Source organism: Rosa rugosa, chromosome 2 (assembly GCF_958449725.1).
Source record: "Rosa rugosa chromosome 2, drRosRugo1.1, whole genome shotgun sequence".
Classification (NCBI taxonomy): domain Eukaryota; kingdom Viridiplantae; phylum Streptophyta; class Magnoliopsida; order Rosales; family Rosaceae; genus Rosa; species Rosa rugosa.
In genome coordinates this window covers 54,669,735-54,777,798 of record NC_084821.1, presented here as the reverse complement: position 1 = coordinate 54,777,798, position 108,064 = coordinate 54,669,735, and the positions used below count along the sequence as shown (strand labels likewise).

Here is a 108,064-nt window from a genome sequence, read left to right as displayed (position 1 = left end):
TTTCAAAGGAGAAAAGCCTACATTTATTGAAGAAATGGCAAAGGTTGCTATGACATGGAGAGGACCAAGGATGATGGAACATGTGAATGTTTTATAGTTGGTGTCCAGAATGATGTAACTATTTATCTCCTGAATCATAATATTTATTACAGTAAACAATTTCCACTTTGGTGTCTAGGAAGTCGTTGAAACAATGTTGCAAAGAGAAATGCATAGCACTTGATCAATTTCAACAATATCACCGTTCCTGTGTTCAGAGAGTAGCAGATTCCTTGTTGATTGAAAATCCCAATAAAAACTCAATCTTTCTCACTACACAAATCAACCAAGCATCAAATTTCAAAACCCATAAGACAACTGACAAAAAAAAAAAAAAAATTGGTGAAGAATCCATCCGAGCATAAAGGAAATTACGTGAGATATCGAACGGAAAACAAATTTAGCACCACGCTCTCCCTCTGTGCAGATCAAAGGACCGACCAAAGAAGCATATCAAAGGAGCAAGGCGTCTCTAACGTGTTCAATTATTGGAGAATGTCCGAAAAATAATTAATGTGGCAACATATGATTCTATATCTTTGTCACACTATTGTTTAATTATTGAAAATAAAGGCAAGTGAGACTTTTCATCATCCGAACGGGTAACTTAATAAATATTGTCCACAATTTATGAGATAGAGGAAGAAGTATAACAAATATTGTTGTGCGTTTGGATAAAGATGCAGTTATTGGTTGTGACGCTAGAATTACATATGGTAAACATCGTAGAGGTAAACCGTTGTTATTGGTTGTTACTAATTATCTTTATGAGTTTGTAAACTTTTCATTTTCTTAACCCTAGTTATTTTATATTTTCATAATTGGACAATCGAAGAAAATTTACATCTATAACGTCAAACATTCTCACAACAATGGAGGGAAATGTTGGTCAGTGTGAGAAAACATGAAAATTAACGGGGGAGCACATTACAAAAAAATGTTTTCAAAGGAGAAGAGCCTACATTTATTGAAGAAATGGCAAAGGTTGCTATGACATGGAGAGGACAAAGGATGATGGAACATGTGAATGTTTTATAGTTGGTGTCCAGAATGATGTAACTATTTATCTCCTGAATCATAATATTTATTACAGTAAACAATTTCCACTTTGGTGTCTAGGAAGTCGTTGAAACAATGTTGCAAAGAGAAATGCATAGCACTTGATCAATTTCAACAATATCACTGTTCCTGTGTTCAGAGAGTAGCAGATTCCTTGTTGATTGAAAATCCCAATAAAAACTCAATCTTTCTCACTACACAAATCAACCAAGCATCAAATTTCAAAACCCATAAGACAACTGACAAAAAAAAAAAAAAAATTGGTGAAGAATCCATCCGAGCATAAAGGGAATTACGTGAGATATCGAACGGAAAACAAATTTAGCACCACGCTCTCCCTCTGTGCAGATCAAAGGAACGACCAAAGAAGCAGATCAAGGGAGCAAGGCGTCTCTAACGCGACAGGTTGTATCGTTTAGTTTGGGGAGAGCGAAAGAGGGAGTTGCAGACTGGGAGTCTGGAAGAGTTGAGGAGATGACGTAGGTGTAGATAGAGACTTCCAGAAAGTGCAAGAGTCGACGTTTATCGTCATCAAGCAGAGCTGTAAATTATCAGGAAATAAGGATGGGAACGTAATTTTAACCAACCGGCTCGGCTTGAGCCGATATAAAAAAAAGATTGATTTTTTTTCGTGTTTTAAATTTTTTACTTTCGGTGTTTATAAAGGTATTATAAAGATTTTGATGAAGTTAACACTAATGGTTTTGTGAATTGAATAATGAATTAACAATGAGGAAGCAACAAAAAGATAAAAAACAAAATTGTAATAAATTGAAATTTGGATGGAGAAGATGAAGATTAATGTTATCAAAAGAGAAATTAAGTAGTTTTGTATTTAATTAGTTATGTATTTAGTTTTCCTTAAAGATTTAAATTTTAGAAAATTAGTGTACTTATTAGTCATTTTGCATTTAGGCAATATAGTCTTTCAATAATTCAAATATTTGCAGAGTGAACAAAGAAAATGATAGAGTGGCAATAGCCGCACCCTTATTTTATTTATAGGGAATAAATGAAGTTGCAGAAATTGAGTGAAAAAAAAAAACTCCGGTTAACCATGATCATGCTGATATCATCAATCCTCCACACGTGTTGCTTCTTCAGTTCTTCTGCATGACCCTCACGTGATGAACATTGCATATATAATATATATATACCTTCTTCTCAAAAAAAAAAAAAAAAAAGGTACTATATAAACCCGCTGGAATCCGCCACTAGGGTTTTAGAGTCATCTCAGGGTTTTTGAGCTTGGTCCAAAATCGTTCATCTGTGTATCAATGCCGAAGAAGAGAGGGAGAGAGAGGCATCACAACCCGGAGCCATTTCTGGCCGACGACGATGGCGCCTCTGTGGCCTCCAAGAAGCGGACCAAGTCCAAGCAGCACCAGACCGACGAGACTCTGATTTCGTCGGGCATGAGCGCCAAGATTCTCAAGCAGGCTCAGCTTCAGCAGAGGGAGGTCGAGGACGACGAGAATCGAACCCAAAACCCCAACGCGTTATCGGACATCACCGAAGAGCCGCACGGGGTTGAATCTGATGACGACGATGAGGACGACCCCGATGAGTTCGGTGGGTTTCTTGACAATCGCGGCGAGGATGAAGCGTTTAAAGTGACGAACAGGATGACAAAGGTGAACGTGTTTTTTTTAGACACTGGTAATGTGTATATTAGTTGGTGAAATGAAATTGAAATTGAAATTGGGTGTTTGAATTGCAGGAGATTGGGAAGGAGTATGAGAAAGTATTAGGGAAGGCGGCTGTGGAAGAGGATGAGAAATTACTGGATGCATTTCTTTCGAAGGATGCGGGGCGGCAGCTTACTCTTGCAGACCTGATTGTTGCAAGGATTAAAGAGAATGATTCTAATATCACTCCATCAAATGCCAATTCAGGTGAAGATTTACTTGAATGGATTACTAGTCTTTTCATTAATGTATGTTTTTTTCGCTTATATGCTAATTATTGTAATTGGATTTTGTTGCAGATATGAGGCCTTTGCCTAAATTGGATGCAGACACCATAGAAATCTTCAAGGGGTAAGCAATGCATTGCTTTTATTACTTGATGGGATCGATGCTTTCATGTAAAGTCTCTCTTTTCTGTTTAATTGAAGTCCAAATGTATCTGTATCCTTTATTAAATCAGCTGTTGGGTACAGCAGAGATGAAATCTGCAAATTTGTATTGTGTTTTAGTTAATTCTGAATTGAGATGTTCGTGTGTTAGACGAGTTGTTTATGGTTGGTTTACATTGTCTATGCAGGGTTGGCCAGTTTCTTAAAAAGTACACAGCTGGGAAGGTTCCCAAACCCTTTAAACACATCCCTTCAATGAATCAATGGGAAGATGTCCTATATTTAACTGAGCCTGAGAATTGGTCTCCCAATGCAATGTATCAAGCTACAAGAATTTTTGCTTCCAATTTGACTGCGAAGAAGGTAGAACGTTTCTACAAGCTTGTCTTGCTTCCACGTGTGAGAGAAGACATTCGGAAGAACAAGCGCTTGCATTTTGCCCTTTATCAGGCTTTGAAAAAGTCTCTTTACAAGCCTGCTGCCTTTTTCAAAGGAATATTGCTACCTTTGTGCGAGGTATAAGATTATTAAAGCATATCATACTTGTCCAAATAATTTTAGTATTTCTGAAACTTAAGGTGTTATTTGTTTGTATATACATAATTCTTCTTTCTCTTTCTGTCAATACTGAGGGTAAGTACTTTGGTATGTCCACCTTGAGGTGAAGAATAAAAGCAAGAATGCTCACAATTATGGAACCATGCCACCATGGTTTTTATAGCACACTATTGTGCAATAGTTATAAATATACATGTGAAGTGTATATTGTTTTTTGGTGCTTCATGCCAGGCTAACATACTTTATTGAAATTTCCTTTCTGCCTGGGAATGTTTTGGTAATTCTAACACCCTCCCCCGCCCCTCTTCCTGAACAGTCAGGAACGTGCAATCTAAGAGAAGCTGTCATAGTTGGGAGCGTCTTACAAAAGGTGTCCATTCCGCCACTTCATTCAAGGTATGTCATCTGCCGATCAAATGGGACTTTGTAACGACATAATGCTACCAAACAAACAGACCGTTTAAGATAAAGAGGATTTTTTTTTTTTTTTTGGGACTTGTAGTACCCAAACTTGCTGCTACAGTGTTTTTCTTCTCCTCATTGTGCTTGATAGTTATCTAAGCATTCCATAAATAAAGCCACTACAGTTGCATATTCTTAAATCTTTAGATGTTTTGAGATACCAATTGAATTATTGACTATGCCTTAGTGTCCTATTGTCTTATTAGAATAGTTATTCATCTTGTAGATCTCTCATACATGCTTCTGATGTATTTGCAGTGTTGCAGTAATGAAGCTAGCAGACATGGAATACTGTGGTACAACGAGGTATTTGACTCTATAATGCATAATTTGAATGATATAAAGGATATGTTGTCTCAAGTGTAACTGTACTTTTGGTGCCCATAAAATTCTGAAAGGAAGATATTGCAAAATTTGGTTTGTAAGAAATTTTTTTCCCCCCATTATTGCATTGGATGCCTCTGTCCCTGATGCACTGCAAAGATGTTGAATATCCCATTCAATCAACTTCCCCTGTATATTGCATAATGGTGACCAATGTTCTTATCTGTTTTGTCCAATGTATATAATTTTATGAATATTCATTATTGTATTTGAGGATCCACCAGTTTAGAAAAACTCTTAATTAGGGAGTGATGAAGATCCCTTGACATTTGGAGTTACTGACTTTTGGTTTTTAAATTGTTGCAGTTATTTTATAAAGCTTCTTTTAGAGAAAAAGTATGCTTTGCCATATCGTGTAATTGATGCTCTTGTTGGACATTTTATGAGATTTATGAATGAAACAAGGGTAATGCCAGTGATATGGCACCAATCACTTCTTGCATTTGTGGAAAGGTGGGCATAGTTTTAATATTTCCTTGCTTATGTAAGGGATGAGCAGTAGTTTTATTGATTTGTGGTTGTCCCTCATATACAGTTGTGTGCATAATTCTGGGCAGGTACAAAAATGATATACTGAACGAGGATAAAGATAATCTTAGAGCTCTTCTTCAAACTCAAAAGCACGATCTGGTAAGAGCATTTTCTCTACAGGAGCCTCAATATTTGAATTGCATAGCTTTGTGGAACTTTGTAGTCTTGATCCGGCTATTCAATTGTAGGTAACTCGTGAAATAAGAAAGGAGCTAGATAATAGCCGCAGTCGTGGTGAGAAGGAGGATGACCTTATGTCAATTGATATCCTTTTATTTTCTTTTTTGTTTGCTTCGTGTTTCAATTGTTTCACTTAAATTTGTTCTTTTAGTTTTTGAAACTGTCACTATAGAGTTTTAAATCGAATTTCAAGTAGTGGAAAAAAATAAAACAAAGGCACTTTGTTCCCCTTGACTTCACAAACCTTCTCCAGATTCTGTGATGATTAAGCCTGTTGAAGAAGATATGTTTGATATTCCAGAGGTGCCTATGGAGGATGACTAATTTAGTCCTCAGTAAGATATCTGTTGATCTGTTTCTTTTCTCTTAATTCTTTTGTCATTTTTATAAGTTTCATTTTGCACTCTAGTGTTCTGTTTAGGTATATTTGCTCATTTAGCCAATCCATGGTTGCATTGCAGATGGTTGACAGAGTTGTCCAATGAAATATTTCTCCTGGAAGAAGATGCAATTCTGTTCTTTCAGAAGTGATACATTTTTTTGACCAAATCACAGTTATCTAAAGGCTTCATAATCTAGTTTGTGCATATTCAAATTCGCGTTCAAAGGCACTCTCCTTGCAATGGCAATTTGAACTACTGATGCTTATCAAAACATCTTTTTAAGTATTTCTTACTGAAGATTCTTTGATGTACTGATATATATAGTTATTGAGTTTGCATTGGAATTGAGACCTCAATTTGAAGGTGCAAAAAGTTTTGACAGTTCTCTGTTGATTTTTATTTATTATGTTATGTGATGTTGTAGTGTCAATAGGGAATGCACTAGTAGTGTCAGTGAACTTTTTCAGTTTCAGGGTTGCAGTCTCTGGTTTTATACTGAACTGGTCGATACATGCTTCAAAGCTCAAATTTGTATGATGCAGGTACCGTATGATTAGTAAAGCTACAACACTTTTAACATTCATGGAGAATATGTCGATGGAGGCATGGTAACCTGGTTTCTATTAGCAAAAGTCATCTAAGAAAATAAAAACAAAAATTAAGTCCGGTAATATTATACGAAAAATGGACATCCCTAATTATGATTTATTTACAAACTAATGGCATAAAAGGCAGCATCATTCTTTATCGAAGGGTAAAAAAGTGCCACTCCTGAAGCTGTACCTTTCGATTGAAGGTCGAGTTGCCTTGTCTCGTGTTTCATTGGAATTCGAAGTTTTCTTTAGAATCTCAATATCAGCCTCTTCAGATCATCATAAGTTGCCACAATATTTTAACACTCACAGCAGCATGCATACTCCCATAATTTACACATTAACATTATGCATACTCACATACCAATCCCAATCGAACAAATGCACAACATCAGTACTCCTATTCAGTAGCACTAGAATTTGACCTCGTTTTATGGTTTCAGAAAACACCAAACTTTGGTCCTCGACAGGGTCTGAACAGATTGCCCAACAAGGTTAACTTCCGTCAACTCAACTTCGACGTCATCCCTCTCCGTTTCCGAATCTGCTTCCTAATCTTATCTCGCGCAGCCTGTTGAAGCTTGCACAATCGAGGATCATCAGTTGGCTGCATCATACTGCTGGTGCTAACAATCTCTTTTCCGTCTTCACATTCTAGCGTGAAGCCTGATTCAAGTTCGAATCGACCAAGACAGTTAATATCTACTTCACGCATAGCAGTATCTAGAGTACGGATACGCCTCTTTCCTTCTTTGTAGATAATATCAAATGTGGTGATCCACACACGTTGTCTGTTGACATATTTCATGATTGTTTGCAGAAGGCAAAAGTTCAAGAAATATGTCCTCTCTCCATTTATCCAAAGTCACCTGATATACCCACATCTCACATTTCTCATGATCGAGGCTGCGTGCATAGAAACCAAAATACAGCCGTACCAAATAGCATAACCAGTTATTCTAGTGAAAGACCAGTCCTGATAGCGAGGAAATGGAGAGCATCTCTTCCAGGTGTCGGAGTGTGGATCATAAACCTCAAAGGCCGGGTGAGCAGCAAATTTGTTCACGTTAAAAATGAGACATGAGTCACATGACTATTATTGCTTGCTATTCATGAAGGTTATACTGACATTGAGTTAGAGAGTGACTGTGCTATGCTTATTAGCCTCATGACAGTGAGTTAGAGAGTGATTGTGCTATGCTTATTAACCTCATATCACAGGATGCTAATGATTTCTCATCTATTGGTCGGATAGTGGATGATTGTAAAAGATATGGTTCTAGTTTTTCTTATGTTCACTTCCGGCATGTCTTTCGAGAAGTAAATAGTGTGGCCAATCGTTTGGTACATCTTGCTAGCTTTAGTTATATAGACGATTTATGGTTAGATGAGCCATCCGTTATTATTTGGGATGTGCTCTACGAGGATATTGATGTTACTGTACGGAGCTTTGGTTTAATATCTTCCCTGGTATATTTTATTTTATCTATTAACAATATGTACAGGTGTGAGGCTGAGCCTCCCAGGCCAAGTTTCAAACCCCTATTCAAAAAAAAAAAAAAAAAAAAAAAAAAAAGAGCCATGACAAAGATTAGAAAGTAAAAACCCAATAAGAAACCAGTATGAAGTCACATTACTATGTTTTTATTTACTTTTACTGATTTTATTATTTATTTTTACTTTTATATATAAAAGGACAAACAGCTCTCTCTGCAAAATCCCTAAACCATAAAATCCCTCCCAATTTCCGATTCTCCAAAATCCCTAACCCCCTTTTTCCCAGTTCCCGCCCTCTCTCCACCCAAATCCAATCAAAGCCCTTCCCTTTCCGGTGTTTGAAGAGCAGCAAACATGGGAGAGCGTAAGGTTCTGAACAAGTACTACCCGCCGGACTTCGACCCGTCCAAGCTGCCCCGAGTCCGGCGGCCCAAGAACCAGCAGATTAAGGTCCGTATGATGCTTCCGATGAGCATCAGATGCAACACCTGCGGCAACTACATCTACAAGGGCACCAAATTCAACTCGCGGAAAGAAGATGTCGTCGGCGAGGTACGTGGATCACCAATCTTGAATCTTAGGGTTTCTGATTGCCCCTGCGTAATTGATTCTAGGTTTTCTTGAATCCTAGGGTTTATAACTGCCTAGCATTGCGTTGTGGACTGGATTACTGATGTTACTATTGTTTGCAGACGTACTTGGGAATTCAAATCTTTAGATTTTACTTCAAGTGCACCAAGTGCTCGGCGGAGCTTGCGATGAAGACGGACCCGCAGAACTCAGACTATGTGGTGGAGGCCGGGGCTACACGAAATTTCGAACCTTGGCGGAATGAGGATGAGGTAAAGGAAGGAAGCATAGTGCTTATTTAGATGTGTGTTTTTTGTTTTCGGAGTTTGTTATGCTGTTGTGGACAATGTTTGATGACTCTGATTTGTGTGTTTGTTTTCAGGAAGTGGATAAGGAGAAGCAGAAGAGGGAGACCGAAGAAATGGGAGATGCCATGAAATCTTTGGAGAACAGAACCTTGGATTCGAAAAGAGAGATGGATATCCTTGCCGCTTTGGATGAGATGAAGTCCATGAAGGTAGATGGCTCACTAGTTGCTAAATATGAGTGACATTTCTGATTTTGTCTATATCCTTTAATACTAATACATTGTTTTCTGCTTTCAGTCCAGGCATGCAACTGTGAGTGTGGATGAGATGTTGGAGGCTTTGCAACATACGGTTGCACACAAGGTATGAAAATGTGCCTTTTTATATTTAGTCCAGTTTAAACCAAATAGACACAAGTGTACAGACTGATGTATGTATCCATTGTCATGAATTTTATCCATGTATGTGTATACTTGTCTAGTTCTTTATATGCAAACATATAGGAGCCTGGTTCCTGAAATAGGCAATAATTGCAGCTCCAGCATCATGGTCTCCGTGAATTTGTTACAACAGCCTGTAAATTTGTTACAATAATAGAATAGCCACACTGTGTTAGGGAACATACAGAGCCTGAGTCTGATCAACTGATCAACCAACCACATGATTTTACCAACTCTTTCAAACAAGACACATTCAACTAGGGAAGCTGCCACTTGAGTGAAGAGCTATATATTCTATGCATTATGATTTCAACAACTGTTGCTTTAATCCCACATTTGAGAGCACTGAAAATTGTTGTGTTGACAGGAGAAAAGGCTGGAGGAGGAGGACGAAGCAGTCATAAAATCGATCGTATTCCATGTTAGTACTTACTTTCTCTCTCTTTTCGTTTTTCTTTTTTGACTCCAACTTGAATATCTTTGATCTAGAGTTGTCTCTGTTTTACTTTCCCTATTCTTTTTTGCGGGATGTTTGTTTCTGATGTCTTTCTTTTTTCTACTACAATATATGCAGAACTCAAAAGATTATGTTCGAAGGATTGATGATGATGATTTAGATGATGATGAAGATTTATTACAGCCGTTAAGTGGCAATGGTGAAACGTCTAATCATCTGTCAAAGGTATGACATTTTTACTGTTAGATAGGTGTATATATTGATGAACTTGCATAACCTCTTGGTTGAAAGATAACTTCTAGATTAATCCAGCTCTACTCTCTTAGATGTCTTATGATTATCTCATATTTCGTTTTTAATTTTTTTTAATTTTTTTTATTTTTTTTATCTTTACAAGATAGTGTCCCTACGTAGACTGTATGAAGGATTTAAATAGGGGTCATTACCATCAAGTAACTGTTATTCCTCTAGATATAGCACTTCCCTTGTTGTAAATGGCTTTTATAGACAGTCTATTGCCTTGTGTTCTAGTTAGATATAGTTTCCAGTCATCATCAAAATTCTGCTGTTATCCCTTACAAAGATTAAAGGATATGTCTTATGGTTGTTGCTTCCTTTGCATATTTAGTTTAACTTATTCAGAAATCTGCATTCCATGCACTTTGAGGTTTGTATGATGCTCACTGGTTAGTGAAATCTATTCAAGTATACACAGTACAGTTTCAAATCTACATATTAGTTGTACAATGTTCCGCTGGGGACTGTGGTAGAAGAATAGTTTTGAGGTTGTAATACTGTAGAGAACGGTTTAGCTTTAGCATATGCAAATAGAAGGTAAGTCGCACGACTTCAAAAGTTTTACCATGACTCCAATTCTTGCATTATGTAGTTAACATGAATGCACAGAAAAATGAGTGGGATTATAAATTGATTAAATTCAGTTCAGCTAAAACTCATGATGTCACTCTCGGAGGCAGATAATATTGAGCAAGCATAAGCTGTTTCATCTGATTAAGGAGGACTAAATTTGAAGTTCTGAAGAATAGGGCATTTACAGGATTTGAAATCGCATTCTTATCCGAGCATTACTAAACTTTGTTGATGCCAAATCTTGTGGTATATACTAGTGAACGTGTGTGTGTGGTGGTGCGTGCTTGGTGGTGAATGTGCTTGTGTTTGAGGGTGGAGGATAAGAATGGAAAGAAGAGAGAGCTGTGGGATGAAAATGGAAACTTAACTTATAAATTCTAGAAAGTTGATGAATCTTATACCATATTAATATAATCAGTAGTATGGTGTGTTCTTCCACTCATCTCTTCCCAACCCCAAGCAATTATCTTGTATGTTCCCATGATGCATTTTTAAATATTACCTGTCTGCATTCAAAACTCAGCTTTCTGTTAATTATTTTCCTCAACTTAGTAACAAAGTCATTGTTAGTTCCAGCATGTTATCCATGTTTCTGTGATGGACATAGTTATCTAATGAATATGTATACATATTTGCCATGCAGAAACAAAAGCTTACTCAAGATAATAGCAAACCAACAGATTTGTTGACAAAAACCAGTATTTCTGATAGCTCAAGCAGCAGAGGTATGTCAGACACAGAAACAGTTTATTATTGAACTATTTGTGTCTTTCTATTTGCTTTTCATTTGCCAGTACTAAACATGTTTTTATTTGACAGGAAAACAGAATGGTTCAGAAGATTCTAAAATCATTTTTAAGTCTCCAACTGTTAGGCTTTCAGTAGTTAAGAAACCAGTGGTGGCTAAAGTTAACAATTTGGCGAAAGTGGACGAGAAAGAAGTTGGAGAGGAGTCTAAAAGTTTGACTAAAAATGAGAAAGAAGAGGACGGCAAGAATAAGACCGACGGTGGAAGCAACGTATTACAATCGCTGTTCCAAAACTACAACAGTGATGATAGTGATGAGTAGTTTGTGAATGTTTTGTTATACAATACTGAATCGGTGAATGTCTGTAGACAGATTTTCCTTCCACAGACCAAAGATATTTAAATCAAAGGCTTCTCTGGTACTGATTGTTCACAAAAAAGACTCGGTGTATCATTAACATTGTACATGCTGTTTTAATCAAACAGTGTCAAGCTTGTTTGCCTTTTGGTAATTCATAATATAAGGAAATGTATGTGATTGAGAGTAAACCGGTTCTGGCTTTTCAAGTGAGTTGGATAAATTTGTTCACAGATGTTTGTAACTGCATAGTAAGTTTAGTAGTTTCTACTCTCTAGTGCTAATGCGTGTGACTTGTAAATTTCTACATTGAGAATGAAGAAACTGTAACTTGTAGTGAACCATTTAACTTGGTTTGGATAGGCACTACTCAAATTGAAGTCCCACAGTTCATATTGGAACTCTCGTTTTGTTTTGGCTCCTCAAACACTTGTACTGTACTTTTTGTCGATTTAACTTACAAATTACTTGTACCGTTGGAACAAAAGTAAAAAATTGGGTAGTTAAATTTAATTTATGAGAAAAAATGACTGTTTACAGTCGGAGATACTTACAAAAGGCAAAAATACAGAAAATATAGGAAGGGAACAAAAAGCTCAAAGCTCGCAACTTTTTTGTCGAATTAGCAAGAAAGCTTTGCAGAGGAAAGCAGTTGTTGAATCTGAGTCTCTCAGAGATGCTGAAGATGATGCGCCCAACGCTTTTTTCTTATTCTTATTGCAGCACCACAAGAGGTATGTATTTTCGTCAGTACCCTACACCTCTTGTTGCTTTGCTTCATTCTCAATCTTCAGAGCCAAGCAAATGTAGAGAAACCCAGGTAGGAAATGGACCCTCAAAGCCCATAGTTGAGGATGCCTTGAAGGTGTTCGATGAAATGCTTCACAGGCGTCCTCTGCCGTCTGTTGTCCGCTTCAATCAACTCTTGGGCCAACTTGCCAAACAGAAACACTATTCTGCAGTCCTCTCTTTGAATAGGCAAATGGGTCTCATCGGAATCTCTTCTGATGCCTATACTCTAACCGTTGTCATCAATTGCTACTGCCATTTGAACCAAATGGGGTTTAGTTTGTCTATCTTGGGACATTTCTTTAAATTGGGTCTTCAACCAAGTGTCTTCACCTTCAACACTCTAATAAACGGATTTGTTCTCGAGAATCAAGTGGCTGAGGCAGCACGACTTTTCAGCAAAATGGTGGAGCAAGGTGGTAACTGTCCGCCGGATGTGGTTACTTTCAACACACTAATAAAGGGCTTTTGCATGATTGGAAACAACAGGGCAGCTATTCAATTACTTGGGAAGATGGAAGAAAGAGGATGCGAGCCTGACAGAGTTGCCTATAGCACCATCATCGACAGTCTTTGTAAGGATACACTAGTTGATGAAGCATGGAACCTCTTCTCAGAAATGATTGGTAGAGGTATTGCTCCAAACGTTGTTACTTACAACTCTTTGATTCAAGGAGTTTGCAATATAGGCCAGTGGAAAGAAGCTACAAGGTTGTTGAATGAAATGGTGAGTCAAAATATCTTTCCAGATGTTTTCACCTTCAACGTCTTGGTTGATGCACTTTGTAAGGAGGGGATGGTCGCGGAAGCCAAAAGTGTGGTTGAGATGATGATTCAAAGGCATATTGAGCCTGATACGGTTACATACAACTCACTTTTGGACGGTTACTGTTTGCGAGGAGAAATGGACGAGGCGAAACAAGTTTTTGATCTTATGATTAGCAAGGGCTCCATGGTTGATGTTCAGAGTTGTAACATATTTATTAACGGGTATTGCAAGGGTAAAATGATCGATAAGGCTTACAATATTTTCAGGGAAATGCCTCTTAGGGGACTTGTTCCTGATATCGTTACTTATAACACTCTTATTGATGGTTTTTGTAAAGCGAGGAGACTACAAGAAGCAGAAAAGTTGTTCTCCGAGATGCAAGGTTGTGGCCAACATCCAGATATTCGAACTTATGCTGTTTTACTTGATGCCCTATGTAGCAACCAGCAACTTTCAAAGGCAATAGAATTGCTTAGAGAGATGAAGGATAAGAAGTTGGAACTAAATATTGTAGTTTACACTATTATCATTGAAGGTTTGTTGAAAGCTGGGAAAGTTGAATCTGCAACAGAGGTCTTCTCTAGTTTGTCATCAAAAGTAGTTCAGCCTAATGTGTGGACATACAATGTAATGATTAGGGGACTTTGTAACGGTGGCCTCTTAGTTGAAGCAGAAAAGTTGTTTAGAGAAATGAAACAAAAAGGCTGTTCTGCTGATGGCTGTACCTATAACACAATTATCCGGGGGTTTATCATTAATAATGAAGCATCAAGGGCTATGGGACTTATGCAAGAAATGGCCGAGAGGGGTTTCTCTGCAAATGCATCAACTATGGAATTGATAGTTAATTTATTGTCTAAGGATAGAGTAGATCCCGCTTTGTTGCCATTGTTGAAAAATTCATGATAAAGTTAATTTGAAGATTTGAAGCAGAACTTTCTTAGTACGACAGTAAGATTTAAGACTGCTGCACCTTTGACAACCTTGCATGTATCAATCCTCCATTTGATAACCCGATGTCATTCGCTTGTTGTTATATCCTTATTTGAAATCCCATTGCTATTGTTGTGTTCGAAATGAAAACCGCAAGCTGCCAGAGATTTGGTGCAATACTCAATTTTTATTTACATAACTGAAGACTGCATCGATAAGTGCAGGGATAATAAGCACATTAGTGGCAGTATCTTTTGTTCTCATTCTGGCAAGGCAAATGAAAATTGCTATGTAATTATTATTATTTTCTAGTGAGTTTGTGTTTGAAACTTTGGTCCGGATTACAGGTAATTTCCATGTAAACAAACTTGAGTGATTCTCGTTCGATTGTAAAATAGGTGCCTGTACCTATGATCAAGTCGATTATTATCCATCACTACCAATACAACTAGAAGTGAACTCAGATGGAGTCAGCCACTTCTTGTTGTGGATGTTAGCCTGCACCAAACTTTTCTTTGAACAATTCCTTTGGCCTTATTTCGGGAAAGCAGCAGTTTCTGGAGGCCTTGATTTCATTCCAGCAAAGCCTATAGAACTAAATTTGTAATCGCAAAAACTTCTGTCTTTGTTTAGCATTATTTCAGAATAACATGATCGAATTGCTTCATCTACATGTTATTGATAGACCCAAGAATTCAAACGACATAGCTTGATCATCAACAAAACAACTAATGGTTTACAAGCTAAAAAAATAATATGCAATTCAATAAAGCTACTACATCAATGATGCGACAAAAACGAATCAACTCTATCGTTGGAAGAAGCAGAGAGGAACTTCACGAATATAAACATTGGCGAGGGATGAAATCGCAGCTGGAACACCCCACAAGGACTCACCACAGATTAGACCGGAAGCAACAGCTGGTGCAAGAAAAGGATCAAGCTTCCTAAGCACTTGTCCATGTTCGTCAAGATAGAATGGGATTCCATTGCATTGGGAACAAGTCTGTGGATCTTATACTTGGTCTCCTCTAAAAGCAAAGTTAATGGCAGTGGCTGAGTGTGGTCTCACAAGGAAATAAAATGATTTAGCATAGGAAAATATCGAGAATGCAGTATTCAGGCAAGGCAGCAACAAAATATCCCAATTATTTGAGAAGGTTTACTACGGTCTTACTAATACAACAAAGATATCCCATTTTTAACAATTCTACAAACCTTCGAAACTACTAGGAAAACAATAATGGCGAAGATGGTAGATCTAAAACACACTGTATATTAAATTTGAAGCAGTAAGAAACTGCTTTGCCACCTCCATCAAACACATCACCAGCAAACAGATTTTTGAAGACCTCTCATTTCTGGCCCTTCTTTCTCCACAAGTCACCAAACATTTTTATCCCTGAACCCTTTCGTTTTCCACTACCAAAACCATCATCCAAATCATCAGCAGCAGGTGATCCCAAAAAACCAGCATAGCCACCACCTGGGGGCTCAAATACTCCATTAAAGTGCTTGTCCATGGAGCCACACCTCTCGGAAATCCTCCCATTCATCTCCACACCCCCAGCAAGTATTGCTGCAGCAGCATCTGCGGCCTTTTTCCACTGCTCTGTCTGCACTCTCATCCTCTTCATCTCAGCTTCCAGTGCTTCCTTTGCATCTTCTGTTGCTTTCAGCTTCTCACTCAACTGTGCTGCATTAGCTTTACTTGCTTCCAGCTCTTCTTCAAACTTGCTCAACTTCAAGGCCATTTCCTTTTCCTTTGCTTCAGCAGTTGAGATGTTTGTAGCTGCTTCCTGTACTTGATTCTTTAAACTCTGATTTTCTTGACCAAACACCTCTGCCTCTTTTTCCTTCTCTTCCAACTTGGCTTTTAGCATGTCTATCTCTTCATTTTTCAAAGCCAAGTCATGGAAGGCTGACTTCTCTGGCTCCGAAACCAATGGTGGTTCAGCTGAAATATCTATTGGTTTGGTTTCTTCTTCCACCTGATCAGTCTCGCTAGGATCAACCTTTGTCTCAGCTTTAACTTTTTCTGCAGGGACTTCAAAGACATCAGTTTCCCCTTGGCTGTTGTCATCTGAGGGACAGCTATCTGTTTTGGTAGATTCTTCACTTTCCGATGGAGGATGTGTTTCGCGGACTTTCACTGGCCCTGAAGTCACAACTGGTTTCTTAGCTTTCTTGTCCAGCTTTTCTTGGGCTTCTTTCTTTGCAGCTTCAGCTGAAGCCAATTGTTCTTTTAGACTCTTTAGCTCATCTTGTGCTTGGCCAAGTTGAGATTCTAAATCAGCAAGGCGGGTTCCAAGTTTTTTTTGGCTTAGTGGATCCGATTGTGAACCTCTTGGGGAACGTCGATCTCCTAGCTTTGGACTTCGGTCAGTGATTGGTCGATGATGCAGTGGATCTGAATCAGAGCTTGAAGTCCTCAGCTTATGTGAACCTCGAAGAGTTGGCTTTTGAACCACTTCAGATCCCCTATTCCACAAAAGTCATTAGAAATTTCCATCAGATACAATATAATCACATACCTCCCAAGCAATATGCTCCATGACAGGTGGTGCATAACAGATCAGGACATACTCTCTACTTATTAAGCACTTAACAAACCAGAATACAAGCACTTGAAGATTTGTCATTCTTTAAAGTACTAACTTACATAACCATGCTTCATTTCCAGTATCTGGTAACTAGAATTGACATTCACTAGGGATGGCAGTAAATCATACACATTTAAGAGCAGGATGACTTCAGAGAAAAAGCAGACTCAAATAAAACTTTTTATGTTAAGTAAGTTCCTCTAACCTTGATCGCGGCATTTGTTGCACTTAGATGAATATTCGTTGCAGAAGTGCAATAGAGACTACTGGGTTCAAAACTTCCGTTCTGCACGGTTTAAAGTTGAGATCATAGGATACGAATATAGTTAGAATGAACATATACTCATGTACCAGTACTTGAAAATTACAAGGATTTCATGCTCCTTAGAAAGTAAGCATGCCAGAAACAGGAAAGGAAAGCTGACCTTAATCCACTTTTCCTATAAATTTGAAGACTAAACTATGCTTGGATTTCAATTCTTTAAGAACAGAAAAAACAACACCATGGAAGAACTATATAAATACTTAAACGTCCATAAACAGTTTGGTGAGCACATTGACAACATGCTATTCAATTCCAGTCATGTGGAGTGCAGAATATAACTAAAAGAAGAAAACCTAGCAATGAATAAAGCCACGAGTCTTCAGAACTTTAAAATGCTTTTCAGAAACTCAGAAGCCTCGAGGTTTATTCTCACTTTTGCTATGTCCCTGATAAACGGCACCTAGCGTGCTTCTGGGACAGTGCAACCCTCTTGGCACCTTCCCCACAATGTATTATATATGGTACCAAACTATCAAATCTGAAATCTTAAAGCTCATACTACTTGTTGGGCTTGGATTTTGACAGGGGTACTCTTGTCATTTGGCGGAAAAATACTGTTTACCCTGACAAGTGCTGGAAGGCTGAAAAAGTGAATGCTCTGTCTGGAGTCTAGACAGAGAGGATGTTGTGTCATGTTCAAGTTCTTTCATTAATTGGGTGTTCGTGTTTCTTTCTGCACCCAAATTTTTGCTCATGATCCCATCAAGTTTCCAAAAATCATATTCATAAATAAACCCTCTTTAATGCTCAAGTTTTTCAATTTCTTGAAGACATAAAATTCAGGCTACCATAAGATTCAAGAAAAACCAAAGAGAAAGAGTTCAGAAACATAATGACACTGCATGTTTTGAACAAATCACAGACCCAAAGTGAAAAAAAAGTCCCAAGAAAAGTGCAGAACTAAGATCCTTCAAAATTAGACCCCTTTCTCTCTAGGTCTTTGTTTATGATTGCAAAGAATGAAATAAAAGTTTAATTATTTTAGATCTTAAAGCATATCAACTTTTACTCTTTCTCAACATCCAAAATCATGATTAGCAAGCACAAAATGTGGCTAAAAAGGCAGGAAATTAAAACTGGAAAAGCAGAGGAAACAGTTACAAAAAATGGGAAACATAAAGCTCACCTTGAAAACTATATAAATGCAGAATATGATCAGTGACTGATATCTAAGCTGGCTCCCTCTACTGTGATCTAATTACCATCTGAACTGAAACATCTCCATGAAAGACCTTCCTGGTAATACAATGGTGATGAAAGAGACTCACCCATTTGCTATAGAGTGGTACAAAATGGCTTTTGAAAAAATGGGGTGGTGTTAAAAACTGAGCCTTTTTTTGAAAACACAAAGCATAGGCGGTAAGAACTGTGCCCAGAAGCTAGAGAGAGAGAGTGTGTGTGTTTTATAAGGAAGAGAGCCTGGACAGAGAAAGAAGTTGGAAGTTTGAATTAAAGGTGGTGAGAGAATGGCAGTGGTTTTCAGCTTTTCAAGAAGATGCAAGAAGAAGAGGACAAGAGGGTAATTTTGGAAGGATTAATCATTCAATGTAATGGGTACACAAAGATCTTGGAAAATCCAACCTGTGTATCTTACTCTCTAACCCTTGTCCTTTTGTCTCTTTTCAAAGTTCAAACCTTTTTTAAGTTTCAAAATCAATTTTGCTCTTCTTCTTTAATGACCATGCGTGCGTTTTGACCATATAAATCTCTTCACCGTCAGTAGTTGCTTTATAAATTAATATACACAGTGCATGCAAAATAATAGACAGCTCTCTCTCTCTCTCTCTCTCTCTCTCTCTCTCTCTCTCTCTCATAGAGATCTTGTAATTTTCTTTTTCTCTTTTTCTTGATGTCTTCAAGTTGGAATCACCTCCCTTGTTCTTATTCTGTTTATGCAAATCCAAAACCAAATACTCTGAATACTTAATAAAGGTGGGGATTTGCTAGTAAGCAGTAGTTATACATATTGAGTTATTTCCAAAATACGAAGGGAGTTTAAAAATTTTACACTACTTCAAAGTATTGAATATTCATAACTGAAAATAGTTATATAGTAAATTATTTATGATATATTTTATCTAATGGGGTAGGATTCAGTGCACCGACGTTTAGGGGACTCTAAATTATATAATATTGGTAAGCTATCAATTGTAGTGTATCATATCGCTAATTATCGAACTAATCATGCTAATATGATTTGGTGGTTGAATAACGCAATTTGTACATTATTGTTAGTAGAATGTGCCAAGTACATTACATCCTGCATGCATATATAATTTGTCAGGAAAGGTATCAGAATCTTCTCTTCAAATAATAGTAGTATTGTTTATCAGTAATCATAATTCCAGTAATCATGTATACTACATAGTACTTCATAGTTCATAAAATAAAATAAATTTTCAAATAAAGAAGCATTATGGAGTAAGTTGTAGTTATAAAACAAACATATGCAACAGTATGTCCACTATCCACATAACAAATGCATGTTTTCTCAAAATGACTGATCCTATTTGATATTACTCTATTGGTGTAGTACCCTTTAAGTTTGATATGTCTTGCAATTTAAATTTTTCTCACTTATTCCGAAATATGAATTTTCTTTTCAATAACTTGGTGATCTAAAAATCATAATCACACTCACAATTTCTTCTTATAATCACAAGATCTCAAGTGGAATGAGATCAATTACTATTACCGTGGGCAAAAACTTGATTTATTTTAGCCGTGAAAAATGGTTCATTTCGAGGTATGGAATCAATTGACTAATTGGCTGCCTTCCTAGTCCATTTCGAGGTCTTGATGTAATAACTGGGGATTCCCTTTACTCAAGACAAATGTCAATGGCTGTGAAGGCCTTGTTTGGTCTGTAGTCACATTTAGCAAGTTCAAATCAATAGGAATACCAAGTACTGGTCCCTTTTGCCTCTCTATAAGACTATAATGTATATCGATCCCGTTCCAATGGTCAGCTGCTGACCATGGAATTTTTGCTCACTCACCGTCCGATTGAAATCGGACGGTTCACAGCTAAGTGATGAGAGAGGAGAAGAGAGTTGTAAACCGTCTGATTTCAATCGGACGGTGATTGAGCAAATGATCCCTGGTCAGTTGCTGACCAGGTGATCAGGACTGTAATGTATATATAGGGAGGATCTGGAAATCATGTAAATGGAACAGTGAGGAATCAATGTAGGTCATTGTGTGATCGATCTCCTATCATGTGGTCCTAGCTTGCTCAAAAAAACTGTAAAGCTTGAAAGGTTTAGTTCATGGAAAAGCCTGTAAAAGAAACCAAGAGACACCCTGCATGTGGAACTTAAATGTTTATGATATCTCCTCACCTACTCTAAGGCCCCAAGCTCTTTAAATCCAGCACCACCTCCCTTTGTTAGTTAAGATTTAAGTCTTGAGAGATTTGGCCATGCCCAAGTTTGAATTGTATTGTGGTGGCAATCAATGATAATACATTTCATTTGGCAGCTTGGAAAGTACCTCTTGTTGCCTTGCTGGAGTCGAATATATTTTATTAGATCTCTATCACCAATTGTATACATTACGTACATGCTTATATATCCCATTGCGTGATATGGTGAGAGACGAGAGAGATAAACAAACATTGGGAATAGAGCAAACGTATACGTAAGAAATACTAGTTGGACCGTTGGAGTCTATAAATTTGGTTAACATGGATGATACTCTTGTCCATAGTCCAAAAAACATTCTCCTTCATGCATATGTTGTAATGTAATACTTTCAAAACCGTTCATTTGATTGAATTTTTACATGAATGATGAATGAAAAATAATTTAAAAATAAAAAGTTTTAATCCAATTACTACATGCAGAATGTCGCAAAGATATGCGTTGGACTAGGGTATGAAGTTTTAGTTGGCTACTTAGCAAAGTCGGCTGAACTTGTTATTTCTTAATTTATTTGATTGCTTGGAGTCACCTTCAAGTCTTAACCCACAAAAAGAGAAATATCAAGTCAGGTTGCCCTAGTTGGTCCAAGTTCAACCCCTACAGCTTCAGTTTGCAACACTGAAGCATACCCTACTAGTATGGGAACCAGCCATAATGACTCAGCTAGCCTTTACTCACACGTGGTGGTGGTTTCAGCTGCCGTTACCATTTGTATTTAAAAGCTTTCCATTATTGCCTAGTGTTTGATTTTCTTGTCTGGTGATAATATTTCGATTGAGAATTCTGCAACATGTTTTCTCCATCACTCTGATGCTCTAAAGTTAAGAACCATAATCTGGCTAGGATGGAATCTCACTGTGCCAACACCTGCACAGATGACCGCAGTGCTTTGTTCTAATTGAACAGTCAAATTTTTCTTGTCTGTACAAGTTCTGAGTCGACTGTTAAATGTTTGGAGAAAGCTCTCGTAAAGGAGCGTTCTCAGTCAATCCAACCGGCATGTGGCAACCCACTCACGCCGCAGGAGCAGTTCACCGACAGCCTACGGGTTCAAGACTCAAACCCCGCGCTCACCCTCATAGCCAATCCTTTTCAAAGATTTAGGGGAAGGGCCACTTAGCCTGCAGCTCTAGGATCTAACTAATTTGTAAGCAAATCAGTTCTACATTATGCAATCTTGCAATGGTCACAAAGTAAAACAAAACATAAAACCCTCTGCAACATAACCAAGCACAGAAGAAATTCTATATACAATTCTAATCCCCTCCATTTCTATAACTTTATCTGTAGGCAAGCTGTTCTCCACACTATGGAATGCTAGTGTACAACCAGGAATGGTATCTCGATGGGCATTGTTCTGGATAAGAGACTGAAACACTATTTACTGTAATATCATGGGACGACTGCATTTCATTGTTGACATGAGAAATATGAGGCATACACTAATCAAATACGATATCAAGCCTTGCGACTCACCAATCAAGCTGTGAACCATTAAGGATAGAGGGGTGAAAGTGAAGAAATGATTAAGAAACTGCAAAACTAGAGGCCTTTCATTCACTGAAATAATCAGTTTTCCTTTGACATCTATAGATAGGCAGCTTGGCACTGACAAAGTGACAGAGAATCATCACTACCTTGATCGTTCAACTAGTTACTGGCAGATGCTTGCACATTTGCTTGCTCGAGATTCAGCTAGCAAACTGCTGCGCCCAGTATAGCACAACTTAAACTACCTACTGCCACGAAACTCCAGGTCCACTAGTCACAGCTCTCGCCTCAGCCAGAGAAACGGCCATGGCCAGCATCATCTGCTCCTCAAAACTCTCAGGAACGATGTGGCCTGGGGCATTTTGAAGGTCACCCTCAATCTCATCTGAGGTCGGTAATGCAGAAGTAGTGCCAGCATCTTCGGTTGTGTCAGAGCTTGCATAACTTGACCGCGTTGTCTCACCATTCCATTCTCTCTCATCTTGAGTCGATGACGTCCCGTGATCGATTGACAATTCAGAAAGACTAACTGCAGGCTGATAATTCTCAGATTCTCCATCCACCCTGTTGTAAAACCTGCTAGTGCCTGGAACCATATTAAAAGTCGATACATTATTGCCACCAGGATCAACGGAGGATTCCCCACTCGTTTGTTGCCGTTCCGCAAGGGCAGCTATTGCACAAGCAAGACCCCCAGATGGGGATGATGATGACCCGGAAACTGAAGGTATAATGGCTGATGAGTCATAGCTTTGTCTTGTGACAAACTGTTCAGATCGAGCAGCATCAACAAAAGCTGGAGCCTTATGTCTCTCATTCTCCTGCAAATACATTCTTCCTCAATTGAGCAGAGTTGATAACCAACTAGGAGGTTCACATAAAAAAATTCCAACAGGTAACTAGAGTGATTCATTTACAAAATTCCACAGATAACCAGAGTTGATAATCCTGCAAAAAGATGACCTGTTTTTTTTTTCATGTAAACAAAAAAAGGATGACTGTTTGGGGGGGGGAAAGAAGAAGCTAATTTTATTGATCTGTTCACAACTAATGATACAAAAAAAATGGACAAGAGGGTCCACTTCAGAGAAAGCACAGCAAAACCAGTGCAACATCAACAGCTATTAGCTAGCTGCAGATTAACCACCCTATTTATGTCATAACCTTATACTACAGCTACCTCCTCATCAAGCAGAATATAAGGAAGGCTGTAGTCTTTCAAACCTACTGAAAAAGATACCCATAAAGCTGAGAAAAACTTTACTCTATCGAAAAGCTACATCTAAAGCACCGTAACTATTTCTGTAACCTTAGACTACAACTGCCTTTCAATCAAACAGAATGAAAAAAAGGCTGAAGTGTTTGAAATCAATCGAACGGTAACCATACTTGCTTCTGATTAAAGACAGCATAAAAATTCTCTCTCCAACGGAAATTTCCAACACATTCCCCAAAAGATGAAATATTCCTCATGATAAATAACATCCAAAGCTCATTAATCTTACACATCACTAGCAAATTTTCTTCTTGACCAATATTCAACGTTTAACTCGCACACCACCCAAAACCTCCAAGAAACTAATAGTGAGAATTTAATAGCTGAAATGGAAATCTAATAAAAAAAGGGCCAAGTCCAAATGATACCTCCACATTGAAGCAATACTTATCAAAACAATCCTCAAAACGCATGCTTAAAAAGAGTAAATGGACCCCTAGAACCGAAAAGGCTTAATAGAAGGAAAATATAATTAAGGATTGGTTAGGTAGTTTCCAAGTAGTTAACAAACCGCACTCACCCAATATGCTTATGTAGAGCTCCATATCATTATAGATTTTTACCCTCAAAAGTATAATTAGGGTGAATCCTGGTAAGCAGGAAGTAAAGTAGAGGAGATTCCCCAAAGAAACAGTAGATGTTGATATCTATAGGAAGCCTAAAACTTCAATAGTTTATTAGCCACAAAAATTAAGAAAAGAAAAGGACTCATAATTGAATATATGGTTTCACTTTGAACAGCTATTACACATGGTTTTTAAATTTCATATGAAAATATTTTCTAAAAATCCCTTTGCAGACAGATCATCTATTACAAGTCAAATGTGCTTTAATCTTCCAATACATGGAAGTTTTCTAGCAGATTTTATATCAAATGCAATTCATGACTGGAGCAATTGTATGCATGTTACCTGAATAGAAAGCCAAATTGCTTCCATGAGCATTATATCGTCAAGATCCAGATCAAGTTCATCCTCCCTGCAGTTTCAGAATTTAAATAAGCAAATAGCATGGCAATCAAGTTCTGTCTATCAATTTAAACCTGTTAGATCCCACCTAACCTACTTATTTATCGTGTGATATTCAGATTGACAGATATCTCATACAACAGAATTCAACGTTATAGGTGTTTTATCTCAAAAAAATAAAAATAAATCGAATAAAATAAAATCTATTACTCATAAATCAAACCTACATGACCAAGGAAAACAAATCCTCTAATCCTGAAGGAATCATGCAATGCGATATACATAAATAACAGTTTTTTTTTTTCCCATAAAATACCAGTCAAAAAATTTCTTTTCATGAGAACAAGTAGTTACCGGTATGTAACAGCAGCCCCACCTGTTTATTATTTGTGTTGATAGGTTGTATTATTTCCAGGTTCATGCCAAATAATTGTCCGTCTTTTTTTTTTGAGAAGAAACAGCTTTTTATTAAAAAAGCAAAAATCGAGATACAGGGAGGCGGACAAGGAGTCCGCTTTAGTGATCTAAAGAGGGCAGCTAGGGCAATAGGCCTAGCATCTCGTCTAATAATACTAATCAAGGCTTAGGGGCTTATACTACAGCTGCTTGACAGTTAAGTATAATGGAAGAAAGATTATAATCCTTGAATTCCTTAGAAATAGAAACCCATAAGGATGCCCAGAACTTGACTCTCTCCCACAGGTCTTCCTTCTCCACCCCTCCATAGTTTTCAAATAATCTTTTATTTCTTTCCATCCAGACCACCCAAACTACAGCTAGCACCCCACAACCCCAAAGGGTTCTGGCCTTTTTACCTGTACCAAATGCTATGGGGTTTTCTCTTAGCAAGTCACTTCTCTCTAATGGAGTTGTCCAGTCCACTCTTGCCTCCCTAAATAATTTTTTCCATAAGAAATTAGTCACTTCACAATGCACGAAGACATGATCAGCACTTTCCCCTTGAGCTTTGCATAAAATGCACCAGTGAGGAGAAAAACAACTTCCCGGTCTTCTCCTTTGAAGAACATCACATGTATTCGTCTTCCCCAGTACCACAAGCCATCCCAAAATCTTCACCTTAGTAGGGACCTTGACCTTCCAAATAAACTTTGCAGGAGCAAAAATTGGATCTGATCCACCACTAATTAAGAAGCTATGAAAAGATTTGCAAGAGAATTTCCCATTAGGCTCAAGCTTCCACCTCCTTTCATCTGGTTTGGACTCCACTAATCGGAAATTTTCTAGCTTAACCATCAGCGAGGCAAACTCCTCAATCTCTTGATCATTTAAGTTTCTTCTGAACCCAAAGTCCCAGCTCATTGGAAAATTGAGAGGGATAGCTAACCTTTCCACTGAATAGTTGGTGTGTCTTGATAGTCTGAACAACCTTGGAAAGTAGAATTTTAAGGGTTGATCCTCTAGCCAAGAGTCTTCCCAGAACCTCACTCTTTTGCCATTGCCTACAATTAGTTTATGACAGAGAGAATATTGGCTTATTCCTGCTAAAATATCCTTCCAAGGACTTCTACTTGATCCACCCAAAATTGGCTTTGTGGCCAAATAATTGTCCATCTAATCCATTAGTTTTTTGTTGTGTTCATGGCATATTGGAAATATCCACCACTAGTTAAGATGACAGCTCTAAACAATATCTCGTTCAATAATCCCAACTCATCGTAAGGGAAACATATATTCCAATAGATTGAATATTTAATGCATGGCTCAACACTTAGTGTTTTATTAAAAGCATGAACTACTCTTTACTACTTAAGTAGTAGCCTTCACATATTATTACCTAACACAGGCCACAAGTGCACATCTCCTAGAGAAAGCTGCAAAGCATATCCAAGAAAGAGTGTCCAAGTTCAATCATTCTAAGACCAGAATACAATTCCTAATTGCTTCAAATATATCTACTAGATCACTAGTCTACTAATTCATTTGTATTTCCATTTAAAATGCTCTGCAATTCTTACTTGCCTAAAAGCTATTACAAAGGGAACAAGACCCTTTATCGAGGGGAAGGGGTAGTAAAAATGATTTTCACAGCATATGTCAAGCCCCAACTACATGGTTATTGTAACTTTACGGGATTAGACTACACATACACATACACCAACTAACTACTAATAATAACTAGAACCAAAAAGAAAATTGTATACCTGTATGCTCCCGGAGGTGGAGTTGGTCTAAACACTGTAGCACATGAATCCTGAGAAGAAATGACTTCCTCTCCTTCTGCAGGATAAGTGGAAGATGGAACTGCCAGAAGTCCTTTTCAATATTTAAATATATGGATACTTGTACACTACTAGAAATCACAATTTTAGTGAGAGTATACCAGTAACAGAGCTGTATTCATCCCCGATTGGTGCCATGTTTCTGCTAGAAGAATTTAGTTGTCTATTTTGCATTCTTTCCTCTTCATCCTGAAGTTCTTGCTGTCGCATTCTAATTTTTGCTTCAATGACTCGTTGTTCTTCCTGAATAATTTCAGAAATGTAAACAATGTATAAGCATGTCTTGCAATCCCACATTTCCAATCAAAGTATCACATCAATCTTAATATGATTTATGATAAAAAGATTCTTACAATTTGTTCCTGGCCCTTCTCCTCCTTAGATTTTACACCCCGAAACTCCACAGCATAATTGGTGGTTTTGCAGAAAGGGCACCTCATTGTGTTAAGTGATACAAACACAGATAAACATCAATTGAATACAAACTTTAAAATTGTAAGGCATAACATCAATAACAAAGGATACTGCGTAGGACGAGTTGAATTGGGCACTTTCATCTGCAAAAAACACTCTGGGCACAATGAAGACCAATCAGAACACATGGAAATATTATAGGAAAAACATCATGTGTAAAAGTTTGCAGAAAAATCACCTGTACAAATGCCTTTCATGCAACATCTTGATCTGTTGAGACTTGGATAAAACTGAAACAAAAGAAAAGAAAAAAGAAAAACATATAATAACATAGTTAGAAGTATTACATAGAACTGTAGAAGGTAATGTGTAATCTTCCCCCTATTTTTCCCTCCCACTTCATTCATTTTGAGAGGAAAAAAAAAAAGCAGAAGATAAATATTATCAATAAAACTTAAAAGGGAGTCATGACAAAAGTCAAACCAGAAAGCAAATTGGGCATTCTTCAAGATCCCGAATGCAGTCTTCAAGTCCAGGATAGCATGGAGCAAGCTTAGATTCAAGTATGAGCTTCCTGAGTTTCTTATGATCCACATCTTTATGGTGGTATAGACCCTGAGGCCTTGTATACTTCTCATCAATCACCTGTCTCCTTTTTCCGAGTTTATTACCCATCCAATATGGTTCTCTTCTTCTCTTCACTTTCTTAAACAAATCAACCACAATAACAAGAATACGAGACCACTTTCTCACAGTTACCGACTTCTATAAACAACAAAAGCATTGTTACACACCCAAATTTATTCAGGAATCCTCATAAACTATTCTTTTTAACATGACTACTAACACTCACAACATGTTTCCAATTGAATAGCCACCATTTCCAACTAAACAGAAAACACCCTCGCAATCCTGCAATTGATCAAAACAAAAGCAGCAACATTCAATTTAAATCCTTAATCAACATATCTGAAAAATTCTACTTCTATGTCCGACAATGATTCACCATATTAGACCTCATATAATTCAATCATTTTACCTCAATTGGGTGATAATCCTTTCCCAATAACATTCAAATGAGCACACAAAACCAAAAATCAAGCATTGACCTTTAAGCCAACAAAAGAAGCCACAAATACAATCAACCAAAATCTTGCAAAAACACACAAACAATTTTTTTTATCACACACTTCAATCAAACCCGTACACTAAACCTAAAACCGCAACAAACAGAGTGCACCACAGCCCTATCATCTTCACTACAATACACTGAGCTTGATTCGAATTAGCATCAATCCTCTTTGAAAACAACAATAATGATAAAAACACCAAAGCAAAACCCAAAAAATCTTAACACAAAGGTTCAAAATTTCATTCCAAGCAAACCAAAACCAGCGAAAAAATGAACAAAACTAAACACAATTCCACTCAAAAACAGCTCCTCCTTCATTACACAGCCTAAAGAACCCTAATTTAAGCCACTCCAACACCTCCCGAGCCTCAATTGGCACCAATCAAACACAATTCACCACCACTACAAAACCACAAACAAACACAAGCACAGCAAATCGACCCTAAACCCCAAATTCACCACAGAATTCAGCTACCACATAAAGATTTCAACTTTAAAAACCCCACAAAAATTACACAGAAACCCAACAACAACAAGACAATTAACAGAGCAACAAAAAAAACGTACTCTTTTGGTTGAGGTTGAGCTCAGAAATTGCAGAGAGCCCAGAAGAGCAAAAGCAACCTCGAATTGCTGTAAAAGCAGATGAAGGAGTTTGGAGAGAAAGAATCTCTATCTATCTCTATGGAAGTGATTTGTCGTCAACTAGAGGAACACGATGAGAAACTTTCTTTCTTAGAAGACTGAAATTTTTCCTCTTTTTGGGTTTTTCTTTCTTTTCTTTTCTATAATAATGGGGGTTTCTAATTTATTTTCTTTTTTCTTTTTTATTTTTTATTTTTTTACTGTTAATTTATTTTATAGGCTATAGTGGTTGTTTCTTTCGGTCTGCATGTGACGGAAATTCTTAGACGAAATGAAGAGTGCAGAAGCAAAGCAAGGAAGGCATTGTTTTGTGTCTCTTTTTTTTTTTTTTTTTGTCTGTTTGATGAAATGAAAGAGAGAGAGAGAGAGTGACGCTCGACGGTGGAGTGATCGACGAGGAAAGAATCTGTGCAAAAATTAAAGGCTGACCAATTGCCTTACAATAGATCGATATACAGTCATATACTTACTACCGTAATTAATGCAATTAATACAATCTAGCTCCAACGGTTGTACTATTGATCTACAACCTCTTTTTTGTCCTAATACGAGTATATAGAAAAATTTGAGCCAAATAAGGATTATCATGTATACACCGATGTCAAAGAAAGTGTTGTTTGCATCGAATGAGTAAACGATTTTTGTTTACACTGAATTTTTGCAGAGATGATCATTAATGATTGATATAACTTTTGACCAATTAAATCATGAATTTAGATTATCGGTTGTATGTAAATAAAAGAGAGTTTAGACACACCGGTTGATATGGATGCAAGTATTTTCCATGTCAGTGACGTTTCTTCTTCAAAACCATTATCTATATATAGCGGAACCACCGGTGCAGAGTGGCAATGCTTCCCAACCCACAATCAATGTATATATAAAATCGGGGCCTAATAATATTAACCCTAACGTACCAAAATTAAAGCATGTGTCGTCATGCCATGTCTTTATGTCGACCTTTCACTACAATAGAAAATAGCAAAAGCGAGGAATTTCATTGTGACAACCTAAAATTCGTCGCAAAAGCTTGGCAAATACGAGGAAATTTCAGTTGTCGCACATGATCCCATCGGCGACAACCAATTTGTCGCATAAAGTAGGAATTTGTAAGAAATTGACAGTTGTCGCCCATATGACATTATGCGACAACCAATTCCTCGCAAAATATCAATTAAGCGACAATTTCTACCAATTGTCGGTTAATGTTTATGTGACAACTTTAACTTCCTAGCAAAAGATTAATTAGGCAACGACTTCTGTGAATTGTCGCTTAATGTTTATGTGATAACTAGATTTCTGTCACTGAATACTGATTTAGCGACCACTTCTGTGAGTTATCGGTTAATGATTATGTGACAACCTTATCTTCCTCACTGAAAATCAATTTGGTGACAACTTTATTTGGTTGTCGCTTAATATTTATGTGACAATTTGAATTTCCTCTCTGAAAATCAGTTTGGCGACAACTTTAATGGGTTGTCGCTTAATGTTTATGAGACAATTTGAATTTCCTCACTGAAAATAAATTAGGCGACAACTTCTACTAGTTGTCGATTAATGTATATGTGACAACTTTAATTTTCTCACAAAAGGCCTATAAGGTGACGACTTTTACAGGTTGTCGCTTGATGATTACGTGACAACCTGAACGTCCTCGCTGAAAATCAATTAGGCGACAACTTTTACGAGTTGTCAGTTAATGTTAATGTGATAACTTTAATTTTCTCACAAAAGACCAATTAGGCGACGAGCTCAACGGGTTGTCGCTTAATGTTTATGTGACAACTTAAAATTCATCGCTAAAAACCAATTAGGCGACAACTTCTATTAGTGGTCGGTTAATGTTTATGTGACAACTTTAATTTTCTTGCAAACAACCAATTAAGTGAGGACTTGTACAGCTTGTTGCTTAATGTTTGTATGATAACTTGAACTTCCTCGCTGAAAACCAATTAGACGACCACATGTACGAGTTGTCGGTTAATGTTTATGTGACAACTTTAATTTTCTCACAAAAAAAACAATTAGGCAACGACTTTTACGGGTTGTTGCTTAGTGATTATGTGACAAGTTTAACTTAGGCTCTGAAAACCAATTAGGCGGCGGTTTATACGAATTGTCATTTATTTTTTGTGCAACTACTCGCTTATTGTTTGAATTTCTTATCTGAGATGAAATTTTTTAAGGCATATTTGGGTGAGATGAAATCCCTTTGAGGATATGAAACCTGATTTCATATCCCGAAGGTGTTAGATTGATAGATTCCATACAACGGGGTACGTAACTAGCCTGAGGCATCAGTCCTGCAAATGAACTTGGCTGTATCAGTCATACCTGGCCAATAACAATCGACAATCCAGAGTTGTCGTAAAGATATTGGACATATCTTTATAAAGATATTGGCGACAATCCAGAGTTGTCATAAAAAGACTAAATTTCTCGCTTAATTAAATATGCTACACATTTGGGTTGTCGCAACCAGTTGTCGCGTAATGTGTTTTACTGATTGTCAAAAGCGACGAAATAACAGGGTTGTCTTTTTTTCAATATGCAACGCAATAAGTTCCTCGACGAAATTATAGGAGACAAATAAGAAGCCTCGCATATAATTTTCTACAACAAATGCATATGTGTCACATATTAATATATGCAACAAAAATGAAACCTCGCAGTTACTTTTTGCAACAAAAAAAAGTCCCGCATATAAATTTTTGATCAAATATATAAGCCTTGCAGACGGAATATGCAACGTAAACGAGGTCTCGTATATTAGAAATTGTAACAAACATAAAGTCTCGCTTATAGCATTCTGTAACGCACTCACTTGTCTCGCAATATGTCATACGCGAGGAACGAATTGCGTCGCTTATTGAAAATGCAACAAACATCCAAGCCCTGCATATGGAATATGTGACGTAAACGAAGTCTCATATATTAAAAATAGCAACAAATATAAAGTCTCGCATATAGTTTTTAGTAACACACTTGTGTGTCTCACAATTTGTTATATGCGATGAACCAAATGCGTCGCATATTGAAAAAGCGACAACCGTGTAATTTCGTCGCTTTTGACAATCAGTAAAACACATAAGGCGACAACTGGTTGCGACAACCCAAAGTCGTCGCATTTGTAATTCAGCGAGAAATTTAGACTTTTTACGATAACTTTTGGTTGTCGCCGATGACGTTTTCTCTTGTAGTGTTTTTTGACCTCAAAATCACAGAGTTGGCACTTTGTCGAATGTGGAGTCTCAGCAGTTGGATTGATTTTTTTTCTAGCCCAGTGACGTACAAGAAGGTGTGTAGTTCCTATATCGTTCTTTTGGACTTAGAAAGTTAGGTTCATGCCCACTGGTCCGATGTCATGTTACAGGTATGGTATTTAGTGGCTCCTACTTGTATTGTCCATTTTGCTTGCAACAACAAAAAAAATCACAACCTATGACCACTATTCCACATTAGTGGAATCGCAACGTTTCCCAGCCGATTAGTTGTGACCTCTCAACTTCTAGTGGATATAAGAATGTTAATCCCCCTTTCAAAAAAAAAAAAAAAGAATGCTAATCCCACCTATTAGCCATTTATTTTTATTCTTTATGATTGAAAAACAAAACAGAAACTAGAAAACAAACCCACGTGCAGTGGCGGAGCCAGAATTTGATCTCAAGTGGGGCACTCAGATGTTTTAAAAAAAAAAACATTTGAAACATAAACTATATACCAAAATTTTAATAAACATTAAAATATTAGAATAAGATTCCATTAAAATCATTTTTTTTAAATTACATGTTTTATTAATCAAATATTTTTTTTTTGTCATCATGGGGGTAGGAGTGAAATCATTTGATCCTCTTTTGTAAAAGAAGAAAAAAAGAAAGAAAAAAAATCAAATATTTTTAAATTTTAGAAAACTTTTCATGATGGGATATAAATTATCTTCGACTTTTAAAATTAAAAGGAAGTATAGTGTTACAAACAAATAAAAAGTATGAAATAATAAACACAAATGTTCCAAACCAAAAAAAAAAAAAAAAAACTCAAAACAGTCAATGTTGACAACAGGATTCGAACTTGGGACCAGCTATATAAAATAATGAAGTCTAACCGCTGCGCCATATAGGCTGCTAGTAGCAAAAGGAAACTCTTAGCAACTTATAGGGTTGTTAAGTACCGAATTTTTTTTAAAAAAAATTAAAAATCCAGTGGGGCACGGGACCCACTGGGCCCCAACGTGGCTCCGCCCCTGCCCACGTGCCACACCCCTCCCAGCTGATCCAACTGGAACGCTGGGGATACATAAAGGGGCAAACAAAAAAACCAGACAGACGGATTATGAGAAGAATGCGCTGCCGATGCTAGATGATCCACAACAAAATTAATTAGCCTCTCGATACACATGTCTGAAGATAATTGAACGAAATTGTAGTGTAATCTCCTTAATATCATGAAACTGTAGGGCAATCTGGTGGCTTGCTTTTGCTTTGGAATGGTTCGGTATATAATATCAATGTGTTGGTTCCTCACCCACGTTTTCTTCATTGTTATGTTATGCATATTCCATCTAGTACCCAATGTGATATCACGTTTGTTTATAGGGCTAAATACTAGTTAGTACCCTGTGGTTTAGGTCCAAAATCAATTCAGTCCCTGGACTTCTAATTTCATCAAAAACACCCCTGCACTTTCAATTTTGATCTAATAGGTCCAATTCGTTAATATTCTTTCAAATAGTTGGATTATTTGTTGAAAAACTATTTATTTTTAATAGTAGGACTCACTCCTAAATTGACAATGCAGACCACCTTGACACCACATCATAAAATATAGGCCATATATGTACCACATTAACAAGTTAAATAACTCAATTGTCGGAAAACTAACAAATTGGACCTATTAAATCAAAATTGAAAGTGCAGGGGTGTTTTTGATGAAATTAGAAGTTCAGGGACTGAATTGATTTTGGACCTAAACCACAGGATAGTAATTTGTATTTAGCCCTTGTTTATATGTATCCCCAGAAGCATATATAAGCAACTAGGTTTGTAGAATGAATTGTCTTTGTTGCATACTACTGACAATGATCCGTGGATTCTTCTTGGAGATTTCAATTGTATATTAAACTTGAATGAAAAATCTGGTGGAGTTAGAAGAACAAATAAATACATGATACAATTTAGAGAGTTTCTTAACAAAACTAGGTTAGTTTCTCTTCCTTATAAGGGCAATGCTTTCACTTGGACTAATAAACAACAAGATGATGATTGTATTTGTGAGAGGTTAGATCGAGCCCTAGCAAACGGTTCAGCCTTGTCTTTATTTCCTCATATGACACTCAACAATTTGCCAGTTGCGGGATCCGTTGTTGTCCTTCCATCCCCCAATTACTAATAAGAAACGTCGAGCCTTTAGATTAAAGGCTATGTGGCTCCACCATCAAGACTTCCCAAATATTGTTACAAGGGAAAAAAATACAAAAAGTACCCGACCTTTGGCCCATTAGTAACTTTAGTACCTGACAAAAAAAAAATATCACTTTGGTGCCTGAAGTTCGGACCCCGACCCAATATTAATACCTAAAACACTGTTGGCCGTTACGGCGTTAGCCATGTGGCAAACTTTTAGGGGTATTCTCGTCCCTTCACTCAATCTCTTCTTCTTCCTCTTGCTTTCTTCATCTTCTTCTTCCTCCCAACTGTTGAATATCAAAGCGCAGAATACAAGGGCACCCAATCATGTTTTTCCTTCATTATCTTTTTCTAATTCATGACCAAACTCAACTAATATCACATTTCTAGTAACGCACTTAATCCAAGATTATAACAAGAACCCAATTTTCATATTTTTCGGTTCTCAGTATAGCAGCTAATCAACATGCCAATCTCATTTTCCAGCATAATCAATCAAAATACAATAGAGCCAACAATAATCATATATCCACAAACCCATTCCACTTCTGCACCGAGAAGAACAGTTGCAATACACATGGAGTGTGAGAATCGAAATTTACCTTCATTATGTTAATCATGGGTATTGCTACTGTGTCTAGTTTCGAACACAATCACTGAACAGGAAGCTTTCTAACTTCGAAGCCAACACCTTGCTACCATCCAATCACGCTCAGATTTGTACTCCACTACACAGATTCTTAAAATGAACATCACCAAGCAGTTCTTCCTCCAGAATGCCAATCAACGTCAGAAACAAACCAGAAACTCGGCCGACAATACCCCAAACAACAACTATATCAAAACTCAATGACAAATCGAAACCAAGGACACCAACACATAGAGTATCAAAAGAAGATCGAGTTTTATACCTCACACACCGTCAACGGTGAAGCGATGAAGCCAGAAAAGCTACCGGTGATGGTACTTGTGTCAGACCCCGAAACCAACCAAAACCTAGTTAATCAAAACTTGATCGAATTCAAAAACCAGTGATACCCATCATGTAGAGCGTGAAGTGGGAAGAGGAGAGTGATTTCTATACCTCATGCATCCCAATCAGTCACCGAAATTCGTCAAAGAACAACCGAAATTCGTCGAAAACACAAAGCTTTCCGACTTCAATTCCTTTTCCTGAGTTGCCGGCTGGACGATCTGACCCCAGAAAGACGTCGGCGATGAGGAGAGGAAGCTATTTGTTCAAAATAGCAAGAAAAGTCTTCTTCTTCCTTCTCTTCCACCACAAATTCGTCATATGTTTCTGGCAAAGGACTGTGAATTGCAATGGGAGATTGAGCATTAAGAGTTGAAAAGAGGGACGATGAAATTGGGGAATGAAGGTGAAGCAATGGGTAGTACCTGGCTCTACCACAGACCCAAACTCGTCCGATTTCAGATTCGAACTCCTTCTATGGCCGCCAAGTACGAACCTCTTTCTTTCTCTCTCAGCCTTGTTTCGGGTGAAGTTTGAGCGAGGGTTATGGCGACGGCGACGGAGAATGGTGGATTGTGAGGCCAGATATGATTGGCATGGTGTGGGTGGCTGGATTAGAAATCTGAGCTTGAGGAAGAAGAAGAGATTGAGAGAAACAAGGAGAGTTGGGAGTAAGCAGAAGACGAAGAAAGTGAGAGAAGAAGAAGAGATTGAGTGAAGGGACGAGAATACCCCTCAAAATTTGTCACATGGCTAACGCCGTAATGGCCAACAGTGTTTTAGGTACCAATATTGGGTCGGAGTCTGAACTTCAGGCACCAAAGTGATATTTTTTTTTTGTCAGGTACTAAAGTTACTAATGGGCCAAAGGTCGGGTACTGTTTGCATTGTTTTCCCTTGTTACAACTGCTTGGCGGTCTCAACCTGTGGGAAATGCTACAGAGGATTTTCTTTCGAAGGTCAATGCTTTCCAGGCACTTGCTAGAAATTGGAATATATGCTTCCGCATTTGGTAATCTTTTCCAACGTATGTTTTGGTGATTTAGTTATTGACTATAAATATATTGGTCATTAATTGTTAATGTAGGTCCAACTTTGTTAAACATAAGATCTAAAGATAAAAAAATAATTAATAAAAAAGAAAAAATATATAATAAAGTAGCTAGATATATACATTCAAGTATGAGTATATATAAGATCGTAACTTGGTCTGAATATTCAAATGCTCCATGATATAGTTGTTACACTTAGTCTTACTTTTTACATTTGTATAGAAAAACTTATATGGCCCATGAAATGGTTGTTTTTTGTCGAGATCTTTGTGATTTAGACGATGATTTGGTTAAATATTGGCCGACCTTTTTATCATTCAACATAAAAATCCATATACAAGCTAGCTTGGATCTTTATAATAATAAAACTCATATAGAGGCTTAAGCTAATGCATTTTAATCATACATTATCTAACATGCAATAAATGACTTTAGTATTGGTTTAGATAGGTTCTCCGGATTTCATCGGATTCTTATGTAAGTGCATGTTACACTCTGACCTGTTTTCATGGCTTTAATATCTAATAAAATCAAATCCTTTCAAAACACATCAACAAATGGAGGATAATAATAATAATAATAACCAAATGCCTGCAAAAAAGTCGCAAGATTTCTATTTTCTGGGTTTAAACTTTGGTCTCATCCATTTAAAAACTCGATGGGTGGCGTTGGTTTATCTACAAATTGGTTATGGAGGGTGCAACTGTACGTGTCTATTTATGTCCTACTCTTAATTTGTCCTCTTTTTCCAATTTGAACATACTTACATACCTACCTTAACCATAGTTGACGACCAAAAGATAACTAACTATAGTTGCAAATCTGCACTATTACAAGAATGACTTCATTATTCGTAATATAGTCACTATTTTTCTTCAAATGAAAAAGATTCAGATATATATTCGAGTTGACCTCAGTCCATCTACTTCATTATTGAAAGCTGCTGAAGATTATTTTGTTTGCAGACTTCCGGCCTTTATCTCTGGATTTGGTCATGAATGGATTCGGTCGTTCGAACTTTGGAAGTACTCCTAGGAACAGAGAAATGGTCTTTTTTGACCACGTCTTTCTGACGGATCCTACTTTTAGTCGGAAATATCATTTTTTCTGACAAAAAAAAAAATTGTCCGTCGGAAATACACTTTTTTGATTGTCATTATTTCCGACGACCACCAATCTCTAAAAAAAAGTATAGATTTTGGTTGAAATAATTATTATTTGGCGGGGAAACTTCCTGCTAATTACTTTTCCGACCACATTGAATATTGTCGGAAAATAATAGATATGTTCAAGTAAATCCAGAATATGTGTCTGGCCCAAACTCGAGGTTACTTGCTCTAGTTGAAATACAGTTTATATTAGAGATATTCTCGGAGAATCTTAGGAGATATCCAATCAATGTACGATTATGTTTCCATGTACAACTCTATCTCTATGCTTGTAATCCTCTATATAAAGAGGCCCCTATTATCAATGAAACCACGACTCAATTCTCTCCAAAATTTAGTTTTCCTTAAACACGTTATCAGCATGAAGCTCTAACCCTGAAACCCTAAATTTGTAGCCTTCAAATCCTAGCCACCACCGCCGCATATATTAAAGCCCTCAATCTCAAGATTCCAGAACCGGCGGCGGAACCACCAGAACCGGCCAGAAAACTACCAAACCGGCTACCGGAAGTATTGAACCAGCTCTCCAAGAAGAAAAAAAGGGATCCCTGCATCAGTTCACCACCTTCCGGACCTCTGATTGCCCCCCAATTTTGCCACCAGCAACGTCTTGATCCCAGGACCCAGGAACCGGAAAGAGAATTTTAAAAACCGGTCTAAAAGTTGTTGAACCGGCCAACAGAAAAACCGGCAGAAGAAAGAAAAAAAAAGGGGAAAGGAAAAAAAGCCTAGAAGCCCAAGCCCAAAGCAGAGGCCCACTGACCCAGGCCCACAGCTACAACAGCACCCAGACCCGCGACACGTCAGCACCCGGGACCCACGACACGGCAGCAAGGGGGACCCACGCCACGTCAGCAATAGGGACCCACGCCACGTCAGCATCAGTGCCACGTCAGCCCTCCGATCAACGACTTTTCGTGCTATTTCCGACAACTTTTTCCAGCCATTTTCCGGCGACGTTTCCGATCAAATTTTCCGGCAACCTATTTCAAGGTATTTTTTACTAAAAGTTCCCGTTTTTATTTCTTTTCTCTTCTTTTTCTCGGGGACTTGCAACCTCCCTTCTTTTACCCCCCTTTCTTTATCATAGGGGAGACCTAATTAAGCCGAACTGTGGGGGTTCGTGCTCACTCCAAGCTTGGAGCTTGTTGAGATCTCCAAACTTAGAGTTTGTAGAGAATTTATGATCGACCACTTACGTCATTGTTTTGATCTAATCCAATACCTCTTGGAATTGAATTTTTTGGAAGCGATTACGCTAAGAAATTCCTAATTTCTTGGAAGCGACTACGCTCAGAAATTTTATTTGTTTTCGTGGTAGCCTTTTACGCTCCGAAACTAACCCTAATTTCTTGTTCTCTTTCAGGATGAGTAACTTGAACAAACTAGACTTTGCTCCATTGGGAACAACTGGCTCTGGATATCACAAGTGGGTTCGTGATATTCGTCAGCATCTCAAGGCCGATGGAATCCTGGATACGATTCTCGAGCCTAGCCAGGACATGCTAACTGTTGAGCAAGTTCAAGCTTTGGAAGCAAATAGAGCAACCTTAGAGGCAAATAAGGCAAAAACCATCATCCTAATGACTCGTCATATGGATGATTCGCTCCAGTACGAGTGTATGAATGAAGAAGACCCCAGAAGGTTGTGGGTCTCACTCAAAGAAAGATTTGGCAATGTTTGTGACTCCCTGCTTGCTGACCTAGAAGTGAGATGACATAGCCTCTGCTTCTGTGATTTCAAGTCAGTTATTGACTACAACTCAGAAGCACTTCGCATTAAATCCTTAATGAAATTCTGTGGTAAAGAGATCACAGATGCGATGTTGATTGAGAAGACTCTCTCTACCTTCCCCGTCTCTGCATTGATGGTTGCTAAGAACTATCGAATAGATGTTATTGCAAGACGGATCACAAGGTTTCATGAGCTTATTGGAGCTATGAATGTTGCTGAAAAGCATGACAACATCCTTGTGAAGAACTATAATTCGAGATCCATGGAAACAGAGCATATTCCAAAATCCAGTTATAATCGCGCCTCTAAGAGAGGGCGCCAAGAGTGAAACCCTAATCTTAGGGATACTTCTGGACGTTCTGGTCCATATAATCGCTCTACTTGGGAAGGTAACCGCCAAAATAGGCGAATACGGAACCGAAGAGGTAAACGTGGAAAGAGAGAGGGAGGCAACGCCTCTGGCCATGTTGGTGGTGCCACCAACACTAAGAGTCATCTAAATGACGCTTTCAAAGCGCCTCAATCAATGGAGTCTGAGCGAAGAGATGTATGTTCTCGATGTGGAGTATCCGGTCATTGGGCACACATTTGTAGAGCTCGTGATGAAATTGTCACCGCCTGCAAAGCATATTGTGAAGCAAGAGAATCTCACTATGTGGAACAAGAAGGTCAAGAAGATGATCTAGAGTAAAGGGTTGAAGACTACAAATCTGGCTGGGATCAATAGATCGCCAATTCTGTTTAAGTCTTTATTTTTCCAAGAAATGTAATAGGCAATTGCCATATATTTTTGTAGTAAATGCCAATGGTTTAGTCTTTCTTCAAAGTAGGCTCACCCAAAGTAAGTGTGATGTTTAGGAAGGTTCTGAGATTAGTGGTACTTAAGCGAGCCTTACTCCACCGACATCTCTCTACTCACATTTATTTTGGAATTACCGAAAGAAGTTAGACGACTACCATTGTTTTGCATTAGCTAACATTTGGATTAGATTCTCCTAATGGTTAAGAGACAATGATGTACTCCTTTGGCTTATGGATAAAATTTTGAGTTCTTTTCATTATGACTCAATTTTGATTATGAGAATATTACTTTGTGATTACAATGGCTGGGTCATCAATATTAATTCAAGGACATGGAATAGCCCAAGTTCCCCTTGCCAAATGGCACCTTGATTACTGTCATAAAAACTCTCTACGCTCGTAGGGCAAATCGCACCTATGAATAGCCAACGGATTCCATGTAGAGAAAGAAAATGAGTTCCTTTGCAATGCCTCTAATGATTACGAACAAAGGCGCATCTTAGAGAAGTTATGTGTCTCTCTAGTGGACTCTATGTCATTATTCGAACTATTAATCCAATAAAAGTTATGAGAGAAGATCTCTTGGATTTAGACACATATTGGCTTTGTCACGACAGGATAGGTCATCCTAGTCATGATATGATGATCCGTCTACTAAAGACTTCACATGGACATCCTTTCTCTCGAGCGAAACAAAGCATGAATCAAAAGTTGATTCCTGGACTAAGTGTCTTCGTCCACCACCAGCCTAGGGCACCGCCTCCGTCCACCACCAGCCTAGGGCTGGCGCAGTCCCTATCCATGACGCCATGGATGGCGTCCATCATGGTGATGGCGCCCCAGGTGATGTTGCACTCACCAACTTGCTTCAAATAGCGTTTCAAACGCTCAGGCCCAACCAAAATCCTCATTGGTTGCTCTAAAGCCTCTCGCTCATTTTACAAAGCCCGTTCCTTAGGGAAATTAGGATTGAGACAGTCCTATGCAAAGGATATAAAAATACTCATTATGTTCTTACATAGAATCCGTGGGGATTCTGTGGACTAGTTCAACCAACTTGCGGACGTTTAAATATCTCATAATGTTGGTTTGACACGCAAACACGCTGGTCACGTGTTGTGCTATTGTCCACTTGTAATGTTTCTTATGCTACACTCCTAGCACATATCATATGACAACGGGCTCACTCCCCGAATCATCATATTCAGTCAATTGGATTTGACTATGGTAGAGAGTTTACATCGAAGACTTTCGATGGTTATTGCATTGGAACTGATGTTGGACATTATATTCCCATGAACACACCCAAATGGTCTCGCGGAAACGACTACGATGGTAGTCCGGACATTGGTAATGCGCACCAATCTCCTTATATCCACTTGGGGTGATGTAATATCGCATGCAGCTATGCTAATTAGTCTACGACCCACCGCCACTCAATCTACTTTTGCGTTACAGCTAGTGACTGGGTACAAGAATCGTACTTACGCATATTTGAGTGTGTCATTTATGTGCCAATTGCGCCGCCACAACACTCTATGATGGGTTCTTATAGACGAATGGGCAACTACATTGGATTTGAGACTCCAATAATCGTCCACCACTTAATGCCCTTGCAAAGCGATCTCCTTACCGCTAGATTTGAGGGTTGTCACTTTGATGAGGCAGTCTTCCCATCGTTAGGGGGGAGATAAGAACATGGATGTTCCGCAGGAACGACAGGAATTGTCGTGGTCTATCCTCACTATGTCTCATCTCGATCCCTACTAAAGTGACAATATCACACATCTGCTGCAAATATGCCTGCAAGGAAGTACGTCCCTACGAGAGGACGTAGCGCCACCCTACACGGAGGTAGGCATGGCGCCAACGCCAAATAGAGTGTCCCTCTGGCGTTACAGGCCCTGACCCCAGCTAGGATGTGTGGGAGGCCCGTGAGTTCGAATGATACTTTGGCACATTCTAATCCTTTGATCATCAAGACTCAAAATCCGTCTCATGAGTATCTTCCGGGTTATGGTTATCGTTGGGGGACGCCTTAACGTCAAAACCTATTCCTGAGAATATAGAGCTCTATGAAAATTACACTAGTGTACATGAGATGTGGGATAGAAACTCCATTATAATTGATGATGTAATCGCGTATTTCGTTGCGCATGAGTTTATTTGAGTCCGATGACATTGAACTACGCTTCGTTGATGAATGAATACCAACGTAGAGAAATTTGGCCTAAATAGAAAGATGCGATCCAGGTTAAGATGAATTCTCTAACGAATAGGAAGGTTTTCGAGCCAGTGATGCCAACACCTCCTAACATAAAACCTATTGACAAATGGGTCTTCGTTAGAAAGCATGATGAGAAAAAGATATGGCAATCTCGCCTTATGGAGCAAGGCTTCTCACAAAATGCCCTGGAATCGACTACGATGAGATATATTCTCTCATAATGGATGTCATTGCACTCCACTACCCTGTCAGTTTGGTAGTTTTCGAATAACTGATTATGCAGCTTACAAATGTGGTCACTACGTATCTCTATGGGGATCTAGATACAGAATATACATGAAGGTTCATGGTGGTCTTCATTTACCCAAGTCAAGTGGCTCTAGACCATGGAGCGCGTTTGCAATAAGGTTGAAACACTCACTAAAGTGACTACTTGATTGGGAAGGGATATGCCCGCGCGTTTCCATAATAAGTTTCGGATTCTATCGCGGTTCATGTTGAACATGATCTTCATTAGAAGCCCTTAAAGAGTTAAGGGAAATCGCTGAACACTTGAAATCCGAGTTTGAGATGAAGGATTTTGGGAGAACACGATTATGTCTCGATTTGGAACTTGAGCATCGTGTTGATAGATGCTTAGGCATTTTGACAAGGTTAAGCCTCCAAGCACCCCCATGATCGTCCGTAGTCTTGATCCTGAAAATCCTCTTCGTTCAAAGGATGATGACGAAGATGTGCTAGAGGCAAGAGTGTCTTACTTGAGTATAATAGGCGCATTATTGTACTTAGCTCAACGCACAAGACCGGACATCTCATTTGCCATGAACTTGTTAGCTAAGATATAGCTCTGCGCCAACGCGATGTCATTGGATTGGTGTAAAAGATATCTTTCGGTACTTGAGATGTACGATTGATATGTACGATTGATATGGGCTTGTTCTATCCCTACAGAGAGAGACAATGGATTCAGACCCATCACACACCGAGAACGCCGCCAACACTGGCCTGCGTCCGCTATCCCCATCCCAAAACGACATGTGTTTTGGAAGGTTTTGCTGATGTTGGGTATCTCTCTGACCCACACAAAAGTCTTCCCAAACTGGTTAAGTGTTCACTATGGGTAAAGACTATGATATCTTGGAGGTCTACATAACAGACCCTAGTCGCTATATTTTCGAACAATGCAGAGATTATTGCTCTTCACAAAGTGGTTCGTGAATGTATATGGATTGGATCCATAATTAAGCATGTTCGAAAAATTGTGGTTTGAAGTCTACCACAGATGAGCCTACGAGCATTTAGGATAATGTTGCTTGTTTTGAACAAATAAAGCAAGGCTACATCAAAAGTGACAACACTAAGGATAATCAGTAACAACAGATTCTCCTCAAGATCAAAGTGAACTGGGTTCGATTTGAGGACAGTGTGGCAGACTTGCTCACTAAGTCATTGCCTAAATTCCACTTTCGAGAAACATGTTGGTAGCATCGTTTACGGAAGTTATCCGAACTCCCATGACCGTTGTCATCAGGGGGAGATGCAGACATCAGGGGGAGATGTCTACATGTATGGTCTCGAAACGTGAAGGGTGTGTTGTGCTCCTTTTCCCCTTCGACCGAGGTTATTTTTGTCCCACAGGGTTTTTATTATTCGGCAATGTTTTTAATGAGGCAACGAGAGGAGCACCACGTTTGGGCGACACAAGGGGGAGTGTTCAAGTAAATCCAGAATATGTGTCTAGTCCAAACTCGATGTTACTTGCTCTAGTTGAAATATGGTTTATATTAGAGATATTCTCGGAGAATCTTAGGAGATATCCAATCAATGTACGATTATGTTTCCATGTACAACTCTATCTCTATGCTTGTAATCCTCTATATAAAGAGGCCCCTATTATCAATGAAACCACGACTCAATTCTCTCCAAATTTCAGTTTTCCTTAAACAATATCATCTTTTTTTTAGGGAAACTTCCATTTGCAAAAGGCCTTTTGCAAATGGAAGTTTTCCTGAGGAAAATTATATATCTAGACGATATGTGTACTCATGAGTCATAAGGGATTTGCTGAATTTGGACAGGAGAGTTCTTGAAGTCTAAGAAAAACAAGAAACAAGGAAACAAAAACTAAAAAAATAAAAAAAAATAAGGAGAGAGATGAATATATATACTAAATGTATCCTTCAATCAAATATTGCCAAACACATTAGTAGACATTATTCGGAGTCTATAATCGGATCTTCTTCTTTTCTCTCCCTTATATTGATATCAAAATGTAATAATTTGACTTAGAAAAGTTAAGAAAATATTTGATACAGAAACAATGTGTTGTTCCTAGTAATTGGTGTAAAACATATATCCTTAAATCTACGTACAGAAAAAAATTAGTTTTTTTTTTTTAGAGAATTGTCAACTTGTTGCATTGATCAGCAAAATTATACATAATGTCAAAAGAGTCACTACCTAAGTAATTCAACCTTTTTAAAGATCATGAAGCACTGTCAAAATCTATCCTAGAACATCCAACAAAATCAAGAGGCCAAGACATCCCGGATATTTTTGACGACAAAGAAAAAATTAGTATTTTTAGTGCAATCTATAGCCATTGAGATTTTAATACAATGCATTTGTATTTTTTGCGCAATGCGTTGATACCTTGATTTGTAGCAAAAATTGATACCTTATTGAATGCAAAATATTATTCGTATTAGTAATAATTCAATTTACGAGTACTCTTAGAGCATTGCATGAATTGATACTTTTAGTGCAAGTAATGCTTTTATGGTTACTTTGTGTATCACATGCGTATTTTAAGGTTCAAGACCTCAAGTGTTGAAGCCGTAAGGCATAAACTATCCCACGTATCAAGAGATTCAAGACTAAGGGACTTGTTTGGAAGCTCAAAGTGAAGCTTGGTGTTAGATTGGGGCTATGGGTTCGTGGCTGCATTCTGAGGCCATGCTAGCGTAGGATATATCAGATCATCCAAATGTTTGAGCTCGATCAATCTTAGAGCATTAATTGGGACCTCAGCCCCTGTCTATCAGTCGGGACTTAATTTTGTTCATGGCTTAGGGTTTTTGAGGCTCTTGACCATGGTCAGTGTCGGATATTTATGAGCATATGGCGCTCGGAACCGTTGCCCCAAGCTTGGGTTTTGGGTTCCTTTACTTGAAGTCTTGAACTAATTTGCAGACAATGATGGGAATGGATAACGATGGACCAGCCATACACATTTCCCTGGCAAACAGAGAGCCACGTCCAGAAGTCCGAAATCCAGAAATCAAAAAATAAAACTTAATTAACTATATATGTCTAGGAGCTAGCAGGTAAGCAACGTTGACATTAATATTGAACAAATAATAATTATACACAAAAAATTAATTAATCAGTCCAAAAGTACTCCTCCATCGGCGGCATCTCTCTGAACAATCTATCAAACTCTTTGAAGGAGATGTTCCTCATCATAACTGATGAATTACTGCGAGGCATTAATCCAGCAGGATTTGAGTTACTGTTCGTCATCGAAGACCTAATCCCATTGATCAGTCCTTGATCTCTGAAATTACTGAACTGGGACGTACACTTGTTATTCGTAACCGGCGGCGGAGGCGGCGGCTCCGGCACTTCATACGCCACCCTCGAGTCTTTTCCGGTCAGCTTCTGCACCACGTCTTTGAAGCTCATGGCGTCCGTCTCCACGTACTTGGTGTTGATGATCACAACCTTCACAGACCGGTCTCCTCTGCCCTGGCCCGACATGAAACAAGATATGCTTGCACGTTGATATATTCGAAGAAGAATAAGCTAGATCGGAGCAGAAATCGGCAGTGTGGTTATTGGTTCGGTGTGCGAAAAGTGATAAGAGATGATTGGGTTTGTTGGGAGATTCAGTCTGAGCTAGCTGGGGCAGGTTTTATAAGCTTAGGTAGGGAGGCAAGTGGGTTGGAAAGGAAATTGTGGTGCATGGATCGATGCTTGTACGGCAATTAAATGATCGGGGTAGGGTTTTTGATATGCATAAGTTGACCGTTGTTTGTGTGTTGAGAGGAAGCTGGGGAAGGGAAGAGAGGAAAGGAAGCAGTCTAGAAGGACTGGGTGCATGACTGTGTGATCGGGTAATTTGGGTCAAACCACGGAATTGGGAAAGTCAAAAGAGTCATGCATGTGATACGAAGGAGGTGGTGTCCGTGATGTTTCATTGTTGGGCCATGCATGGACCAGCATGGTAATAGTTCTAGTGGCTAGAGGATAAAGATGGATTGAATTTTGCGGGGGAATAATAAGACAATCAAAAAGGTTAACGTAACTGAAATAGAATGTTAAAGTGATCGGTTTGTAAATGAAGTTTAGCGTGATGGCGTTTGACAATCTTAATTGGTTTGTTCTTGGTGAAAATTTATAGACATGTAAGTACAATTTAATTAAAATGATCACTAATATGATAAAAATGTTTTATAAAAAAAAAAATCACTAACACAATAAAAGTGGGAAATAAACGAAAAACAAAGGGTAATTGTAAAACAAAAGGTGAGGTACTCTCAAAATGTATGAAAAAGTAGTTGAGTTTACCTTATATGCGATCAACATTGAATAATCAATAATATAACCCAATTTTCGTTAAATATAAGACATTGTGTTAATCTGATGACTAAGAAGTAATCTTTGAACTTAAAAACCTTAAATGATGGCCTAGCTCTAGTGAGAGAATAGTGAGCATGAAGCCGTATGTAAATTTTGACTTCCTAAATTTCAATATTCAGAGTCTTAAAAATTATTTGAATTCTTTAATGGTTTCCCACAAGTTATATGCAATCATGTATATAGACAAGTGAGCGTGGTGATTTTTGTCATGTATGTGGAAATATGCACATACATGAAGGGGATCAGGGGTCAAGACACACGTTTGCTTTGATAATTTGCGTGAGGGTTAAGGTTCAAAGGTTCAATGTTGTTCACAATGTCAATCGGAATTTTATCTGCTGGAAAACTCACATGAGGAAAAAATTACGTACGTACGTACGTACATGATTATATCATCCTCCAACTGTCATGAAAAGTCTAGGCTTGTCTTACTATGTGAAATACCACATGTATCAATGTGTCGTTGTACTGATATTTGAATATATATTTGATAGCTTCAACTATTCTAAAGGTTCTTTTGGGTTTCAACCTAGTACCTTCTTGTAAGCTACGGACATTGACGTTGTATTAGCTAGCCTTTGCTTTCTATTTTCATCTATAACGGTCTGTTTGAGGCTTTATAGTTTATATATTTATACTGGGAATAATAAGCACACCTGAGAAATTGAGTCCATATCTGTTATATTTGTAGAAACAATTGACCAAATAATATCAAATTCTATGTGTTCAGACTTGAACGTTTCCGGATTTTCTTATATTGCTATCAAGTATCAACGAGTATGTAGTTTGATGGTTTCATAATTTCAAGTCTAATTTAATTATTAGATAACACATGATGCAAGCCAATAGACCAAACAAGATGACCAATCACTAGGCATCAAATTTTAATCGTAATGGCTCCATAGAATAATTAAGCATATCCACACCATAATCAAAACCGTTTACTTTTCTACATTTTTCTTTGATTATTAATTATGCAACATTTTTAGCCATATCACAATTATACGATCATTCAAATGATATGTGTTTGGTGGGGTGGTAAGGCTTTCGTCTCTCATATGAGAGGTCAAGAGTTAGAGCCCCATCAAGGGTGGGAGTGGGGTGGGGTTTAAAAAAAAAAAAAAAAATGATAAGACATCGCAGAAAAATATAGACCACACAATTGTAAACACGAAAGTCCTGCAACAAATGAAAGAAGGATACGTGTATAAAATAATATAATTCTTATTATTAAATTTGAGGGTTACAATCTCTGTAGTTATTCTTTTGATTAAATACTTGTTACTCCTCAAACTTTTGCCTGAAAAACAGTTTAGTCCCTCGCCTTTCAAATTAAACTGGATAGTCCTTATTCTCTCTAATTCTCACACAACAGGTCCAAAACAGGCCTAAAATGACTATTCTACCCCCAAGATCATTTTTTTATTTTTTTCTCTCTCTTTTTTTAATTTCTCTCTCTTTTTTTATTTATTTTTTCTGCTTTTCTCTCTCTCCCTCTCCACAGATTGATCTTGTCCTCTTCATCTTCTTCTTCAACTCTCTATCCTCCTAAAACGAAACCCCTAAAACTCTCCCCCCCTCCCCCCAAAAAAAAATCCAGTACGTCCCTGTCGTCCAGTCTACTACCTCCAAAGCACCTCCCACGAGCTTGAAGGAATTCCAGAGCTTTTTTTCACGGCTAGTTTTTCACCGCCGCTCAGAGGGACCTCCGCAACCTGAAGGCCGTCGCCGGCCAAATCAAATCCGAGAGGAACGCCGACGTGCGTGAGGTCTACGACAGGTCGTTGAAGCTGGACGACGAGCTCCGCGACCTGGACGCCATGAACGCTGAGTTGACTCTGGTCCGGAACGACATCGAGGACTTGAGCACGTCGCGGATGGAGCTCGCGACCGAGTTGAACACGATCCAAGGAGAGATTGAGAGGGCTCGCTCCGACGAGTCGAAGAAAATCGAAGCCATTAGAGACGAAATTGAGACTTTGAAGCTGGAGATTGAGAAAGGAAGGTAAAAAATCGAATCCTTTTTTGAATTTGTGAGAGAATTATGAAATTGCTGAGATTTTGTGAGATCTAAAATTCCAGAGTGTGAATGTCGTCACCAGAGTGAGAATAAGGACTATCCAGTTTAATTTGAAAGGCGAGGGACTAAACTGTTTTTCAGGCAAAAGTTTGAGGAGTAACAAGTATTTAATCCTTATTCTTTCATAAGAATTTCCTCTGATTTGATCTCCGACGTTGATTTGATCTAAGGGTGGTGAGCACTTGATCTTGAATCGAACGTTGTAATTTGAACTTCTTATCGTGTTGGAGATTTGAAGATGACAATTGATCAAGAACCGTAAAGGCTTGACCTCAATCTAATTTGGCCACCAGTGGTTTCACGTGGTGAGCGTTCTTCGGCTTTTGTAGCAGATGAAATCGGCATGTATTGATGTAGGACGAGATTTTAGCCAATTTCAACAAAGAATCTCGAAAAGAAAGAAGCGTCTTCACATCAAGAAGAATAATTTGAATATTGAAAACTGATATTCAAATAGACTTCTTAATAATGGAATTAATCATAAATTACTATTTTGGATATATCGGGATTCTCGAACAAAATCTTGGTTGGGATTCCAATTATATATTTGCGTAATATTCTTTAGTATCTAGGATTTTATTTCTGATTTTTATTTAATGAGGTTTTATTAGGTTTTCTAGTTGTATTAGGTTTATGCTATGTGCCCTATATATAAGGCACCTCTTAGATTGTAATTTTCATTCAAGTTATCAATAAAAATCAAATATTAGAGAAGTTTCTCTATGTTTCTTACGGCTGTGCCCGTAATTGCTAGTGGATTCTAGCTCATCTCATATGGCTTTCGACGCTTGACGGAGCCTCTTACTATCGTGTTCACGCTTCCCGCATCATTTGGTATCAGAGCGGGTATCGCCCGCTCCTTAGCAGACGACGATCCAAGAGAGAAGTTCACTACCACCGACCTCAACGACGCTGGTCGTAGAGTATCTATCAAAGAAAGTTTTGTTGAAGAGGAACATGCCAAGGGATTTGCCCTAGGACAACCTCATCAATCCAAAAAAAAAAGAAAAAAAAGAAACATGGAACGTTGGATATTCACAACACCGGATTACGATGACTTCCGAACAACATGTATCATCAAAGACAAGGTATGCTCGGTAATAATTGATAGTGGTCTACGAGAGAACTTTGTAGCAAACAAAGTTGTGGATTATTTTCAATTACCGACAGTGAAGCTGAGTGATCCATACTGGATTCCATTTGAGGAGGATGAATATGCACAAGTAACAGAGGTTTGTAAAGTTCCTGTCTCTATGGGAAAATTTTATAAAGAAGAGATTACTTGTCATGTGATTGACATAGACGACACTAATGTGTTTTTTGGAAGACCATGGCATGAAATCGTCGAAGGTGGTTATTGCAAAGACAACACATATTTATTTAGGTGGGAGTCGCACAAAATTAAAATCAAGCCTAGAAAGAAGAACGTCAAGAATGACCATCCTGAGGTGTGTGAAAAGGAACATGAAGAAGCAACTTTGAAGATTGAAGAGAAACTCATTAAGGATAAGGAAGCTGATTCATTCATCACATCGATATCCATGTCATGCATGCCTAATTGTGTTCAAGATCAACCCAAGGAGAAGTCATTGCCCATTCCTTTTCAAGTGGAGGAGTTCAAGTTTCAAGATGCTTATTCTAAACTTGTCTACGGTATTGGATTCATGGTGATACCTTTTAATTTCGAGAATATTGAAGTTGATGGCTTATCATGTTTTATTCCTAGTAATGATCGAGCTGCATTCAAGAGGAACTCGAGGTCGAGTTCTTTTCAAGTGGAGGAGACTGATGTAGGACGAGATTTTAGCCAATTTCAACAAAGAATCTCGAAAAGAAAGAAGCGTCTTCACATCAAGAAGAATAATTTGAATATTGAAAAATGGTATTCAAATAGACTTCTTAATGATGGAATTAATCATAAATTACTATTTTGGATATATCGGGATTCTCGAACAAAATCTTGGTTGGGATTCCAATTATATATTTGCATAATATTCTTTAGTATCTAGGATTTTATTTCTGATTTTTATTTAATGAGGTTTTATTAGGTTTTCTAGTTTTAGTCTATAATAAATTATTCTTTTTGTTTTCTAGTTGTATTAGGTTTATGCTATGTGCCCTATATATAAGGCACCTCTTAGATTGTAATTTTCATTCAAGTTATCAATAAAAATCAAATATTAGAGAAGTTTCTCTATGTTTCTTACGGCTGTGCCCGTAATTGCTAGTGGATTCTAGCTCATCTCATATGGCTTTCGACGCTTGACGGAGCCTCTTAGTATCGTGTTCACGCTTCCCGCATCATGTATGCTTGGTGCTTGTTAACTCTCCATGAGCTTAATGAAGAATCTTGCGGAGGAATATTTTCTTTGAGAAAAAGGAAAACAGTACAAGCAACAACATAAAAAGAAAGTAAAAAAGTCTTGCCACCCGGGGATTCCCATGATTTGATTTAGCAATTTAGCTTTTTTTTTGGGTTTTTGTCTATTTACCCCATTTTTAGAGATTTTTTTCTCACTTACCTCATTAAGTTTTTTTAATTATCTCTTACCCAAACACTCTAAGGAGGTCTTCCCTAATACTCCATTAAGATTTTTTTTTTGCTTTTTAATTTTTTTTAATACCATTTTACCCTTACCCCTTTGTTACTTAGAGAGAGAGAGAAAATGGAAGAGAGAGAAACCATGGGAGACTTTGCCGAAGTCCGGTCACCGGCTACCGCCCACCGGAATTTGCTGAAAATCTCACCGGAAAGTTTTTTTGCACCCAATAGACATCTATTGCCCCCTAATAGAGGGGCAATAGAGGTCTATTGCCCCATAATAGACGACTATCAGCCATGTATAACCCCCCAATAGACGTCTATTGCCCCCTAATAGAACTTTCGGTAGCCGGAATAAGAACTAATCTTCATAAAATTAGACAGATAAAACTTTGATTAAAGAAAAAAACGAAGAAATTATATCAATTTTAAAACGTCTATTGCCTCCCAATAGACGTCTATTGCCCCCAATAGAAGTTTCGATTACCGAAATGAGAACTAATTTTTCTAAAATTACACAAATATAACTTTGATTAAAGAAAAAAAAGAGGAGATTACATCAATTCAAAACGTCTATTGCCCCCCAATATAATCTTTTTTCTTTATTTTTTCTTTCTTTCTGGACCTTCTGCTTCCATTTTTTCTCTCTCTGTAGTCCAAAACATCCAAAGCAGTATTCGACCAAAAGCTGATGTTTGTCATTAAAAAAAAAAAAAAAAAACCCAAAAGCCGAGGTTTGCTTTTCACATTTGTTTGTATGTAAGACTAATAGTAATCAAATCAAATCAAAATTCCAGGACTCGAAACTGTGCCAAACCCCGCCAAACTGGACTCGAATATAAGGAACCAACCATGGAGATCCGAATTCCAACAAGGCGAAGCCCTGACCGGGTTAGGTCGGCATCGTAGTATCCAACATAAGAGTTGCTGGCGATGATTTTGCGGTGGTGGTCCTTCTTGCGGTCCTCGGCTCCCTGGCCGACATTGAGATTGTCGGAGCGGGAGCCGGTGCAGTTGACGGTGTCGCAGGCGGTGAAGCAGCGGCGGAGGCGCTTGGAGACGATGTCCATAACCGGCGTCGCCTCTGTCCATAACCGGTGCTCGGAGACGATCTCCAAAACTGGCTCCGACGAAATCTCCTGGCCTCCGCGACAACCCAAACCATTCCGGCGACGTGGCGAGCCTGGTGAGACCGGCGGCAAAATTTGAAAATGACGGCGGCTGTGAGAGAGAGTAGATCGGAGAGGGATGAGAGAGAGAGAGAGAGAGAGACTGAGAGAGACTGCAGATCGCAGAGGGATAGAGAGAGGATAGAAAATTGATGGCATGGATGTAATTCATTAATTAGATGGAGGGTAAACTTGTCATTTTATTTCAAATTGGGTTAGTGGGAATAAAAATAAGTTGTTGGGGTAAGTGAGATATTTTTTGCTCATTTTGGGGCTTTTGGTCAAAGACCCTTTTTTTTTTCTTTTTTTGAGAAGAATTTTTTTTTTTTTGGGGTACTATTTAGTCTTTTTTGACCCATAAAAATTAGAGATTTTTTATCTACCTAGAATGATAACTAAAATAATAGAAAGCGACCGGTGGTGGAAACTGGCCCCAGTAATACAACTGAACAAGCTCAAAGAAGTTCTTTATTCAATTTTTTTTTTTAAGCATATTGCTCGATTTGTATAGCTAATTTATAATTCAATTACATGAAATTGTTCAATACTACTATACTGTTAAGAGTTAGGCACTCATAGGAATTTCAAAGGCAAAATATAATTTGTAAGGGAACTAATTAATCCAAACAAGGCAATTGAAAAATCTATTATATTAAGCAAATTCTTACTTCCCATGGTTAAATTTTTGAAAATCTTATTATGCCCTTTGTTAATTGAATTGTTTAGTAAATAAAAATTATATTATGAGGCTAAAATAGTAAATAAATCAAATCAGTTATTTTCCCAAGAAATAATAGCCAAAAAATAAGGAAAAAATGCCACGTTTTGAACGTTATGCTGCCTTAAAATTTTTTTTCTCTTTTTTATTTTCTTAAAATTTCAGTTTTTTTTTTCAAAAAAAATTTCACTATTTTTCTTTTTTTTGTTATAAAAGCAAATTGGCAAGCACGGAGCGCATGCCAAGAGGCTAGTATTATTTAAGCCAATTAAGGCTTGTGGTTAAATTTATCATAATCCCTGCAATTGTCCTCCGTGTATTAAACTGCTTAAACTTCCAATATTATTGTTTCAAGGGCATACAAGTAAATACGCACTGAGCGAATAGATCAGACATGCCACGGAATAGGTCAAGCTTGGCGCACGTTTAGAATAGAATAAGTCTCAGGGGGCGAAAATCAACGAGGGATGCCCACGAACAAAAAAAAAACAAACTGAAACAGAAAATGCACGTTTGATGACCACGTCCAAGTTCCAACTGCAAGTACAAATGAACCGCAAATATCCACAATTAACTACCTGCCACAGTACATTTGTTTAAGCAATTAAGTTCATACTCCTTCTCACTGCAGACACAACCATTTAACTACATGCCACAGTTCATTTGCTTAAGCAATTAATTAAGTTGAACCTCCTCCTCACTGCAGACACAACCATTTGAAGGTAGCATCGACGAAGACCTTTTTCACCGCAGCTACCACGTATTTATTTGTTTTTGCTACTAACTATATTGTTCTTTTTACAAAGATTAATCTTCACTGATTTTGGAGGTGAGTCACAAAGGAAACGACAAGGCCAATTTTGAAGCTTCCATCTTCTGGTAATCTCTCCACTAATGCCCAGCCCTTCTTTTTTACGTGTTGCACACCCTTTTGCGGCTTTGTTGCACACCTTCTGCAATTAAATAGAAATATACGTACGTAAATTTCAATAGCTGACCAGTTTTTTGTACGCAGGGTTAACTTTAACATTGTCAAACCTTAGATACACCAAATTGAAAAAACGAAACAAGCAATGCCAATTCTGAGCATAAGGTCAGCTTCTCTTTGAATTTTCTCATTCCTTATCCCAGAGTATGTCTACTTCTTTTTTCTCTTTCGGCTACTGGCCATATACTGTTCTTTGTACACAGATTTTTTGAATGAATAATTGGCTTTGGCTTCTAACGGGTTCTAGAGGAGAATCACAACGGTTGCAAATTCAATTTTTATGGCAGGTAACATTGAAAAAACGAAACAAGCAATGCCAATTCTGAACAAAGGTTAGCTTCTCTTTGAATTTTCTCAATCTTAATTTTTTGGATACGGATTCTCTCGAAGGTGTCTTGCTGTAGGTGACTGAACCGCTGGCTTTCTGATTTTGAATAATCAGAATGAAAATTAGAAGATGGAAAGCCTCACTTCTGCCAAATTTAGTATTGGATTCGGTGGGCTTACGATGAGGGACTGGACCAAAAGGACGAACTCGACGAGGTCTTCGAATAGGACGTGGTCGACGTTTCCATTTGCGACGGAGGAGGACTGAGTCAGGTGGTGGTGGTGGAAAGCCACCGAGCCTCCGAAGTGACCATCTAAATGAAGAAGACTGACTCATGCATGGTTGGTTAGATCAACCAAAGGGAAAGGAAGAAAATATTTCATGATTAAGTGAAGGGAATCAATTGGGCCTGAGTCCGTTCCAAATAAGCTGAGATACTCACAATCACACACTGGGTGGAAGCGAAAGATGAAGAAGGGAAATCTGGAGTGGTGGAGGTGACAGTCGAATAGATTGGGCCATTGGTTTGGGAAAAAGTATGCGGCTAGTGATAAAAATGAAAGAGCGGCTTGGGTTTCTAGAGTAAGAGTGGGGCTCATAAACAAGTTCTGGGCTGAGGACCCAGGCCCAACATTGCCTCAACATAAAAATATCTTCTTTTTAATATAAAAACTAGCCTTCATAGCGCGTGCGAATTTTGTTTTAAAAAAATACATTTAACATAAGCACACTATCCTTCCTCTCTTACTATGCGTGTGCCAAATTTAGCTCAAGAGTGCAATTTAATTTCCGTGCTTTCATATGCAAATATTATACTATAGTGTATATGCATTTAGCAATTCATTAGTAAAAAATATAAAACCGTATACAAAAATATGCATTGATATATACAAATATTTACAATTTTAATAGCCGAAACGTAATGTGAGGCCAGGGCATCACACATTTAAGTGTACTTATTATTGGAATTGGTTAACTACCACAAAATAAAAACATACTTATTTAAAAAGAAACTTCTATACATGGCTATATACATATTTGTTCAATAAAGTCCATAGTCTCCGCCATTAAAGCAAGAAAATCAAAACCCCAAAAATTTTACACAAACCCATCAAAACCCAAAAGGTGCATATGAAAATCAAAATCTGAAAAAGATCCAGTGACAATTATGAACCCTAACCTGAAGTGAATCCGCAAAATTGTCAGCCAACTTGAAAATAATTTTCTCCTCTTGTTTGATTTTGCTATGTTCCTCTTTCTGTGTTTGTTTTCATCTTTTGTATGAACCGTAAATTGAGTGAGGAGTGAGTACTGATGTTGCCATATGTACTCCAATCAACTATCATCACGTTGCCTGAATCTTCATTTGTGTTGAGATCGTGCGCCATGGCAGTTCTCTCTCGTCTGCAGATCGCGTGCGAACCGTTTTTTCTTTTTTCTCTTTCTGTTCCCTGCAGCACAATTATGTAGTTCCATATTTATATTTTCTTTCATTTTTTTGGTCTTTTACAGTAATAACCCTCTTCATATCTTTTATTTTGCTGAACTTTGTATCTGTAGTGGGCAATTTAGGAACTTCAAAAATTTGGTGAAGTCTTTGACATCAAAAGAGGGGCCTGGCTTTATAGTAGTAGAGATATCTGTTGTTAGCACAAAAAACAAAAAACAAAAAAAAACGTAGAGGACTCGAGGCAAATGTTGAGAAAAAGGAAAACAGTACAAGCAACAACATAAAAAGAAAGTAAAAAAGTCTTGCCACCCGGGGATGGGAATGATTTAGCAATTTAGCTTGTTTTTTTTTTGGGTACTATTTAGTCTTTTTTGACCCATAAAAATTAGAGATCTTTTTATCTACCTGGAATGATAACTAAAATAATAGAAAGCGACCGGTGGTGGAAACTGGCCCAGTAATACAACTGAACAAGCTCCAGGTACTTCTTTATTCAATTTTATTTATTTATTTATTTTTTTAAGCATCTCGATTTGTATAGCTAATTTATAGTTCAATTACATGAAATTGTTCAATACTACTATACTGTTAAGAGTTAGGCACTCATAGGAATTTCTAAGGCAAAATATAATTTGTAAGGGAACTAATCCAAACAAGGCAATTGAAATTGTTTCTAGATATTCAAAGTAAATATAATTAGTTACACTGAATCAAGTCATTTTTGGGTTTAAGGTAACTTTCATTTGGGTTCGTACGTTTTTCATTATATTAATGTTAATAGATACGGGGATATCTCTTTCAATAATTTTGTTCCCTATTTCATTTGCAGGAAGAAATTATCAGTATAACGGAAATAGGGAACAAAATCAGGACGTACATAAAACAAAATGATTACCCTTCCATGATTGACGATCACTAAAGGGGAAACAAATTAATCTCTAATCACTTCATCATAAGCAAATGTACCTCAAACCATGTATTATATGCTATATAAGAAGATAAAAGAGGTCCCCAAGTTCTGGCACAAGAAGAACCTAGCAAGAAAAAAACCAACAAGAAGAAAAGAGCCATTATGAGTTTGGTATATTCATTCCTAGGGTTTAGGGTTTTCTTGTGTTTGTGCTTGTTGGTATGGGTAACGAAAGGCCAAAATGTCAACCTCTTTCGTCAAACCGAACAACTTGGTCGGCGCAAGATTTTCAATGTGATGGATTATGGAGCTGTTGAAGGTGGAATAACTGATAACAGCCAGGTAAGTTAATCTGCGCTGTATAAGCTTTTGCATGTGAATTTGGTTCACTCTGTGAAGTGATGGGTTTATCAATGAATACATATAACTGAACAGTAATACTCTTTTTCTTTGCATATAGGCATTTTTGAAAGCATGGAATGATGCCTGTAAATGGACCGGAAGGGCAAGGGTTTTGGTTCCCAGAGGAATATTCAAGTTATTCCCAGTTGTATTCTCAGGTCCATGCAATGGTCCGATTGCCTTTTTGATCATGGGGACTTTAAGAGCCTCTACTGATCCATCAACATTTAATTCTGAAAATTGGATAAACTTCCGATACTTGGAGCAGTTAACCGTAGCCGGAGGCGGTACCTTGGACGGCCAAGGATCCTATGTTTGGCCTCTTAACAACTGCAACAATCGTCCATGCAAGACACTCCCCATCGTAAGTACTTAATATATTGCTCCACTTTTCTTCTTTTCTTTTTTAACCGAAGATGACATTTTGTTAAGCTACTAATTTTTTTTTTTTGAAACGGTTAAGCTACTAATTAACATGGAGTAATTTATTACAGTTCCATTAATGTCAATTGGTTCTTCAAATTATGCCCAACTGCTCTTTTGATCCAAATCTAAGTGAAAAATAATGGCGCTGTTAATGATTTGGGTTTTGGTTTTAATTTATAACAGCACTAAAAATTCTTATATCCTGGTCATGATTAGTCAGTACATCCTTCTGAGCACTATACTTTTTACTTGTAATCACTGAATTTCAGATTTCATAATAAAGGCCAAGAGAGGCACGTACATTTTTGCTGACTAATTTCTTATCGAAATTGTTAGTTAGTGTGGTTAATTGACATGTATATCTCATTATCTAACATCTTGTGTTGTCTCGTGAAATATCGATGGACCAGTCTTTGAGTTTTGACTTCGTCACAAATGCAAGCGTCGCTCACTTGAGATCATACAACAGCAAAAATGCCCATATCAAGGTTTATGGATGCAACAAAATGGACTTCACCAAACTTAGATTGTCAGCTCCAGGTGATAGCCCAAACACCGATGGCATAAAAATCGGAAACTCCTACCGCATCAGAATCTCACGCTCGGTTATTGGGACCGGCGATGACTGCATTGCGATATTGTCAGGAAGTAGGGAAATCCACATTTCTAAAATTTTTTGCGGTCCTGGGCATGGAATCAGCATTGGAAGTCTCGGAGGGTATGATAATGAATACGATGTGGAAGGAGTATATGTGAAAGATAGCGGTTTAAAGGGGACTACCAATGGTCTAAGAATCAAAACATGGGCTTATTCTCATCCCTTGAAGGTTTCAAAGATTAGATACGAAAACATTGTGATGACTGATGTCACGAATCCAATTATTATCGATCAAAATTATTGCCCCAGCCCTCCCTGCAATCAACAGGTATGTATCTCACTCTATTTGTTTTATACTACACGATCCCTAGTGTATGCGCATGCGAATATAGTCTTAGAATAAAGGCATAATTGCTTAATTACTACCCTAGGTTTCATTTTAGTGTCAATTTGCTATTCTAAGTTTTATTTCAGTCAATTTGCTACCCTAGGTTTTCAAAATTAGCCAATCTGCTATCCTAGGTTTTATTTTAGTCAATTTGCTACCCTTCCATCAAACTTGCTACTCTAAATATTCAAGATTATCAATTTACTTTCCTAAATTTTCAAAATTAGTCTTTACTACCTTAGATTTTCAAAATTAATTCAAGTTTGGACGAAGAATTGGACAAACTAATATAACGAAAATGTAACAAATTGGCTAATTTTGAAAACTTAAGGTAGCAAATTGGCATAAATAATCCTTAGGGTAGCAACTTCGCTAATTGTGAAAATCTAGGGTAACAAATTGGCTGAAATAAAATCTAGGGTAGCAAATTGACACTAAGGTGAAAGCTAGGGTAACAAATTGGCTATTAAGCCTAAAATATATGTGAAGTGGTACAGATGTAGTATAGATTGATATTTTGACAACCCAATATGTACGTTAATGTTCTTAGTCGAACACATTTGTTTTATGATGACAAATATCAATCTGTTACTTGAGTGAACATTGACTTTATCTAACAAATATGCGTTTATGTCTTCTGGTGTAGGTTACTTCGAATGTGCAAATTAGTGATGTGACATATAATAACATATGGGGAAGTTCTTCTTCCAAAGAAGCAGTAATTCTGAAATGCAGCAAAACCAGCCCATGCAAGAACATGGTGATGAGCAATATCAAGTTATCCCTCAATGGTCCTGGAGGTATTGCGAGTTCTTCCTGCGAAAATGCCATTGGCGTCTCTTACGGCACACAAAACCCTCCTTCTTGCATAAAAGTCTAGATTTATATATGCAGCATATGCTTTTGACTTCAAGCAGTCTTTGGACATAGCTAGCTTAGCAGTTCTGTTTTTTTAGGCCGACTTGCATAGCATCATACACTTGTTTGATGCTTCGTTTTTACGTACAACATGAGTTGAAAACAGTGGTGTTAAGTTCTACAATGTGATCATTAATGAGCATGTTTCAAATGGGTTTTCTGTTTCATCCACCTAGTTGAATCTGAATATTCGCAAGAAGGAAAATGTTGTTTTACTTAGTTCCACAAATAAATCTACACTGAATCACCAAATATATGTGGAATATGCCAATATGGACATGTAGAAAGATTTATCTAATCTCCTGCAAACATGAAGACATACGCCGGGATGGTGATCGATAGAAGTGAGAATATCAGCTAAAATTTTGGAATTACTTCGCTAGGGAATTCTTCAATCTACTTGCCAAAATGAGATCTTGGCAAAGACAACTAGGTTTAGCAAAACTGAAGAAAAGCAAGCATATATTCCTACTATAGGAAAAGTGAATTTAATTTCTCCGAACACATGCCCATAGACAACTCATCTTATTCTGTTATATACTTTGTCCTCCAACCTTTTTTTTTTCCCTTTTCTTTTTCTATGCAGAATAAAATTACCTAGGGGTGGGCATTTTGTACCGAAAATGCGGTTACCAACCCGAACTGCACCAAAAAAACGGTTCGGTAACCGCACCGAACTAAAACGGTTTCGTTTTATGATCACACCGCACCGAACCGTATAAAAGCGGTTCAGTTGTGGTTTCGGGTCATAAACCGCCTGATTTAAACCGACCCACACCGAATTTATTTTAATTACATTTTATTTATTTATTATTTCTTTATTGATGGAAATGTTGGTTTTCAATATATAAGAAATCCATTTTTGATTAGGTTTTCAATTTGTAATAAGTTGCTATGTTTGTTTGATCATTGATATATATATATATATGTGTGTGTGTGTGTGTGTGTGTGTGTGTAATAAGTTGTTATGGTCTTTCTGCAAGTTGCTTGATATTTGGGTGATATTTGCCGATTTGTGTGGACTATAAATGCATTCAAAATTTATTTATGCCTTATTGAAATTGTTAGGTAAAAATAAGCCTGATTTTGGCCCTCTCTTTCTAGTTGAAATTAATAAATAGCTCCAAACCGAAACCGACCCGCACCACACCGAAAAATGGTGTTACCGAAATAATCGGTTCAACCCTTTTGTAATGCGGTTGCGGTTTAAAAAGCGGTTTGGTTGCAGTTTGGACCTCAAACCGAACCGAGCCGCACCGCGCCCACCCCTAAAATTACCCTTAATTGTGGTAGCTGAGTTTGACAAAAGTTACATACATTAAACTTTGGGCCTCCGTTAAGACTACATTGGAGAGAATTTTTTTTTTTTTTTTTGAAAGAGGGCTAGAATGGCTGTTTTTAAGTCTTGATTATTAATGTAACTACAGAATACATAGGGGAGGACATGATACCTAAATCCCAAATTACAATAAGCATAAGGAGAATATCCTGAGATAATAACGAGAGTTTCTACAAAAAGTATGTATTATACCATGCACCAATTAGTTTACTTGAAGCCATAATATACCGGAAAACGAATCTGGTGACACTTAGTTTCATCCTGCTACTAGGAGATTGTGACCATTTGACAAAGCAATGAACTTACCGCTTAACTAGGGTAGGTGAGGCACACAAAGTGTGCAGGACCGAACAGAGTCCACGCCACCATACCACAACTCGGTAGATATTTATTGCTGACATAAAGCCACATCCTACTAAAAGTAAAAATCAAAATTAATAAAGAACAATAAAAACACCATCAGCCCAATATGGGCCCAAAGTCTGAGTCCAGGTCCACAAACTATCCAACATAGTGTATGTTGAGAAAACAGGCCACTAGCCCAGCCCAATCCTTTGTTATCGCAGCCACCGCCGTTGTTGACCAACCACCGCCAGCGCACCACCACCAACATCGCCCACCCAACCCGTTCTGGACTCTGGAGCCTCCTACTCCAGCCATAACCACCAACTTGTGTTCATGTCCAGACCAGCTCGAATCGGCCACCAGATCAAAACGGCAACCAAATCTCCCCCTCTAACCATAACCACCAACGCGTTTCCATCTCCAAACCAGATCCAAATCCGACAGTCATAGCAGTACGATCTGATCCCACCTACCTCCATCTCCCATCGAAACAATCTCTCCAAGCCGCCAATGAAACCCTCAACACCATGAGTCGATCCCTAAATCTAGCAAACAGACCTTGAACACCACACCAAACCAATAATTCAGAGAGAAATTACTTATCACTAGACTAATTGACTAATTCACTTCTCTTTTCCTTAGTTTATCAATATGGTAGTAGAGGGCTTTGCAAATTCATTTTGTTCCATTCGCATCAACAAGGAATTGTACATAAGAGTTCGTAAAAGAGTTCAACTGTCCGTCCTAGCTGACAAAAGATCCTAGGTTCGCAACTGGCTACAAGTCGATCAGTTCATAAAAGGGTTGAGATTGCACTCATCCGGAAGTCACTCCACGTATAATAGCCACATCTAATACTAATCGATAACTATCATACTTTTTTGGATCCAAAGGAGGCCAAAAGGGGAGTAGAACTAGGACGTGAGAGCTTTATTTTTATTTGATTATTTATAATGCAAGAAGGTAAGGTTAAGTTCTCGCCCAAGGTTAGCCAAAAAGATGGATTCAACTAACCCAAATGATAGAACATGTAGAACAATCACACTACTCCAGACTCTAGATTGATCAGCAACAGGTTAATGGGGGATGGAAATGAACCTAAATATGAGGACAAAGCTGTACCTCCAATTCTTTGGTCAAGTCTCCCTGGTTTTCCTCAGTCACTAGAGCATCCTAGAAATAGATTGCAACGGAATTTGACAAGTGGGCATCGATAAACTGCAACTTTGCACTCGCACCGTTTATTCGGTAAATACAAATTGGTATTTAAGCTTTCGAGTGCGTGCACAAGTCACAAGCATGAGCAAGGATAGATACTCGCAATCACAGCATAACATAACTTAACTAGAACTAGAACTAGAACTAGAACTTTCAAATCAATGACGAGGTTAAAAGCTAAGATATGTCAATCCAAACCATCTCTTGAAACTTCAACTGAAGCGGGGTCCGAATATTTCAGTCACAGAAAAAGAACCACTGCAACGGAAAAGATGGAAATACTGAAAGGAATAGATAATAATCACCCCTTCAAACACAAGAAAGTTTCTTTGCATTTGTCAATCCCGCCTACCAAGCTCCATCCATGGATCTTTCCCGATGGTATGGGTTAATGCAACGTTGGACGAGTGACACGTGGCCGCACAGGTGTCTTTGAAGGACTTACCCTACAAAATTGCAATGTATATGAGATAATCTACTTGAGGAGTTTAGGCAATGTCATTTGGTTTAGAGACCACACCTGATGGGTTGTGTTCCCAACACCATTCCGCTACAGTTCAGTGCAAGTATGGCACTTTCTGCCTGTTCATCAAAGAAAAAGCGTAAGAAAATTATTTATTTCAAGAGATAGATCTTTTATCTTCAAAACCATACAGCAGAAGATTCAAAATTCCTCAAACAAATCTGCCAATCAAATGTAACAGAAAGGAGGATAGAGGAGATAAAGATGATATATATTCTTGGCTATACAAACACCTATGGGGAAATATTCTCTTAGATAACCTGGATATTTTGTTACTAATTCTCACTCAATCATCAGGTAGATTCTTATTTTATTTCTGTGGTGCATGATTCACAGTCTGAAATCTAATTCAACCAAACAAACAACCACATTGGTGTTGAGACCACCTGTTCCCATGTCCATGAAAAAAGATAAATGCAAAAGGGTATATCTCTTACCAAGCTTGTCTCCGCCATAAGCAATATCGTTACAAATTACTTAAAACAAAAATGCAAGTTCTCTATAGTGCAATCCGTGAGCTATGCTGCAACAAATACTCTAAAGAATAGGCCCGTGTTTTTCTCTAGTGGGGTGGGAATACTTGGGGAGATGGAAGATTCTGTCTTCCAATTGAATGGGATCGAAAAAGGAACCAATGTCCAAGAGTAACAAATATACTGAAACCATGTACATTTTCAACAAGAAATCGGATACAGAGATTTTAAATTCATGCACCCTGAATTATTTCGCAAGCAAATCTTCAACCCTTGTTTTACAGAGTAAAAATTTCTGTAATTGGTATAGAGACCTTTCAAAGAGAAACTATTCACTCTTGTTAAATATGCTATCATTAGTTGGGCCATCAATGTAGTAGGAACGGTAAATCCTAAACTCCAAAGCCATTACCAAGGGAGTGCACAGTCGAGCCTAGCACAACAACTGAATAAAAAAAGCTAAAAGAACAGTACAAAATTAACACTGACAAAAAATATATATATATACTTGCATTAAAAAAACCAAACAATAATACAAAAGATAAAATAAAAAATAAAAAAAATAATTTGTCACCTCCTATTTCATTTCTTTTTGGATATATTAGACCATAATAAATAACATTGTGACATCAAGTGTGTAGCTAGAGGCCAATAAGATAATGCATCTGCAGAATTTTATTGGCCTATTGCTGTTTCCCCAAAGTTTATGCTCTTAGAATACGGGTCCAACAAGTATTTTGATATTTTAAACATAATCAAACTCAGACAGCAAAAAGAATGCAGAGATACTTCAAAGAATTACGAGTAGATTCTGTTGTTTGAATGGTTAAATCAAAACAAAGCTTAAACGATGATAGACTTATTTAGTTACAGTTATATACAACTATATTTAATCTTTGGGGCTGATACAAAAGACGTTAGAATTGCATTTTCTTTCCCATTAAAACCATGGAGTTGCTTGCAACAAAAATTAAGAAAATAAAAACAAAATATATATAGACCATTCAAACAACAAAGAAAAGAGGAACCGTTTGGCAAAGATATATAGACCAACTTCCAATAGATCTTGTATTTCAAGATAAACATGAGAAAGCAAAAACCCAAATTGGATACCAATTAATGTTGCAATGATTTATTATAATGTTTGGTCTCACTTACTTTTTTATCTGAACCCCAAACAGTTCAACAAATAAGAGTGTTATATCATTTGCCAAATCACTTGGTATCTAAAATTTGGGATAGATTTGGTGACAGAAGTATTCCCAAGGAAGGGAACTATATAGACAAGACTTTAGGATAAACAAATTCAGTCACATATCTTAGCAAAACTTCTTGACTTTAATCTTCATCAACCTTAATGTTGTAAACATAAACTTACCATTGCAAATTCAACAAAAGCTATACGGGTTGAATGCACATGATCTCCCAAAAGCCTCAAACGAGTAACCTGATGTTAGGAAAAAAAAAAAGAATTAAATTACCTCACAAAATATGACTATAAAAACGATAAATAATAAATAACATTCTTCCCTACCTCACCACAAGCTGTTTCAAAGAAACTCTTGACTTCAGCTTGAGAAACCTGCACACAGAACCAGCAAAATATTTCAGATATTCAACTGCCATATATGCATGTATAAGGCTTAATGCCCAATTCCACAACATCTGGGACAAAAGGATTCACAAGAAAAGTGAAAACCTTCTTATCGATATTTGTACAGTATACAGTCCTGCTACACATTTCCCGTTCATCTTCTGACTGTATAAGAAATTAGGAAATCTCTGAGAATGCAACCTCACTAGCATGCATCAATGAGACAATAAAGACAAATTTTTAGAGAGTAATTGATACCCTAGGGAGGAATGTAGGATTCACAGGAAGGATGGCAGTTTTTGAAGGTAAGACCCTAACGGGGTAATACCCTAGCATCGTCCCACCAAGGTTCAAGGCTGCTCTCGCACCATCTGTCAAAAAAGAACTTCAACTGTAACATGCAATATTTAAGTAATGACAACATGTTACCAAATGCTTGCAGACCAAAAAATTCTTACGCTCATCAGCAAACTCCACAAATGCAAAACGGAGCACTGAATGCGGATCACCACAAATTCGGCAGTCAACAACCTTGAAATATAAAGAAAAAAAAAATTTAGACGTGTCATCTAAGACATTAACTTGATGAAGCAACCATCACCAGCTCTAAATCAAGGCTTCATGATTGAGCTATGTCTGAAAGTCTGGGTGTTAGCCCCATAACCTTCTAAGAATAGCATTAAGTAGTTTCAGAGCATTGGCAAACCCCGAAAGGGGCGAATTTTTTATTGAGCAGCGGATATCCATCATAGCCCACAGACACAAAACATTATCAGAAATTTACAGCCTCTGTTAGGTCAATACCACAAATCAGTTCAGCAGAAATGTATTATAAAGAAAGAGACCCGCTGGTCTTGCTAAAAATTCATATAACATATCATTAACAGCGGTGTCTAATTTCTGTCTTCAATGCGCTACTCATTCACCCTTTTTGCCCAAAGAATGAAATCAACAACTAACCTTGCTAAAACTCCTAAACAGTATCAAGTCTTGTCATGCAACAGCACATCTTCCAAATACTTAAAACACCAAATGGTAATAGTAACTACACCAAAACCTAACCTCATTTTAGCTCAAGAAATTGAGTGCAACTCCACTCAGCCATCAGCCCCAAAATAATTGGGATCCACTATTCTCTGCCAGTCAGGCCTAGCAAAAACAACAGTATTCACCACATCTCGAATAATCATGTCCTTTGTCTACCCCTGTTATTCTAGACTGGTGTATTGACTTGAATGAGCTCCGACTTCCCTACTGAAGTGTCCTTAGGTCTTAGATGCACATGCAGAACGCATGTGAAATGGCATTTCCTCCCCTCCTCACCCCTTGGTGCTCCCTGCCCTAGATGGAATAATCTTTATTTCTAATTCAACCTTAACATTAGCATCTTATTATACTCATTTATCAGCATGTTTCTTCATCAAATCAACATTCTACACCGCATAAAGGGCAGTCAATGAAACTTCAATCTGGTGACATGTATGGATCAAGTCCCTAAATTTTCAATTTCAACACTACTAACCAATGTTATTTTAAATTGCCCCCATCATTCTTTAATAACGTAAACGGAATGCTCAACCATCTTCATGTGACCTCAAGGCCTCATGAAAAATGGCAGTAATTTTCCATGTCAATTTCACCCTCTCAAAAACTCCAGCCGTCAACAACTACTGTGCCCTTAACATCCTCAAGGGCAGGAAAGACCCTGGAAAATAGTACCGCATGGATGTATGGATCCACATGGAAATACTGAATCATGAGAACACATTTCATGGTTACTAGGCTAAAGCTGACAAGCGGTTAAATAATCCCTATAATTTAGTCATGCATTTAAAGTCCAAAAGTAATATAAAAAAAATGAAAAAAAGACCCTGTACAGTAATAGAATACTTTCACATATACCAAAGCCATAGCCACAAATCTCAACCAAACCACTTTTCCTCTTATTGTAGAGAGATATTGTATCAATAAAGAAAATCAAGCAAATCTTCACTTGGAAAACAAATATCATTTATACAACATAAAGAGGAAGCAACATATTTCGATCGAGGTTTGACATTAATACGAAAACGAACCTTACACTTCTTAACTTTAATTAATTTCTCACATTTTAATAACATGATTTCATACAGAGCCAACTTATTCAGAAAGAGACACACATGAATGACATGATGTAGATAAAAAACCGGAAACAGCACATAATACTCTTGGCCAGAAGAGCATTAAGGCAAACCTCAGTATTGAACCAATTTCTGCGCGTGGATCAAGCAAAATGTATCATTTTTATACTGGGAAAAAAATAACAATAAAAACCTTGCATACGAGTTTCAATTATAAAGACATCTATAATGCTCTTAAACAACCAATGCCAGAGGATAATCACATGAAATTTGGCAAAACTGCTACCAAAAACTTCTCACATGATCACAGTCCTCATTCTTTGTGATTCAAATGATTGTTGCAAGGGGACAAACTTAACACTAAACTTCATTCTGGAAAGTGATTGCTTATTTCAGGACATCGAAAAGCAATGTATTGTTATGGAATTACTGCTCTAAAGTAACTTGACCCAAGAGTATAGAGAAAGCAAAGAAACAAAAGGAAGCACCTAGGTTTGAACTCAACAAATTTACTAACATAATCACCCTTTCTGAAAACTTAAAGTGGAGGTCAGGAAAGCAATGCAACATACTTGTCCACAATTACTAAATATGGCAGCAAGACGCTCTTCGGTAACCTACATTAGAAAAGGAGAGTGTTCATAGCTGCTAGTTATTTCAAAGTCTAAAGATACAGAACCCAAATACATATTAAGATCTTCCAATCAACTTACTTGCTGATCAATATCAGAAACATAAACTGTTCGTCTAATACTATTTTCGCGCTCAGCTCTGAAGGCTCTCCCACTCAACCTTCTCTTCCCCTGATTATAGTTATTTCTTCTCTGGAAATCACGAACAGCACAAATTAATAACCAAATACAATGACGGAAAATGACAACTTTGGCGGAGAATGTAACCTTCTATAACCCTGAATATAGTTATTTCTTCACCGTGAACAACCAACAGTATAAATAAATTTAACCAAATGCAATGAAGAAAAAAAGAACAGCAATAACTAGTGCAGGTCATCCTTACAGCAAGCAACTTCATTATGAAACAAGCGTCTGTTTTTCAAACAAAGTGGTTCCACAGAACAAACTTCACAAAGGTTCTCCATTAATAAGTTCCAACAATCAGATCACTACAACAATTAACAATAATACTGATAATAGAAAAATAATAGTCGCAGTTACGGCAACAATAACTACAAGATGATATCACGAGCATAATTCAAAAATGCACCGAACAAAACCCCATGTTGAAAGTCTATTGATAAACATATCCGAAAAATTCTTGCTAGCTGCAGAAGCAGATGACTTCCAACACGTGCAGATAAACAGACTAAAAATAAAAAATTTAAAGGGCAATCACAAACCCACTAAACTCACCAGACCAACAAGCATAAAAACATCAAATCATGAATTCAAACAATACCAGTGGACAGCTCAATGTGACCAGAAAATACAACTGGTTACATTGCTTGAATCCATAAATCCTTTTCATTTACATAACTATCCATAATAGTAGCTCAACTTTTTAATCACAAATAATCACCAACACAAAAACTGTTGTAGAATGAAATGAACTTCTTTTACCGACAACACAAACAGCTACCAAGTCAACAAGAAACCCAATTCACATCACATTCCATCACAACTACTATAAACAAGAAAAAAAAAAAAAACCCACAGCTCACTTAACTAAAACTAAACATAATTCCAACAAAAACCAAAAAAGAAAAAAAAGGGGATCAAAAGAGAAAGATGAGTACCCTTCGATTGTTGGCCTGATTGTCAGTGGGCAAGAGCTTATTGTTATTGACAGCAAAAGAGTTATCAAAATTGTGATTTTGCAGAGGTGAGTAAGATGAAGGGAAGAACTCTTTGGCTAAAGGGTTCAACTTGGTGAACATATCCACCAGCTTCTGCACATCGAATTCCGATTTGGGTTTCGATTCAGATACGGGTTTTGATATTGAATCCAAGTTCTGGTTGTTGGCAGAGGCTGCCTCACCGGCAATCTCAGCAACCGCGGCCATAGAATCTAAACCCCCGCAGACAAATTCAACAACAACAAAAAAATATAGAAAACTAGTGCAGAAAGATTGAAACTTTGTACGATAAATTTGAAGAACAGAGCTAAATATGACGAAATTAAGCTGCTTTCTAGTTCTTCCTTCCCTGTGTTTGTTGCTATCTACTCCTCAGGAAATGAGGAGGGTTTTATTAAAGCTTGAGAATTTGGAATGCAACTCAACGAAAACAGCAAAAAAAAGGAAGAAAATTTAAGGGAAAATAGTGAGAGAGAGAATAAAATAGCTGAAAGAGGAATATGGGTTTAGTGGACAATGATCAGAGCTGAGGTGTTGTTGATGGAAATGGAGGTGTTGGGAGGAGCAAACAGTTGGCCTTGGGTTTGGCTTTTATTGCTAAATGCTGAGTAACCCTTTACTTCTCTCTCTCTTTTTATTTTCTCTATTTTTTTTCTTTTATGGGTTTTTATGATTTTGGGTTTGGCAATTTGGCTTTGGGTTTCAGAGTAGAGATACAGAGAGTTGAGTGTGTGTGCTAAACTATGAATGGGGCATGAAAAATGAGAAAGGGGAAGGAGGAGCCCACGTAGGGTGACTTAAGCAATAACAAAGTTTTTTTCCTTTTATATTTGTTTCTATATTTTGCTCCCTGACTCTAATCGGTGTGTATTGTGCAACCAGTGTCAGTATTACAGATAGATAGATATATGTCATGCATAACTACTTATGTCTCCGCCAACGTTAAGGTGTTTTTTATAAAAAACAAAAAAAATTATGTGAAAAAATATAGACCGGCATTATAAGGTCGAGATCAGGTTAAGCTAACATACGAATTGAATGGAGTTAGTCTACCTTAATAACAAATTAATCTACATATATTGATACATTAATAAACTGTAAGCCAACTTTTTGATATATTTATAAGAATTTCAACAACATTAGTGCATATATTCATTTTACCATAGCTTTTCTGGTTCCTAGAATAAAGCACTACACTTGAGGCCAAGAAAATATTATGTAGTATTGTTAATGTCTATGTAAACAATCTACTTTATTTATGCCTTCTGCAATTTTGTTTTGCCGTAACGAATATGTTCTTGCTTTTAGGCACTGTGGTTGGTTTAGAGAGTTTTGACTTTTGGTTGTAGGGTTTAGTTTGGAATTAAAAGGGTGTGGAGTGTGGACCATGCGGAGGAATTTTATGTGCCACATGTTAATTCTGATTTTTCTTTTGAAGTTAACTCCATGTCTCCAATAATTTTACATGTTAATTGATGGACTGGGAAATGTTTTTAGTTCAAAACAGTTTTTTTTATCGTCTTCTAAGACAGAATATGAAAGTGAAAGTGATATAACCATAAAAAAATTTAAACCTCGTTCGGTTGACGCAATTTCTTTATTTTTCTCATGAAATGAGAAATTAGATTTCTCATGAACTTTCTATTTCAGTGTTTGGTAACATAAGAAAAGTTATCAAGAAAGTGATTAAAAAGTTTGTAATTAATGCAGTAAAATAATGATATATAAGTAATAAATGCAAGGAAAAAATGAAAAAATAAATCATTTGAGTGTACGGAATGAATCACTTTCTCCCTTATTATTCATTTATTTAAGAAAGTGTTTTCTTCCTTTTACAGCTCAAACACAAGATAAAATTAAGTTTTCTTTCTCGATACTTCAACTTCGCGAACCAAACGAGAGCTTAAGATCTTTATGGATGAAATACATTTAATTTTAATCAAATTATCGTTTTATTCCCTCATAACAAATTTAAAATATATATTTTCAATCTTATTTCCAAATTTTTTTTTATAAATTTCCTTTGTTTCATACTAATTTTATTTTTAACAAACTTTTTTTTAGGAAAACATATATATATTTTTTTAATCGAAGGAGGTCAACCAATTTTAATTCAGTAAGCAGTACGAGAAACGACACACTCCAGTGGGGCTGACAGAAAGAGCCGTCTTTTAGGACATACAAAATACCTATTTTAAAAAAATAGAACCTCGCACTCCCGGGTACACCCACCTTTTAAGGAAATTTACGCACCTTTATTCTAACAAAACCTAGAAACTCATAAGCAAGTTAAATAAATGTAACAACCGAGCAAACTAGATTTTGTGACCTAAACGAAATTTAAAAATTGCTAGTTGAGGATGCTGCACCTGCATCCCCAACATCTCCACCATCTTTAGGCAACTCCCAGCCCCCATAAAGGCCCCAGCCCCAACCAAGGGCCCAAAAACAGAACCTAGGGAAACCCTAGCAAGCCTGACGATCTCAGTCCTTGCAAAGCCGCTACCATTGGCCTCACCTCCATCGTAAATTCCAGCATGACAACCGGCAATAGTATCGCCACCACAAAACCCGACCTGAGATTGGTCGTCTTCCATCACAGGACCACTACCACCATCACTCAGCTCCATCACCACTAAACCGAGATCCAGTCCCCCAGATTCGATCGTCGTCGACAGAAAATAGGAGACAGCCAGAAGCCTCGCTGCCCACTCTCCTTCCACCATCACCGAGCTGCCCAGACAAAACCACATCGCTAACCCATCACACGCCACCTTCGCAGCCGCTATTAGAGGACCACCGCCAAGAGAACCCGCCAATCATAGAGCAAAGGTGCCTCTGATCAACACAAGATGACCAAATGAAGCAAAATCGGAGACACGATGAAACTGAAAGCCACCACCGTCACCAGAAGAGCAAACAGAAAAGAGGGAAAAACCCACCTTTCCGGTCGTAGGTATACCGCCGCCATTAGGATTAGATAGCCACGAGCGGACATTCTCTCGTGAGAGAGTTAGAGAGAGAGACATAGCCGCTAGTCTTAGAAAAACATATCTTGAACAAGTGGATGAAGGGTTAGACAAGACAATTTGTTGTTGATCTTGTTGTTGGTTAACAATTCTGATCGAGTGGGGTGTGGCTTGGGCTAGGTGTTTTGGAGATTAACGAGCCAATTGGGCACGTGAGCCTTATTTGTGTTAGGTTTCAAAAAAATTAAGCCCATGATGCTATGCAATTTTCAATTACCCCTTTCTTGCTAGATCTGTAAATGGACCGGATTTGGATCGGATCGACCTAAATCCAAATCCGTTTACTTAAAAAAAAAATTGATCCAAACCCGCTCCGTTAACCCGGCAGATCATTAATAGCTTGATCCAAATCGGTATCCGCGCGGATTAACGGATACCCGATCCGCTAATCCGACCCGTTTATAATTTCAAATATTTTTTTAAAATTTTAAATATAAATATTAAATTTATATCATGATATCTCATAAGATATTAATAAAATATTAAAACAACATGAAAAATATCACCAAAAGTAGCATTACATTATCAAAATTCTTAATGTTTCTTGGAGTCTTGGGTGATGGACTGTCCCTTAGATTTCTGCAAAAAAATTTGTATTAGAAATTCTTCATATTTTATATTTTATATTTTAAAGAAATAATAATATATTAATAAAAAATAATATTTTATTATTACAAAAACAGGCTGGATCATTAACGGATCGGATCGACCTAAATCCGTATTTGATCCGTTAAATAAACGGGTTAACGGATTCGGATCATTAACGGATCAACGGATCAAATTTTTTGATCCAAACCCGTCCAATAGCCACGGATCTGGAGCGGGTCCGGATCAAAATCTAGTCTATTTAGAGGTCTAGTTCTTACTTCACTAGTGGATGGTTCCCTGACATAAAGTCCACTCCAAGTATAAGTTAAATGTTGTAGAATAGAGGATTAAGGATAGGTTATCGAACCCATGATAATTTGAGTTCATCTCACTAGTTAGGGCTTACACCTAAAGGGAAAACTAAAATGAATGCACATTTTATACGTGAATCACAATGCTTAGGCTCTTGAGAAGCTAAGACATTGTTTGTTTAACTTGACTAGTTGCAATAAAAGTATGCTAAGACTAAATTGAATTAAGGTTGAAATAAAATGGATGGAGTTAGGGCATAAAGTTTGACATTTGCCACCACTGCAAGCAGAAATGCAATTGAATATGAATATTGCAAAGCCAATTGTCAATTTTTCTCATACTATTCCTTTAGGGTATACTAGAGACATGCTTCTTCTTTTTTATTATTATTATTTTTTTTTTTAAGTAAGTGTCAGTGCAGCTATTCTCAAGCATTGATTAAAGAAACCATAGAATATATAGGGGGGACATGGTGCCTATACCCCAATTTACAGTACGCATTGAGAGAACTTCCTAAAATTATAACAAGAGTCTCAACTAAAAAAAATGTATTCTAACAAGCACTAATTAGCAAAGAGTGCTCTACTAGCTACTTCATTTGCTTTATAATTGTGGTGACATACCAAAAAGTAAATGTTTACTTGATGTCATAATATATTAATAAGATCAGTTTTTCCACTATGGTGCCACCGGAAAATAAATCCGGTGACACTTAGTTTCACTCTGTCATGTCACTAGGAGGTAGCGATCATATGATGAAACAAAGAACTCACCGCCTACCTAGGGTAGACAAGGCACACAAGGTGTGCAGCCCGAGACAAAACCGGCATCGCCCTACCACAAATCGGTAGGGACTTATTACCGATATAAAATTCCTATAAAAAGAAGAGATGTCCTTCTCATATACAGAATGGTACATACAAATTCCTACGGAAAATGATATCTATTTTATTCAACCAAAAGCATTTTTATGGTTTGGATGATTTTGTCACGCCCCGAATTTTGAATTTTGAATAAAAGAATTCAAAATCCGAAACGCGAGAACAAACAATCACAAGAAGACTCTTAGAAAAATTTTCAGATAAACTAAGCAACAAACAAACTGAACTCACAATGTCAATACCGACTCGTTCTTTAGAGTCACATATTACATTACAATAGTTTACAAATTAAACTGAATATCAATTCAACGTGTAACCACTCTCACCAACTCACTACACAGCGAAAGACTACAAGTATAAGCGTCCTTCTACACCCACGTGACGGAAAGTCCACCTCAGCTTCGATAACGATCACCCGATATTCTAACCTGCACAATAAACCCTACACCATAGAATAGTGCACCGGGAATGAACAAAACAAACCCGGTAAGCTTTTAAGCCCGTATGAGTAAACTCAAATAAAGTGACTCACGTCACGCATGCTTATAATTTCTCAATTCGTGAGATGAATTAAAGCAACAATATATAATTACATAAAACACAACCAAACATCAAGTTCATATCATATCATGCTCAACGACAAATCACATTCACTTCCCCTCAACATAAATCATTTGTCAAAACGATGACCTCACAACTCACTTCCCCATCACTACAGATCACAACCCACAATAAGAATTGAGCAAAATCAGTAATCCCTGCATAGAAACTTAGTTCAGGAGATCACATGAAAACAAACAAAAGAAATCATATAAATCCCTGCATAGAGTTTAGTTCAGGAATTTACATTAAACAAACAATTCAAAAGACAGTAATCCCTGCATATAACTTAGTTCAGGAGATTACATTAAAAACAAACAATACAAAAGGCAGTAATCCCTGCATAGAATTTAGTTCAGGAGATTACCAAGAAAACAAACAATACAATACTAGAAATAATAGAAACATTTACTAAAAACATCCATTAATAACGCCAACCACCACACATCTCATCACACCCACACAGGTCATCACACAGAACACCACACAGGTCATCACACAGGTCACCACACAGGTCGTCACACAGATCATCACACAGGTCACCACACAGGTCAACAACTCACACTAGAGTCGATGATCACCCATCAACACCAAACTAAAGTCGATAGTCGATGTTCACCTATCGACTCAGACTAAAGTAGATGATCACCCATCAACTCCCAATAAACACCAGATCCGAAGATCAGAAAACATTTACAAAGAATCCCACATGACTCAAAATGTTACCCCAACTCAATTACTCTTTCAACACGACAAATCAACAAGCCCCTGATATAACGAATTTTCCACAAAGTGTAAACGCACAAAACCACATTCTGAATAATTCACAGTTCATACGCACATCACAATGTCACGCCATCCATATATATATTCCACGTAATATATATATATATATATATATATATATATATATATATATATATATATATATATACGTAATCATTCACGCAGGAATGACCACTAATACCAACTATAGTTTTATAAATTAACTACTCGAAAATCATTTTATATCAAAACCATATTTTAACTTACCCATGAACCGTTGTCGATCAAGTTCATATATTTTAAAAAAAATAATTGGTTTCGAAAATGATTTCTCATGCTAACAATAAAATATATTAAAATAAAACATAACTAATTTATCAATCGAAACACCGTGAGATTTACTCACCTCAAATCCAGCTGCGTCTTCAATACAACCTAAAATCACAATCACAACCGTCCGCCCAACCAAAACAGTCAATCACCTATTCAAATAAGATTGCAACTTAGCAAACGAATCACAAAACACACTTAAACGACAATCCAACGGTTGGATTCCCATAGATCGTCCTTGGAATCATCCTATCAAAATTATACGAAGATCTAACGGTTGGATCCTCGCGGATTGCAAACCGAAGATAATGCGTAAAACCGAAACCCTAGCATGCATCAACTTTCTCCAAAATAACCTTATAATATATCAAAACGACCGTATCGATGCGTAGATGAATAAACTGAAAACAGAACACAAAAAAGAAGCTGGACGCGCCGGAAGTGGGCGGTCAACGCCCGGTCAACGGCGGCGGGTCAACGACGGCCAACCACCTCTGATGGCAAAGTGACCAACTACAAACTTGTTCAAAATGAAGAGATGAGCCACTTTCATACCTGGAGTTAAGTGAGATTCGGTCTAGATCGTCCTAGATCAAGCCTGGAAGTTGGATCAATCTCGTGCGTCTGATCAGATCCTAGATCGAATCAGGGACGTCGAAAACTTCAAACCTTGATCTACCACTCTACACTCAAAATCGAGATGCAAGGCCTATATGGGGATGATCAGCAGGAAGAGGACATTCCAAAACCGTGAAGAAATCGGCCGGATATTAGAAAACCGGTCGGATCCCGAAAGCATAACTTTGGGCGCTCCGATCTTCTACTTCCAGCCGTTATCGTCGACGGCGAGCACCAAAGGGCGGTCGACGACGTTGGTCTGAGTCCGAGACCGGTGGTTTCATCGCCGTTGGTGGCCGGACGTGGAAGATTCAGTCGGGTCGGATTCCGGGTTTCGCCTCGGGTCGAGTTGCGCGGAGGAGAGAGAACAGAGAGAATCTGGGGAGGAAAATGAGAAAAAGGGAAATTTTGGGATTTAATGAAAAATCCCGGAATTTCTCATATTATTAGAAATTTTCCAAATTTTCAATCGTTCATAACTTTCTCATACAAACTCCGATTTCCGTGTTCCACATGTCCACGAACTCGTATCGACGCGCTCTACAACTTTCGTGAAGGAAGTTTCCACAAAAACCTAACGTATGAAAAGTCAAACTTCGTAACCCCCCTAAAACGTGCACTTTGAATAATTATTCGTCCGAAAATAATTCCACTTCACCCTCGAACCACGAAATCATACAAACAAACACTTTATTAATCCCAGGAAACATTTAGGAATTAATAACAAATTTCCGAGGTCTTACATTCTACCCTCCTTAAAGAAATTTCGTCCCGAAATTTACACGTACCACCCCCATAAGTACGAATAAATCCAGCTCGAATCCAATTCTCGATCCCCAAAAGAAATGCTCTCGTCATTAAGCCTCAACCAGATATTGAGCAAGTCAATATCCCTCGATCCAAGTTGTTATGTAGTCCCGTCTGGAATACAAGCCGACACCAACAATGGTCGCATCATCATCCCTTCCCACTGTACCACGATCAAACACACTGATACCGGTACAATACCGAGCATCACCACACTAAGACATCTACCACCCCACTTGATGGTAAATCAATCATTGCATGAATCAAAACTCTGCAATTGCAGCACATCACACAGACAAAACAACAGTCCAGAATCCTGTTCTCACAACAGTATCTGCATCACTTCGCCAATCATACAACCCCAACATTACACAAGAATTGAAAACAACAACATCAATTCAATCACTCAATCAACACATAAATTTGCCACAGTGAAACCATTCCAAATCACAAGGAATTTGTTTCACCAAATCACAACTACACCAAGGTCTCGATCACTATCGATATAAGGCATGCACAATCACTCATCAATTCCTACCATCTCATAACCAAAATCACAGTAAGGTCTAGCCTCAGCTAACCTACACATAAGTCATCACAAAGCATTCCACAAACAAAATCAGCATTGCCGAAACCTCTACTATAACAAAAATCAGAGAAGCAGCACTCCACAATCATTCCCATTACCACACTAGAACTCAGACCACACCCCAACAGCTAGCTAGATATACCGAAGCCATCCCAAACACCAAACAGATGTGCAGGAATGAATGCTCCACTATATCACAACACTATCACCAAGAAACTAATAACCGATAAGTACCTTCCAATCCCAAATCATCTGCTGATCCAACTCAGGAAAAACACAACAACTACTGGTCAAATACTTGTACCAACATTACATACAAGCATAGGTCAAACGCCATGACCCCAACAACCAAACGACTACTCCGCACAAAGGATACGATTTTCCATGAAAACCATCCTCGACCACTCCACCAGAGTCTAATATAGAGGTTCCCATTCCTCAAAAGACTACAACTCAAGAAGCTACTCAAAGCTCCTACACTTCACCTACAGGGCAAACCTAAAGTTCCAAAGACTTATGCCTTGACTGACACCTAACACTACGACATACCCAATGATTATATCAGTACTGAAGAGCATCAGATGAGGATCCGCTGTAGACGGGCCATCACTCGGGTAGTACTGACAATCACCAAATATGTACCTTACGCTCTGATACCAAACTGTCACGCCCCGAATTTTGAATAAAGGAATTCAAAATCCGAAACGAGAGAACAAACAATCACAAGAAGACTCTTAGAAAATTTTTCAGATAAACTAAGCAACAAACAAACTGAACTCACAATGTCAATACCGACTCGTTCTTTAGAGTCACATATTACATTACAATAGTTTACAAATTAAACTGAATATCAATTCAACGTGTAACCACTCTCACCAACTCACTACACAGTGGAAGACTACAAGTATAAGCGCCCTTCTACACCCACGTGACCGGTGGTTGCGTCGCCGTTGGTGGCTGGAGGTGGAAGATTCAGTCGGGTCGGATTCTGGGTTTCGCCTCGGGTCGGGTTGCGCGGAGGAGAGAGAACAGAGAGAATCTGGGGAGGAAAATGAGAAAAAGTGAAATTTTGGGATTTAATGAAAAATCCCGGAATTTATCATATTTATAGAAATTTCCCAAATTTTCAATCGTTCATAACTTTCTTATACGAACTCCGATTTCCGTGTTCCACATGTCCACGAACTCGTATCGACGCGCTCTACAACTTTTGTGAAGGAAGTTTCTGCAGAAACCTAACGTATGAAAATTCAAACTTCGTAACCCCCCTAAAACGTGCACTTCGAATAATTATTCGTCTGAAAATAATTCCACTCCACCCTCGAACCACGAAATCGTACAAACAAACACTTTATTAATCCCAGGAAACATTTAGGAATTAATAACAAATTTCCGAGGTCTTACAGATTTAACCAAAATGACCTTTTGGCAGGAAATATAAGACATTATGAATGTACCGGTAGTGGATTTTCATGAGAAATATCTTGGACTCCCAACTACAATTGGAAGAGATAAAATAGAAAATTTCAAGAAGCTTGAGGAACGACTAGATTTCCACCTTCAAGGATGGCAAGGTAACTTTTTGTCGAAGGCTGGGAAACTTGTTCTTATTAAGGCTGTGGCCCAGGCAATTCCTATGTACTTGATGAGCGTGTTCAAGCTTTCGCTGAGCATTTGTAAGAGTTTTCAATCAAAAGTTAGCAGGTTTTGGTGGGGGAAAGGGGGGAGAAGTACGTAGAATTCAGCTGGTGTAAATAGGAGGAGCTTTGTAAGAAAAAAGAAGGGGGGTTGGGGTTGAGGGATTTCCGAGCTTTTAATCAAGCCATGCTTGCCAAAATTGTTTGGAGAATTTTCTAGAGTCCTTAGTCTTTGGTGATCAGTACTTTGCTTCAGGCAAAGACACTTATTTTTTGGATATGCGAAGCTGGGTTCTCCTCTGTCTAACATATGGAGAGCAATGATTTGGGGTAAAGAGCTGCTTGACCCTGGAACTAGGTGGAGGGTTAGTAATGGGAAGATTATTAGAGTTAAAGCTGATCGTTGGATGCCATGTCTTTCAACGTTTAAAGTGATATCTCCTTTGAGGGTTCCCAGAAATATGAAGGTGGAGGAGTTAGTAACAACTGAAGGCAATTGGAATGCACAGTTGATTCAAGAACTTTTTCTTTCTCATGAAGCAGAAATGATTCTTTCTATGCCTTTGGGAGGAAGACAGGTTAGTATGGCATTTTACTAAAAATGGAAATTATTCTGTAAAGTCAAGTCATTGGGTGGCAGTGGGGTTGCAAGATAGAAGGAGTGCAAGAACAGGTGGTACCAGCATGAATAGTACATCAAGTTTAACTGCCATGTTATGGAAGAAAGTTAGGGAGTTGTATGTACCTCATAAAATTAAAGTTTTCTTGTGACGAGCATGTAAGGAATTTCTACCATGTACATATATATTGGTTTCACGTAAGAACTCGAACAATTCCTCTTGTTGGCAGTATGGAGATCTTGTGGAATCAGTTTTACATGTGCTGTAGGAGTGGCCTTGTGCGCGTCAAGTATGGAAGCTTTTATTTCTTAGTGAAGTGTGTAAAGTTTGGAAAGAACCATCTTTTTTGGATTTGTTTTCACATGCATGTCAATTCAATTGCTTGTGGAACAGACCTTGAAGAGTTTGATTATATTATGTGGTGGTTATGAAGAAATAAGAATCTCTAGAGGTATGGTGAGAAACATATGTCTCCTACTGAGTTGGTAAGTGCAGCTGCAAACTAGAAGGCTGAATTTGAGTCTGCCAACAAAATGCAGTGCCTTAGTACGCACAACACAGTCTAGTAAAATGGCAGCCACTGAAGCATAACTTCATTAAGCTCAATCTTGATGCTGCTTGTTGAAAGTAATGGCTATGTGGGGCTGGAGGCCGTGTTTCGGGATGAATTTGGAAGTTTAAGAGATGCATTGACAGTATAACAACGAGGTAAGCTGAAACCAAGAGCAGCGGAGGCCTTTGAACTATTATACGATTTGAAGTTTGCAATCCATGTTAGATTTAGTAGGTTGGAGGTTGAGCGAGATGCTCTCAATGTGATTAATACTCTCCATGATAATGCAGAGGATCTAAGTGAGAAGGGAACGTGTTGGATCAAGCTAAGGAGGCTATGAGACAGTTTGACTAATGCAGTTGGAGTCATGTCAGCTGTAAATTCAATAAAGTACGTTGCACACAAGATTGTGAAAGAAGCTCTTAAATATGATAATCCAATGCTTTGTTTACATTCAGGGCCTTCATGGCTTCATAGTTGTATTGAGATGGACTTATTCCAAACTAATTAGTATTGTCTGGGTGTGGTGCTCTTTCCAAGTCCCTTTGGGAAAGGTTTTGATGAGGCCAGTAGATATCCATTGTCGTTGTAATTTCATTGGATTAATGAAATGCTTCTTTGATATAAAAAAAATAATAATAATAATTAAAAAAAACTTTTGACCTAACCAATAAGCTCACGACTCATACTAATGGTCAAATTATTACTCCACTTTTAACCAACTTGGTGGCTCACACCCTTATAAATCTAATCTTCATTGGTAAAAGCTATGCAAATGTCCCCCGATCTGTCAATTTTGTAGGGTTTCATGTTTTCTCTTTTCAAGTGAAATGAGAACATGTATTAAGTATATGATTAGACAAAAATGATCCAATAAAACGTTGGCAAAAATTTTGCAATATGGTCAAAAAACTAAATATTTCACTAAACGTACATAACTAAAACAAAAGAATGAATTCCAAGAAATAAATAAAGGATTAAATACTTGTTACTCCTCAAACTTTTGCCTGAAAAACAGTTTAGTCCCTCGCTTTCAAATTAAACTGGATAGTCATTATTCTCTCTAATTCTCATATAACAAGTCCAAAATAATCCAAAATGACTATTATGCCCCTCATTTTCTATTTTTATTATTATTTTAATTTTTTTCTCTATTACCGAAATGTGGCCATTTCTCTCTTCTTCTTCCACCTCTTCTTCTTCTAGCACCAGCAGCAACATTTACCGAAATGTGGCGCTAGCAGTGGCTGATCCCACATTAACTCCCTCACCTCCTCCACCTACGGCCTCCTCACCATCGACCCGCCACCGTCACCGATCTCGATCAAAGAAACAAACTTTTCACAGAATCCATATAAATTCACACATCCAAGAACATATCAAAACTCCAAGATACAAAACAGAACGTTGTAGAAAAAACTGCGAGCTTGGCAAAACCCAGATAAAAAAGAACGTCGGAGAAGCCTTCGTGCTCGCCCCCCTGGCCCGAGCCTCGTGGCCAGCGATCTCTCTCTCTCTCTCTCTCCAAATCCCCAAATTTGAAAAACTCAAAACCTCCTCTCCCTGCTTCTGTAAAATCAAGCTCACCAACTCCCCCCACCAGTTCTTCGTCGTCCCTCTCATCGTCGACCACGACGCCGCCCGCTCCCACTCCCACTCCCACTCCCTCAACGCCTGCTTCAACCTCACCAAACCCAAAATCGAAACCCTAGCCTCTCCATCTTGATCTACACCGCCAGCTGCGGTGCCACCTGCAGCCTCAACTCCGCCAAGCTCCTGGGCCGGCGCCATCTCGATCTACTGATAATGTTCTTGAGCTTTTCTGGGCTCCGAAGCCGACATAGCTTCCTGGGTCTTAGCATTTGGGGTGGTGGTGTCGTCGGGGTGGTGGATCCATTTTGGGGATCGAGTGGGGCGTTAGATGCGGATCCGGTTTGGGTGTTAGGATTTCTGGTTGGGGTTCGGTGGAACAGAAGAGGCAGAGGAGGGTGAGAGATTAGGGGTTTGAGTGGTGGGTTACGAGTAGAGCTCGGTGGAGGCAGGTTGGTCGGAAATGGGATCGAAGCTGGCTGGTTGGAGCTGTAATTGGGGTTGGGGAACTGGAGCGGGGAGCTGCAGAGTCATCAGAGCATTTGTTTACTTGTCATGGAGGCCATGGCCGAGAATCCCCAATCCCAAGAGAGAGAGAGAGAGCTGAGAGAGAGAAGAAGAAGAAGAGATAAAAAGAAAAAAAAAAGAATTAATTAAAACGTAAAATAAAATAAAAAAATAGAGAAAAATAAAAAATATATATAAAAAAAAGGAAATGAGGGGTATAAATGTCATTTTGGACCTGTTGTGTGAGATTTGCAAAGAATAAGGACTATCCAGATTAATTTAAAAGTCGAGGGACTAAATTGTTTTTCATGGCAAAGTTTGAGGAGTAACAAGTATTTAATCCATAAATAAATAAAAGCTAATAAAATGATTTTAAAATCTGGATTTCACGCATTTGCGATTTATGATAGGAGCATAATTATACGATGTTAATAACGTTAATCTCTATACTTTCTTTGTTAGTTTAGTGTATTTTCTTGTTCTTTACGTTGTTTATTTGTTTTATAGGTATCTTGGAGCAAAGAAGGAGAAAAGAAGTAAAAGAGGGATTGAAAGGCAAAATAGGCAAATCTGCCTGTGCAGATCAGTCAACTTCAACAGAGGACTGAGACCAGTTCACAACGATCCAGAGGATGATCTTTATATTGATGGAAAGCTTCGGATGTCTAGTTTTCAGATTTTTACGGCTCGTCAATATCATTTTTCTAAAGGAACTTATGGCCAATTTAGTACAAGAAGGTCAGATTGCACGTGAATCTGAGGTTGGACGGGAATTTATGTTTCGAAGTCCAAATCACACCGAAAAGCCCGAGGACGAGTCTGTGCATCATATTCTGACTAAATGGCACGATGTGAATTGTTGGAATAAGTTATCAAGTTCAAGAGCCAATAGGAAAACTCCACCTAAGCACGTGAACCCTAATTCTTTTAGGTTTTGGATTTCCAACACAACAAGAAAGATGAGGCAACCTCTAAGCATATAAAAAGGAGATCAATCTGCAGCAGCCCTCTCTCTCTCTCTCTCTCTCTCTTCCTCCCCTTCTTTAGTTAATTTTGTTTCTTCTATGTTTAACTAGTTTTTATTAGTTAGGGGGCTGCTTGAAGCCCCTAGACATGAACTACAAGATGATTTGACTTTTGATTTTATTTTCTTTTAATTCAAGATGAGACTTTAGTTTACTACTTTTCCATTGATGAATGCTTGCTTGTAGGGGTGGGCGTCCGGACCCGAAAACCCGACCCGAACCGAGCCAAAAAGCCCGATTCGGTTCGGTTTTGACTTTGAAAATATCGGTTCGGTCTAAGACCCGACCCGAATATATTTTCTCGGTTCGGTCTCGGGCCTCAAATATGCAGAGACCGAAAGCCCGAACCGACCCGTATTTAGTTTCAGTTGCTAGTGTCTGTCTCGGCCTTTCGAAACCATCTCAGCTTCTCTCGCTCTCCTCCCAAGCCAGCTCCTCCTCCTAAACCTCCATAGACCGGACCCGACCTCCTCCTCCTAATCCTCCTTCTCCCGCTCAAAGAAGTTAGCTCGGATCGTCGACTGGACCAGCATCTTCAGCAACCCGTCGACGGCAAATCACCACCTCGTTCCAAATCGGCCTAAGGCAGCTCCCTAGCTCACCGCCACGGCAAGCAGTATTGAAGCTGAAAAGGAGAGGGCTCACCGTTTTGCCCACATCGAAATCCCATATGCAAGAAGAAGAAGAAGAGGAGAAGAGGAGATTCTCGTCAAAAAAAAAAAAGAAGGAGAGGAGAGGAGGGGTCAGATTTTGCATTTCAAAGAGACATGATAGTTTATAATCTCATATCTGGGATTAAAGAAAAGAAAAGCTGCTCTCCACGTTGCTCAGTTGCTGCCTCACTTCCCAAGCATTAAAGAAATGAAAAGTTGATGTAGCCACCAAGACAAGAAAAGAAAGGACGGTTTTCTCAAAAAAAAAAAAAAAAAGAAAGGACGGTGTGGAAGGGAGGATAAGAAAAGAAAAGAAAAGTAATGAAAAGCTGTCTCCACCACCAAGAAAGTCAGACAAGTTCCCAAAAAAAAAAGTTGTTGTCTGACTTGTCTCCACCACCAAGAAAAGTTGCCTATGATGAAATAAATATAAACTTTGCACTTATATTGTTGAGAGCCTCTCGTGCTTCAGTGGTTGGGAGTATGGCTTTTGTGTAGGAGGTCGTGGGTTCAAACCTCGCTTCTTACCGAATTTTATGTATATTTTGTCAGAGTTGAGAAATTGGATTTTGGGCCCGAAAAGCCCGAAGACCGAACCGACCCGTTTGGGATCGGTTTCTGTCGGTTTCCAGTTTTGAAAAAGCCCGAACCGGCCCGAACCGATTATTTCGGGTTCGGTCTCGGTTTTACCAAATTTCAGGCCCGGCCCGACCCGAGCCCAGGCCTACTTGCTTGTATGCTTTGAGTGCACGCTTAGTATGCATGTTAGGATTCTACCGCTTTGATTGTTTGATGCCTGTGTCAATAGTTGGACTCCTCAAATCTTCTAGAGAAGCAATTGTTAGTTTTCACTATCAAGCAAACTAAGTCCTAGATTTAGCAAGGCGCTAAGTTTATTGTGATGCCTAGTGATGTCTCATGCTCTTTTAGACCTTAATGATCTATGCATGTTTAATCTAATAAGCATACCTTTAGGTTGCATTGCTTGGGAATAGTCTAGGTGTAGAGCACTTCCTGCCTAGCGTACGAAGTAAGAAAGGGTAATAGGTTGTGTTCAAGCGTACCGAGCCAACCTGAGCATCTTCATCTAGATTAATTGAATTAGGATTGAACAAATTGTCTTGTGTGTGATTGTCTGGGGTGGATGCATCTTCCCTAACTATCTTTATCATATTGTTTTCAAACCATCTTAAAATCTGTTTTCGTTACTTTCTGTCCTCTATATTTTCGTATTTGTTTAAAATAGTAAATCAATTATAAAAATCACCAAATTTTGTGTGCTGGACTTCCTGTGTGTCTAGTACGTTACTATAAATTTTCATATTTTTCTGAATAGTTTAGTTTAGGTTTTTAATTAGATTTTAGACTGTTGTTCGTTAGGAACAGTGGTCACTTTTGTGACATTGTTTTCAGTAGTTATAACCATAGTCCTCTGCGAGAAAGACCCTTGTTTACCCTTGCTACAATTGACAATCTTAAGTGTGAATAAGGAAAATTAATAGCTTATAAATTTAGCTATCAATTTACTATGGAATTAGCGCATGTAAAAACCCTAGAGCGTCCAAATAGCGGCTCCCAAATTCCAAACCCTCTTCTTTACGGCATCCCACCCACCCTCACCGAAAGCATGGCATCTATAGAGGATGTGTTGCAAGCTTTGCTGCTTCTCTCGCTCTTGCGGGCTCTGACGTTGTTGACATCTCCCATCTGAACAACAGAGGCAACATATCCAACTCTCAAGCTTTTCTTCTGGCCAAACCATTGACAAAGAAGAAATTTGAAGTTATGGACCTCCAACGCCATTTCAGGAGTATTTGGGTTCTTGATGGAGGCTTTAGAATGTAAACCAATGCACAAGGCCGATTTGTATTTACCTTTGATTTGAAGAGAGACTGAAACAAAGTCATCCGGGGAGGGCCCTGGTATTTTAGTCGATCTCCTGTGCTGCTACAACAGTATGATGGACTTGCAGATCCGCTTGAGATTTCCATGAACTATCTCTTCTTTTGGGTCAAGATTACAGGTATTCCGCCTACCCTAGAAGATAGAAAAATCATTATGAATGTGGCTTCGATTGCAGGCAAGTATCTTGACTTTGATCAAAAGCTATTTGATAACAAATGACTGATCAGGGTTCATGTAGCGCATGCCATATCTCAACCCTTCTTTATGAAGTGTATGTTGAAACTTATCCCTGGTGTTGTGAAAGAGATAACCTTTTTCTTTGAGAATTTACATGGCAAGTGTAGGGATTGCAATCTGATTTTCCATGAGCAGGGAACATGCCCTCTTGGTGCTGCACCAAAGGAGCAGGCTAGTATTGAAACACATGTTGCAATTGGGACTTCTCTGGTATCCCACTTTTCAAGTCTCTGGGATCTTCATTTTCAAAACAGGACATTTCGTTTTCATGGGGTACAATACAGGCACCTATACTGCCATCCATTGCCCGAAATTTGTTTGGCACTCCAACTACGCACAAACCTCGACGTCATATTGTCATTAGGAATAAAGATCTAAGGCCTGAAGCAGCAAACAATGTGTTAGCTTTACCTCCTGAGGAGACAGACCAAGATATAGTCAAGAGAGGGCACCCATCATCACCATTCACGTCCCAAAAAAAACTGAAAACCTTTTTTGGAGAAGGTGACAAGGTTACAAGTTCATCCATGCTCCAAACGATCGAAGCTGAAGGTACTAGAATTCCACACCAAATTCTCTGCCAAATCTCTTGGTTTGATTGAGGCTCTGGGGATAGTTCTGATTCCTAAGGAAGGTATGATCCCAAAAGAGGACGTGCAACCGATCAAGAAAAAGAAGGGAAGGCCTTTGGTGTCTGTTTCTGTGTGAGAATATGGGACCTAAGTATGAAGCATGACCGAGAGAGAGAGAGACACAAGCATGTATAGTGGTTCACCTTTCCCTTGAGACAAGACTACGTCCACTTAGAGATTCCACTAGTAGTGAGGCCAAGTAGCCTTTGTAGTGATACAAGTATAGGGATCATGGATCCATCCCCCTCTAAGAAGGGGAGGACTTCCCTTTATAGCTAAAGGAAGTCTCATTCTATTCTACATTTCCGATGTGGGATACAATACACATATTACTTCTCTTGAAGCCTCTTGGAGATCATGGGAGGGTGGCCTCCCTACGAGATACCGGCCGGCCTCCACTATAGTGAGGTAGCTCAGGTGTCGGACTACCGAATGCATGTCGTAGGCGGGACTAAACATGTCGCGGGGCCCACCTATGAGGTCGTTGCTTATGCTTGGCGGCATGTGGTATAAGTGATATCAACAAGTCCCCCAAGTCCCCGAGTAAGAGGCGCTTCTTGGTTGGGAAGTTTAAATATGATGCCGCCAAGTATGAGTGACGACCTTGTTGAACGTCATACCCATACTAATCCCCCAACTCCGTAAGCAAGAAGGGGCTCTTCGGGTCCTGTAAAGTGTGTCCTGGGAGGTTGGTGCCACAGGGGCCTCATCATTGGGCTAGTACCTGCAAATAAGATAAGAGTGTACAAAGAGCGTATTGATTGCCCTAGGGAAATCTAAGTGACATTTGAGTCAAATGTATCGAGGTGCATGAATGTTTGTATGAGATGCATGTTACACATTGTGTGTATGCTCGTATTATGTAATGTTGATATACGAAGTATAAGTCGAAAATATACGTGGTTGTGATAGCATACGAAGTGCATATGATGCATAAATGTGTGATGAACGCAATGGCGCGTACATAATGATATGTATATGTTGTATGCATATGATGCACATGTGTTAGGATCGGGAGTGTTATTACTCGCCGAGTTCCCCAAGTTATGTAGTTAGTAAAATCGAAGTTTAGACTTGAGTTCGCTCGTGTCGAGCGGGTGATAGGTTGTATGAGTTTTGTCCTACGGTCTTATTAATGGGATGTAAAAGAAATTTAATTGTTGCGATCAACAATAGGTGAAAATTTTCAATATTTCCATTAATAGACCATAGCAGAATGATAGTCCCGGTCGCGTACTACCTTCACTTGTGATAAGTGGTATGAATAAATCCCCCAAGTGTAGAGAATGGTCAGGAGGTGAGATGACTCAAAAGCAAGGGACTGGACCTTGGTTTATGTAAGGGTGCTACCCTTTAGTGATCCCGTTGGGATACCTCGGTCGGTTAGAGGATTTATGAGGGCTTGAGCCTCCTTGACCCGGTGGGGTCGAATGAGGACCTGTAGGCCTCCTTTACCCGATGGTGTGGCCCCGGGTAGAATGAGGACTTGAGCCTCGGGACCCGGTGGGATCACATGAGGGCATGAGCCTCCTTAACCCAATGGGGTTGAATGAGGGCCTGTAGGTCTCTTTTACCCGGTGGTGTGGCCCCGGGTAGAATGAGGACTTGAGCCTCGGGACCCGGTGGGATCACATGAGGGCATGAGCCTCCTTAACCCATGGGGTTGAATTAGGGCATGTAAGCTTCCTTTACCCGGTGGTGTGGCCCCGGGTAGAATGAGGGATTGTGCCTCGTAACCCCGTTGGGGTACCCGGTGGCTTTGGCATCCTGTACCCTGTGGCGTGGCCCCGAGTAGAATGAGGAATTGTGCCTCGTAACCCATTTGGGGTACCCGGTGGCTTTGGCCTCCGGTACCTGGTGGCGTGGTCCCGGGTAGAATGAGGGATTGAGCCTTCTAACCCCGTTGGGGTACCTCACATGATTGGAAGGGTTTTATGCAAGGATTTGATGGTACCCCGCTCCGGACGAGGATTTTAAGTGCCGCATGTTACACATTGTGTAGTGTCATTTGTGTACATGTAGGAATGTAATTGATTTGCAATCAAGTTAAAGTATGACATTAATACATAGGCATAATGGATATGATATCGAGACTATCACATTTTGTAGGCATGCTTAGATTATAGAAATTGTTATTTGAAGCATGTAAACCATTGCATTTAGCTCAAATTAAAAGAGCATAAGTGAGAACTTATCTGGAGTGGATCGAAAACAGTAAGATATTGGATTTGTTTGAAACATGAGATTCCATGTTTTCCCTAGGAAAATAAACGTGCTCCTTGTGTAGTTGACCGAGTGTGCTCGGTGGGAGGGAATCGTCCTCATGAAAAAAGAAAAAAAAAATTGGGGAGGAACAGTTAGTGATCCATATTTATTTTGATCAATCAAATATAGTTAATTTGATCATGGTTCACAGAAAGTGAACTGACATTAATTTGTATAGTGAATCATCATGGCCTGGTAGCTACAATGAATGGCATTTGATCATGTATATCCATCACGAATGTCAAGTTGGCAAGTAAACTCAAAATGTACTTCAAGCGTTTGCAAGCGTTTGCTGGAAGAGTAAGTGGTATGCTTAGATTTCACTAGACTTTCATAAATGAGAGAAGTATACCATGTTCATGGAACATGCATTCTCTAATAATTGTCAAATGATACGTCATGGAGCAGTAGGTTGTTCACACCTCCAAGACATGAAGATTTATCTTCATAGTGAAGATTCTATGGACGTAAAGCTCAACGTGATTAGGGGCTGCCATGCACCTAGCTACCTTGAATGACGCATTTGGTCATGGTAATGTATATATTGACCAGTACATTAATTATGCAATGGGTCCTATACAAGGAAAATGATTTGTGGCCTCAATGAGGCCTAAGATTTGTGGCCTCAATCCTAAGTGTCATGCCATGTCACCTACACACATCACCTATTTGCCAAATCATGCCATGTAATTCTTGAGTAAAAAGACTATCTTATCCTTCCATTTTGGTTTTCATCTAAAAATAAAATATATTATTTTGGTTTTTTTTTTCTTTTTCTTTTTTTTCGTTATATATATAATTATATATATATATATAATTCGTCAAAAAAAAAATTATATACAAGTATGTGTTTGTGTGTATAAATATATATATAATTATATATGTATATATATAATTCGTACAGAAAAATTTATATATATTCGATGTAGAATTAATATGGTATATATATATATATATATATCATAATTCTAACCCACAAAATAAATAAAAAAATTGATTAAAAAAAAGTCAAATTTAAAATTGATTCCACAAAAATGGAAAGAAAATATATTAATATATTAATTATAACCCATCAAATTTGGTAAATTGAAGTAATATTCAACTCTTTTAATAAATGAATTTAATAAAATTAATGGAAGATTAGTTTACCTTACACTAACAAGTAAATTAGAAAAGTCAAAAATTAAATTGGATCCACAAAAATGGAAAGAAAATGTATTGAAATCGTAATTAAAACCTATGAAATCTGGTAATTGAAGAGGTAAGAAAATATCATTAATAAATTGAATTGGTAAAATTCTAGATTCCATCATTTCAAAATTTCTCTATAATTTAATATTGTCTCATCCAAACGCAACATTAGGAAGTGTTCCTTAAAGGTTAAGTGAGACTTCATTAATACAACTGTTCGTTTATTTTTACATGAAAAAACAATCATAATGTTATTAAAACTATGTAGAAATTCAATGAACAATAGGTGTATAACACAGCAATAATCAAAGAAAAAGTGCAATTAAGGAAGGTGTAAAATAGAAGTCATCGTCCACATTAACATTAAAGTCAGCTAACATGTCTTACACGAACAAATAAGTAATAAGTAGCTAATAATGAGCCAGTAAAGTTTACTGGGGACTTTTCTCTAATGACATATTTACACTGAAATAGAAATCATCATCCACACTGAAATTTAAAGTCAGCTAACATGTCTTACAGTAACAAATAAGTACTAAGTAGCCAATGATGAGCTAGTAGAGTTCACTAGAGACCTTTACCTAATGGCATATTCACACTTAAATAGAAGCCATCATCTACTGAAACTGAAAGAGCTAACATGTCTTGCACGAACAAGTAAGTATTAAGTAGCCAATGATGAGCTAGTAAAGTTTACTGAGGATCTTTTCCTAATGGCATAATTACACTAAAATAGAAGTCATCATCCACATTGTCTTACAGTAACAAATAAGTACTAAGTAGCCAATAATGAGCTAGTAAAGTTCACTGGGGACCTTTTCCTAATGACATAATTACACTAAAATAGAAGTCATCATCCACACTGAAATTTAAAGTTAGCTAGCATGTCTTACACGAACAATAAGTATTAAGTAGCTAATAATGAGCCAGTAAAGTTTACTGGAGACCTTTCCCGAATGGCATATTCACACTAAAATAGAAGCCATCATCCATTGAAACTTAAAATAAGCTAGTGTGTCTTGCACGAATAAGTAAGTACTAAGTAGCCAATAGTAAAGTTCAACGGGGAATCTTTCCCTAATAACCTATTCACACTAAAATTGAAGCCATATATCATTCACATTGAAATTGAAAGTCAGCTAAGTACTAACATGTCTTATACGAACAAAAAAGTACTAAGTAGTTAATAATGAACAAGTATACGTTCACTGGGAACTTTTTTCTAATGACATATTTACATTAAAATAGAAGCTATCATTCACATTTAAAAATCATTATTGTCTATTGAAAAATTTGGGATCAACAAAACAAGTATACTTTCAAAAATTAATTTCCTCATGTGCAATATATTGTATTCCATATTAAGCAATTTCTTTTCAGATATCAACTTCCCAATCAATTTAGATATCTAGGTTTTCAATCACCAGATTTTACGAGTTAAAATTACGATTTAAATACATTTTCTTTCCATTTTTGTGAATCCAATTTAATTTTTGACTTTTCAAATTAACTTGTTAATGTAAGGTAACTAATCTTCCATTAATTTTATTAAATTTATTTATTAAAAGATTTACATATTGCTTCAATTTACCAGATTTCATAGATTATAATTACGATATTAATATATATACACATACACACACACACCCCACATTAATTCTCCATCGAAAATATATAATTTTTTTGGACGAATTATATACACACACACACACACACACACACACACACCCATACTTTTTTTTGAATATGTATAATGAAAAAAAAACCCAAAATAATGAAAAAGAAAGAAAGGAAAAAAAACCAAACGATAGTTTTTTTAGAAGAAAGTCAAAATAATTTAGAGCCGTTATATATTCAACAACTCATATATATATATATATATATATATTTACGAATTATAGATAAATATATATATTCACAAAAATATATAAATATAAATTGTTTTTAGACGAATTATATATATATAATAAAAAAGAAAAAAATAAAATAATATATATTTTCTAGAAGAAAGCTAAAATCATTTAGAGCCATTAAATTTTGAAATGATAAGATAGTCTTTTTATTCAAGAATGACATGACATGATTTGACAAATTAGTGAGATGTATAGGTGACATGGTTTGACACCTAGGATTGAGGCCACAAATCTTAGGCCTCATTGAGGTCCTATATCATTGCCCCCTATACAATGAACAAGTGTTAAAGCACCTAGAAGGATGTGTGTAGTAGACATGCATGGGCAAGCAAGTGCGTGATATGTGTCATTGTATTGAAGCATAGCAGGTCATGTGATGAGGAGAACATGACATGTAGCAGGTAGGCCAGCAGCTATGCTAATTGCGAACATGGTTTAGGTAATTATGATATGCACGTGTATCAATATATAGCATGCTCAGGGTTTGCAGAGCGAAGAGTAAAGATTTGATTTTTGAAAGCTTATCTTGTTCTCTGGTTTTGCTGAAAGGTTGTTATGAACTTCTGCCATTAGCGTAAAGTCAAGTGCATGGAATAGTTGAAAGCTAGATGCAGCTGGGTCTGGAGCCCCCTGTTTTTGGTGAGTGCCCGGAGAGGAGCATGCTTCGTGTTTGCAGAGCGAAGAACTCCTCTCTTTTTTTTTTTGAAGATAAGTGTCGATGCTCAGTGACAGTGATCGAGATGTCGGCCTGAGGAAAGTACCGGTCGGAATGGGCCTCCACTGACCCGAAGCCGGATTTGAACCGATATGAGGAACAACTTCAGTCGGAAGGATAGAGTTGATGAAGATACCGGAATGGTTACCGAGAGGAGGTGTCGGGTTGGTCACCGAGAGGAAGTGATATTGCTGCCGGGTGAGTCCGCCGGGAGGAAGGCAACGAGAACAGGTTTGATCAGTCTCCGAGACCGAGTGGTGTGTGTCATCGGGACTGGTGAAGATGAGTCACCGAGACCGAGACTTTATGAGGTTGGCCAGCATGGCAAATTTCATACCGGGATGAGTTGAGATGACGGCTAGATGGTGGAGTTGCCGGAAAGCCTGTTTGCACACCGGTGTCGCTGCAAATATGGGGATGGGTGCCCAGAGCAGAACCAGTCCCTTCTATACCCCCCCCTTTTTTTTTTTTTTTTTTTCTCTTTCGGAAAATTCTACAGTACTGGGGGGTATCCCATGCTGTGAGTTTTGTGAATATTTGTGACCGTTGGATCGGTAATATATCCAAGGGTCATGGATATTCGAAACAAGCTGACCTATTCAGAAGGTATCCCGTTTCGCCGTCACTCTCACTTCGTCACCGTGCCTCCGTGCGCGGCGCTCCTCCGCTTCGCTGTGCCACCACGATTCTCTCTCTCTCTCTGAGCGACTCTGCCTTGGTCTCCCTCTCTCTCTCTCCGGCACGGACCCTTTCCATCTCAGCCTCTCTCCTTGACCGTCGAGGCGTCGACCGGTCGACGGTCCTTTCTATACTCGACGGTGACGGACTAACGGTGGTAAGTCAAATAGTTTATCGAAATTTCTGGGTTTTTACTTTTCAATCGATCTGTATCTCATGAACATCTCCACTACTTTCTGGGTTTTCAGTCGAATAGCCTTGAAGTCTCGAACTTGGTTGCTCTCTTCCTCAAGCAGCAAAGCAGAAAGCCAGAACTGTTGGTTACACTCTGGGTTTTCACTTACATTCTGGGTTTCACTTTTCGAGCTTGGTTAGTTACTGAAATCAAGCTTGGTAAGTTGCTGGGTATTATATATTTGTATGAATGTATAATCATTGTATGATTAAAATCATTAAATTGATTGAGCTTCAAGTTGCTGCATTTCTGAATATCTCCATTAGTTGATCGAGCTGTTGCCTGTTGCCTTGTTGATAAGTTGATTTATTGGCTGTTTTGATTGAGCTATTTTGCCGTTATTTGTATATCTGTATTGGTCCTGTATCTGTTTTGAAATTTGGCATCTGTTTTGCCAGTTTTGGATGGTAACTGAATTGCAAACAGTTTGGTAATTTGGATGGGAATTGCAATCAGAGTGTTCGAATGATTGTGGAAACTATTTGTAGAATTGTTTTTACTTCCATTACTGAGAATTATTTGTACTTCAAGTTTTCTGATCCTATATTCAAATGGTTTTAGATAGATTACAAGTTGCATTTCTTTTCATTTGTACATGAACTGTGTTCAGGTTTCATGCACTCTGTGCATTATCAGTAATCTAATTTATAGTATGTCCAACTGAAAGAAATTGATCAAACATCTTTCATCTTTGCGAACTTGTCCAGCATGCCATTATGTTTGGGTGTTGATCTTCAAATCTTTGAGTTACTTTGTGGATGGAATCATGAGGGTGTGCAAAATTTGTTTCAATGGATATTTATATTGAAGAGGAGTAGTTTTTAGTGACCCAGAACTTGACTTGAAGATTTTCTGAAGCTGAAAATCTTGTAATGCTGTGTAATGATGAATTTGATTGTGATGAATTGAAAAGAATGAGAAGATATGTGCAGAGTTCTTACCTTTGCTTTATAATAGTTTGTTTGATAACCATGGAAGCTTTCCTTAGTCTGGTTCTTGGCTCCCAATTATTGTTAACTGTGGTAGAAAAGTTATCAATTGCAAAGTACTTGTTTTTGCTTAAAATGTAAAAGTGCTATATTCTGTGGAAGAAAGAATGGCATGCTTATATCTCATTTGTGTTATCAAAAGGCAAACAAGAAAGTAAAATTTTGTAGCAACTGTGATCCTTGGGCATTGACAAGGCATGGATAAAACCTGGAAGTGGCATGATATCTCATTTTTTAAACATAAGTATATATTGATATTTATATGTGCATATATATGTCCCCCTGTCAATTCGAAATTTGGGGTCCAGCTCAAGTTGAGAAGGAATTCCATATCCATTCTGTTCATGGCTCAGTATATGCTGATGGCTGGTAATTGATCATGTGATTGTAGTTTTTCTATTAATTGCTTTATATGATACTTGATGTTAACCTTGTGTAATAGACAGTGTGTCTATGTCTCTAGTGATTAGCTGTAAAGTGCATACCTCATTCTGTGCATTAGTCCTGCTGGAGTTAGCCTAAATTTTTTGGAGATGTAAAGTGCATACCTCATTCGGCACCATACGAGGACAAACGTCCCGGAATTTTTACATCCGTAAATAGACCCCCTGCCCACAAGAGGGTGGGAGCAGAAATATCGAAAAAAATTGAATTGCCAAGAACCGGTTACGAGCATATTCATTTTATGTTTTATTTAGGGTATGGAGTTGACCGGGTAGATCGAGACCCAACCAAAGGCAAAAATCCCTGAAATTTCTACCACTACCATATATTCGTATGCGGACAACATCCAATGGTGAAATTTGAAAAATTCCATTTCGTTCCCCATTTTCTGAGCTTTTATTTTTTTAGTTTGGGATAGGGAAGAATCACTTTAATTGGCTTCCAATGAATTATTTCATGCTAATCTTGCTAGTTCTGTGATTATTGTTAACAGGAGGAAATTAATGGTAGACTGAGATATGTTCATGCCTAATTGTTTGTGTTTGCTTTAAAGTTTTACTACCATAAACCTGAGTCTGTGAAAGCGGCCTTCCCTAGAGTTGACAAGTTGCAAACCCTAATATGAAAGATGGCGTATATGAGCATTTTTCCTTCATTCATTTTAGTAACATCACAATGTAGAAAGCTGAATTTCTTTGAACTATTGTCTTAATATTTGGTTTAGAATTGGAATATTGTACGTAGAGAATTGTTGTTAGTTAAAAAGTATTGTAATAAATGTCAAAAGTATAAGGACAATTATCAAAAGTATTGTAATAAATGTCCTCTTTGTGGTAATTACAAGGTCTAGGACAACATCTACCAAGTTATGAACCATTTTACAAAATTGACGACAAATGTGTTGTACGATTGGTAAATCTTCATATTTCATACCAAATAGAGAGTGTGTCCTCATTCTTGTAATATAGTTCTCGATTGTGTAATTGGGTGGTACCTTGTGTAATTTTCGTCATTGAGAAAATAATTACATCTCTGACAACGCTTATTACGAATATAAGGACAAATTATCAAAAGTATTGTAATAAATGTCCTTTTTGTGGTAATTACAAGGTCTAGGACAACATCTACCAAGTTATGAACCATTTTACAAAATTGACGACAAATGTGTTGTACGATTGGTAAGTCTTCATATTTTAGACTAAATAAATCATATGTCCTCATTCACGTAATATAGTTCTCGATTGTGTAATTGGGTGGTACCTTGTGTAATTTTCGTCATTGAGAAAATAATTACATCTCTGACAACGCTTATTACGAATATAAGGACAAATTATCAAAAGTATTGTAATAAAGGTCCTCTTTGTGGTAATTACAAGGTCTAGGACAACATCTACCAAGTTATGAACCATTTTACAAAATTGACGACAAATGTGTTGTGCGATTGGTAAATCTTCATATTTTAGTCTAAATAAATCATATGTCCTCATTCACGTAATATAATTCTCGATTGTGTAATTTGGTGGTACCTTGTGTAATTTTCGTCATTGAGAAAATAATTACATCTCTGACAACGCTTATTACGAATATAAGGACAAATTATCAAAAGTATTGTAATAAATGTCCTCTTTGTGGTAAGTACAAGGTCTAGGACAACATCTACCAATTTATGAATCATTTTACAAAATTGACGACAAATGTGTTGTACGATTGGTAAATCTTCATATTTCATACCAAATAGAGCGTGTGTCCTCATTCACGTAATATAGTTCTCGATTGTGTAATTGGGTAATACTTTTTGTAATTTTCGTAATTGAGAAAATAATTACATCTCTGACAACGCTTATTACGAATGTAAGGACAAATTATCAAAAGTATTGTAATAAATGTCCTCTTTGTGGTAATTACAAGGTCTAGGACAATATTTACATGTACATAGACAATATTACAAATTGATGACAAATGTGTTGTTAAATTGGTATAATTTTTTTTATTTTATTTTCCATGTGTCAAAATTTTATTGGGTAACCTGATGACCTATTCATCAGGTTACTATCATATTTAATTGTTATATATTAAAAAAATAAAAAATAGAGGTATCCCATACTGGGGGGGTACTCTAGCTTGTCTATTCTCTTTCAGCCGTGATGCTGATGATCTCCAGGAGGATTAGAAATCCAAGAGATCCGGGACGGTTGTGCTGGTATCTGAGATGCCGGACAGATGGCTCCTTGACCACTGGTCCACGGTATTGATGAGTGTCAGCGAGAGATGCCACCGGGACGGGTAGCTGAGATTTTGGAATTCCCGGTCGAGCAAAATTGAAGCACCAGTGAGTAGAGCGGCTCGGTGACTAGGACTGACTCGCCGATGTTGGTTCTGATGTCCGGAAAAGACCGGCGAGTAGTTGCATGAGTGTCTCCGGGAGAATTGGGTCCTAGAGTAGTTGCCAGTGTGATAGACCGGGACCCGAGTTGGGTCAGGTAGAGAGAGAAGACAAGGGTGCCCAAAATCTAGTGGGCCTAGGTGGGGCATGGTTATTCGTCCAGGACTGGGAGTGGAGTGTTGACTTCAAAATTGGACTATGTAGAGGTGGTCCCGAACGTACTCCTAAGTGGGTAGTGATATAGGGTAGTGTATATGTGCCTTAATTGAAAGATCATGTCATGCTCAATATTTTTCCGGAAAGACTCAGGTTCTTGGAACCTGGATTTGTAGGTGTCGCCGACACTTAGAGAGCTACGGGTCTACATGCAAATATCCGCTGGCTCATGTACCCGATGGATCCTCGGAGGCTTGGGGAGGGTGGGAGGTACGTGTACCGGAAGCTCGTGTACCAGGAATATCATGTACCCGCTGGCTCCTCGGAGGCTTGGGGAGGGAGGTACGTGTACCGAGAGCTCGTGTACCCAGAAGATCATGTACCCGAAAGCTCATGTACCCGCTGGCTCCTCGGAGGCTTGGGGAGGGAGGTACGTGAACCGGAAGCTCATGTACCCGGAAGATCATGTACCCCTTTGGCTCCACGGAGGCTTGGGAAGGGAGTACGTTAGGGTATCCGGCATGTACCCATGTACCCGATGACCTGTGGTACCCGTACATGACTCGTGGTACTGGTACCCATACATGACTCGTGATACCCATCCATGACTCTTGCTCAAGGTTGGAGGTGTCTCGCGCGTACATGACTGGTGGTTCCTATACATGACCCTTGCTCAAGGTCGGAGGCTCATACCCAAACATAGGGACCCTCCTTCTAGCGCCAATGTTTCTGTGTGAGAATACGGGACCTAAGTATGAAGCATGACCGAGAGAGAGAGACACACAAGCATGTATAGTGGTTCACCTTGCTCTTGAGGCAAGACTACGTCCACTTAGAGATTCCACTAGTAGTGAGACCAAGTAGCCTTTGTAGTGATACAAGTATAGGGATCATGGATCCATCCCCCTCTAAGAAGGGGAGGACTTCCCTTTATAGCTAAAGGAAGTCCCATTCTATTCTACATTTCCGATGTGGGATACAATACACATATTGCTTCTCTTGAAGCCTCCTGGAGATCATGGGAGGGTGGCCTCCCTACGAGATACCGGCCGACCTCCACCATAGCGAGATAGCTCGGGTGTCGGACTACCGGATGCATGTCGTAGGAGGGACTAACCATGTCGCGGGGCCCACCTATGAGGTCGTTGATTATGCTTGGCGGCATGTGGTATAAGTGATATCAACAGGGTCGAAGAACAAAAACCCCTCCAAGAATAAGAAAGTTTCTGCTGAAGAAGTGCTAAGTGTGATATGCCCTAGCAACCCTCCAAGCCCTGGTGTTAAGGGCAAGCAGAAAATTTAGTTTATTTTCATTTGAACTTTGCCTATTTACTTGTCTTTGGTAACATAGTTTATAGGCTTTTTTGAATAAGTGAGCATGGGTACCGTCAAATGATTGAACTTAATCTATTTATCGCTGTGGTTTACCACAAACTCTTTATCTACCCATAGATGGTAGAAGGAGGATATGTAATGATCATTTCTGGCCAGAGTATTAATATAACGACATGATATTCTTCAAAAATAGAATTAGCATGTTGTTTTCATAAAGACGAAATCATTTATAGAGATTTGTTGGATGTAGGGACATATGCCTATTTTTGGTGTAAAAAGGGACATATGCCTATTTCTCTAAATTAATTTCCATATATGTAGAAGATTTGAAGATATTGAAAATTAGAAAATGAGAAGCAAAAGCCTCCTCACTTTAAAATCTAAAATCCTGTTTTTTTTTTTTTTTTTTTGTGGTTTTGGTGTATATTACCCAATTCAAACTATGTCAATTGTTTTTAAGGACGATGAGTAACGCTGAAGTATCAATGATAAATATATAACATTAAAAATTATGACTTCCGGTGCATGCACGCCATATTATAAAATTTTGCACACATGAAAACAGTTTTTTTGAAGTATATTCATTAGTGATAGATGAGCTCCTAAACTTGGTGTAGCACTGTCAATAGCTGGTTCGCCATTACCACGTAGCTTAGAATTTTTCCATGAAAGAGTCTACACAGTAAACCATAAGCCCTTACACCATAAACCTTCTGTGATGCATATCCACCATATTATAATCCGTAAAAGAAAAAATAGAGCTCAGATTTAAGAACCATTTGTTGGTTCTGTATTATTGGATAGAGAAGAGAGCTCTGAGGCCCTATTTGGGATTGCTTCGCTTTTAAAAAAATCAGTTTTTGTTCAAAATTTTAGATTTTATTGTGTTTGATAAATAAATAAAAACCAGCTTTAATTGAAAGTTATAGGTCACTGGTAGCATATTTTAAAAGCAGCCCAAAAGTTGCTTTTAGAAGCTGTTGTAGATAAAAACACGCTCTGTAGTTCTTTTATGTACTGACAGTACTTTTAAAAATATAATTTACCAAATACGAAACTGTTTTAATTCACAGCTGATTATTCTCACAACACAGCAGCAGCAGCTTATTTTTTTAAGTCACAGCAATCCCAAACCAGCCGTAAGTTTTTCGGGAAGCTGCTGAAATTATACATATATCTAAAGCTGAGTTTACTATTCCTAACTGTTCACTGGGAAGCGGAAATGACGGTTTTGCCCTCTGTTTTTGCTTTGACTTACGGGTCTGCCATATGTCCCCTCATTATATAAGCAAAAATCCCAAATTCTTAGTTTCTTCGGGAAGCCTCTATCAACATCCATATTCACTGTTTCGTAGCATCAAACCCAACCATCAAAATCAACAATCTCCCACTAACTTCAGCCTCTATCAACATCAGTCGCTCCATTCCAATTTCAGTTCGACAAGCCACTAACTTTACAAGTGCGCTTTTACAATCATGGCATTCAAATCCCCGATTTATATGAGCGGAATGGATGTTTGTGTTTTCAATGGCCATATTAAAATGGCAGACTGAAATCACGAGAAAGAAGGAGAAGAAGGATTGGGTCTGGGTTTGTTTTGGATTGCGCATGTAAGTTTTTCTTTTGTCTGATTCTGGGTTTTTGTTTTGGATTGCTCAATTTTTTGGATGCGTATTCTTTCTGGGTATTGTTGTTGTGCAGAAAAATATTCATTGAGGAATTGCAAGTTTAATCACCATATTAGACATTTATGTATTTACCAAATCTGTTGTTGGCCGTTTTTCGCTTTTTTGTAATTTATCTTTGATAGATTCCAATAAACCCCAACAATTTTATGAATGTAGGACACCATACATCTTGAGTTCAGAAATGCTGCCGTTATGTCAAGTGGGAAGAGTATGAGGCGTTGCAATCATAACTCATGCAGGGAGTAAATGTAATGCCAAGCCCTGAAGCCCGAAGGTATGTTCATTTTGAAAAAAAAAAAAAAATTAATTGCATTATTTACTGGAGCTCACTGTAACTACTGAGTACTGATACGAGTGTTCTTTGCTATATGGTCAAATAATGAGTCACAAACACCCTTAAGCAAACCAAGTGTTGTTGTCGAAGTAAAAACAATTTTCAGTAGAATAGGATTTACAGTCAATTGTGAATTGTGATTAGGTATATGTTTTGAATTTTCGGACCCCCATGAAGTTTTCTAATTGAGAGGAAAGTCTGTAGAGATTTAATTTCGGTCTCCAAAATCATTGAATCAATGTTCAGGGATTTAGGAAGGTTGATCCAAACTAGTGGGAGTTTGCAAATGAGTGGTTCCTAAGGAGCAGACACATTTATTGAAAAATTTTGTGAGGAGAAAATGCAACAATAACTTTCCCTCTCAGAGTTCATGTTCTGGATTTCTGGTATGTGTTTTGATTTGGAAAAGAACATTTGTTGGTTTTTTGCTTAATACATTTTCGTATTGAAGAAAATTGTTACTGATGCGGATTTTGTATGTTTGATTCAGTTTCAGGGTTGGACCTAATTTTCAAGTTTGCAACTTTATAATCCCAAAAGCCAGAAGAGATTTAGGGCTTGACATAGTCTAAAATCCATGGGAGAAGATCATGTGTACACAAAAGATCGGAGGGTTGAATCCATTCCAGATGAGGTTCTCAAATTTTGATTTGTTTTTAGTTTTTCCCCGTTCTCTTCTTTTTACTAAAACCTGTCTTCATTTGTTTGTGTACAGCTCCTTGCATTCTCTGGCTCACACCCACTTAACAGTAATTGGCTCAGGTGATTTATATGATCTCTTATATATGCCAATGTAATTCATACGTGATCTGTATGATATAGTATTGTTTAATGATTACATCAATTTAAATGGTTAGTTGTAATTGGAGTAACCGTATCGGAATTGCTTAGTGAGGGTGCACTTGCTATTGTTAGTTTGTTATTCTTTCCCGTTGTTTGAATTGTACTTAACTATCTCAATTATTTTTGCACGATCAAATTGCTTTTCCACAGTGATTTCTATTCAATGTTAATGATCTGTATGTCTTATCAACTTCACGTTGTTCAATACATAATTTATGTAGCTCTGTTTATTTGAATCAATCCTGTAGAGTTTCTAAACTGTAATACATTGCCCTAAAAAGGTTATTCCCTTTTCCTTTCCAGTTTTAATAGTGAGGTTTCTTCCCTTTTCCTTTCCCTCACAAGCTGGAATATGGGCTTTTGAACATCAAGCCTGAACGTATGGATACTTTCTTTTCCTGTTATCTTTAGTCAACGTCTTAGTTTGAGTGAACAAAAACTAGAGGATCAGAGGTTTTGACTCCACAGAGGTGCACTCTCTACAGTGATTGTATTTGTTTATGCAGATTCTGTATGCAAGCAGGTCTGCCATTACCCTGATCCTGTAACAAGGTAAACAAAATCTATTCACCTATTGAAAGATGGAAAAGACCATTTGGTTAAAGCTTTCATTTCAAAACCACCTTGGAGAATGGTTTGGGTTGCTTTACTTGGCACTTTTAGACATTTTTGTCATGCCAATTGAAGCTCTTTACTACATTTCAAAAAAAAGATGAAGATCCTCTTGACCCTTTGTATTGTGTATAACAGTCTTTCGACATAAGTTCAATATAAACTTCATTTACTTCTCTTTTTAAATCCGTTTGTTCTTTTCTTTTCAGGTTTAACATTGCACCAGACTTGATGAATCAAGCAAAAGATTATTTGAACAAAACTATATATGTTGGCTAGAGTGAGTGTTTTAGAATGCGCAAAAAAAAAAAAAAAATGTATCTTCTAATGTTCCAATTATGTTTATTCGACCCAAAAGTTGTGGTTGCACAGTTGTGTGCAGTCCTGCCTTACTTTGAATGCCAATTTAGGATGGCCTGCCTTTGGAATGTTGATTTATGTGATTCTGTATTTGTCCTATTTCTGTTTCTTTGTTAGTACATTTTGAATGAGAACCTCTCTTATCTGCCGCAAAGAAGGTAATGTGTGTTGAGCATTAAGTTGCGATAATAGTTACTAGGAATTTCTAATTTGGAGTAAATTGAATGAATTCTTCAAAAGTGAGATTATTTTGACAACAAATATTGGCCCAAAAATGTTAATGTTAAATTAGAAGTGTTGCATCAAGCAAACAAACCCGCGGCATCGCGCGGGCTATATCGCTAGTTTATAACAAAAGCTGAATTGCAGAGCGTGAGAATCACCTTTCTGTCTTATTGAGTTATTCTACAGGCGCGTTAAACCATTTCTTGTTTCTTACTGCTGATTATTCTAATACAATTGCAGCTCGTGGCTTGTCTTTGTATGATTAGCATGGACCAATGTGGTGATCGCTTTTTCAATTGAGAAAAATTAAGTATTCTTTGATTGGACTTTGGACACATAAAGCCAACGAATGAAACATGCAATTATTGTTTTTTTTATTTAGAAAAGGGCGGTGCGGCAGCCCTCAAGTCTTGATAGCCTTAATTAAAGAAACTGTCGAATACAAGGGGGGGACAATGAGCCTAAACCCCTGATTACAATAAGTAGAACATCCTGAAATACTATCCTGAGTCTCTACTAAATGCTTGTACTCAACAAAGCACCAATTAGCAAAGAGCGCTCTACTGGCGACTCTATTTGCTTTAACTGCATTAACGCAGCGGTGATACAACGGAAAGATAACTTGATCTGCAACCCGACTGCAGCAAAGCATAATTACCATACGCATAGCTTTCCCATCATAATGCCACTGGACACTACATCCAGTGACACATAATTTCCCTCTGCTACTAAGAGGCAGCGACCATTTGCACGTGCAAGGAACTCGCCGCCTACCTAGAGCAAAACAGGCACACAAGGTGCAATGACTGGCACACAGGCCACGGCCTCCTACCGGAATACGGTTGGAGGTTATTACCGACAAAGCAATAACTGAAAAAAGACAAACAAAAAAGCAGTAAACAGTTAACAGGCCTTGATAGGCCCACCATCGGACAGTGGTCAATACGGCCCAAGCTTTGATTCCAGCCCAATACGACTTGGGCACAGTCGGCGCAGCCACCATAGCGTCTCCCAGACCAGCGCACCACCGCCTCATTCGGACACCGACAGCCGTCGACCCACCATCTCCGTCAGAGTTTCGGCAGATCACCTCCTCCACCACCACAACCCCAAACCACGAGGGTCTGATACGAGGAACTGCCATCACCGGCAGAGACCCAGTACCAAGCCTCTCATCGTCGCCGACAGCCACACGATCCGACCGGATCCACCCACAAACCCAAGCTCCAGATCGGATGCGAACGCCGGCCACGCAACCGGTCACCTCCTTCAGCCACGAACCGTCCTGCTGTGCCTCCGCCACTTTCAACTGGAACCCAGGCAAGAGCAAACCTATTAGCCACAAACTCCGATAACCAAACCCACCACCTATTGACAGAGATCGACCTCCCCCCAACTCTTAGGCCTTCAATCTAGATCCCAAGGGATTAAGATTTGGGCTAAAGAGAAGGGGGAGGGGGTTTTTTCCAGATCTACTTTCTCTCTCTACAATTTAGAGAGAGAGGGTCTCGCGGAGTTTTTACATGCAATTATTGTTAAAATACTATAGAAGTTGAAACCACAACTACCAATGCCATTGGTGCTCAAATCAAAATGCTACTTAAGCAGCACAGAAGAAGCCTGAGATTACAGAAAAAGGCCTAGTGAGCCTGGGTTTTTGTGTTGGTGGCACTATGTGTACCATGAAAAAGACATGGATCATTAACATTGACCATGACCTTCTCAACTTGACAGAACTGTTACAACATGTTTTGCAAACAAAATCCTCTATTAGTATTGTTTCCTATCCATCCATATGAGTTATATGTATATGAATTATTTACCTAACTAGCTAGGAGTCAATTTCTCTTGAAATTTGTATCAAATGGTGTGAAGGATGATGAACGTGGGGACATAATCCATAACTATATATAGTGAAGTCGAGTATCACATGGAGTCCTGCATAATCTATATACCCTCTGCAACAAACATTTTGCCACAAGCTTCTCACAATTCTGGTGAGTTTGGTATGCGAGTGTTGTGCATTTCACATTTGCAATAAAATGATAAAAGAGCAAGCTTCACAGAATCAAATTAATTAAGCATACAATTGGTTCCTCCTTCAACATCAGCTTGGTGCGTTCATTGATTCATATGTTTCTCATTTTAATTGACAAATGTTTCTCATGAGCAGCCCGGATACGTCTGTTGACCTCTAAGCCAAAATGGGTCAAAAAGAAAAAGAAAAAAAAACTAACTGAAGTCTTGGAAGGATGGGTGTACTCGGTTTGGCAGATCTGGTTATCGGCCGGAACTGACAATTGAATCAGTCCATCGGTTGTGTAGAATTCAAGAACCATAAGAAGAGTCAGTTTCTTACATAAAATATACTAGGCAGAAGGCCCGCGCGGTGCTGCGGGTATACTATTGATATGGTTGAATTTTACATCAAAACTACGTTCTAGATATATTAAATACCGTAAAACTATATTACACATTGTTCTACGTTATAGATATATTACATTGAAACACATTGTTCTACGTTATAGATATATTACATTGAAACTACATTATAGGCAGATGTTAAAGGCTACAGATGCTAACCAAAAATCTGGTGCCTTTTCCAGATTTTAAATCTGGTATTTAGCCAGATTTCCAAAAATATGCATGCTAACCAAGTAGTTGTTTATGTACATTGTGCCAAAAATGGTTAGGCTTGGCCAAAACATGTGAAGACGGGTATCTATTTACATCAGGTCTTCAGATGAGTCTTCAAGTGAATCTGTGAGGATGTCACCCCTGCAGTAGATGAAAGTAACATTATTGTTGTATATGTTAAATTTTGTGATTAGTGTAAACATTACAGGTGAAAGTAACTGTACTTACATTTTGAGATTTTTGGTTGGATATGTTTTGGAAAGTTGTTTGTCAGACTCAGACGATTGAATGTTCTTTTTTTTTGTTGTTGCAACTTTGTCGGGTGTTGAGCTTGAGGGCTGGATGTTGTTGGCTGTTGAGCTCAAGGGCTGAATTCTTTGAGTTGGATTTAGGGGGGTGTATTGTATATGGAATTAGTGGAACTTTTAAAGAAATCTATGAAATTTAAAAGTCTGGGTGTATTCAATATAGACTTTTAACAATCCATGAAAGTGTTGAGGTATTCAATTAGGATTTTTAAAGACTTCATGAATTCCACCAAAATCTAGGGGTATTCAATTAGGACTTTTAAAAATGAATAAAAGTATAGAGGTATTCAAAATATCATTCATACTTATGGAATTAGAAAATCATGGATAATCATGGACTTTGTAGTGTTAACTATACATACCAAACTCCAATAATTTTCTAGCCTCCAGACCAAAGATTTCAAAAAGTTTATCAAAGTTTCCACTTCAAAAAAAAAAAAAAAAAAAAAAGTCTATCAAAGTTCTTCTCTCTACGCACGAAGAAGCTCTCTTTCTTAATTTTTTTGTCTTTTCTCTAATCTTTTATGATATCAACCTTTTTTGATACCCAACATATTCATTGTAGTTGTTGAATGTGATTTTTTTTTTTTTTTTCAATTGTGATACTTTTTACCCTAATATCAATAAAAATGATTTATGAAACCCTAAAACTCAAATATTGTGGTCTAACCCTAAGACCTTGAACCATACTAAATTTTATCTTATTAATTAATTATTCTCATTAATTTGAATTTATATTATGGTTCAAAAAAAGGTTGAACAATTGAATTTCAATTTATTGATTATAGATCAAGACATTGACCAATATTGCTACAATATATGTTAATCGGCAAAAACAAAATTGATGAGAATAATTAACCATAAACATCAAGTGATCTATATTGTATATTTATGTTGTTGGGAGATTAGGAATGAGAACAAACTCGCTAGACATAACAATCATTTATTTGAGTCAATTTCTATTAGAAGATACTGGAGCATTGAAGAGACAACAAGTTATCATTTTGTTTTGTGTTTGGGCTGCATTTGTTTTTTTTTTTTTTTATATTTTGTACATGCTAGGAAATCTGTAGAAGTCATTCATAATAAAGTATATAGAAGTCTGTTGCTAAAATCAATGGTTTTAAGAAATCCATAACAGTCTATCAACTTTTTAAAGAGTCTGTGGACTTTTCAAAAAGTCTGTCATTTAAAAAAAGTCTGTACAAATCCAAATACAATACACCCCCCTTAGTCCACGAACATCTTCATGTATTCCCTTGACAATAAGGTTTTGTGCAGTGCCTATTTCAAGTTCCAGCAGTTTGATTTGGCCTTCTATTCGGAGAATTTCTGGTGGTAGTATATTGGATTGTCTTGATTTTTGTTGAAGATGAGGTCCTCACATGTCGTACCAAATAGTTCCTCCGCTTGTTTCCCCTTTATGATGGCTGATGCCTCATCAGTTTCATCATTTATCAATGCAGTTACTATGAATCTGCAAAACGAGAAAACAGAAAGAAAAAAAATTTGCATTAGGGTTAGTAACTCAAGCTAGTAGTATTACAGAGCAAAATTTATAGTGGTGTTTAAAATTTTATTTAATACAGTAAAGTACACGAACATTGACAAAAGTTGCAACGCTGTACCTTCATCAAAATTCACAAAAGATGCAAAGCAGTTAAATTGAGAAGTCCATGACAATTGCAAACCAAAATCAAATATAGAAGGGAGTTTCAGATATGACGGAAAGTGATGAGGCATAGTGGCATACGGCACCAAAACTGACCGTGAAAACTCAGGTTTCTAGAAGCAGGTTAAAAACAGAAATGGCTGAAGGCAATGAAAATAAGATAAAGGATACGCCTAATGCTAATAAAGTTTCAATCTTAGTAGACGCACGAATTGGCTCAATTGTTCTTGAACTTCTTCATTTGTACATCTTCTTCTTTACGGTATAAACTTTCTTTTCATCCCTTATGGTTTATTTGTGGTTAGCAGTCGTAAGTATTCCATGAAAGATGAA

The 108,064-nt window shown here is 37.9% G+C and overlaps 8 protein-coding genes and 3 long non-coding RNA genes across 18 annotated transcripts; 6 read left to right on the top strand and 5 right to left on the bottom strand.

The window, feature by feature from the left end:
• The first annotated feature begins 2,328 nt into the window (after positions 1-2,328).
• LOC133732299 (bystin) lies at positions 2,329-6,054 on the top strand. The gene is made up of 11 exons (XM_062159823.1): positions 2,329-2,732; positions 2,819-2,993; positions 3,086-3,137; positions 3,364-3,691; positions 4,050-4,129; positions 4,454-4,501; positions 4,886-5,032; positions 5,137-5,209; positions 5,299-5,374; positions 5,535-5,625; positions 5,752-6,054. The coding sequence occupies exons 1-10, from the start codon at positions 2,376-2,378 to the stop codon at positions 5,612-5,614; spliced, it is 1,416 nt and encodes a 471-aa protein (XP_062015807.1). The 5' UTR covers positions 2,329-2,375; the 3' UTR covers positions 5,615-5,625; positions 5,752-6,054.
• A 1,952-nt stretch (positions 6,055-8,006) lies between these two features.
• Positions 8,007-11,727, top strand: LOC133728489 (uncharacterized). The gene is made up of 8 exons (XM_062155897.1): positions 8,007-8,315; positions 8,456-8,605; positions 8,716-8,850; positions 8,939-9,004; positions 9,449-9,502; positions 9,656-9,763; positions 11,052-11,133; positions 11,228-11,727. Exons 1-8 carry the CDS (start codon positions 8,118-8,120, stop codon positions 11,476-11,478), a joined length of 1,044 nt encoding a protein of 347 aa, XP_062011881.1. The 5' UTR covers positions 8,007-8,117; the 3' UTR covers positions 11,479-11,727.
• Positions 11,728-12,242: 515 nt separating this feature from the next.
• Positions 12,243-14,581, top strand: LOC133728488 (pentatricopeptide repeat-containing protein At3g22470, mitochondrial-like). Its single transcript, XM_062155896.1, has one exon. The coding sequence runs from the start codon at positions 12,251-12,253 to the stop codon at positions 13,976-13,978; it is 1,728 nt and encodes a 575-aa protein (XP_062011880.1). The 5' UTR covers positions 12,243-12,250; the 3' UTR covers positions 13,979-14,581.
• A 499-nt stretch (positions 14,582-15,080) lies between these two features.
• Positions 15,081-18,465, bottom strand: LOC133728487 (interactor of constitutive active ROPs 1-like). Of its 2 annotated transcripts, none has more exons than XM_062155894.1 (3): positions 18,060-18,465; positions 16,814-16,894; positions 15,081-16,486 (listed from the first exon to the last, which is right to left on the bottom strand). In XM_062155894.1, exons 2-3 carry the CDS (start codon positions 16,825-16,827, stop codon positions 15,361-15,363), a joined length of 1,140 nt encoding a protein of 379 aa, XP_062011878.1. In that variant the 5' UTR covers positions 16,828-16,894; positions 18,060-18,465; the 3' UTR covers positions 15,081-15,360. The 2 variants fall into 2 exon arrangements, with proteins under 2 accessions (XP_062011878.1, XP_062011879.1); XM_062155895.1 differs by lacking the exon at positions 18,060-18,465 and adding an exon at positions 17,034-18,002.
• Positions 18,466-21,717: 3,252 nt separating this feature from the next.
• LOC133728486 (E3 ubiquitin-protein ligase DA2L-like) lies at positions 21,718-28,665 on the bottom strand. 3 transcript variants are annotated; one of them, XM_062155893.1, is made up of 10 exons: positions 28,444-28,665; positions 27,592-27,656; positions 27,228-27,509; positions 26,983-27,034; positions 26,856-26,901; positions 26,684-26,765; positions 26,432-26,573; positions 26,253-26,352; positions 24,034-24,100; positions 21,718-22,667 (listed from the first exon to the last, which is right to left on the bottom strand). In XM_062155893.1, exons 3-10 carry the CDS (start codon positions 27,417-27,419, stop codon positions 22,092-22,094), a joined length of 1,257 nt encoding a protein of 418 aa, XP_062011877.1. In that variant the 5' UTR covers positions 27,420-27,509; positions 27,592-27,656; positions 28,444-28,665; the 3' UTR covers positions 21,718-22,091. The 3 variants fall into 3 exon arrangements, with proteins under 3 accessions (XP_062011877.1, XP_062011875.1, XP_062011876.1); XM_062155891.1 differs by having other exon boundaries at positions 27,598-27,656; XM_062155892.1 differs by having other exon boundaries at positions 27,228-27,656.
• Positions 28,666-33,993: 5,328 nt separating this feature from the next.
• Positions 33,994-35,657, bottom strand: LOC133733145 (uncharacterized). 2 transcript variants are annotated; one of them, XR_009857513.1, is made up of 4 exons: positions 35,328-35,656; positions 35,014-35,240; positions 34,532-34,925; positions 33,994-34,216 (listed from the first exon to the last, which is right to left on the bottom strand). It is a non-coding gene; the product is annotated as an uncharacterized LOC133733145 (long non-coding RNA). The 2 variants fall into 2 exon arrangements; XR_009857512.1 differs by lacking the exon at positions 33,994-34,216 and having other exon boundaries at positions 34,425-34,925; positions 35,328-35,657.
• Positions 35,658-45,211: 9,554 nt separating this feature from the next.
• On the bottom strand, positions 45,212-45,990 carry LOC133733418 (VQ motif-containing protein 10). Its single transcript, XM_062161042.1, has one exon. The coding sequence runs from the start codon at positions 45,643-45,645 to the stop codon at positions 45,268-45,270; it is 378 nt and encodes a 125-aa protein (XP_062017026.1). The 5' UTR covers positions 45,646-45,990; the 3' UTR covers positions 45,212-45,267.
• Positions 45,991-54,050: 8,060 nt separating this feature from the next.
• Positions 54,051-55,397, top strand: LOC133728516 (uncharacterized). Its single transcript, XR_009855877.1, has 3 exons — positions 54,051-54,129; positions 54,312-54,356; positions 54,467-55,397. It is a non-coding gene; the product is annotated as an uncharacterized LOC133728516 (long non-coding RNA).
• Positions 55,398-56,428: 1,031 nt separating this feature from the next.
• On the top strand, positions 56,429-59,455 carry LOC133728607 (exopolygalacturonase-like). Its single transcript, XM_062156027.1, has 4 exons — positions 56,429-57,054; positions 57,173-57,478; positions 57,951-58,466; positions 59,173-59,455. Exons 1-4 carry the CDS (start codon positions 56,875-56,877, stop codon positions 59,404-59,406), a joined length of 1,236 nt encoding a protein of 411 aa, XP_062012011.1. The 5' UTR covers positions 56,429-56,874; the 3' UTR covers positions 59,407-59,455.
• Positions 59,456-62,338: 2,883 nt separating this feature from the next.
• Positions 62,339-69,524, bottom strand: LOC133728482 (polyadenylate-binding protein-interacting protein 9-like). The gene is made up of 10 exons (XM_062155888.1): positions 68,810-69,524; positions 67,770-67,880; positions 67,629-67,673; positions 65,395-65,467; positions 65,195-65,307; positions 65,042-65,101; positions 64,877-64,924; positions 64,721-64,789; positions 62,867-62,928; positions 62,339-62,792 (listed from the first exon to the last, which is right to left on the bottom strand). The coding sequence occupies exons 1-10, from the start codon at positions 69,074-69,076 to the stop codon at positions 62,735-62,737; spliced, it is 906 nt and encodes a 301-aa protein (XP_062011872.1). The 5' UTR covers positions 69,077-69,524; the 3' UTR covers positions 62,339-62,734.
• Positions 69,525-100,373: 30,849 nt separating this feature from the next.
• Positions 100,374-102,959, top strand: LOC133733048 (uncharacterized). 4 transcript variants are annotated; one of them, XR_009857467.1, is made up of 7 exons: positions 100,374-100,662; positions 100,897-101,014; positions 101,329-101,460; positions 101,565-101,708; positions 101,790-101,836; positions 102,221-102,469; positions 102,739-102,959. It is a non-coding gene; the product is annotated as an uncharacterized LOC133733048 (long non-coding RNA). The 4 variants fall into 4 exon arrangements; XR_009857468.1 differs by having other exon boundaries at positions 100,376-100,662; positions 101,565-101,836; positions 102,221-102,296; positions 102,424-102,469; XR_009857466.1 differs by having other exon boundaries at positions 100,375-100,662; positions 101,565-101,836.
• The last annotated feature ends 5,105 nt before the right edge of the window (positions 102,960-108,064 follow it).

Coding starts and splice junctions, on each gene's coding strand:
- LOC133732299 (XM_062159823.1), top strand. CDS start 2,376: ATGCCGAAGAAGAGAGGGAGAGAGAGGCATCACAACCCGGAGCCATTT. Junction 2,733..2,818: donor TGACGAACAGGATGACAAAG/GTGAACGTGTTT, acceptor TTTGAATTGCAG/GAGATTGGGAAGGAGTATGA. Junction 4,130..4,453: donor ATTCCGCCACTTCATTCAAG/GTATGTCATCTG, acceptor ATGTATTTGCAG/TGTTGCAGTAATGAAGCTAG.
- LOC133728489 (XM_062155897.1), top strand. CDS start 8,118: ATGGGAGAGCGTAAGGTTCTGAACAAGTACTACCCGCCGGACTTCGAC. Junction 8,316..8,455: donor AAGAAGATGTCGTCGGCGAG/GTACGTGGATCA, acceptor TATTGTTTGCAG/ACGTACTTGGGAATTCAAAT. Junction 9,503..9,655: donor TAAAATCGATCGTATTCCAT/GTTAGTACTTAC, acceptor CAATATATGCAG/AACTCAAAAGATTATGTTCG.
- LOC133728488 (XM_062155896.1), top strand. CDS start 12,251: ATGTATTTTCGTCAGTACCCTACACCTCTTGTTGCTTTGCTTCATTCT.
- LOC133728486 (XM_062155892.1), bottom strand. CDS start 27,419: ATGGGTAATAAACTCGGAAAAAGGAGACAGGTGATTGATGAGAAGTAT. Junction 27,035..27,227: donor AATGCCCAATTTGCTTTCTG/GTTTGACTTTTG, acceptor CTTTTGTTTCAG/TTTTATCCAAGTCTCAACAG. Junction 26,902..26,982: donor CATGAAAGGCATTTGTACAG/GTGATTTTTCTG, acceptor CATTGTGCCCAG/AGTGTTTTTTGCAGATGAAA.
- LOC133733418 (XM_062161042.1), bottom strand. CDS start 45,645: ATGTCGGGCCAGGGCAGAGGAGACCGGTCTGTGAAGGTTGTGATCATC.
- LOC133728607 (XM_062156027.1), top strand. CDS start 56,875: ATGAGTTTGGTATATTCATTCCTAGGGTTTAGGGTTTTCTTGTGTTTG. Junction 57,479..57,950: donor CATGCAAGACACTCCCCATC/GTAAGTACTTAA, acceptor TCGATGGACCAG/TCTTTGAGTTTTGACTTCGT. Junction 58,467..59,172: donor GCCCTCCCTGCAATCAACAG/GTATGTATCTCA, acceptor CTTCTGGTGTAG/GTTACTTCGAATGTGCAAAT.
- LOC133728482 (XM_062155888.1), bottom strand. CDS start 69,076: ATGGCCGCGGTTGCTGAGATTGCCGGTGAGGCAGCCTCTGCCAACAAC. Junction 65,468..67,628: donor TATTTAGTAATTGTGGACAA/GTATGTTGCATT, acceptor TTATATTTCAAG/GTTGTTGACTGCCGAATTTG. Junction 62,793..62,866: donor TTGGGAACACAACCCATCAG/GTGTGGTCTCTA, acceptor GCAATTTTGTAG/GGTAAGTCCTTCAAAGACAC.